The sequence below is a fragment of the Meriones unguiculatus genome, chromosome 6 (genome assembly GCF_030254825.1).
Source record: "Meriones unguiculatus strain TT.TT164.6M chromosome 6, Bangor_MerUng_6.1, whole genome shotgun sequence".
NCBI classification, from domain to species: domain Eukaryota; kingdom Metazoa; phylum Chordata; class Mammalia; order Rodentia; family Muridae; genus Meriones; species Meriones unguiculatus.
Window position 1 is genome coordinate 10,527,493 of NC_083354.1, and position 139,454 is coordinate 10,666,946.

General features: G+C 44.1%; 8 protein-coding genes across 9 annotated transcripts; 4 read left to right on the forward strand and 4 right to left on the reverse strand.

Moving 5' to 3' along the window:
* The first annotated feature begins 10,466 nt into the window (after positions 1 to 10,466).
* Eef1a1 (eukaryotic translation elongation factor 1 alpha 1) lies at positions 10,467 to 13,755 on the forward strand. The gene is made up of 8 exons (XM_060384715.1): positions 10,467 to 10,602; positions 11,513 to 11,690; positions 11,792 to 11,971; positions 12,062 to 12,358; positions 12,436 to 12,586; positions 12,671 to 12,927; positions 13,011 to 13,245; positions 13,343 to 13,755. Exons 2-8 carry the CDS (start codon positions 11,547 to 11,549, stop codon positions 13,465 to 13,467), a joined length of 1,389 nt encoding a protein of 462 aa, XP_060240698.1. The 5' UTR covers positions 10,467 to 10,602; positions 11,513 to 11,546; the 3' UTR covers positions 13,468 to 13,755.
* A 5,116-nt stretch (positions 13,756 to 18,871) lies between these two features.
* Positions 18,872 to 36,687, reverse strand: Mto1 (mitochondrial tRNA translation optimization 1). 2 transcript variants are annotated; one of them, XM_060384714.1, is made up of 12 exons: positions 36,391 to 36,687; positions 35,229 to 35,428; positions 35,020 to 35,137; positions 33,709 to 33,995; positions 30,685 to 30,797; positions 30,401 to 30,591; positions 29,975 to 30,105; positions 27,442 to 27,646; positions 26,929 to 27,100; positions 23,846 to 23,964; positions 20,169 to 20,329; positions 18,872 to 19,304 (listed from the first exon to the last, which is right to left on the reverse strand). In XM_060384714.1, the coding sequence occupies exons 1-12, from the start codon at positions 36,602 to 36,604 to the stop codon at positions 19,179 to 19,181; spliced, it is 2,037 nt and encodes a 678-aa protein (XP_060240697.1). In that variant the 5' UTR covers positions 36,605 to 36,687; the 3' UTR covers positions 18,872 to 19,178. The 2 variants fall into 2 exon arrangements, with proteins under 2 accessions (XP_060240697.1, XP_021512158.2); XM_021656483.2 differs by having other exon boundaries at positions 33,709 to 33,998; positions 36,391 to 36,686.
* Positions 36,688 to 40,687: 4,000 nt separating this feature from the next.
* Cgas (cyclic GMP-AMP synthase) lies at positions 40,688 to 53,912 on the forward strand. Its single transcript, XM_021656481.2, has 5 exons — positions 40,688 to 41,906; positions 44,218 to 44,437; positions 46,746 to 46,988; positions 47,777 to 47,879; positions 48,810 to 53,912. Exons 1-5 carry the CDS (start codon positions 41,340 to 41,342, stop codon positions 49,150 to 49,152), a joined length of 1,476 nt encoding a protein of 491 aa, XP_021512156.2. The 5' UTR covers positions 40,688 to 41,339; the 3' UTR covers positions 49,153 to 53,912.
* Positions 53,063 to 81,176, reverse strand: Ddx43 (DEAD-box helicase 43). Its single transcript, XM_021656477.1, has 17 exons — positions 80,809 to 81,176; positions 78,397 to 78,452; positions 75,399 to 75,525; positions 74,046 to 74,177; positions 70,579 to 70,660; positions 65,153 to 65,309; positions 64,813 to 64,931; positions 64,041 to 64,151; positions 62,951 to 63,092; positions 62,526 to 62,626; positions 59,768 to 59,855; positions 58,679 to 58,806; positions 58,410 to 58,519; positions 57,508 to 57,646; positions 56,109 to 56,196; positions 55,369 to 55,497; positions 53,063 to 53,202 (listed from the first exon to the last, which is right to left on the reverse strand). The coding sequence occupies exons 1-16, from the start codon at positions 81,053 to 81,055 to the stop codon at positions 55,384 to 55,386; spliced, it is 1,941 nt and encodes a 646-aa protein (XP_021512152.1). The 5' UTR covers positions 81,056 to 81,176; the 3' UTR covers positions 53,063 to 53,202; positions 55,369 to 55,383.
* A 25,080-nt stretch (positions 81,177 to 106,256) lies between these two features.
* On the forward strand, positions 106,257 to 106,948 carry LOC110560517 (calcyclin-binding protein). Its single transcript, XM_021656479.2, is given in 6 exon segments — positions 106,257 to 106,327; positions 106,329 to 106,467; positions 106,469 to 106,497; positions 106,499 to 106,598; positions 106,600 to 106,886; positions 106,888 to 106,948. Coding segments are annotated over 6 exon segments (687 nt in total).
* Positions 106,949 to 109,428: 2,480 nt separating this feature from the next.
* LOC132654812 (oocyte-expressed protein homolog) lies at positions 109,429 to 110,594 on the forward strand. Its single transcript, XM_060386101.1, has 3 exons — positions 109,429 to 109,660; positions 109,884 to 110,066; positions 110,368 to 110,594. Exons 1-3 carry the CDS (start codon positions 109,429 to 109,431, stop codon positions 110,529 to 110,531), a joined length of 579 nt encoding a protein of 192 aa, XP_060242084.1. The 3' UTR covers positions 110,532 to 110,594.
* Positions 110,595 to 118,185: 7,591 nt separating this feature from the next.
* LOC110560518 (oocyte-expressed protein homolog) lies at positions 118,186 to 119,575 on the reverse strand. The gene is made up of 3 exons (XM_060386168.1): positions 119,128 to 119,575; positions 118,714 to 118,896; positions 118,186 to 118,412 (listed from the first exon to the last, which is right to left on the reverse strand). The coding sequence occupies exons 1-3, from the start codon at positions 119,315 to 119,317 to the stop codon at positions 118,249 to 118,251; spliced, it is 537 nt and encodes a 178-aa protein (XP_060242151.1). The 5' UTR covers positions 119,318 to 119,575; the 3' UTR covers positions 118,186 to 118,248.
* Positions 119,576 to 130,219: 10,644 nt separating this feature from the next.
* Positions 130,220 to 131,099, reverse strand: LOC110560522 (splicing factor U2AF 35 kDa subunit-like). The gene has a single exon (XM_021656484.2). The coding sequence runs from the start codon at positions 131,028 to 131,030 to the stop codon at positions 130,431 to 130,433; it is 600 nt and encodes a 199-aa protein (XP_021512159.1). The 5' UTR covers positions 131,031 to 131,099; the 3' UTR covers positions 130,220 to 130,430.
* Positions 131,100 to 139,454: the final 8,355 nt, after the last annotated feature.

Sequence of the window (139,454 nt, forward strand, 5' to 3'; positions counted from 1 at the left end):
TATAGGCTTTATTTGCTTATTTTGGCTGGGGATAAAACCTAGGCCCTTGCATACGTTAAACAAGTATTTTACTACTGAGCCACATACCTAGCCCTTTTATCTGTTTCACTTAATTTGAGGTAGGTTCTCTCTAGGTAGCCCCAGATGCTTTGGAACTTGCTATGTAGACCAGGCTAATTCAAACTCACAGAGATCTGCCTGCCTTTGCCTCCCAAATGCTGAGATTAAGGGCCCCACCACAATGAGCCTCTAGTGTTTTCTGTTTTTGAGACCGTGTAAACTAGACTGGCCTTGACCTCACAGAGATCCACCTGCCTCTGCTCGCCTCACACTGATTGCACCTGTGTGCTTCCACACCTGGCCTCCCTTAGGTTTTGAAACAGTCTGTCTCATGTTGCCCAGGAGTCCTTGGCTTTCTGAGCCGTGTGATCCCTCTGCCTTGTTTCTGAAGTCGGGAGCACAGGCATACAATGCCGGCTCCTCCCGTTTAACTTTTTTTATGTATTTAGTTTCTCTTTGTTTGGGTTTTAAGCTGGCCATAACTCAGTGTATGCATGAGGCAGCCTTAAATTCCTCATCCTTCTGCCTCCATCTTCTACCTGCTGAGTCACAGGCACAGAGGCATCCACCACCATGCTGGGATTTTGCTCTGGTCTGTTTAGTTTTATCTTGAGGCAGGGCCTCATGTAGTCCAGGCTGTCCTTGAACTTCTGGTCCTACCGAGTGCTGGGACGCCAGGCTTGTACCTCTAGGCCCAGCTCTCATTTAACTTCTAAAGAGAATGAAATTAATTTGCTTGAACTCTTGTTCCATCTTACATCTCCATAACCATGTGAGTTCCAGCTGCTCACCGAAAAGATTGATGCTGTCAGCACCTTTCCAAGGCACGTAACGGACTCTGATTTCATTACCTCCACTTGTGAAAGATTTACACTAGGTAGAGAAAGTAGAGAAATCTGGGTGTTTTTTTTTTTTTTTTTTTCCTGTCAGCAGTTTAAGACAGTTCTTTCAGTTCCCTGCTCCACATTTCTTCTGAGCCCTCCACACCTGTGTCCTGGACATAGTGGGCTACAGTTGGATTCCTCTCCAATCCCAGCCTTTTCCTTGCTCTTTTGTTTTTTATTTTAGGTAGACTGGTGACTGTGATGTGTCTAGGAGGGTCTCTGTAACTTGCGTGAATTTCACCGATGAGTCTTTTGCCATTTCTGGCAAGTGTGCAGCCATCATTTCTCCACGACATGCTATCATAGATCAAAGCATTTAATAGCCCCAACCACAGCTTTCACTGTTCTCCTGGGACTAAAACCTGCCAGTGATGAGAACCAGCACTTCACAGTTATTTAGAGGGAAAAATTTTCACATACACACTGTCCAATTTTGTTTTCCATTGCTGTGATTTAAAAAAAACACACACACAACTAAAAGCAACTTGGGGAGGAAATTATTTTGACTGACCAGGCTGGCCTTGAACTCACAGTGATCCTCCTGCCTCTACCTCACAGAGTGCTGGAACCACCACCAATGCCCAGCCTCACATCTGAATTCTAATTCTTCTTTGCCAGACCCTAACATATTTCTCCCAAAAGATTGAAAGATATATTAGATAAAAACAGACAGGTGATATGTTGTGTTTTACTATTTAGTGTAAAAATAAATAAATAAAACGTCAGAAAAGAATACATTTTGCTTATGTATAAAATGTTGCGTCGCCCTTGGGAAAGGCCTGAAGAAAAGATAAGCACAGACAGCAAGCCGGGCTCTCTGGTGGGGATGCTCCTGCATTCAGGAACCTCAGTGTGTTTATATATGGAGTTGGACAGGGAGGCGGAGTTATTGCATACAGCTGAAGCAGGAGGCAGGTTATTACCTACAGATAAACAAAAAGGCAGAGTTTATGGTATATGGCTGAACCAAGAAGACAGGTTTTGCTAATCTGAGTAGGTAATGGCCTCTGCTGGGGAGCAAGACTCCAGGTTGTAAATATGGGAGTGGGGAGAAAACTATGATGGACATTTCCCCTATATATATATATATATATATATATTATATAAAAATAATATATGTATTTACAATTTATTCACTTTATATCCCGATTCTAGCCCCTCCCTCATCTTCTCCTGGTCCCACCCTCCCTCCTCCTTCCCCTCCTAGTCCATTGAAAGGGGAAAGCCCTCCCCTACTACCTGACCCTAGCCTATCAAGTCTCTAATGGACATTTTTAAAAACACTCTCTCAACTCTTTTTTTTTTCTTTAAAAACATATTTATTTATACACGAGGTTCTATTTGCATGTATGCCTATACAACAGAAGAGGGCATCAGATCCCATTATAGATGGTTATGAGGCACCACATGATTGCTGGGAACTGAACTCAGGACCTCTGGCAGAGCAGCCAGTGCCCTTAACCTCTGAGCCATCTCTCTGGAATACCCCCCCAAGTCTTGCATTCAGTGTACCCCAGGAAGGCTTTGCTATCCCTGTGAGCCTGAAGCTACTACATCCTCAAGACACACACCCTCACTCTGGGCTTTCTCTGCTGCCCACACTGTGGTTTATTACTTCTATAGCTATAAAATGTTGGTAGTGAGACCTCATTACACACTGGAAATTGTCAGAGAATGCCTTCCACACAGATGCGTCATTGTTAGTTGGATTATCAGACCAGAACATTATGTATGTATGTGTGCTTTGTTTTGTTTTTACATAGCATCACACTGTGTAGTTTGCTATACAGAACAAGTGGGCCTTGAACTCACAAGAGATCTACCTGCTTCTACCTCCTGAGTGCTGGAATTAAAGGCATTTGCCACCACTGTCTGGCACTAATCTGATTCTTAAATACCCTTTAAAATGTCACTTTGATTCTGTGCTCCTGTAATCCCAGCACCTAAGAGCTGGAAGCTAAGGGTTTAAGGCCACTTTTGCTTACTTAGGTTGTTCAAGTCAGAGCAGAAGAGAGGGAAGGAGGGAGGAGAGAGGGGGGAGAATATGAATATGGGTGAATCTGGAACTCAAGGCCCTGTGCAGCTAGAACTGCACTTTTGCTACTGAGCTACATTCTCAGCTCTACGAGTTATTTTCCAGGTCCGAGTGAGCACGGAGCTGCAGGCCTATAATTCTAGTACTCAAGAAGTTGAGCCAGGAAGAGTCCCCTAAAGGCCAGCCTGAACACTGTAGTGAAAAGATAATTTTCGATTGTTATAGCAAGATGAAAATGTAACAGCAAAATGTTAGTGTCAGCCAGGCAGTGGTGGCACACACCTTTAACCCCAGGCAGGCAGATCTCTGTGAGTTTGAGGCCAGTCCGGTCTGCAAAGTGAGTCCAGGACAGTCAAGGCTACACAGAGAACCTTGACAAACCAAAATAAATAAATAAATAAAAAATAAAGTCAGTGCTTAAAAATGCCTTAAATAGGACCAACAGTATAGAAATTAGCCAGTCCTGAAAGATGCTTGGAGAACTCCAATTGTATGCATCCAGCAGAGGAATGTTAGTTTGCCTCTTTAGCTCACCATTAGTAACTGGAATCCTTACCTTTCTTCCTAATAGTACTCACTTGTGGACCTATGAGCAAATTAAGGAAAGCATCAGGCAAAATAGGAATTCTGATTAGTCAGAAATATAGTTAGTCTCAACAAGGTCACTGTTTTTCGGGCTGTTAGTAAAATCATACTGTATCTATCTGCTGGAACATGACCTAGGGGGAGGAGGAGCCAAAACGAGTTAGGGTGGCTTTCAAAACGGGGTTTATTTGCTTTAATAAATCCTGATATTGACTGCAGTCTTTTTGGAAGGGAAGCACTTGAACCTTTTCTCCTTTTCTCTTCGGCAGCCTGAGGGGACACGAAAGTGACCTCAGCATGAGGGCGGGTGGAGGGGTGGCCGGTGCCACTTCATTCTTGGGAGAACAGACTTGGACCTCTGTGGGGCAGGCGGCAGGCAGGTGCATTGGCGACAGGGAGGCGCCGGCGGGGGGAGGGGAGGGGAGGGCACTGCGCTCCCTCCCCACCCCCTACCCCAGAAGCGGAAGTGGCGTCCTGCCGGCAGCACAGGCTGTAGCCAGTGTCTGCCAGAAATACGTAAAAAATTTGACTCTCATCGGCTGAAAGGTACCTAAGCTTAAACACAAGGGATTTTCCTTACCCCGTGGAAAATCCCAGCCACTATATAACTTGAAGAGCAGCACCCTGAGGGCTACTTACAAACTGAGGAGTCTGTGTGATTTTCCGCTCTTTCGGTTGGTACCTTAGAAAGCATCATCCACATTGGCACTTGTAAAGTGTGTGCTGTCATCTCCTAACATCTAAGAACCGACCTGACATTCTAGCATAGCCTTACGGGGAGAGTTTCAGTATTTGAACATTTCTTCCTTCCATTCTTTCCCGGTGTAATCATAATGTGAGACACGCTTGGTGACACAGGCTGGTAATGACGGAATGCCGAGGCAAGACCATCTCAAGTTCAGTGCCTGCTTGGGCAACTTAGCAAGACCCTGACTCAAAAAAAAAAAAAAAAACCAGAGCAAGAGCAAGGCAGGTTTTGAAGGCAATGTCTCCAATCCCAGCATTTAGGAAGATAAGGAAGGCCAGTCTAGGTTACGTGAAACTGCCTCAAAAATCCAAGGAAATAAACATTTTTTTTTAACTTTGTTAGAATACAGATAGAATGCTGGCTTGGCAATTGCAAGGGCCTGGATTCAATCCCCACTATCAAATAATAACTAACAATAGCAATAAGGGAGGCTGCGAGACGGCTCAACGGTTAAGGACACTAGCTCCGGGATTCAATTCCCAGCACCTACATGGCTGTTCGTATTTGCCTGTAATTCCAGTTCCAGGGGATCTGATGCTATCCCACAAACATGCATGCAAGCAAAACACCAATGCACATAAAATTAAAAAAAAATTAATAAATCATTTAAAGAAAACCATAGCGATAACAATGTTGACAATGAGTATAAACATCATTTTTGTTTCAGGAGTAATTTTTGATCCATTCCATCACTTTAATAACATTTAGAACGTTTGATTAGAATGTTGGGTCTTTTTTTAAAGTCAGGAAATGTACTTTTTATACGCTGTGGGAATACTTGTAGTTTTTTTTTTAAAGAAATGCAGCATTATGCTGGATATACTCAAACACCCCTATAGACAGTTTGCAATAGGTGCACATATTACTAACATGAGATCCATTCATATTACTCTATGAGTACTTTGCTTACATGTATGTGTGTGCACCATGTCCATGCTTGGTGCCCAGGAAGGACAGAAGAAGCCACTAGATCCCCTGGAACTGAAGTTCCTGAGGGCTGGTTGGTTGTGAGCCACCCAAATAGGTTCTGGAATTCAAACCTGGGTCTTCTGCAGGAGCTGCTCTTTACCATTGAGCCACCTCTCTGGGTCCTCCCACACACACTTTTTTCTTATTCTTTAGAAAGGGTCTCTCTATGCAGTCCTGAAACTCTTGGAACTCTCTATGCAGACCAGGCTGGCCTCAAACTCACAAAGATCCTCCTGCTTCTACCTCCCGAGTGCTGGAATTAAAGGTGTGCACCATAATGCCTGCCTGAAGATTTAATTTTATCATTGTGTGTGTGTGTGTGTGTGTGTGTGTGTGTGTGTTTGAATGAGTTACATTTGGAAGCCGGAGACAGCAGGCTCCTGAGAAGCTGGGAACTAAACTCTTGTGCTCAGGAAGAGCAGTTAAATGTGTTTAAGTGCTGAGCCCTCTCTCCAGCCCTTATTTTTATTAATAATATGTAGGGTGTTATATGTCTGCACTGTGGATATGTGCCAGTAAATGCAGGTCCCTGGGAGGCCAGAATCCCCTAGAGCTGGGAACAGAACCTCTGTCCTCTGGAAGAACAGCTAAGTGTTCTTCAACACTGAGCCATTTCTCCAGCCCTGTTCATTTTTTTTAATAATTTATTTTTTGTATGTGCATTAGTGTTTTGCCTGCATGTCTGTGTGAGGGTGTCAGATTCCCCTGGAACTGGAGTTTTAGACAGTTATGAGCTGCCATGTGGGCACTGGGAAATGAACCCAGGTCCTCTGGAAGAGCAGTCAGCGCTATAAACCAATGAGCCACTTCTCCAGCCCCTTGTTCATTTTTCAAATAGAATATTTTATTTTGTTTGTTTTCTGAGACAGTGTAGCCTTGGCTGTCCTGGAACTCGCTCTGTAGACCACCCTGGCTTCAAATAGAATAATTTAACCAAAAGTACCTCTCCAATTACTAGTTTCAGGATTGTACAGAATCATTTGTTTACTATGTCATTTCAGTAAATTCTGCATAAATCTTGGAAATCACTTTCTTTTAATAATTTGTTTGTATTTTGTGTGCATTGGTGTTCTGCCTGTATGTCTGTATGTGTGTGTGTGAGAGCATGTCAGCTCTCCCAGAACTGGAGTTTTAGAGGAGGAGGAGGAGGAGGAGGAGGAATTATTTCAGGTCTAAGGCAAACCCTATGAGAGCCTATGTGATGCCATGTGGGTGCTGGGAATTAAACCTGGATTCTCTAGAGGAGGAGCTAGGGCTCTTAACTGCTGAGCCATCTTTCTAGCCCTGGAAAGCACTTTAAAAAAAAAAGAAACTAAATTATCTTTGAATCTTTGATATTTTTCTTTCTCACCAATATTTATTTTCATCTTACTATTTCTTTCAGTACTGGGGATTAACTATCATAACACTCTTTAAGGATTAGATTTTAGCCATGATTCTGGACCTTACATAAAACTTACAAAAGCAGCCAGGCGCAGTGGCACATGCCTGTGATCCTAGCACTCAGGGAGGCAGAAGCAAACAGACCTCTGTGAGTTTGAGGCCAGCCTGGTCTTCAAATTGACTCCAGTACAACCAAGCCTACATAGAGAAACCTTGTCTTAAAAAGCCAAAGCAACAACAACAACAACAACAATAAAACGAAACAGAAAAACTTACAAATTCGCAACTTCCAGTTTTCAAGTCTGAAAACGTGTCCCAGTTGCTAGAGTGCTTGCCTAGCATTTGTGAAGCTCTGGGTTGTATTTCTCAGCATTGCATAAAACCAGGTATGGCCTCTAATCTCAGTACTTGAGAGGTGGAGGCTGGGGAATCTGAAGTTCAAGGTTATCCTTAGTTACATAATGAGTTTGAAGCCAGCCTAGGCTACATGAAGCTCTGTCTCAAAACAAATAAAACAGAACAGAACAGAATAGAATAGACCAGAAGCCCACGCTTGGAAGGCAGAGTCAGGAGGATCCTTGAGGCCAGCCTAGTCTGTATAGTAAGTGCCAGGCTAGCCAGTGCTACACAGTAAGACCCTGTCTCAGAAAACAAACAACACACAACAACTAGGGCTGGGGATCTGGCTCAACAGTAAAGAGCATTTGCTGCTCTTGCAGAGGACAGGGGTTCAGTTCCCAGACCCGTATCAGGCAGCTAACAGCCATCTGTCACTCTAGCTCCAGGGAAACGGATACCCTGACCTCTGAGGGCACCAGCCACATACATAGGGCATAGATACACATGTGGGCATAACATTCATACATATAAAATAAACATTTAAACAACTAAAACGCCTATGCTTTCAGTCTTTAATCTCTGCTTCAGACCCTCAGGTTGCAAAATAATCATTTTTTTACATTGTCAAAAATTTGCCATTCTTGTTATGATATGTGCTGTTGGCAAGTGTGGTGGCGCACACCTTTAATTCCAGCACTTGGGCAGCAGAGGCAGGCGGATCTCTGTGAATTCGAGGGCAGCCTCGTCTACAGAGTTCTAGTAGAGCCAGGGCTTTTACACAGAGAAACCTTGTCTGGAAAACAACAACAAAACAAAACAAACCAAACAAAAAAAAGATATCGTATTGGATTAATATATTAACATTAATATATATTCATAACACATTATATTATATATTAATTTATATTAACCCAATAACATAATAATATATTACATATTATATATTAATCCAATAATATATAAAATATACAAGCCTAAATCATTAGAAGCATGCACTGCTAAAACAAGCATGGAAAATAATATCTAGCGAGGTACACTTAGCACTACTGTAATATACTAATATAGCTGACTATGGGAAACTAGCTCCAGAGAGGACTCACTAACCAGCGTTTCCAAGGGAATAAATGAGAACAGAGATTGGGTCTACTGCTGTATATTGGTTTTTGTGTATTTCTCACAATTTCTCTTGTTACAAATGGGCAGTAGGCTATCAAGATGATTTGATCCCACAAGTATATGACTGGCTAAGAACCCTAGAAAAATTCTGTGCGAAAAAGAGTTTGTGAAATGAGAGAGGATAGCGTGGACATTATAGAAAAGGCTTTTGCGTGCCTGGCATGCATAGATCCTGTGTTTGATCCTTTAATGTCCTCCTTGACCAGAAAAAGAAAAGGCTTCTGTGGATAGAAAATGATTATAGATACTTTGAGGGAAACTTTGTCCTATATTTCTTTGATTAGTGACCAGAGTTAAATGAAAATGAAGTTAGAAACCTCCTGATGAGAAAAAACTTGCTTTTAGAAAGTTACAAGGATCTGTAAAATAAGAATTAGGAAGGCTATTACAAAGGCTTTATTTTTTATTTATTTTTTTTCTGTTTATGGAAGAAAAGAAGCCTGTGTGCTGGGGACCAGCATTTAAGAAGGGGAGGTGGGAGGATTAGATGTTAAAGGCTAACCCCAGCAACATAATAACTTTGAAGCCAGCCTGAGCTACTACATCAGGCTCTGTCTCAAACAAAAACAAAAGAGGTGGCAAAAGAGCTCAGAGGATACAGGCGTTTGTTGCTGCGATGCCTGACTGCTTGAGTTGGATCCCCTACACTCAAATGGTTTAGGGAGAAAACTGACCCCTGAAATGTGTCCTCTGGCTTCCGTACAAGTGCTATGGCATGTGCATTCAAACACTAAATAAATGCCATTTTTAAAAAGTTAAAAAAAAAAACAACAACAGCAGTTTGGGTTTTGAAAAACAATTGACAACTAGAACTAGACAAGAGATAAGCATCATGTAAATTTGCTTTGAACTGTTTCCAAATTGTTTTGTATTTCAGTTTTTTTCTTTCTTGCTCGACTATGGACTCTTCTCCGGAAGCAAATGGTTCCTTAGCAGATTCCACGTGTTTCTGTGGACACTGGACAGAGGTCCTCAGCCTCCTTAGGAGGTTGGCTCAGAAACGTCAAATGCTTGTAACTAGGCAGTTAACTACTAACTGTTGCACAACTGGGAGAGGAGATCTAATGAGCCATAATCAGGCTACTAAAAAGAAATGTAGCTTAACGAGAGTGCCTGCCTGGTCTGCAGAGACCCTGCGGTTCCATCTCCACCACCCCATATCCCATTACAAAATAACTTTTTCCATCTCCAGCATTAAAAAACGATAAACAACAAAGAAGTTTTTCTTTTCTCTGAGAAACACTTCTGAGTGCCTGCCCTGAGAGGCATTTAAAAATGGCCAGGCCGGGCATGGTAGTGCTCGCCTTTAATCCTAGCACTCTGGCAGAGGCAGAGGCAGGGCCCATCTGTTTGAGTTTGAGGTAGTGAGATCCAGGCGGCCAGAGTTAAAAAGAGAGACCTTGTCCCCAAAACAAAACGAAACAAAACAAAAAGCAGCTATACTTAGTAGGACTGCAGGAAAGGAAGACATTTAAATAATTGGACAAGCCATTTTTTTGAGAGGCCGTGATTTCACAAGTGTTAGGGATGGGGACTGGGAGAGTAGACTGCTGATGTCAGACTCTAAATGAGACCATGTGGAGTGAGTGGATTAGATTCTTTCGGATTCCTCATGCTCAGTCAAACGACTGTGCACACACACAGGCACAGACACACACAAAACCTTTTTAGCGTAACAAGCCTAGAATCAGAAGTAAAAGCTAAGTAGGATTGAAGTATATTCTGAACGGAAACCCTGGTGGTTCACTCTCCAGGCTTCCAGAGAAGCAGCTGGCGCTGGACGGAATGAACCAAGAGGCCAGCACAGGGGCAGATCCGTCGAGCTCTCTCCACCACCAAGCTGAGCCCTGGGGTTCTCGGGCCGGGAAGTGTCCCCAGCCTCGTGCTCCGGTCCTGGCCAGAGGAGCAAGGGAGGCGGGAGGCGAGCAGGGGGCTAGCGGGCCTGAAGCCCGAAGATGGCCCCGTGGGAAGGGACACCCGGATCTCCACACGGTCTTGGCAGCGGAGTCAGGAAGGGGAGGGAGGGATTCTGGACGCCCTCTTGGCCAGCCCCTCGCCGCCCCAGAGCGTAATTCATACAAAAGGAGGGATTGCCTTAGCCTCGGGGAGGGGGTGTGGGGGGGATCCCAGGGACCGTCGCTAAATTCCCGCGGCCCTCGCAGCCGGTGGCCGCTCCGCGGCGGCCCGGGGAGCACGCGCCCAGGGCGGAGCGCGGGTGGATCGCGGCGCACCAGCGCGCGGTCCCCCGGCGCGGGGGGAGGGGCGCGCGGGGCGGGGGGCCGGCGAGCGGGCGCGGGGCAACCTGGGAAAGCGGTGTCGTGTGTTGGCTCCGCCCTCTTCCCGAGGGTGGGGGAGAACGGTATATAAGTGCGGTAGTCGCGTCGGACGTTCTTTTTCGCAACGGGTTTGCCGTCAGAACGCAGGTGAGTGGCGGGTGTGGCTTCCGCGGGCCCGGGAGCCCCGCTTCGGGCGGGCCGCGCCGGCGTGCGGGGGTCGCCGGCCGGGGGCTGCCCTGCGAGCATCGCCGGCCCCGAGCGGCGGGCCGCGGCGGGAGGCAGGCAGGGCGGCCCGGCGGCGCGGCGGCGCCTCGTGTCTGGCTTGAGGCCTAGCGTGGCGCCCGCGTGCCGCCCCGGCCGCGCTCCGCCGCCCGCCCCGCCGCCCTCGGCTACCTCCCGGCGGCCCGGGCTGACAAAGGGCGGGAGCTGTCGATGGCTCGCCCGGAGCCCGCGGAACTCGCGTCGGCCAGGGCGGCCGCGCCAGGCCGCCGGGGCGGGGGACGGTGGGCCCGGCCGTCCGGAGCACATGCCCGACGCCGCTGAGACGGGGCGCGGCCGGGCGGGGGTGTCTTTTTTTTTTTTTTTTGCGTGGCGGGCCACGTGCGGCCCCCGGTGGCCGGCAGGGTCCGGTTTGGCGGCAGCCGTGTCCCCCTCGGCTGCCGGGGAGGGTGAGACCGTCCCGCCCGGCACCAGTTGCGTGCGCGGAAAGATGGCCGCTCCCGGGCCCTGTTGCAAGGAGCTCAAAATGGAGGACGCGGCGGGCCGGCGGCGGGGCGGGTGAGTCACCCACACAAAGGAAGAGGGCCTTGCCCCTCGCCGCCCGCCGCTTCCTGTGGCCCCGAGCTGTACCGGCCGCTCCTTTCGGGGCTCCGCTGGTCGCGGCTGTGGGGGGGAGGGGATCCGTCTGATGGCGTTGGAGTTTGCTCACATTTGGTGGGTGGAGACTAGTCGGGCTGGCACCGGGAGCGATCCTTGGAATTTGCCCCGCTGACTTGGGAGCAGAGCTAATTCCCAAGCTTCCCGAGCGTTTCAGAGGTATTTTTCATAACCCCTCTAGGTGTTGTGAAAGCCACCGCTAATTCAAAGCCAAAATGGGAAAGGAAAAGACTCACATCAACATCGTCGTCATTGGCCACGTCGATTCAGGCAAGTCCACCACAACCGGCCACCTGATCTACAAATGTGGCGGGATCGACAAACGAACCATCGAGAAGTTTGAGAAGGAGGCTGCCGAGGCAAGTATAACACAAAGGGAGGCACGGATGGATGAAATTCTCAGGCAGGGAGTAACAGTAAGCTAGGGCTTTGGCATGTGCTAACCACAAGTTCTTTGCAGATGGGAAAAGGCTCCTTCAAGTATGCCTGGGTCTTGGACAAACTGAAAGCTGAGCGTGAGCGTGGTATCACTATTGACATCTCCCTGTGGAAATTTGAGACCAGCAAATACTACGTGACTATCATTGATGCCCCAGGACACAGAGACTTCATCAAAAACATGATTACAGGCACCTCTCAGGTGTGTAAGATCTGCCATCTTATTCTTGGGTTATTCTAGTGGGAATGCTGTGCCTCTGATTAACATAGCGTGATTGCTTTATTTTCATAGGCTGACTGTGCTGTCCTGATTGTTGCTGCTGGCGTTGGTGAATTCGAGGCTGGTATTTCCAAGAATGGGCAGACCCGTGAGCATGCCCTTCTGGCTTACACCCTGGGTGTGAAACAGCTGATTGTTGGTGTCAACAAAATGGATTCCACTGAGCCACCCTACAGCCAGAAGAGATACGAGGAAATCGTTAAGGAAGTCAGCACCTACATTAAGAAAATTGGCTACAACCCTGACACAGTAGCATTTGTGCCAATTTCTGGTTGGAATGGTGACAACATGTTGGAGCCAAGTGCTAATGTAAGTGACTTTCAAGATGGTTGAATGGGAAGAGGTTTGAGTGGAGAGGGTTTATAATGTTTGACTACCTCTTTCAGATGCCTTGGTTCAAGGGATGGAAAGTCACCCGCAAAGATGGCAGCGCCAGTGGCACCACACTGCTGGAAGCTTTGGATTGTATCCTGCCACCAACTCGTCCAACTGACAAACCCCTGCGGCTGCCCCTCCAGGATGTCTATAAAATTGGTGGTAAGTAGAACGTTAGGGTGCTATACTGAGCTGCTTTGAGTTGTTTGTCCAATTTTCTTCACTAATAGATTGTAACTGTCTTAGGTATTGGTACTGTCCCTGTGGGCCGTGTGGAGACTGGTGTTCTCAAACCTGGCATGGTGGTTACCTTTGCTCCAGTCAATGTCACAACAGAAGTCAAGTCTGTTGAAATGCACCATGAAGCCCTGAGTGAAGCTCTTCCTGGGGACAATGTGGGCTTCAATGTAAAGAATGTGTCCGTTAAAGACGTTAGACGTGGCAACGTTGCTGGTGACAGCAAAAATGACCCACCAATGGAAGCCGCTGGCTTCACTGCGCAGGTAATGACTTGTAATGAGGTGGCAAGTGTTTAGTTGATTGCAGAATCTGAAGGTGAGAATTAATTATGGTGTTTTTCTTTAAGGTGATTATCCTGAACCATCCAGGCCAAATTAGTGCTGGCTATGCTCCTGTATTGGATTGTCACACTGCTCACATAGCATGCAAGTTTGCTGAGCTTAAAGAAAAGATTGATCGTCGTTCAGGCAAGAAGCTGGAAGATGGCCCTAAATTCTTGAAGTCTGGCGATGCAGCCATTGTTGATATGGTCCCGGGCAAGCCCATGTGTGTTGAGAGCTTCTCTGACTATCCTCCACTTGGTAAGCATGATTGAAGTTTGTACTGAATGTCAAGTTTGTAATGAAAATGTTGCTTTGTATAACCAAGTTATTGACATGGTGGGTTTTTCCTATATAGGTCGCTTTGCTGTTCGTGACATGAGGCAGACAGTTGCTGTGGGTGTCATCAAGGCTGTGGACAAGAAGGCTGCTGGAGCTGGCAAAGTCACCAAGTCTGCCCAGAAAGCTCAGAAGGCTAAATGAATATTACCCCTAACACCTGCCACCCCAGTCTTAATCAGTGGTGGAAGAACGGTCTCAGAACTGTTTGTCTCAATTGGCCATTTAAGTTTAATAGTAAAAGACTGGTTAATGATAACAATGCATCGTAAAACCTTCAGAAGGAAAGGAGAATGTTTTGTGGACCATTTTTTGTGTGTGTGGCAGTTTTAAGTTATTAGTTTTCAAAATCAGTACTTTTTAATGGAAACAACTTGACCAAAAAATCTGTCACAGAATTTTGAGACCCATTAAAACAAGTTTAATGAGAAATCTGTGTCTTTGGGTCAATGTCAGAAATTAAATGTGTAAAAAAAAGGTGCATGGGGTTCTTTTGGGTGTGTCTCTAGGGATTGAGCTGGTCTCCCTTGTCAGATGTTTGAAGTTTCAGACCCTCAGCCATTTTCTTTAAGGTCCTGTAGTTTACTGGTTGGAACAAATTGATAATTTAGATACCAGTTACTAGCTTATGTATACATACAGGTTTTCTTGGAGAAGCTTTTGCTGGTAAATAACAGGCTGTTGGTAGGATGCTAATTAAGCAAATGTCTAAGGTCCTGAGACATCTGACAAGGTAAGAAAGGCTGTTTGAGATAGGGACAATATCGTGTTGAATTGATGTGGAAAACTCACAAAGTGAGTTGGTTGCCAGAAGCAAGTGTACCAAGTAACCCTGAAGGAGGCTTCAGTTGGGATAGTGGCAGAACATGGGCTGTACTCCCTGGGTGTGGATGGGCAAAGCTACATAATAGGATGTATTGGATCTCAGGTGTTAACCAAAACAGGTGGCCAGAGTTTATAGTTTAAATCTTGGGTAAAACTGGTGGAATGGCATTTCAGTCTAAACTAAGATAACCAATTAAAGTGCTTGCCTGTGGGATAAAGGGCTGTTAGCCATTTGCTAAAGATTAGTCAGCTCCTTTGTTTCAGTTTAATGATAGTAAGACTGCAGATAGGTGGGGGTAGGTCCTAGGAAAATTTAACCCAAAAGTTGATCGAAAAGGATCAAGATTTGATCAGGAAGGGCGGGATGGAATCTCAGGAGATTGTATGGAAATTTTGAAGCCTAGTTTGCATATGTGTAAGTGTACAATTAAGTGGAATAGCACCATCTACTGGCACTTTGAAGACTTGTAAGTAGGCAGCTGATTACATGTGTAGAGTGTGGACTTGGAATTTTTCCATAGGATTCTGGTGGAATTTGTAGTACCCATTCACAACAGCTCTGGGTCTAGTGTGTACACAAACCTAGGCAAAATAAGGCGAAGGCATTCCAGTTGAGATTTTAAACATTTTGGGTATACCTTTAATAACTGGGAACCAAACAGCAAGGCCTGCACATAAATAAAAGGCTCTTGTTATTGGCCATAGGATTTAAAGTCATCTGGCTCAATCTCAGTGGGTTGCAGGTTGGCCCTGGATATATTAAGTTAGGGAGTCCAGCATCCAATTAAAATATAGTGAAGTTTACTTTGGTGCCATAAAAGCAATGGGTAAGAGAACCTAGGGTTGGCAAGTAAAATAACAGGTAACATGACAGGGTCTCTAATAGCCCTGGCTGTCCTGGATTGTAGACCAGGCTAGCCACAAACTCAAATATTTAACATGTGTTTTAAAGGTTCATACTATTTTGCATCTAGTGTTTCTACTATATTTTGCCTTCATGTATGTCTGCCTATGCCTATGCATGCCTGGTACCTATGGAGGCCAAGAGGGCACCAGAACCCCTGGATTACAGGTGGGTGTTAGCAACCATGGGGGTCGCTGGGAATTGAACCCATGTTCCCTGAAGGAAAAGCAAATACTTAAAACTACAGAGCTCTCTCTCCTGGCACCTCCACCCTCTACTTGTAAGCACATGCTGCTGCATGGCTCTGCCTTTGGAACTTCCTAGGTACTAGGTAGACCAGGTTGATCTTTAACTTGTAGCTTTTCTCTTGTCTCTGTCCCCAGTGCTGGGATTATAGGTGAGCCTGGCTTTGTTTCGCTATGCACTCCCCCGTACTTGCCTCTACTATGAGGCAATCCTCCCACCTCTACCTCACAAGTTGGAATCCCCAGTGCACACTACATTTGAAATGTGCAATGCTGTCACCTACCACGCCCAGTTTGCTATGTAGTCTCTGTATTTATACACACGGTATTGGATAAAATAAAAGCTACCTTTTGAAGTTAGGGGGCTGGAAAGAAAACTCAGCAGTTAAAAGAGTGCTGGCTGCTCGAGAGGACCCAGGTTCAATTTCCACCTTCCACATGGCAGCTCACAACTCCAGTTTCAGAGGATCTGGTGTACTCACACAGGTATGAGGTTTTACCTGTCTTGATCTGGAAACACTAAAATTAAATGGGACATAACTGAAAACTGAACTATACCCAAATGGTCATATGAAATTACATCAAAATATTTAGTTGCCTCCCCCATAATCAGACCTTAAGTCTAAGGCCAAAGTGACTAGAACCCTTGGAATACCATGTTCTAGCTGAAGCCTAGGGCCTCTCCCTAGGCAAGCTAACTGGCTGGCTGGCAATAGAGACAAGCAGGATTATCTGGCTATATTCAAGCCCTAGGCTAGCCACACTCGTCACACCAGTACAGCCCTTGGACCTACCTACCACAAAAAGAAATACAGCATTACTAAGTGCAGATTCATCAATTACTATGGATGGATTGGTTTAATGTTAAATCATGCCCAGGTCATGATACATTTGTATCAGCAAACACTTTTATTATTAACCAGCTTAGAAAATAAGTTTGTTTTATAGTACTTTCATCAATGTTCAAAACTAATGACTGAAAATTTCTAAAGTACTGATACCTAAGGTTTAAATGTCCTAAGTCAGCTTTTTGGAGACAGGTTTTCTCTGTGTATCCTTGGCTGTCCTGGATTTGATTTGTAGACCAAGCTGGCCAATAATTCAAGAGTTCTGCCTGCCTCTTCCTCCCAGAGTGCTAGGATTACAGACATGTACCACCATGCCTGGCTCTAAGTCAGCTTTTAACCTAAAAATTCCAAAATTAGAAAATGCGTGGGTTACACATATACTTACTCCCCCCCACACACACCAGAGGCAGTTTCATGTAGCCCAGGCTAGCCTCAAACTTAAGATGACTAACTTCTGATCTTTCTGCCTCTACTTAACACTTATGTGCACTGGTGTTTAGCTGCATGTACGTCTGTGAGGGGTACCAGATCTTAAAGTTGTGAGCTGCCATGTGGGAATTTAACTGGGGTCCTCTGAAGAGCAGTCAGTGTTCCTAAACCGCTGAGCCATATCCAGGGACCCTGCCTCCACTTTCAAGTGTTAGAATTTTTCTAAAAGTTTGTGTAGGTGTTTTGCCTACACATGTTTCTGTGCACTGCATGCCAGAAGAGGATGGATTCCCCCAGGAACCAGATTACAGACTGTTAATGAGCCATCATGTGGGTGCTGAATCTCACCTTATCCTCTGAAAAAGCAGCCATTGATCTTAACTGCGGAGCCGTTTCATCAGCCCTGACCCACCTAGTGTTAGGATTATATGTGTAATAGTGTAAGAGCATACCAGCTAAAGAGTGTTCTCAAGAGAGAAAAGACAAGTTAGCCTAGCGAATCTAAGTGGTTTTGTACAACCTTCACTTTCATCCAAACTTAAGACCGCTTCCTAACCTATAATAACCAGACAGGTGTGCTAAAAGGTTAAGCCTGTGAGTAGCATATATACAAACTGATTTACTTCTCAAGTTTTTCCCATTTTAAGTTTTAAAACACCATAGGACAGCAGTGACCTGCACAGTGTGGAGGATGGACTGCACATGAATCCATCTGTCTTCATACTTGCAGATAGGCCTTCACTGGGGCCTTGATACCCTCAACATGCCCATCTACTGCACTGTTAACTTGTGTCTTAATGTCCTTAGTTCTTAAAGCTTTAATGGCCTCTGCACCCTTGTACTTCCTGACAAAATAACATGCTTATCAGGCATTTGGAGATCAACCTCCTTGATATTTACCTTTAAAATTGTGTTTCATTTCTCTTTTGGTTTTTCAAGTTTCTCTGCATAGCCCTGGCTGTACTGGAACTCTGTAAACCAGGCTGGCCTCAGCTCAAGAAATCCTCCTGCCTCTGCCTCCCAAGTGCTGGGATTAAAGGTATGTGCCACCACTGCCTGGCTTTTTTTTTTTTTTTTAATTTAATTTATTATGTATACAATGTTTTACCTGCATGTATGCTTACATACCAGAAGAGGGCACTAGATCTTATTATAGATGGTTATGCTGGGAATTGAACCCAGGACCTTTGGAAGAGCAGACAGTGCTCTTAACCCCTGAGCTATCTCTCCACCCCATAATTGGGTTTCTTATTTTAATTTTATGGCACGTACATTAGTGTAAAGGTATCAGGTCCCTTGGAATTGGAGTTACAGACAGTTGTGAGCTGCCATGTGGGTGCCGGGAATTGAACCCATGTCATTTGGGAGAGCAGAAGGTGCTCTTAACCGCTGAGCCATCTCTCCAGCCCATAATTGGTTTCTTGATGCCGTTTCAGGACTGGTTTTATATGTAGTAGTTCTTAGACTTGGCAACATCAGTACTAACTAGTGGTTCCTGAAGAGCCTGGGACTGGAAAAGAGCAAGCTCCCCCTCAAGATTTTACCTGGAGAGGGGCACAAAGGAGCTCTTGGTACTAGTGGAGGCCAGAAGACGGCATCTGAGCCCTTGAACTGGAAGTATGGCCATCAGCCTGATGTGGGTGTTGGGAGTCAACTCCGGTCCTCTGCAAATGAAGCAAACCTCTGGGCCACCTTTCCAGCCCGAGTATTTTTGCTTCTTAAGCTCAAGGACAATTTTACTAGAGTTTAAGAGAAAAACAACAGGTCAGGAACAACCGCTGCAACTGCCAGTAAGAGGGAGCTGGAGAAGAGCAAGAAATACCATTTAGTTAAAAGAAAGTAGGCAGGCACTTCAGAGAATGAGTGAAAAGGCCCAGAATGTCAGGGAAGCATGGCCATACTTTGAACAATGTCCGGAAGAAGGAGAAGGAAAGCTCTTCTGAGTAACTGACAAAAGTGGGAAGGCCGAGGAACACAGGCTCTCTCAGCAGCTGTCCTTGTTTCCTTGAGACCAGGTCTCACTGTGTAGTCAGGTTAATCTTCAATTCTGATCCTCCTGCTTCAGCCTCTTAAGCAACGGGATTACAAGGCTATACCACTGCACTCAGTTTCAGGTTTAGTTTTGGCTTAACTAAACCTCTGATGAATGCTTTATGACCTACAGAAACAGGCTCACTGTATACATGCCCAGACAGAACTACACACTGTTATGAACTGTTTTGCCCACAAACATTACAAAAGCACAACTGCAACCTTTATCTGTTTTACAAGGACAAACCTAAAATAACCTAACACTATTTTCACAGGTGTTATATTTATTTTCTATTTATAAGCTCTAATTCAGCAGTTCTGTATCTATGGGTTGTGACACCCACAGGGGTCACATATCAGATATACTGCATATCAGATATTTACATTAACAGTAGTAAAACTATGGTTATGAAGTAGCAACAAAATAATTTTGTGGTTGGGGGTCATCATAACATGAACTGTGTTAAGGGGTCACAGCATTAGGAAGGCTGAGAACCACTGCTCCAAGCCCTCTTCCTACAAGGCCTGCCTCTATGAAATGAAAGTAAACAACTCTGTCTCAAAGTCTTTGTATCACATGCATGGATTGGTTTGGTGCTCCATCACTGATGCCTGTCTTTGCTGAGTACTCTTCACAAATCTGAGCAGATTGATGATGGCAGCTGGTGTCACTCCAGGTATACGACTAGCAGCTCCAATCTGGGAATTAAAATGACAAAAGAACCAAAGTGAGCTATGTCAAATCCAATTTACTCTCCTCACAGCCTCTTTATAGGACTGATTCTGAGTTGGGATCAGGCTATATTGACCAAATTTGTTTTGAACTCTTGGGCTAAGGAGACCCTCCTTCACTTCAGTCTCCCAAGTAGACAGCTAGGACTACATGCAGGTGATATCACACCTAGCTATAAAATTTACTTGAGGGCTGGAGAGATGGCTCAGTACTTAAGAGGACCTAGTTCAGCTCCCAGCATCCACATGGCAGCCCACAAGCATCTGTAACTCCAGTTCAGGGGATCCAATGCCCTCTTCTGTCTTCCATTAGGTATGCACGTGGCACACATACATGTAGATAAAACATACCCATAATAATTAAAAAAAAAGGAAAAGAAATTTCAGCCAGGTGTGGTGGCATACACCTTTAATCCCAGTACTCAGGGAGGCAGAGGGAGGCAGGCCTATGAGTTCAAGGCCAGCCTGATCTACAAAGCAAGTCCTGGACAGCCAAGCTACACACAGAAACTCTGTTTTAAAAAACCAAGAAAGAAGAAAAGATCTTTTCAGATTTATTTAATGCATATGAGTGCTTTGCCCACATATATGTAAATATACCAAGTACATGTAGTGCTCTCAGTGGTCTGGAGACATTAAATTCCTTAAAACTAGGGTCTTGGATGGCTGTGAGGCCCTCTGTGGGTAGCTGGGAACCAAACCCAGGTCTTTGGCTAAAGCAACAAGTGCTCTTAACTGAAGTTAGCTCTTACTCTTAAGCTCAGGATTAAAAACTAAAGCACTAGGCCCTCTGCTTTGCTTTTAACTTGCTTCTATGCACTGTTTGCTTACCGTCTGTGGGCGACTCAAGTGTAGCTTCTCTCGAACTTCTTGGGACAATGAGACATCCTTGATTGTTAGATAATCTAGATCTTGTGGCAGCTGCAAAGCTTCATCTCGCTGAACCTCCTTTATTTCTTGTAGTTGATACAACAATACTGACTCATAAATGGCTGGTGAATAAAATCAGAATTATATTATGATATATAGTACACTAACCTATGTTTGTATAACCCTTTGCTATTTACAAATAGCTTCTACATGCATCAGCTCACTCAACAGGGCACTCTGCGACATGTGTGTAGGTAGTCTTTGCTCTGTTTTTTTGAGACAGAATCTCATATAGCCCAGGCTAGCCTCAAACTTGCTATGTAACAAGGATGACCTTGAACTCCTGGTTGGGGTTCTTTTTTGAGGAGAGGAAACAAGACTATCATGCAGATGAACTCTTATATAGCCAAGAATGACCTTAAACTACTGATTGTTAGCCAGCCTCCACTGCCAAAGTGCTAGTACTACATGCATCTGCCACCATGCCCAGCTGACTCTAGTCAGTGCAAATCTTATTAGTAACATTAAATGTTAAGTCCTAAAGATGGGCTGTTTCCCAAGAAACTGGTTCTCTAAGTCATTTTTCTGTGAAGCTGTATGTGTGTGTCTTAAGGTGGTCCCAGGGACTAATCCCATAGCCTATACATGACAGACAAGCAGCTCTACTACTCAGCTATGGTTCCAGCCCTAAAGCAATCATTTTTAGAAGTGGGGCTTCTTAGTTGGCAATCATAACTTATGCAATTTAGTTAAGGTTTTTATTAATAAGTAATGTTATGAAGAAAGCTTGGCAATTCTTTTGTCAAACATTCCATTCTTAGAAAACTAAAGTCAAAATATAAAAAAAAAACCAAAAACAACAACAAACTTGTTTAGTGGTACTGGTCATTAAGTCCAGGACATTCAGGACTCCATGAATGCTAGACAAGAAGACAATAGCACTCTACCATTACTAGTGTGTCCCCAGCTCTAATATACTTTTCAGACACTGTCTCACTGGGTTGCCCAGGTAGACCTGTTATAATATCTCCGCCTGAGCTTCCCAAGCTGGGACAACAGGCCTGTAAGAACATGCCTAGCAAAACCCACCTTAAAATATAGACTGAAGGGCTGGAGAGATGACTCAGGTTTAAGAGTTCATGCTGCTCTTGCAGAGGGACTTAGCACCCGTGACAGACAGCTTACAACCACCCCTTAAATCCAGTTCCACGGGATCCAATTCCCTCTTCTGATTTCCTCAGGCACCTGTACTCAAGTGCACTCTCTACACTACCTCCACCATAGTTAAAACAAAACAAAAACTCTTAAAAATCTAGATTGAGGCAGTCCTTCCATCTCACTCAAAGGATAGTCTTTTGTTGTTGTTTTCTTTCTTTCCTTCTTTTCGAGACAGGGTTTCTCTATATAGTCCTGGCTGTCCTGAAACTCATTCTGTAGGTCAGGTTAGTCTCAAACTCCCAAGAGCGCCACCTGCCTCTGCCTCCCAAGCCTTGGGATTAAAAGGCTCGTACCACCACACCGGGTTAAATGCAAAGTCTTGTTTTTAAGCCGGGGTCATGCAGTCCAGCCTCTCAAGTGTGGTTACATGGGAATCCTTCAATACACCTGCCACAGTTTGATGACTCATAAATAGCTCTCAAGGCATAATGGAAGGTGACAGCTAATACTGATTACTGATTTGACAAGATTTAAAGGTGCCGTAGAAACTTGAGTATGCCCATCAGGATGTTTCCAAAAAGGTTTCACTGAAGGCAGGCTCACCTGAGTGCAGCAGCACCCTCCCACAGGCTAAGGCCCAGACTTAACAAAAAGGACAGAGGGGACCGAATGCGCATCTCTGCTTCCTGAATATGGATGAACTATGACTGAAAGCATTGTTTTCAGCAAACTACAGGCAAGCTTCTCTCACTAACCATAGCTCTCCTGCCAGGATGGACTTTGCCTCAAGCCCTGAGCCAGAGACACACTCGTTCCAGTGAAGGACCCTCCAGCTGGTCCTCTGGCCTTTGGTCCCCTTCCTTCTCTGAGTACATTCTTGCCAGGTACTTTGTCACAGCAGTGAGAAGGTAACCATGTTGATACACAGGATCACTGAGATCCTGCATATGGCCATATTTATTTAATCTTTCAAATACAAATTGCAAAACAAGAAAGACAATAGAATGTGACATTGACTTCTGCCCTCAAGAATCTTGTCCAGGGGCTGGCATGCAGCTCAGTTGGCAGCGGGCTTATCTGGCATGCTCGTGGCCCCACCAAGCTGACAGAATATATATATATTCTTTTTTCTGAATAGTTGATATTAACTATCACATTCTACCACTTAGAAAAACAGATGTGGAAGCATACACCTGCAATGCGAGCGACTCAGAGGAAAAGGTAGGAGGGTCTAAAAGTTCAAGGTCATCCTCACCTGCTTACGAGTTTGGGGCTGGCCTGGGCTACAAGAGACTATTTCTCAAAAAACAAAACAAAACATAGCAACAACAAAAAAAGCCTTCCCCAAATCCCCCACCAACGAACCAACCAAAAAACAAAACAAAAACCCCCAAAACAAAACCCAACCCAACCCAACCCAACCAACCAACCAACCAAAAGCCACTGGAGAGTGGTTGAGAACACTTGGTGCTCTTGTAGAGGAGCTGCATTTGTTTTCACCCGTATTATGGTACTAGCTTTAAAGAGTGAGCAGCAGCTACTGCGTGGTTGAATTATTTCCTGCAAACAGATTAATGATAAATGCTTCTGGACTGTGCTAACTGGAACCTAATATTTACTGAACAAAGTAAAGCTGTACACAAAGTTTAAAGTATGCAATCTAAGCAGCTGTCTCCAGGGCTACACCCTCATATCGAAAGTCTTCAGGAGAGAACTCATATGGTAAAATAAAGTCTGTATTCTTCTTGCATGTTGTCACTGGATGGCTTGAGTTTTGTTTTTTAAGATTTTATGAGTTATTTTTAATTGTGTGTGTGTGTGCGTGTGTGTGTGTGTGTGTTATATGTGACTGAGTGCCAATCCCCTGTGGAGGCCAGAGGACTTGGATCCCCTAAAGCTGCAGTTAGAGGTGATTGTGAGCCACAATATGCAGTTGCTGGGAACTGAACTCCAATCCTCTGGAAGAGCAACACACACTTTAAACTGGTAGATCTCTGTGCAATTGAAAGGGAATACTAACCCTGGACAAAATGCACCCTGGCTGCTCCCAAAAAAGCTTAAAGTGTTTTCTTGCATAAACAGCATACTATCATCCAATGTTTCCTACTGCACTCTTTTCACTGCTTAGCTTTCAACAAGAGGACAAATCTATAAAAATGCAAAGCTGAGCTGCAGAGATGGCTCAACAGTTAATAACATTGACTATTCTTCTAGAGGACCTGGGTTCAATTCCCAACACCTACATGGCAGCTCACAACTGTCTGTAACTCCTGTTCTGTGGGATCTGATACCCTCACAGAGACAAACACACAGTCAAAACACAACTGCACATAAAATAAAATAAATTTAAGCCAATATTTTCCTTAGGCATGCATCACTATGCTCAAACATACTGCTCTTGAGGGGTCTACTACTTATTCATAATCTGCACATGTGGAAAAGAGAATACAGGCGCCTAAGGAAAACAACTTCTCTTTTACCTTCTATTTTCAGTCTTCTAGCCAGCTCTTTATATGCAGCATACTTCTTCAAGGGCTCAGGAACGACACTGGCTAGTAACTCCAGGTCAACTTCTTCATACTTAAGAACATTGAGGGCACTGCCAACATAAAATGTTTTATCAACGTAAAAATCACGTCCTGTAAGGCAAACTAAGAATAAAATTCGTTGGGATAATACTAAGTATTAGAGTAATTAAAGAGACTCTTAATTACTTTTCCCCCAAGTATAGTGAGCAAAGTAGTAGCATCTGGCCAAGTGTGGTGGGACAGATCTTTAACGCTAACACTTAGGAGGTAGAGGCAGAGGGATCTCTGTGAGCTCAAGGCCAGCCTGGTCTACATAGCCTGGTCTATAACCAGCCAGAGCTACATAGAGAGTCCCTGCCTAAAAAAAAATTGTGCAGCATCTATCTGCAAAGTAGGTCATCCAAAAATGAATAGACAGTTCTCTGGGCCTGGTGGTGCAAGCCTATATCCCAGCACCCGAGAGGCAGAGGTGGGAGCACTGGGAGCACAAGCCCAGCCTTTGTTACACAGCATATTGGAGGCCAGCCTAGATAACAAGAAATCCTGGCTCAAAAACCCCCATCCACAAGTACTCATCTCCTGATTCCTTATGATCAGTTAAGTTGTTAAGGTTTTATGAGGCGGTTGTCATCCACTGTCCTCCTTTTTGTTTAACTGAACATCCTCTGCTAACAAGGCCTTCGCCACCTCTAGTAAGTCCTGGTTAATGTCCTATGAATGAGACATCTTTTTGCGTGCTACGGTTCAGATTGTCTGTGTCCCTCAAAGGCTCATGCTCTGGAAGTGTGCTCTCTAGTGTCATACAGTCACTGTCACAGCTGCACTCTTTAAGAGGAAGGACTGGGAGGAGCAAGAACCAGGTCTCTGTACTTCAGAAGAGGTGAGCACTGCTGTTATGAAGTTGAGCTCACGCTAGGGAGTTCTACGCAGACACCTAGATTTCTGGCTTCGTGTCCCTCTATATGGCACATGCTCTTAACAGGACAGACAGATCCCTTGTCCCACGTGGGGACCTTCAATGTGCTCCTGCCACTGTGGAGGGAGCAGTCACAATACCCTCAGCACAGGTCAGGGAGGGTGTTGCTTGGCCTCTCAAGTTTCAACCTCCAAATTTGTAACCAGTTAAGCCTTCTTTCCAACAAATAAAATATGCAGCCTCAGTTATTTTATTATGACATAAAACTGATTAATAGAGCTAGTAAACAAATATACTGACTGCAACAGTGAAAATGTTGGGGTCCCCAAATATGTATGTTATGTTCTAATAACCAAAGTACTATTAAAAATGGTTAGTATCCTTCTAAAAGAGGCTCCTAGAAGCCTGTTTGTGCCTTCTGCCATGAAAGGATGTAGGCAAAGGACCAAAAACAAAAACTAATTGTCAGCCATGGAACAAGGTCAGACCACCCCACCCCCAAAACAAAACTAAATACAACACAACAAAAACCAGGAACACTGTAAAACCAGGAACACCATAACATCCATAAGAGCCATCATAGACAAGAGGTCTCACAAAAGGGAGACTATCACTGCTATCCGGATATGCACAATGTACCCCTTAAAGTACAGAGAACTATTGACTTGTGCCCTGCTGGCTCCATCTCCTATCTTTTTTTTTTTTAAAGATTTATTTATTATTTATTATATATATAGTGTTCTGCCTGCATGTATACCTGCATGCCAGAAGAGGGCACTAGATCTCACTATTAGATGGTTGTGAGCCACCATGTGGTTGCTGGGAATTGAACTCAGGTCCTCTGGAAGAGCAGCCAGTGCTCTTAACCTCTGAGCCAGCCCTCCCTTTCCTATCTTAAATCACATTTTTTTTCCAAATGGGGGAAAAATCAATGGTGAAACACATACATTTTATATTTACCAAGGTCCTCAGAACTCGTATTTGTCCCAGCACTTGGGAGGTGGTGTAGGCTTATCCTAAGCTACCTTAGCTATTGAGCAAGGTTAAGACTGGCTTAGACTACATAAAACACATACACACACAGGCAGGCAGATAGACACACACCCCACCTACCTTGTTCCCAGAACAAAAGTACTCTCTATGAATGAATGTCCTTTAGACTCAGAGGCCATATAACTAAACTGAGGGAAACAAAATCTCCAATGTGGCATGATTCTTCAAAAAATTTATAATAAATATAAATAAGAATTTGGAATATACAGCACTATAAAAAAGAATTTATAATACTATGTTTTCTTAATTAAGGGATTTTCCTTGCTGTAGTGCACGTATTAGCTGGGACCACTATAATTTTTGAGCCTAAGCAAAGAAAATGGGTCCTTACAGTTTTTTGGTTTGGAGACTCTAAATCTGAGGAAAAGCAAAAGGACTCAAGGAGAACCATAAAGAAATTGTAAATGTACAAGAAATTGGATTGGAAAGATGGCTCAGGGGTTAAGAACACTGACTGCTATTCCAGAGGAACCAGGTTTGAGTCCCAGTGCCCACAGCGCAGCTCATAACCATCTGTAACTCTAGTTCCATGGGATCTGACACCCTCTTAGGATTCCCTGGGTACCAGGCATGCACTTGGTATGCATACGTATATGTAGACAACACTGGCACACACACACACACAATAATAATTTATAATCACACATAAATATATTTATGAAGACTTTTTTTGGGGTGGGGGCTAGGTATGGTGGTACATGCTGCTAGCCGGCACTTGGGAGGTAGAGACCCTGGGGATTGAATCTAAGGCCTCATTCATGCCAAACACGCACTCTACCGTCAAGCTACATGCCCAGCCACATACATTTTACTTTTTCTTTTAAAATTTATTTTTCAAATCTGGGTTATACAGAGTCCAGTTTGGACTCCACCTTGTTATATAGCAGAGACTGACCTGAAACTCCTTCTCCTTCTAACTGCACAGATTAATGTCATTTATGACTCAGATTAATATACTTGAGCAAGCTGTGTCACTTAAAATGTGTATGCAGGGGTCCTACATATGACGTCTCTCTGAAATCTCATTTTTCTATAAAAACTGAGAAGTCTACATTGGAAATCATACCTGACAGGAAGGCTTCTAGTAATACTTATAGGAACTTGTGGAAGTAACTTTTTCCACTTGGAGCTTGAAAACTCAATGGATTTCAACACAGAAATACCTTCTTCTAAAGAAGACTTCATCCACGAAGCTCTTTCATAGCGCTGTGGGGACACACAACCAGTGTCCTTATGGGCTAGGAAATGAAGAGGGAGAATTAGAGAAGTTTTAAAGAACAACAGGGTGTAGAGTGTGGCAGCATACGCCTGAAACAGGAGCCCTTGGAGAAAAGGAGGGAAGATGTAGTAAATTCAAGGCTGGCCAGCCTATGCATGAACTGTATCTCAATAGCTTCCTCTAACTCTCCCTTCCCAAGGCAGAAAGTAGTAGCCACCTACATCCTGTGAGGTCAGGAAGAACAGGAATCCAAAGTCACCTTAGCTATACCATAAGACATCCTGCCTTAAAATAACTACACAAACTAGAAAAAGCCCCAAACATAGTAAAATATTATCACAAGACTTGGTTAAAAGTTACCTCGAAATGTGAGCCGGATGTCAGCATTGTCTGGGCGCAGTGACAAGCGGAACTCTACTCTGCTAGTGAACATTCGGTATGGTTCGCTGGTGCCCAGAGTGGTGAGGTCATCAATCAAGACGCCTATGTAGCCTTCTGTGCGACTTACAACAAAGGGTGGTTTTTGCCGGACTCGAAGACTGGCATTGATTCCAGCTATCACACCCTATAAGAAGACTGAAATGTTTAACAGGCCATTATGAAGTGAACAAAGGGCTATCCTACTCAGCACTGTATCTGGAAAAAAACACACAGGGTAGGGAGAGGCGGGGTGGTGGTGAAGATGGTGGTGTTATGTACCATTAATCCCAGCATTCAGGAGGCAGAGGCAGGTGGATCTTTGTGAGGCCAGCCATCTATAGAGTGAGTTCAAGGACAGCCAAGACTTCACAGTTAAACCCTGTCTCAAAGAGAGAGAGAGAGAGAGAGAGAGAGAGAGAGAGAGAGAGAGAGAGAGAGAGAAACCAACCAACTGAAAACCAAACTCACAGGTAGGAAGAAAGCAGGTGTATAAGAAATCTAAGAAAGGTAATTGTGATCCACATACAGAAACAGAACATGTTAGCATGCCAGGGTTCATTCAGCAGTGGACGGGGGTGTGGGGTGTTAATCTCTGTAAACCTACGTGTCAGACTTCTCTAGTTTGTTTTGTAGGAAAACAAACAAATGATATAATTTACCACCGTGTGGTGGGGTCCCCAGAGGCTCATATATTTGAATGCTTAGTCATTAGGGAGTGGCACTACATGTGTCAATGGCTTTGAGGTTTTAAAAGCCCAAGCCAGGCCCACTCTCTCTCTTCCTGCTGTCTCTTCCTGCTGCCTATGGATCCATATGTACAGCTCTCAGCTCCCTCTCCAGCACTGTTCGCCTGTTTTCTGTCATGCTCCACCATAATGATAATAGACTACACCTCTGAACCTGTAAGCAAGCTCCAATTAAATGTTTGCTTTTATAAGAGTTGTCATGGTCATGGTGTCTCTTTATAGCAACAGAACAGTGATCAAGACAGTTGTAGTAAATAATATTATAGGAGGTCGGAAAGATTTCATAAAATGCCTGCCTCAAAAGCATAAGGACCTAAACTCGACCCCTAACATCCTTGTGAAAAAGCTGAGCACAGTGGTACAGGCCTTTCAGTCACTGAAACTTACTGGTTATTTAGTCAGTTTAGCCTAATGGGTAAGCTCCAATGAGAGATTCTGTCTTAAAACAATAAGGTGGAAGGGTTGGGGAGCTGGCTCAAGAGGTTAAGAGTGTGTACTGCTCTTATCGAGGACCCAAGTTTGGTTTGCTGTACCCATGCTGGGCAGCTCAAAACCTTTGACTCCAGCTCCAAAAGAGGGCAAAAGGGCAAGAGAGTTACAAAGTGGAAGGATGATCCTTTTAAAGAGCAACTTAACCAGCCTGCCAGGTGACACATGATTACATCATAAATTCTAACACAGGGAATCCTGCTTCTGGCACCTACATTCATGTGTTCCCCTCCCCCCATACATAATTAAAATAAAATAAAGGCAGCTAGAGAAATGGCTAGCAGTGAAGAGTATTGGCTGCTCTTCAAGAGGCCTGGATTTGATCTCCAGCACATAGTGGCTCACAACCATCTGTATTTCTAGTTCCAGGGTATATCTAATGCCCTGTTCTGGTCTCCACAGGCACCAGGCACACACACATGATACAGACATACACACAGACACAACACCATACACATAAAATTAAAAAATAAAATAAGTTGAAGAACAATTGAGAAAGATATTTAATGCTTATCTCTGATCTCAGCATGAACATGCACACACATACAAGACAGAAAGTCAAAATAGTAATAACAACATGATAATTTTCAGAAATCATAGAAGAATGGAATGCACTTTTTTTTTTACACTTTAGAAGCAATTCCATAATTTTTTTTCAAATATGCTAGCAGATCGAGGGACTCAGATGCTACCTGTTAAGTGCTTTTGAAATCATTTCCCACAGCTGGGCAACATGGCACATGTCTGTAATCCTAGCACTAGGAGGTGAAGCACAGACCAGCTGTTTGAGCTGAGAACGGTGGTGCATGTTTGTGGTCTCAGCACTTGGAAGGTGAAGGTGGGATTGGATTTTCAAGGTCAGCCTTGGCTATATAGTAAGTATGGGGCCAGTCTTGACTACTCGAGTCCCTGTCCGAAAACAAAATAAAACAACCACCAAAAAACAAACAAAAAAATAATCAGTCTGGACTACATGGCAAGACCCTATTTCAAAACAAAACTAGTGTATTACGTAAACTTATTACCTCCATTTAGCCTGAAATACTGTTGTTTTGGTTTCCAGTAGCACCTGAATAGAGTCTTACCTGGAGCTGGGCATGATGGCACACACCTTTAATCCCAGCGCTTGGGAAGCAGAGGCAGGTGGATGCTGAGTTTCAAGCAAGCCTATTCTACATTGTGCGATCTACAGCCAAGATTACACAGACCCTACATAAGCAAAACAAAGCAAACCTTACCTGAGCTGCAGCTTCCTCATAACCAGTTGTTCCATTTATCTGTCCAGCAAAGAACAGCCGTTGAACCAAATGTGTCTCGAGGGAAGGACTGATCTGACGGGGATCTAAATAATCATACTGAACACCATAGCCTGAGCAAAGAACAAGTGCACAAGGGAGTCAAAACAGCTACACCCACCTCAAACGGAAATACAAAGCACATCAGGCTACATTAGATGGGCTTCATTTATTAATATATTCTGACACAGGGTTTTGCTCTGTAGCCACATGCTGCCTCAAATTTACAGACAGATTCCCATTTTAGCTCCCCAAGCGCTAGGATTACATATGTGTGCCCTCATGTCTCCCTTGGGCTATTTTATGGCGAGTGGAAGTAGCTAAGACCATTTCACTGCTACACTGAAGACCACCCAAGACCCTCTTTACCTGGATGAACCATCTTGGCTTTCTCCAAGCCCCTGATACATGTTATCATTTTCTCTTGTAACTCAGCTGGCAGTGTAACAGATAACCCTTGGGGGTAGATGAGGTCGGAATCCATTCCTTCAGGTTCCAACCAAACCTGATGCAGGCGGTTTGGAAAACGTAAGATTTTTGATTCAATGGAAGGACAATATCTAGAATAAGACATTGAAGTTTAAAGTAAATTTGATAACAGAAAAAGTTTGCCTTACTCCTTAAAGTGATTAAGGTCTCATTTCTGTCCTTACCGGGGCCCTCTTGTAGTTTCCCTAACATGGCTATTCAGGTGGAGGTTCTCAAGGACAATCTCATCCACTCTTGGGTTGGTGTGAGTCAAGTAACATGGCAGTTGATCTTCCGGCTAGAAAACAGTAACCAGATACAATGCAGATTTTACCTGCTTGTCTGTTTGAGACAGGGTCTCTAGTAGCCTAGACTGGCCTTGAACTCTCTAGAGAGAAGCTATTGAGAGTAAAAGGGAAAGAAATCAAGGGGGTAGGGAGAGAAAACATGCATACATACATACAAAGAGAAATAATTATGTTTAAAGAAATTAGGAAAAAAATTGATTATCAGATGACATTAAGAAATGATGTTTTTTATCCTATATTATATGTCTAATATCCAATTATAAGTGAGTATATACCATGTGTCTTTCTGCTTCTGGGATACCTCACTCAGGATGATCTTTTCTAGTTCCCACCATATAATATAGGCTAAATCTGTATACCTAAAGAAGCTAAGCAAGAAGGAGGACCCTGGGTAAGATGATCAATCCTCACTCAGAAAGGGAAACAGTATGGACATCGGAAGAGGAAGAAAACAGGGAACAGGACAGGCGCCTACCATAGAGGGCCTCAGAAAGACTCTTCCCAGCAAGGTATCAAAGCAGATACTGAGATCATAGCTAAACTTTGGGCAGAGTGCACGGAATCTTATGAAAGAAGGGGGAGATAGAAAGACCTGGAGGGAATAGGAGCTCCACAAAGAGAGCAACAGAACAAAAAAATCTGGCCACAGGGGTCTTTTCTGAGACCCATACTCTACCCAAGGACCATGCATGGAAATAACCTAGAACCCTGCACAGGTGTAGCCCATGGCAGCTCAGTGTCCAAGTGGGTTCCCTAGTAATGGGAACAGGGACTGTCTCTGACATGAACTCAGTGGCTGGCTCTTTGATCACCTCCCTCTGAGCGGGGAGCAGCCTTACCAAGCTTCAGAGGAGGACAATGCAGCCAGTCCTGATGAGACCAGATAGGCTATGGTCAGAGGGAAGGGGAGGAGGACCTGGCCTGTCAGTGGACAGGGGGAGAGGCATGGGGGGAGAAGAGAGAAGAAGGGTAAGATTGGGAGGGGCTGAGGGAGGGGTCTACAGCTGGGATACAAAGTGAATAAACTGTAATTAATAATTTAAAAAAATGATGTTTTAGCCAGGCGGTGGTGGCTAGTTGAAATATACTACTAGTATATTTAGTACCCTAGTTGAAAATACTATTTCTTAACTTTTTCTTTTTTCAGGAAGGTTTCTCTGTGTAACACAGCCCTGGCCATCCTGAACTGGATTTGTATACCAGGCTGGCCTCGAACGCACAGAGATCCAGCTGTCTCTACCTCTCAGTGCTGGGATTAAAAGCACATACCACACCTGGCCACGTAACACTTTTAACCAACAGCTTGGTGGTGGTGGTGGTGAATGCCTTTAATGCATGCTAGAGAGCTACATTCCCAAACACCCGCCCCCATACCCCAGACTCCCCTAGTCTGTTGTTTGTGTTTTCCTTTCCCAAGATAGGGTTTCTCTATGTAGCCCTGGCTTTTCTGGAACTTGTTCTGTAGACCAGGCTGGTCTTAAACTCCCAGAGATCTGCCTGCCTCTGCTTCCCAAGTGCTGGGATTACAAGTGTGTAGCACCACTGCCTGACTCCTAGTGGTTGACTGACTGGTAAATCTAAAAGCGTTCCCCAAAAGTTAGTATATGTGGTAGTTTGAATGAATAATGACAACTATAGGCTAATATTTTGAATACTTGGTCCCCAGTTGGTGGAGCTATTTTTGAGAAAGATTAGGAAGTACAGCCTTGTAGGAGAAGGTATGTCACTGGGGACAGGTTTCAAAAGACTAGGGCCATTCGCAGTTAGCTTTATTCTCTCTCTGCCTCAGGCTTGTCGGATCAAGATTTAAGCTCTAACCTACTGCTCCAGTACCATGGCCCCTGCACTCACCCTCTGAACATGTAAGGCCCCAGCAAACTCTTCTGTAAGTTGCATTGATCATGGTGTCTTATCTCAGCAACAGAAAGTGTATAAAGGAAGTCATGTATAAGTGATGACATTTAAGAACGTATAGGGAAAGGCCCAATTGCTAAATTAGCCAACATTTTAAATAATTTTACTTTTTAATTTAATATTATCTGTGTAAGATATCTATGTGTGGGGACAAATTCCACTGCACTCATGTGGACATCAGAGAACAACGTTTTGGAGTCAGTTCTCTCCTTCTACATTTACAAGGTTTTCCCAGACTAAACTCAGCTCACCAACCTTGTAAGGTGAGGTCTTTTATCTGCTGAACTACTTCACTGGCCTTACCTACTAATTTTAAAAATTCTCTCTTTTACCCTAAGTAATAGTGATATAAAACTGTCATCAAAAGAAGCTGAGTGTGGTGACAATGACAGTCTCAAATTCCAAGACCAGCACAGGCTACATGGTAAGTTCTAGGCCACATACAATGTGCGTAGCCCTCACTGGAGAGATGGCTCAGAAGTTAAGAATAGTGGTTACTTTCCAAAGGACATGGGTTTGATTCCCAGCACCCACATAGCAGTTGGAAACTCTCTGTAACTATAGTTCCATGGGATCAACACCTTCTTCTGGCCTCCATGGTGGGCATTTGCTAGACATTCACATGGTGCACAGACATACATGCAGGTAAAAGACCCATATACATAAAATTAAAAAGAGGGAGGGTCTGGAGCGATAAGTCAGTTGTTAAGAATGGTTGCTGCTCTTCCATAGGCCCAAAGTTCTGTTCCTAGCACCCAGAATGGGCAGCTCACAACCATGTGTAACTCCATATCCAATGGGGGTTCCAACACCCTGTTCTGGCCTCCAGTCACCGCATACAGATACATACACATGAGACAGAACAGAACAAAACAAAATTTTAACAAGAAAGCAAAAGAAGAGAAAGAATGACAAATGGCTAGAATACTTCTTGCTGTGAACAGCTAGTATCAGCCATCAAACCAGGTTTTGATAAAACTCTCTTACCCGGATCCACACCGCATCACTGAGGAAGCTGAAGGGCAGGGATGGGTTATCTGGTGTGTGCTTGTTTAGAATGCTGAAATTAATGGAATCTTTAGCAAGTCGGGGCGGAGTCCCAGTTTTCAGTCTTCCTACCCGAAACCCCAACTTCTCCAGGGTCTGAGCCAACCCTATGGAGGGTTGATCCCCCAAACGTCCTGCAGGACGTGTCTCCAATCCAATTATGATCACACCTCTCAGAAATGTCCCAGTAGTCAGAATTACACTCTCTGCATAAACTGTACTTCCATCTGCTAAATGATACAAAACAAAACAACAGTAACAACAACAACAAAACAGGAAAATAATTTTCTCATTTTTATTACAGAACAAAACAGGATGTGAGCACTTGGTTTCAGAATTACAGAGTGGAGCCTGGGGAGATAGCTTATCACACAAAAAGGCCAAGCAAGCTATGAGGAGCAAGGCTGTAAATGAAGCCTCTCTATGGCCTCTGCACCAGCTCCTGCCTCCAGGTTCCTGTCCTGTCTGAGCTGCTGTCTTGGCTTTCCTCAGGGGACTAGGATTCAGGAAGGATACTAAGCCAAATAAACCCTTTCCACCCAACCTGCCTTTGGTCCTGGTGTTTCCTCACAGCAATAGTAACCCTAACTAAGACAGGAACATAAGGGCAGGTTATGTAGTTTAGTTGCTAGAGGGTTTACCTAACATGCAAGCCCTGGTTTGATTCCTAGCACTGTATATTAGACTTGCTGGCATATGCCTTTAATCCTGGAATGTGAAGCTCAAAGTCATTCTTGGCTATCCTGTGAGCTTGAGGCCAGCTCAGGATATATTTGGGGAAAGATATTTAAAAGGGGGGGGGGACGATTGAGATGGCTCAGTGGGTAAAGGTGCTTGTTGCCAAGCCTGAATGACCTAATCCCATCCCTGGCATCTAACATGCTAAGAGTAAGGAACTAACCCTCAAAAGCTGTCCTCCAATCTGCACACAGGTGCACTTCACCAGAAAATGAACAAACACAGAAACAAATTTCTAACAGAAGAACCTGGATAAAAGACACAAATATGCAGGCTCTGGGGTCTTACACTAAACCAGTATACTGATGAAGCCAGAATCTGACTGAGATTCATGATGGTCAAAATGAAGAGATAATTTTTTTAAATCTCTTACAATAAAATATTATTTACATAATTTGCATTTTCCAGGTAGAGAAAACTAGAATTTCCCGAAAAACATTTCCATATCATTTTCTAAGGAAAATGTCTCACAGAGCGTCAACTCTAGTATTAGCGTTATTAGCCAGTACATACCCAAAACAACACCTCTGACCCTGGACTTGCCAGGGTATCCAGGCTCCGGTTCTGTGAGAACTAGATCTTCTACAGCCCCCTCCTGAACGGTGAGCAGGGGTGTATTCAAGATTTCCTTCTGTCAACGAGAGAATGCCAGTTGAGTCGGCAGCTGAAGGCTGCCAAGGCTCTGTCCTCACCTCTGCTCACCTGCACCTTCTTTTGCTCACCTGCATGTTCTGTTTATAAAGTTTCCGATCAATTTGTGCTCTCAGTCCCCACACAGCAGGGCCCTTACGCCGGTTCAATACTTTGTAGTGTACACCAGATTGGTCACAGACTCGAGAGCACAGGCCGTCCAATGCATCGACTTCCCTCATCAAATGTCCCTTTCCAATGCCACCAAAGGAAGGATTACAGGACATCTGACCTAAAAGGATGCACAGGATCATGGTAAACAAGAGCACCCTTCTACATATTATTTAATAAAGAGTTGTTCCCACAGGTAATTAGAGTCATTCACACAAAAAAACCTTTCTCCTCTAACTTCAAAGAGAGGGGCAATTACGGTAAGTGACTCTCTGCACGGACACAACCTTCTAAGCCAAAGACATCTTTCTTCTTTGAAGTCAAGGAACAGTTGATGTTGTACCAAGTTTCCTTAAAACAATCATTTTGGCCAGGCACGATGGGGTACACCTTTAAACCCAGCACTTAAGAGGCTAAGGCAGATGGATCACTGTGAGTTCCAAGCCAGCTTGGCTGACACAAGTTCCAAACCAGCCAGGAACTGAGACCTTGTCTGAAAAACAACAACTCCCCTAATCATTTCGTTTCAAATTAAGACTGTCTTCATTAAACTCATTTATGAGAATTACTAACAGGGCTCTGAAATGTTTTTAAACGTATCTCTACTGCGTTGATAGCATATAAGTTTTGCGCTACTGTGTGTACATCCAAAAGAAGTTAAGTCTTCGTGCTGAAGTGACAAGTGTACTCCTATGTTTAATGAAATACTATTCTCAAGAGCCATCAAGTGATGAATGTGTAAGAAATCGTGCGTATGCCACCGCGCGCCCCAGCAGCAGGTCTCACGGCTCAAAACGCCCAATGGAAATACAGAACGCTTTAAAGGGCAGCGCCGTTTCTCTTCAGGAGCTTGACAAGCCCTCCGTGAACGCACCGCGCCGCGCCGCCAGACGGGTTGGGAAAATGTTAATCCACCCCTTCTCCGAAGCGAGACTGCGGGGACGGTCGCCCCAACGACCACCTAGCAGCCGCGCGTTTTCCGTCCTCCGCTCCCCGCACCCCAGACACCCAGCACTCTCGTCCGCCTCAACCCCGGCCGTGCTCGGTCGGACGCAGAGCGGCCGGGGCCGCGAGGCTTCTCACCGATCGTGTCTATGCGGTGTGTGAGGAGCAGAGTCCGCGAGCCGCAGCGAGCGGCGGCGGCGGCCGCCTCGGTCCCCGCGTGCCCTCCTCCGATCACTACCACATCGAAGTGCGGGCTGCCGGGAGCCGCGCTGTCGCTGCGGAGGCGAGACAGACGCAAGCGTCTGCCGAGGGACGCCGCGGCCCAGCGGCCACAGTCTCGGAGGAGGAACATGCTGAGCCGCCCGGAACGCCTAGGCGCACGGAAGCCGGTAGGGCGCCGCCATCTTGCCCTGCGTCAGAGCGCAGCGCGCCTGCGTCCAGCGTCGCCTTTGATTACGTCGTCTGTAGGGCTGCCCGTGGCCGCGGGGTGGCGCGCGCAGGCCGGCTGTGTACTCTTCTTCTGGTCGGGTGCGTTCGGCGCTGGCTGCGGATTCTGACTTGTAGGTTGAGGTTCGGCTTTTCAGATGGGCCACTTGTCACCTATGAACAATACATTTGATCAGTTTGCCTTAAGACCTTCTTGATTGACTAAGGCAACCCGTGTTCTGATCCCCATGTTCAAGTCCATCTGGTTCTACATACCAATATCATGTCCTCCAAAACCCAAACCCCATTATTTATATACGTGCAACTTAAACCTTTTTTAGACTTTTATGTGTATGGTTGCTTTGCCTGTGCACGTGTGCTTGTGTGTGTGCTTGCGTGTGTACCATGAGCATGCCTGATGCCGTCAGAAGAGGACATCTGATTCCCTTGGAACCACAAAGGGTTGTGAGCCACCATGTGGGCGCTGGGAACCAAACACAGGTTTTCTGTAAGAGCAAGAGCTCTTGGTCACTGAGCCATCTCTCTTGTCCCTATTTATACACAATTTAAACATTATATAAACTTGACATGGAGAATTAGAGAACGTGGAACCCCCCCCCCCCCAAGTGCTCTATCCCCACTTGACAAGAATGCCCAGCCCTTTGTTGGTAGTAACTGTTTTTATATGCGTGTACAGTTTCCTCTGAATTTAAGTATTCCTCCTGGAGGAAGGAGTCTCATAAAAATCCAGAAGTGAACAAAATTTACAGGTTCAGCCCAACTGAGATTTGTAAGCTGCTAGGTCCACCCCACCCCAGGTTATGTAAAAAACAGGGACCGTTGCTAGCGGGAAGACTCCAGGACCATCAGATGTGCAAATCCTGAAGGGAGCTCTAGGGATCCATCTTTTGTGGCTGGGCTTCTGTACTGATATGGGCTTTTCTGCAACGTAGTTTTCTTTGAGTCGTCTATGCTCCTGCTCCTGTAAATACCTCAACTCATTGTTTTGCTAAATTAGACTGGAGTGGAATGGTTTTCTATGGCTTGTTGCTGGTGCCCTTAGGTAAATCTACAATTGCTCTCACCTTGGTGTATGTGTGTGTGGTATCACATAGCATAGGAATGCTATTATTTTGTACCTAGATTGTGTGCGTATACTATCTTTCACTTTACTCCTTTCCACGTCACTGTATATTTAAAAATTTTTAATTGTGTATATGTGTATGGACCTACTCATACTACAGTGCAAATATGGAGATAAAAGGTCCACTTGAGGGAGTCAGTTCTCTTCATCCTGGGGTTCCGGGAGTTGAACTTAGGTTACCAGAGACATGGAAGCAGACACTTTTACCTGCTGAACCATCTGGCCAGTCCCCTTAATAATATATTTGTTTATAGCTGGGATACAATGTGACTAAATTGTAATTCATATAAAAATATTAAAAAAGAAAAAGTAATGTATTTGTTTATCTGTGCACAAAGATGCACAGTTGTAATCCCAGCGCTCCAGTGGATCTCTATGAGTTTGAGAGTCAGCATGGACTACAATAATGCAGGGTTATGGACACAGGGATATGTACAAAGACCCTGTCTTAGAAAAAAAAAATTTTTTTTTTGAGAGTCCTCCTCATTGTATCCAGTTTTGTTTTGTTTGTTCTTATTGTGGGTGTTTTGATTTAGATAGATAGATAGATAGATAGATAGATAGATAGATAGATAGATAAGTGAGCACAAGCGTGTATGCCTTGGTGCACACGGGAAGACAGAGACAGCTTTTTGGGAGCCAGTGATCTCCTGCCACCTTGCTTTGAAACAGAGCCTCTCTTAGCTGTTCTGTGTTCTCCAGGACAGCTGGCTCGAGAACTTCAGGCCAGTTGTCCTGTCTCTGCCTCCATCTTGCAGTGAGAGGGCCAACCTTTTCTGTGGGTTCTGTGGATCAAAACCAGGTGTCAGAAGTGCTTAGCCACCTCAGTGAGCCATCTCCCTGGCTTTTGTTGTGTTTTTGAGATTGCTAACTTTGCAGCCCAGAGCGAACTGGAACCCACAGCAATTCTTCTGCCTCAGCCTGATGAGTGTTGGCATTTCAGATTTATGCCACTATGCTTGGCTTGGATTTTTTTCCTTTAAGACAAATTCTTAATATGTAGCTCAAGCTGGCCTTGACTTTTCCATCCTCCTGCCTCAGTTACCTAAGTGTGGAAATTAGAGGTATGCAGGCTGTGTCCAGTACAGAAGTGATATTTATGCTTTAACCATGAATAATGAAATGGAGATCCAACCATATAAATTGTTTTGTGATTGGCTTTTTCACAAACAGTGGACATTTTTCAAGGATCATCTGACAGCCTCTGCCTCCTAACTGTAGGAATCAAAGTAGTTTGTCACCAAGTCCCCCCCCCCCCCCAGCCCCTTCCTTCTCTCAAACATGGTTTTACCATGTGGCCAAGGTTGGCTTTGAACTAATGATTCTCCTGCACCAGCCTTTGAAGTGTTTATATTTTGGTCATGTCCTACCGTAGCTGAACTGTATTACTTCTTAACATTTTAAGCCAATAGCTTCAACCTTTGATTAAAAAATCAGACCCAGCCTGGTAGTAGTGGCACATGCCTTTAATCCCAGCACTCAGGAGGCAGATGCAAGTGAATTCCTGAGTTCGAGGCCAGCCTGGACTACAGAGTGAGTTCCAGGACAGGCAGGGCTACACAGAGGGAATCCTGTCTCTACCCCAGCCCCTAAAACATGAGCCTTAGATCTGAAACTCACTGGTGAGAACCTCTCCCACCTACATGTGAGGATTAGCCATTCATCTCTTCATGGTACGCAGTATTCATTCCAGTACCCGCCCTTTCCAACCCGCCCTTTCTGGTTCTCATAGATCCAGAACCAGAATGTTCAGTTGTAGCTTAAGGACAGGTTAACCGAGTTTCTATTGTGAATGTCTGCAAAACCCTTATATGGAAGGTAGCCTGTTACCCTTGTAGCAGGATCCCCAGGATGGGCCTCAGATTTGTTGTTGTTTGTTTGAGACAAGATCTCACTCTCTTACCTAGGCTTATACTTCTGGGCTCAAAGATGCTCTGCCTTAGTCTCCATAGTAGCTGGAACTATGGACATGTGCCATCACAGGTGATGCTAAGAGTTGATTAGCTAGGAATAGTCACATTGGAAGAAAAACCATCACAGTTTGGTTGCAGTGAACTATGCTTCCCTCAAAATCACTGCTCAAATGTCATTCTCTTGGGATGCACATGCTTTATTCTTTACCCTCTTGCAGTATTTTCTTTTCCTTCCTTTCTTCTTTCTTTTTTCCTTCCTTCCTTCCTTCCTTCCTCCTTCCTCTTTCTTTCTTTCTTTCTTTCTTTCTTTCTTTCTTTCTTTCTTTCTTTCTTTCTTTCTTTCTCTTTTTCTCCTCTCCCTCCTCCCCCCCCCTCTTCTTTTCTCGAGACAGAGTTGCTCTGTGTAGTCTTGGCTGTCCTAGAACTAACTATGAAGACCAAGCTAGCCTCAAACTCACTGCCTCTGCCTCCTGAGTTCTGGGACAAACTTGGCATTCTAAACATAGAGGTCTCGTGTCTAAAGTATATTTCTGCAAAGAAAGAAGTGTTTCTGTCCCCATGCATGTCTGCTTGCCAATATTTGGAAGACAGTTTACTTTCCATTTTGGGAACGTGTGTACCAGCATTCACAGGAAGGAGGGAAAAGAGTTGCAGGGTCCATAGGATGGGATTACAGTGATCAGTGTCTCCAAGCTACGTGTATCTCCTAGTCTACGACACACATACACACACAACACGCACACTTTTCCACAAGTTGAGCATCACAGAAATTTGTGAGCTTCGTGGACACACCGGATTATAAGGAGTGGAATCACACATTCTGATGTTAGCTGAAGACTAAGTGGTGTTCTGAGCTGTGTAAATCTACAGAGATCAGGGTGTTGTTTTTTTTTTTTTTTTTTTTTTTTTTTCTTTGTCTGTTTGTTTTGGTCAGGTGAAGGAAGGGAAAGCAGCCACTTTTGACAAGATCGGCTTCAGAAATCACTTTCTGGAAGTGTGCATTGAAGTGCTCCGGGATCTCTGCAGCCAAATCAGTAGGATGGTTTACTCTGTGCTGTTTATGAAAATCACAACACGTACTTAAAACAACTTCCTTAAGATTTCATGGGCTTCTTAGAAAGCCAGATAAGTAGAAATACTAATTCCAAACAGTCAATCTACCTTGCAAAGGGTCAGTGTATTTCAATTTCTCATTGACAGTAGCAGCAAATTCTTATCTAAAGCTTACATATAAAGCGTTTTAATCAACTTCAAACGTGCGGAAGACGGCAGTGTCCTCAAATACAGATCAAATCGGGCCTTCTAGGCTGCTGTCAGTGTTTTCCGTGTCTGCGGTTAACGAGGGGTGGGTGGTTTCCCAGCCGGCAGCCCAGCTGCTGTCCTGGGGTGAGAAAGTTCTCGTCTCCCGGACCGCCTCTTCCTGGCGGCGGCCTCACGTGGGCCCCTGCGCCCGCCTGCGGCGGCACAGAGCGGCAGCGTTCCCGCCGAAATTTAAGTTTCGTTTCCAGAGGTGACCGGGAGTTCCTCTTCCCGGGTCCTTTCGGGGCCTTTCTCGGAAGCCGGGTCTTTTTTTTTTTTTTTTCCGGGAGCGCAGAGCCGCAGAGATGGAAGGTTCGCGTAGAAGGACGACGGCGCCGCGCGCTAGGCCGGCTGCGACGCGCCCCACGAGGGAGGCCGGCGGGACCGCGGCCGCCCTCCCCGACGCGGGGAGCCACGGCCCGCCAAGGGGGGCGCGATCGCGACGTGGGGAGCTCGACGGGGCCCCCGCCGAGACGCCACGCGCCCGGGCGGCCCCCAGAAGGGCGCCCGCGCGCCCCCGGGACACACAGCCACCGGCCACGGACGGCGCGCGGGCCGCCGAGCGCCCTGCCGTGCCGGAGCCCCAGCCGCCGGCGGACCCCGAGGCGCCGGCCGTCGCAAGGAGACCCAGCAGCAGGAGGGGCGGCCGCTCCACGGCCAGGCAACCCAGAGCGCCGCGGAGGTCCAGGAGGGAGCGGGACCAGCTAATGGATGTGCTGCATGCTTTGAGGTTGAGACGCCAGGAGACCTGTGTGTCGGCCAATACTGTGAACACGGTCGTGACGCGCCTGCTGCGCGGGCTGGGGAATCGTGAGTCCGAATTCGAAGGCGTGGAGCAGCTGAACACTGGCAGCTACTATGAGCACGTGAAGGTGAGCGGCCCGGACCTGCTTGCTGGAGAGCTCCTGGCCCACTCCTTACCTGCCTCCTCCTGTGTTTGGGGTTTCCCACACCCTTGGGTTCCCCCACGGCCCTTCAGGAACAGCGCACACTCCATGCATCCATCCTTCCTTCCTATTTTCTTCTTTTCTTTCTTTCTTTCTTTCTTTCTTTCTTTCTTTCTTTCTTTCTTTCTTTCTTTCTTTCTTTCTCTCTCTCTCTCTCTTTCTTTCTTTCTTTCCCTCCTTCCTTCCTCCCTTCCTCCCTCCTTCCTTTCTCTCTCTTTCTGTCTCTTTCTTTCTTTCTTTCCTTCCTTCCTTCCTTCCTTCCTTCCTTCTTCCTTCCCTCCCTCCCTTCTTTCCTTCCTTCCTCTCTTTCTTTCTGTCTGTCTCTTTCTTTCTGTCTTTTTTCTTTCTGTTTTTCTGTCTTTTTTCTTTCTTCTCTTTCTTTCCTCTTTCTTTCTTTCTTTCTCTCTCTCTTTCTTTCTTTCTTTCCTTCCTTCCTCCCTTCCTCCCTCCCTCCTTCCTTTCTCTTTCTGTCTGTCTTTTTCTTTCTGTCTTTCTGTCTTCTCTTTCTTTCCTTCTTTCTTACCTCCCTCCCTCCTTCCCTTCCTTCCTTCCTCTCTTTCTTTCTGTCTGTCGCTTTCTTTCTGTCTTTCTGTCTTTTTTCTTTCTGTTTTTCTGTCATTTTTCTTTCTTTTTTCTTTCTTCTCTTTCTTTCCTCTCTCTCTCTCTCTCTCTCTCTCTTTCTTTCTTTCTTTCTTTCTTTCTTTCTTTTGTGGTCTGTAACAGCTTTTTCTTTTTTGATTCATCCAGTTAGCTTCAAGAAACTAATATTGATAGCTAGTTTCTCTTAACACTCTGCTTTGGAGGAATTCTGGACCCTGAGGAGTCGTGGTGGGGAGGATAGGTGACCTTAAAGCAGTGGGAAGGTATGCACCCAGTGTGGATGATGACTCTGCTCTAGCTGAGCGGATGGAGTCACCTTTCTTAATCCTTCCCCAACTATATCCTCTAGAGTGAGTCTAGCCATTCCAGAGACCCCGGGACCACTTGCAGTTAGGGCAGAATTGGATACAACCAGTTGGGAGAGGTGGCAGGATACTCAGGTGAGGGTCCTCCCACCTCCTTCTGTGAATGAACACCCACAGTCAGCGAGCCTAGCTCTAATGACCTTTGGAGAGCAGGCTCAGCTGAATTCCTGAAGATGGTGGCAGTGTGGCTCAGAGGCTAGTCCTGTATAACACAAGTGCAGATTACAAGAAGTAGATCAAAATGTAGTGGTTCTATACAAATATTGTGATAACTCCTAATCCCAGCAGAGAGGCAGAGGCGGGTGAATCTGTGAGCTCCAGGCTAACATCGTCTATAGAGAGAGTCCTGGGACAGCCAAGGCTCTACAGAGACCGTGTCTCAAAACGAAAACAAAACAATACAAATAAATAAAAAAAGAACGAACCACAGCAACTTGCAACATGAATGGATTATAAAATAAGCTAATGCATACAACCACTACAATAAGGCCAGAAAAAGAAACCATAAGATTGGAAAAGAGATAAAAACTTATGTACAGATGACATAATTATGCACAAACTATTAAAATAATCAGTGAATTGGCAAGATTAAGGGATACAAACCCAATAAACTAAAAGTAATTACTTAAATGTGCCAGCAAGAGCAGCACAAATGCCAGTTTCTGTCTCTTGAATGCTGGAATTAACCTCTATTCCTGGGATTTTGATATGTAAAGTTTTTTGTTTTTTGTTTTTTTTTTTTCCTGTGTGGTGGTACAGTTTTCCAGAGAAGCAGTCCAAGACTAGAGTTCTTTTTGTAGAAGGATTTTATTTTATTTAAAAATATTTACATATATGTCATTTATGTGTATGTATGGCTTATAGGCACCCTCTGCACAGAAACCCATGCAGGCCAGAGGAGGGTGGCATATCACCTGGCACTTTAGTTACCCGTGAGCTACCTGATATGGGTTCTGAGAAGCAAACTTGAGTTTGGGCCTAGCCTGGAGTATGCCGTGCATTCCAGGTCAGCCTGGGCCACAAACAAAACATACATGATTGCTTGTGCTTAAAAAAAGGGGAAATTGAGAGAATTTGCAATCTAAAACCAGTAATGTGGTGTGTAGCCTCCCTGTTCTCAGGTGTGGTGTACCTGTTCTGAGAGGAATACATATTGGGGAATTGCTTTTCAATGTGGAGTGTCAAGTGAAAATTTCAAGGCTTGGGGGGAAGCGATTGTTTGGAAAGATTTTACAAGGCACTATTTCCATGTTATTTTTATTATTCCTTAGATTTCTGCTCCTAATGAATTTGATGTTATGTTTAAGCTGGAAGTCCCCAGAATTCAGCTACAAGAATATTATGACAGTGGTGCTTTTTATCTTGTGAAGTTCAAAAGAATTCCACGAGGAAATCCTTTTGGTCATTTTTTAGAAGGGGAAATATTATCAGCTACCAAGATGTTGTCAAAGTTTAGGAAAATCATTAAAGAAGAAGTTAAAGAAATCAAAGGTGAGATTTTTGGTTTTGCAGATCTGCCTTACTGCTCATATACATTCCTCTTCTCAATTTTGAGTTCCTATCAGCCTGCCCTATCTGTATTTCTCCATCTCTCTCCCCAGCAGCTCTCCCACACCCCATCTGTGGGCACTCCCAGAAGTCTTTCCTTGGAGCAGTCTGCTGCCCACTCCCAAAGCTCCCTGAACTGACCACACTACCTGCCCTGGAACTGTTTCCACATGGGGTATAACCCCTAAGAAAATAGAAGCAGTCATCAAAAGTCCCCCCACCAAAAGGAGCTCAGGGCCAGATGGTTTTAGCTCAGAATTCTACCACACTTTCAAAGAAGAGCTACTACCAAACTCCCCAAAATATTCCACAATATAGAAACAGAAGGAACACTGCCAAACTCATTCTATAAAGTCACCCTGATACTTAAACCTCACAAAAGACTCAACAAAGAGAATTTCAGACCAATCTCCCTCCTGAACATTGATGCAAAGATATTCAATAAAATACTCACAAACTGAATCCAAGAACACATCAAATACATCATCCCCTATGGCCATGTAAGCTTCATCCCAGGCATGCAGTGGTGGTTCAACATATGAAAATACATCAATGTAATCCACCATAGAAACAAACTGAAAGAAAAAAAAAAAAAACAAAACAACACATTATCATCTCCTTAGATGCTGAAAAAGCATTTGACAAAATTTAACACACGTTCATGTTTAAAGTTTTGAAGAGATCAGGGATACAAAGCACGTATCTAAACATAGTAAAGACAATATACAGCAAACCTATAGCCAACATCAAACTCAATGGAGAGAAACTTAAATCAATTCCACTGAAACCAGGGACAAGGCAAGGCTGCCCACTCCCTCCTAATCTTTTCAACATAGTTCTTGAATTCCTAGCTAGAGCAATAAGACAACTAAAGGAGATCAAGGGGATACAAATTGAAAAGGAAGAAGTCAAAGTATCACTATTTGCAGATGATATGATAGTATACATAAGTGACCCCAAAAGTTCTACCAGAGAACTCCTTCAGCTGATAAACACCTTCAGCTAAATAGCTGGATTCAATATTAACTAAAAAAAAACTGAAGCCCTCCTGTATACAAAAGACAAATGGGCCGAGGAAGAAATTAGGGAAACAACACCCTTCACAATAGCCACAAATAACAGAAAGTACCTTGGTGTGACTCTAACCAAGCAAGTGAAAGACCTGTATGAGAAAAGCTTCAAGTCTCTGAAGAAAGAAATTGAAGAAAAATCTAAATGAAAATTCAATTACAGCATTTCTGTCGTGACAACTTTGGAGTTTTTGTTTCTTTAAAAAACACTGAACTACACTAAACCTAATTCCTTTCATGAGAAAGTTTTTTGTTAATTTTTTTTCATAAAAATGACTCATTGAATTTCTTTTTAAAGATAATTTCCATCTCCCAAATCCTTTTGAGCTTTCAGTTAAGTAGCATCTGTAATTTGACTGTAAAATTTCCAACTCCATCTACATTTGCTCATCTCAGGATCTCACGCTAGCAACATTCCTAAGTGGATGAATAAATCATTAGCAATTTGTTCCAAAAAAAAAAAAAAAAACAAAAAACAAAACAAACCCACAGAAATGTTATACAAGTGTGTTTCATTTTAATCCCAGGTTTAGGAGATGTGAGATTGCTTCGGACTGTCCGCAGCAGCTGATAGGATTTGCCTCGTGCTCTAGCCGAGTCATGGTTTCGCCAGGTGCAGATAGTTTCTGCAATTGTGTGATGTTTGGAATTCTGGGAACTTTTCAGAGTGTATATAAATGCTAGAGCCACGATAGGCATGGTTGGTGGTCTTCAGGCAGGGTTTGTTTGCTGTTAGTCATGCTTAAACAAAATGAAAAAATAGATTCAGGGATCTCTCTCTGTCTCCCTTTCACCCTCTCCCCCTTTCCCTTCCTTCCTCCCTTCTGTTCTTCTTGATCTTACCTAGTGATAGGTAAAATGAGAATGGTGGTGGAGGTGGTGGTGGTGGTGGTAAAGGACTGGAAAAAAGAACCCACGAAGTTGCTGGTCTTTGTACCTACATACTCCCAAACTCAAAGACTTTAGGAATACTTCCTCATAGGTCCTTGATAGAATCGTGACCACATCAACAGATAGTAACTTGGTTACATGGTAAAACACTGTCCCGTGGGGTGTAGTTCTGCATTGGGGCTAATGTTAATTAGAGCTTAGGGTATGGATTTTAAATTACGTTCTGTTAATTTCTCATATTTCCAGAGAAAATGGATCAACCTTTTCTTTGCTTCAATATGTGTAAACAGATATAGATGTCACTGTGGAGGAGGAAAAACCAGGAAGCCCTGCTGTAACACTTCTAATCAGGAACCCTGAAGAAATATCTGTGGATATAATTCTGGCTTTGGAATCAAAGGGCAGCTGGCCTGAGAGTACCAGAGAAGGACTACCCATCCAAAGCTGGCTTGGCACAAAAGTTAGGACCAATCTAAGAAGAGATCCATTTTATCTTGTACCCAAGAATGCAAAACATGGAAAAGGTTTTCAAGGTTTGTTAAATGTAAAGGTGAATGGGAAGGATATAAAAGGTCATTAGTGTCATGTGCAAAGACAGTAAGAGATCAACAGTCCACTGATGTGCTGGCATTTGAGAGCTGTCAGGGTAAACAGGCCACAACATGAGTGTGGCCAGCTCGAACTGAGAAAAGTGTGTCTGTTGTACTTGAGAGGGAGCCGGCAGAGGCAGGAAGAACAGGAGTGTCAGGCTGTCTTTGATACATAGGGAGTTGCAGGCTGAGCTGGGCTTCATGAGACCCTGTCTCAAAATAATTCCCAAACCACAGCAAACAGTAATTACTTCACTTTCAAATGTCTACCGTTCAGTGCACCTAAAACATTGTTTCTTTCTAAGTGAAGTGCTGCCTTGGACGCAGACTGTCGTGGTTCTGCACCCTGGGGCTTCTCTTTGACTAGCTGTGTAACCTTGTGCTGGTTTTAAAGCCTCTTTAAACTTGTGTAGCAGCTCAGCTGTGCAAATCAAAGCTTCTTGAAAGATGCCATCGGAGAGGCAAAATATTAACGGAATAAATGTAGCACAACAAAGAGATAATATGTCTGATCTTGGCTAAGTATATTAGGTCCTGCTGTCTGAATTTCCCCATTTAAGCCTACTTTGCTGTAGTTTTTACTTTAATAATTACTTTGTCTATCTGTTCACTTCTTTTGGTCTGTCTTCTAAAATATCTTCAGGATGATAATTTAGTATAGGGTCAAAATTTAGATATTGTTTACATGTGGCTGCTTTTTGTAGAATAACTTTCTGTTGTCTGAAACATAGGACAGACATGGCGCCTCTCTTTTTCTCATACTGAAAAATACATTTTGAATAATCATGGGACAGAGAAAAAATGTTGTGAATCGGGTGGAGTGAAATGTTGCAGGTAATGTCCTTATTTTTGTAATGGCAAATTACCTATGATATTAACATTTAACCCTTACTTGTGCCATAGCTCAGATGTAAGCATGATTATTGCTAGGTTATGTTGGGAGAAGGGTGCTTCTGGGATAATTTTGGGTAGAGAGCAAGGGGGAAGGAGAGACAGAAGAAGAAAAGAAGGCAGAGGAGGGATATTTTATTATATACAGATTATTTATAATATATACTTACATATGTAGGCATGTATACATAGATACATACACACCTATAGTATACTTTTTGGGGGTGGGGGCTTGGATCTCATGTGTAGCCTGGGCTGGCCTTGAACTCACTCTGTAGCCAGTGTTGAACAGTGTTGAACTCATTGTGATCTTCCTGCCTCAGCCTCCCAAGTGCTGAGATACAGACATATACACTGCATCTGGCTGATTGAGTATTTTATTGTCATGGAAGGTGAAGAGGCCAAAGAATGACATCAGATAGTGGTGGCTGCTTTGGGATGTAGTTGTGTTGCTTTTAGGGACTGGCTGGCCAAACTTGACCTCACACTAAGTGGATCATGTTTCTTGTTAGAATGTAGACCGTCAAGAAGTCAGACTGAGTCAAGCAAGGTAGTACACGTCGTAATCCCAGCTCTTGAGTGGTGGAGGAGAATCAGGAGCTGAAGACCAGCCCCTGCTACACGACAAGTTTAAGGCCAACCTGAGCTACATGAGACCCTATCTCAAAAAAATTGGAAACAAAGAAGAAAGTATGTTTTAAAAAAGACAGACAAGGCAGTGCACAACTTTAATTCCAGCACCTATACTTAGGAGGCAGAGGCAGATGGACCTCCGTGTGTTCCAGGAAAGCCAGGGTTACATAGAGAGGCCGTGTCTCAAAAGAGACAGGTTGTGAATAAGTAAAAATGTATATCTTCTTTTTTATTTAACAGGAAAGCATGCTTAAAACTAATGAAATACCTTTTGGAACGGTTGAAACAAGAATTTCAAGAACTAGATGCATTCTGTTCTTATCATGTGAAAACGGCCATGCTTCACATGTGGACCCAGAACCCACAGGACAGTCAGTGGGAATTCACAAATCTAAGTTTCTGCTTTGATAAGTTTTTGATGTTTTTCATTGAGTGTCTCAGGACAGAGAAACTGGACCATTATTTTATTCCAAAGTTCAATCTGTTCTCTCGAGAACTAATTGACAAAAAGAGTAAAGAATTTCTGTTAAAGAAAATTGAGTATGAAAGAAACAATAGATTTCCAATTTTTGACAAGTTTTGAAATTACATATGTGTATTATAATTTGTGCATGTGTTATGTGTTCCTAGGCCAGAGGGTTGGTGCCAGATGTCTTTCTCAATCACACTTCACTTTGTGTGTGTGTGGGGGGGGGGCGGGGGTCAAGACAAGGTTTATTTGTATAGTCCTGGATGTCTTGGAACTCCCTTTGTAGACCAGGCTGGTCTCGAACTATCCACCTTCCTCTGCCTTCAGAGTGCTGGGATTAAAGGCATGTGCTACCACTACCCAACACACTTTATTTTTTTGAGACAGGATCTGCCTCTGAACCAGGAGCTCATGGAGGTGTCCACGTTGATTATCCAGTGAGTTCCCAGGGTCCACCTGTCTCTGCCTTCCCAGCCCTAGGATGACAGATGAACATCACCTATTTACTTTTACATTTTTGTCCTCATGCATGCAAAGCAGATACTGTAGTGACTAAACCATGAGCCCAGCCTGAAATTGTCTTTTGAAATGAAATTGGGTTAAAGTGACTTAAGTCCACTGTGGTGGTGCATGCCTGTAGTTCCAGCACTTCAGAAGTGGAGGCAGAAGAAGAATTCAATGTGATTCTTGGCTCTATTTCTAGTTCGAGGATAGCCTGGGCTATATGAAACCTGCTTAAAACAAAGTACAAAGGAGCTGGAGAGATGGCTCAGTGGTTAAGAGCACTTACTGATCTTTCAGAGAACTTGGGTTGGTTTCTGGCACCCAATGATAGGGCACAACTGTAACCCCAGTTGAGGGAATCTAGTATGATCACTATAGGATCCTGCTTGCGCACATTCAGACAAAAATTTTTAAGAGCCCCCAAAGAAAATGAAACTATAAGCCCATAATATGTCAAGTGTGTTGATCTTTATAATTCTGGCACTTGAGAAGCTGAGGTATGAAGGTTGCCATGAATGCAAGGCCAGCCTGGGCTACAAAATATGATCTTGTCTCAAAACCAAAAGCCAACAACAGTCACCATGAGTCACTGTGAGGTTTGGCCTGCTCACCCATCCTGACTCAGAATGGTACGCATTCTTTTTTCTTTAGGATGCTGGTCAGAACCTAAGGAGTCTTTTCTGCATGTTGTACCTCCTTACTCTTTGTCTTGAAGTTCCCCTCAACCCTGTGACACATACACTATATGGCTTTTTGTCTATCATGTGGCTGATGTCCTCTATGAATGCAAAACATAAGGCCCCAAAATGTGATTTTTAATTCAAATTTTCACAGCAGTCACTAAAATATAATCATTTTGTACTATTTCTTATAATTCAAATATAAAGGTTATAATAAAATGAATGTCTTTCCCCAAATAAATCATAAGTACTTAGTGAATATCACTTCTCACCTTGGATAAGTCTGCAGAAGGTTGTGGATAGACCATATTAAAAATGGTTTAGACTTTGTCCAAACACAAGACGTACACATGGAAGCCGTGCCTGCCCGTGTCCCAGGGTAGGAAAGGAAAAGGACAATTAGCTCTGCATCTTGACTTCAGGTGCTTTCTCACGTATGGGAAAGCCCGTAATGTATTTTTTATTTATTTTATTTTATATGTTTTTACAAAAGCAATGGTACCTGATGGGGGAATGGGTGTGGACAGAGAATGACTCTCTTCTGCATTCAAGCAGCATCCCCAGTGACAACTGATGCTCTTGAACTTTTTCCGAGTACTTTGTATTGCTGTGGAAGCTTCTTTCTCGTTCTGTACTTGTTAGTTCCCTGTGTAACAATGTCTATCACTGGTTTGTCTTCACTTTTTTGGTATCTTTAAATAAGTAAAATTTAAAAGTATTAATGTAGTTGAATTTATCAGTCAGAGTTTGTGCCTTGTACTTAACATCCACTGAGTTTGAGCATCACAGAAAAGGTGTCAACATGGAGAGGAAAGGTTTGAGGACAATTAACAAGTAGAATGCCAGACTAACAATAAATCCAGGCTCTGCTTAACACCTTCAGATATGTCCCCCTCTCCCCGGTGGTACACAAAGCCCTGGATTCAATTCCCATGTAAATAAAGTCAAAAGAAAATTATAGGCCTTGAAATTCAGATCCTCTTTCCCCAGCCTCATCAGTATTTGGGATTATATTCATAAACTGCCAGACAGGACTTGCATTGCTCAAGTTCAACTCATGCTTCGATTTTCGACAAGTGCTTACTGTTCTGATGGCTTTTAAAAAGACTTTACAGAACAACTTTATTGATATACAGTACACTCAACACAGTTTATCCATTTGAAGTGTACAGTTCAATGATGACCCTAGTTCCTCTGCAACAGCCAGTGTTCTTAATTGTTGAGTCATCCTTTCCATTCCTAACAAGAACTCTTGATGACAAAGCCAACTTCTCAGCCCCAAAGTATTGCCAGTTCAATGTCCTAGTTCAATGTCCCAGGCCGGCTTCGAACTCACAGAGATCTGCCTGTCTCTGCTTCCCAAGTGCTGGAATTAAAGGTATGTGCCACCTCACCCGTTTATTTTATTTAATGATTTATTTATTTGTAACAGTATTCTGCCTGCACACCAGAAGAGGACATCAAATTACATTACAGATGGTTGTGAGCTACTATGTAGTTGCTGGGAACCGAACTCAGGACCTCTGGAGGAGCAGACAGTGCTCTTAAATGCTGAGCCATCTCTCCAGGCTGCTTGTTTTTAAGGAAGGTTGATCGAGTAGTTACTGGAGCTCTGAGTGTTCTCACATCATCTCAGTACTTGAGTACGTGTTCTAGAAGACAAAATTAGAGAAGCTACCCAGTGCCTGGATTGTAAAGAACAGTTGTCATGCTCAGAGAAGCAGGTCACTGTCCCTGTATTCAGCTTTTTATGATTATATACAGTAAGACCACTTACCTGCAGTTTTTCTTTGCATGATCTGTTACAGTCAACTGGGGTCCAAAACATAAGTGGAAAACTTGAAATAATAAAAATATGTATGTTTAAAGTTATGTTTTTCTGAGTGACATGCTGGAATCTGGTACCATCATACTTGACTACCACAGTATCCTGCTCAAACCTTACTAGGGCAGGCATCACTCCTTTGTTCACTATATCCATGCTGTATTTGCTACCTTCCCATTACTTACATAATAGCATCCTTAAAATTGTTTTAGATTCCTTGTGTACTGATGTTTTGCCTTAATGTTTGTATGCACACCACACGCATGCCTGTCGAGGCCATAAGAGGCTGTCAAGTTCCCTGGAACTGGGATTATAGGTGGTTGAGCTGCCATGTCAGGGCTGGGAACTGAACCTGAGTTCTGCAAGAGCAAGAACTGCTCTAAACTGCTGCGCCATCTCTCTAGCTCCTACACTTGCACAATTAGTCATCAAATTATATCACTGCAGTTCTTGTGTTGTTAAGCCCTATGTTACTTAATAATGGTTCCAAAATGCAATAGTATGAACATGAGCAATTTGCTTATGTCAAAGAGAAAGGTAGCAATGCTTTTAAGAAAGTAAAATGGCCTAGAGAGATGGCTGGTGGGGAAGAGCACTAGCTGCTCTTCCAGAGGACTCTGGTTCAGTTCTTAGCACACACAATGGTCTGTCTCTCTAGCTCTAGGTGTACTTCTTTTCTTTTGCAGTGCTGGCGATTGAACCCTTGGTCTTGCACATGCTAGGCAAGCGGCCTACTACTCAGCTACATCCTCAGCTTCACATTGTCTTAAAAAAATACTATAGATAAAACCATCTTTCTTAAAGATTTATTTATTATGTATACAATGTTCTGCCTGTAGCAGAGGGCACCAGATCTCATTATGGATGGTTATGTGCTTGCTGGGAATTGAACTCAGGACCTCTGGAAGAGCAGCCAGTGCTCTTAACCTCTGAGCCATCCTTCTAGCTCCTAGATAAAACCTTTTAGCACTACAACTTAGCACTACAAATATCCATGAAAAAAATTTCAACAAGGTTAAAAACTATTGATTTTTATTAAAGAAAGTATAAAACATTAAATTCTACATTTCAAAACACTATTATTTTAAGAATCAGTCAAGTCTCTTCATATTGATGCACGTTTCAACAATTCCACTTTGAATAAAATCTTGAATCCTAAAAAGTAAGTGGGGAAAAAAGTTACTATTTACAAAATTATTAGTTTTGTATCTTGATTCTTGGTGGCCCTTGCTATACTGGAACTCACTCTGTAGACCAGACTGACCTTGAACCAGGATATCCACCTGCCTCTGCCTCCCAAGTGCTTAAAGGCATTGCCCAGCTCAAAATTCTTGTTTTTAAAAGGGTGATTCGATTACATAATATAAAATCACTCTCAACCATTTTCAGCTGTGCAGTTCGGTGGTGGTAACAACATTCACTGTGCAATTTCTATAGCTTTCAACTTACAAAACTCCAAAGTCTATATCCACTAAACAGCAATGTCCTCTTTGCTTAACCCCACCCATCCTTGAAAGCACTTTTCTGTTTCTGTGACTGTTCTTTGATATAAGGGTCTCAGGTAATCCCAGGCTGCCCTAAAACTGATCTGCTGCCTCCATTAAAATTTGGTATTTTAGGTGCCTCATACTGGACTCATATACAGTACTTCCTCTTTTGTAACTTTTTCATTTAAAGCACAATGTCCTCAAGATTCACTCTGGTTGCAACAGGTAGCATATCTTTTTAAGGTTAAATGTCCCACTGTTACATACGTGATATACTGTATTAACTTATTCTTGTACTTTTGGGTTGCTTCCAAGAGAGAAGTGCTGTTTTTAAAGCACGGTGCTGTAAATGTGAGGGTGTACATTAATAAATACGATGCCTAGAATGTGAGGGTGCATGCTTTTAATTATTATTTTTATTATGTGTACATTGGTGTTCTGCCTGCATGTATACCTGTGAAGGTGTCAGATCCCCTGGAACTGGAATTACAGACAGTTGTGAGCTGCCAAGTGAGTGCTGGGAATTGAACTCAGGTCTTCTGGAAGAGCAGCCAGTGCTCTTAACCACTGGACCATCTCTCCAGCCCGAGGGGGTACATTTTTAAGTATGATGCTATGAATGTATACCCAGAAGTAGATGTGTGATATCATATAATTGCTGAGGAAGCACTATGGTCTTTTCCACAGGAGATAAATCAATTTACAACTCCAAGAGTGAACAAGGGGTTCACCTGTCACTTTTGATAGTCATTTTGACGTATATGATAGATCAAATGTTAAGTTACTTCTGGGTCATATATTTTGTCATGTACCTGTAACCCTTGCACTCAGGAGGCTAAGGCAGAATGATGGCAGGTCTGAGGCCAGCCCAGGTAGCACATGTCTGAAAAAGATACATTAACGAGATTTTTGGTAATAGGGGAAAGAGTAATATTTCATCATTTATGTTCCTGGTTCTTAGAGATTATGCTGATTGTAATTCATACACTATTTGAGCTTTGTTTTGAAAGACATACATTCTGGGTTTGGTGGTGCATGTCTTTAATCCCAGGATTTGGGAGGTAGAAGCAGGGAGACAGTTATGAGTTCAGGGCCAACCTGGTTTACATAGTGAGTTTTAGGACATCCAGTGACACATAAAGAGATCCTGTCTCATCGGAGGTAGGAGACAGGGAACAGGATAGAAGCCTTCCCCAGGGGCCTCTGAAAGACTCTACCCATCAGAGTATCAAAGAAGACGCTGAGAATCATAGCCGAACTTTAGGCAGAGTGCAGGGAACCTTATGAAAAAACAGGGAGCTAGAAAGACCTGGAGGAAACAGGAGCTCCACAAGGAGACCAACAGAGCCAAAAATCAAAAATCCTGGGTCCAGGGGCCTCTGCAGAGACTGATACTCCAACCAAGGACCATGCATGGCAAGGACCTAGACCCCTTGCTCAGATGAAGCCCATAGGCTGATCAGTTTCCAAGTGGGTTCCCTAGGGTAAGGGGATCAGGGCTGTCTCTGACATGTGGCTGGCTCTTTGATCACCTCTCCCTGGCAGGGTACAGCCTTGCCAGGCCACAAAAAAAGATGATGCAACCAGTCCTGATGAGACCTGATAGGCTAGGTTGAGTCAGACAGAAGGGGAGGAGGTTATCCCCTATTAGTGGACTAGGGGAGGGGCATGTGGGAAGAAGAGGAAGGGACGGGAAGGACTGGGGGGAGGGCTACAGCTGGGACACAAAGTGAATAAATTGTAATAGATAATAATAATTTAAAAAAGAGATCCTGTCTTAAAACACAACAAAACAAAAAAGAAAGATTTGAATGTCTACATCATAAAATTTTACCTGTGACACAAGACATTAGTAAAACTTCTGGGGTTTTCCTTGAGGTCTTCCCATTTTTTTTTCCATCTCTCTTTTTAGTTTATTTGCTTTGTATCTCTCAGCCATTAAGACAAGTTCCTCTGGGATACTCTGAAATTATTAAATATGTTATTAGGATTCTGTGTTCCTTCCTTTTATGACATGTCGAATCACCTTCAAATTTTTCAGACACTCTCACAATTACACAGGATGTCTTCCAAAAAAAAAAAAAACTTTTTATTTTGGTGTGTGTGCACTCATGCTTGTGGTCAGAGGACAACTCTTAGGAGTCAGTTCTATACTGCCGCATTGAGGAATCTGGGGTCCAATTCAGTCTGCCAGGCCTACATGTACTTGCGTCTGCCTGCTGAGGCAGCTCAATGGCCCTTATATGTTTTTCAGCTGAATTATTATTAAACAGCAGTTTTATTAAACAGCAGGTTTCCACTATGTTTTTTCACACATCCTTTATTTTTGTCAACGCTCCTTTCAGTCTGCCAACACCCTTTCTTAATGGTACCATTTCTCATGTATTCTGTGTCACCACTGGACCTAGAGTGTTCCCCATCGTATACTCTCAGAGCTCACAATCTGACATATTATGACCTTCACATTAGTGTTTTGTTATAAGTCTTTCTTGCCAAACAGGGCCCTTATAGTACCTGGCATAACATATGAATGAAACATTACATGTGAATTTCTAATAAGCTGCATTTTCTCACCTGATTTGCTCTTTCCAGAATGTTAATCAATTCAGTGGCAACCCTCCAGTCATTTCTTGTGATAAGGGTAATTGACATGCCAGACCGCCTTTTAAGAGGGAAAAAGTTCATGTCATTTATTTTATACCATGTTCTTTTTTTAAAAATAATTTATTTAATTTTATTTTATGTTCATTAGTATGAAGATATTAGTGTTACAGACAGTTGTGAGCTGCCATGTGGGTGCTGAGAATTGAACCCCGGTCCTTTGGAAGAGCAGACATTGCTCCTAACCACTGAGCCATCTCTCTAACCCCATGTTCTTATAATTCAGTTAATACAGAAAACAGAACAAAAACACGAAACCTCAACCTTTCACATGCATTACAGAGTTAGTATTACACAAACAGCAATCTAGAATTTAAATGTAGTTATTCCTTAGCATTCAACAGAGTCCAGCTCCAGGCCTCCATGAGGACATCTAATCAGAGGCTGCTTAAGTCTTACAGAGAAAGGCATCACATTTATATATTATCCTGTATAATGTAAATCACATCTGGATTACTTATCACATTTGTGCACTCATACACACACATACACACTCTACAAAATTAGATGTCATAATCGTCCACTTTGGGAACAAAGACAAAAAATATTTCAGCATAATTTTTAAAAACATTTTTGATTTATGGTAGGTCAAGTCTGAAGACAGAAATTCTGGGGTCAGAAGGCTGGTGTAATTTTCGTTTACTTTAACAACAGCTCAAGAGTTCAACAGTAGGGGTAAAGATTCACTTCTCATGCTAATACAAATCTGAACACAGTTTACTGTTGAATTACTGCAGGCTTAAAATATTAGCATAAACAATTACCTACTTTGGAAACTAAGGCAGGAAGATCAAAAAGTTCTAGGCTTGAAAAGTTCTAGGGTGAGGGGTGGGGGAATACAAAGGCCCAGGGATGTGGCTTAGAGGTAGAGCACTTCCTAGTATACGTGAAGCCTGAAATTCAATCTCCAGGGGCTGGAGAGATGGTTCAGCAGTTAAGAGCACTGGCTGCTCCTCCAGAGGTCCTGAGTTCAACTCCCAGCACCCACAACCATCTACAATGGGAGCCTATATGCCCTCTTCTGGTGTGCAGACAATACATACAGACAAAGTGCTCACTTTACACAGAATACATAACCAAAGAAATCTCCAAAAAAAACCCAAAATGTAGACCATAAAAACCTCAGATTACAGGAAGCCAATCACAGAAGTTCATCGAGATGAAAAGGGATAAAAGAATAAGCAAGGGTCAAGAGAGGAAAACAACCTTTACAAGAGAATAAAATGGTTTCTGGGCAAGAACAGTCTCTGGGGGGAGTGATAGGAATCCAGAAACAGAATTAGCTTCTCTCCAGGGTAGACCCAGCTCTTACCCTGCTCTCCCAGTGCGTCCAACTCTGTGTACATATTCTTCAATGTTCCGTGGAAAATCGTAATTGTAGACGTGAGTGATATCATGGACATCAAGACCTCGCGATGCCAAATCAGTAGCGATAAGTATTCTCACTTTACCTAAAGAGTACAGGCACGTAAACACTAAACCTGCCCAGTAACAGGCAGTCCGAGATATATGAAGATTAATTCTTTTATTATTTAATGATAATTATTACTTACAGTGAAAATGAAAAAATAAGATTTTACACTCCTGTAAATCACAACACAACATACCACAGTTCAGCAAATGGTTCTCTCCTGAACTACCTGAACGATGTGGGAAAGAGAATGTTTTGGTGGTCTGAATGAGAATGGCTCTCTTAGACTCCTATGTTTAAATGCATGGTCCCCTGCTGGTGGAACTATTAGAGAAGGATTAGGATATGTGCCTGTGGGAGAAGGTGTGTCACTGGGGGAGGACCTGAAGTTTCAAAAGCCTGCCACCATCCTGAATGCAGCTCTCTGTGAGCTCTCAGCTGCTCCAACACTATGCCTGTCTGATGTCAAGCTCCTCATGAAAATGGCGATGGTCCCTTCCATTTACAAGTTGCCTTGGTTAGGGTGTTTTATTGCAGCAATAGGGAAGTAGCTGAGACATACGTCTTTCAGGTAAGCTAAGATACAGTCACCATTACAGACATTTGTTCATGTATTAGTCTTTGTGGAGTTGGCTAGTTTTTTCTTAGAAGCAGATTAATATTCAGAGCTCTAACAAGTCTATTGTGGGGTTTATAAGGCAAGAACTGACTGAGAAATGGGAAATATGAAAAGATACCATGACTCAGTCAAACCTAGATCCTGGACTTCCCTGAAACTGCAATAGACAGCAATTATAACTCACCTGTCTTAAAGTTCTCCAGCGCTTTCTCTCGGTCACTCTGCTCTCTGTTGCCATGCAGAGACTCCACTGATATGTGCCGTAGAATCAGGTCACTTGACAAGTGATCGGCACTGAGAAAGAGTAAAGTTAATGGTCTTAAGTGCTTATTCTAACAACATTACCAACTAGCAAACACTTGTCAAATTGTCCCCATTTGAAATTAGCTACAAACAGTCATGAGTAAATCGAATGGACTGCTGCTGATAGGAAAAGCACAGGAAAATACCTACACAGCTTTTCTGCTGACAAAAACAATGACTTTGTCTTTAGGTGACATATTCTCTAGAAAGGTCTGGATATGAGTCCGTTTCTCTTCTTCTGTGGTGATGATTATATTTTGTTTCACTGTACTTACAGCCTAAATAATTCAGAGAACACAGTACATTAGCACCAGGGAGAAGCCCCATCAGCGGCTCAAAAATGCACTTACAATCGGTTAATACTTTGAAAACAGAAAGGTAATAACCATAGCAAATTACTTATTTCTCTTCAGTATTCACTTACAGCTCAGTCTTTGATTTTTACCATTTATTTACCCACAACTAGTCTGGGAACACCTGAATGATTGGCAGGCATGCTATAATCTATCGGCTACTGCTGTAGGACCAACCATAAAATAATACCATGTTTGCAAGAATTATCTTCCAGAACTTTGGATATCAGACTTTCAGTGATGGATGAGATGATAAAACAGGAGTCTCAATTCAGCAACTACTTAGGCAATTTGATACAAAATTGACTGGTGTCATTTTTATGAATAAATTATAGTAGCACTTAAACAATGTTAACACATTGTTTTTCCTGAATGTTTATCTATCACTTTAACAAAGTATTATTTCATAATTACTATTATTCTTATGTGTATGTGTGCAGCAACATAAGAGTAGAGTCCCAAAGTTGACAGGATCTTCCTCAGTTGCTCCCCCATTCATTAATTAAGGCAGAGTCTGTCACTGAACTTGGAGCTAAATGACTTTGGCTAGTCTCACTAGCTAGCTTGTCCTGGGATCCTGTCTTTGTGATTGCCACATCTGTCTGGTTTTTCAGTTGGGTTCTGACAATATGAATTCCATGTGTTTGAGTGGCAAGTACTTTATCCACTGAGTCCCCTCTCCAATCCCTCTGTTTTCTGATATACGCTCTTAGTAAACTAATGAGTCAGCAGACTAGACATAAGGAGTCAGTTACCTTCCCCACTGGTGTTGGGGACTGAACCCTGAGCCTCATGAATGCTAAATGTGCACTCTATCACCGAGGTATGCCCCACTCCCTTTACGCATAATTTTAAGTAGTTTCAATAGCAATAAAAACAAGCTTACAACTAGATCCAAAGTACCAACATAGACAATCATTGGCTCTTTCAAATAAGATTGTGCAAGACGGCGGACAGCATATGGCCAAGTCGCACTGGAAACAAAACAAGATACACCAACATCAAAACTTTATTATAACATGCTATCAAAGTTTTTAAGCATGCTGTGAGCCATGTTACTCATGAAAGGCATCTCTATACTCCCAACGTTTTAAATAAGTGAAACAAATTTACAATTAAATTCTACTAACAGTTGTCCAGCAACAGTCAAGCTACTTGATACAATCTTTAACTAGTTTTAATAAAAGGTTATTTTCCATTTCCTTATTTTTTACTTATATTATCCAAAGATAAAGGACACCTATATAGCTTCAAATAAATTTTCATATGTAAAAAGGTAATAAAAGGTTAGTTTTATCTCATCCTGTATAAAAGACAAAAAGAACAAAAAAACCAAATAATCTATATTTATCACATAGTGTCAGCAAGGAAAACCAAGTACTTAGACCCCATACAAATAATTTTAAGTATACTGGTCAAAGGCCATATAAATTTATATCTTTCTTTAACATACATAACAGTAAGGAAATTGGTCACCTTTTGTACCTTCATATACAATGAAATACAACTTCAGTTTTTTGAAATCACACATAACAAAAAATAAAGTGATTTAGTACTTTTCCTCTGTCATCCAACTATCTTTTTTTGTAAATTTCCTTTTACACGCAAATCCACCCTTTACTGCCCTCCCAACTCCTACTAGGTTCCTCTCTCCCACCTCCCAACTTCATGCCCACCCCTTCTCTCTTTATCTCTCTCACACACAGACACACACATACATAACCTACTGAGTTCAAATGTGTTGCTATAATGTGTAACTTCATGTGGGTATCACAGCCCTACCCCTGAAGAAAACCTACTTTCCACTGGCAACTGGCTTGAGTCCCCCACCCCGACCCTGTTCAATCCAAGTTAGAATCATGACTAGATTGATTATATACAGGGCTTGTGTAGCAACTGCTTGTCATGTCCAGAAGACACTGTTTACAGTCCTCCCTGACTTCTGGTCCTTACATTCTTTCTGACCTCTCTTCTGGGACATTTCTTGAGCCCAGGGGCAGCCCCTATTTTTTTTTTTTTTTTTGTCATATATAAGCATGATGGTTTTTTCAATGTTTTATTTTTATTTTATTTTTTTAATTAATTAGTTTATTCACTTTGTATCCCAGCTATAGCCCCCCCCTCTCCTTTATCTCCTCCCAATCCCACCATCCCTCATCTCCCCCTATACCCCTCCCCAAGTCCACTGATAGGGGAGGACCTCCTCCCCTTCCCTCTGACCCTAGCCTATAAGGTCTCATCAGGACTGGCTGCATTGTCTTCCTCTATGGCTTGGTAAGGCTGCTCCCCCATCAGCCACTGAGTTCATGTCAGAGATAGTCCCTGTTCCCCTTACTAGGGTACCCACTTGAAGACTGAGCTGTCATGGGCTACATCTGTGCAGGGGTTCTAGCTTATCTCCATGAATGGTCCTTGGTTGGAGTATCAGTCTCAGAAAAGACCCCTTTGCCCAGATTTGTTGGTTCTGTTGCTCTCCTTGTAGAGCTCCTGTCCTCTCCAGGTCTTTCTATCTCCCTCTTCTTTCATAACTATTTTTTTTAAAAAAGATTACCTTTATTACTTTAATTACACGTGTATGTGTGAATGAGTATACATGTTACTGTAGGTGCCCCTATTGGCCAGAGGCATCGGATTTCCTGGAAATGACAGGGGTGAGTCACAGGATGTGTATGATGGGAATTGAATCTGTGTCCTCTGCATGAGCAACAAGCACTCTTACTTACTGGGCCATATTTTCATACTCTATTCTTTTGTTTGTTGTGTGTGTTTGAGACAGAGTTTCTCTGTGTAGCCTTGGCTGTCCTCGACTCACTTTGTAGACCAGGCTGGCCTCAAACTCACAGAGATCCACCTGCCTGTGCATCCCTGAGTGCTGGTCAAGCTCCATACCCTATTAATACTAATAAAGGCAAAGAATATAGGCCTAGAAGAATTATTCTTTATAGGTCACACAATCATTGCTTTCTCAGTCTTATGTTAGGAAAAGTAATCAGAAATCAAATGTTTATCTCTAAAGATAAGTGAATATCTTTATTCAATGTAAGATCACAAGTGGCTCAAGAGGATGAAAGCATTTACTACTAAGGCTGACAGCCTGATTCCATTCTCAGAACCCACATGGAGGAGGGAACCCCATAAAGTTGTCCTTTGACATCTCCACATACGTCACAGTGCACGTACACACAAACAAAAATAAATATAGCTGGGCATATAGTCTGTCCCTTTAATTCCAGTATCTGGGAGTTTGAGGCCGGTCTGGTCTACATGGAAAGTTCTAGGCTAGACAGAGCTACATAGTATCTCAAAAAAAAGTAAAATAATTAATCCCAGTACTCAGGAGGCAGATCTCTGTGAGATTGAAGGTAGCTTGGTCTCAAAAAAGAGTTCCAGGACAGCCAGGGCTGATATATAGAAAACCCTGTCTCGATAAAAACAAATACAATCAAGTAAAAAAAGTAAAATGATCCCATGTATAATGTAGGAAAGCGGTAACAGTCAATGATAAAGTAGCCATTGTTATAGTTACATTTAAGAATCTCAAAATACTTTCAAGTAATGCTCTAAATTTGTCGAGAATTCAACCTAATAGAATTGGTCTTTAATCTACTGACTTCTATTCTGAATATGTAATTAGGCATACCCACCTTGTCATAATAGTCTGCCGGTCTGGGCGTACATCTAACAAAATCTTCATTATCTGGGGTTCAAATCCCATGTCCAGCATCTTGTCTGCTTCATCTAAAACCTGTATTCAAAGTGAAGAATGTAGCCAATCTCATATCTAAACACTTATTTCTCCCATAGCCCATTATCACTTCAACTTCTCAGAGACCAGAGTAAACTGTGGACATAGACTAAAGACTGATTTGTTTCACTTGATTACCAATGGCTTCTACGGCCACTGAATGAGAAAAAAATGTCTAACTTTCCTACTCTATACCATGTTAAATGGAATGGGCAATATTCCCAGAAAACGAAGCACTATAAAACAGCCACCCTGCTCCCAAAATTTTTCTACAAATTCAGTTCTTTTTCCTCCCAGCATTCCAAACCCTTATTCCATGATTACCAAATAGGTTACACTTTTCAGGTTGACAAAATTATTCATTTGCAGGTCATTCAATCTTCCAGGAGTTGCAATAATGATGTCTACACCTTTTGAAACATCTTGTATTTGTCCATCTCTATCACCACCACCATATACGCAAACACTTAAAAAGAAATCCAGAAGTTCATGTTTAAGCAAAGAACATGCTATCATAACTTAAAATCGTAACTAACCTAAGCATTTTGGTTACAGGATTAAGATGAAATAAAAGAGAATCTGATGATTTTAGGAGGAACTGCTCTTTGTGGAAGCTATCCACAGTGCTAGCCCACATGGTTTCCTAAAGAACCATGTGTCTGCATTGTTTGGCTCTATGATATGACTATGTGAAATGATATGTAAAGCGAAGCCTTTGTGTTTGGCTTTGAGTGGAATGTGTCAGCAAAGCCTTTGCTGTGCTTGGGTTAATCATTGGAACCGATACTGTTTTGAGACTGTTTGACTCTTGAAGAAATGTTGTCTCCCTGAAAAGTCTACAATTGGTACTATGTGAGAGCTTGCAGCTGCACAAAACTTGGTCCTAAGACATTCCTGACAAATATGGAATTCTTACTTTAATAAGATCAGATTCTGACGGTGTGAAACTAAAGAAGATAATAATGAAGATAAGAGAAGCTACAATGACAAAAGGTAAACTGAGAGCAAGAATCTATTGTGCTAGAATAGCATAGCAGTGATTAATAATACAATGTATTTTTTTTTTGTTTGTTTGTTTTTTTGAGACAGTGTTTCTCTGCATTGCTCTAACTGTCCTGGAACTCACTCTGTGGATCAGGCTGGCCTTGAACTACAGAGAGACTCTGTCTCAAAAAAAGAAAAAGTTTGAGGAAAAATTTACTCCAACTTGCATCACATGGTACAACTCATTAATATGTTTGAGTCTGTTTTTGTATACTAATTGTAAATTAATTTGTAGAGTTGGGGTGATAGCTCAGTGGTTGAACACTTGGTCAATATGCACAAGGCTATGAATTTGCAGCCAACACAATTTAAATAAAGCTACCACAAACATGAGGGTGAATATTAACACTTTTCTATAGAAATGACTTACCTTTTAAGATCACTATATGAGTATTTAGAACATTCAGCTTCTACTTGAAGGGCCAGTTCCCGGGTGGGCGTAAGGACTAACATCCCTGGTCCATTTCTTTGTTCTCTGGCTCTTTAAAAGGTAAACAACAATACTAAGCCATTTGTCTTAGATGTACGGAAAGTTCATTAAATGCAAGATTTGAAATGGTGAGCGTCACAAACACAGACAAGGCATATTTGTACTTTGTGGTGAAGTGTATGATTAAAAGTTCCTCTTGCAGACTTTGCTTTATTAATCACAATTCATATATAAAATAAGCTGCTGGTATAAGTTTTCATAATCTTTTTTTTTTTTTTTTTTACTACAAAGGCACAGTCACCATAAAATGACAAAAGCAAGAAAATAAGCCACATACACCACAAATCCACTGTCCCAAATACTTACTCGGTCTTTTAACATGACTGTTAAATTGACATTTGAAATAAATTTTCTCATTGAACAGAACTATACTGAATAATTTATTCATACAGTTTTAATTAAACATCATGACTTATGCCAGTTTAGAAACTTTGATTCCACTGTTTTTCTATTATGACTTTGGTGGTGACTGTTGCCTATTGCTTCCCAAAATGGTTTTATGAATGTCTACTTCATCAGCATGGCCATGTGCATCCTGGCCAAGAAGAGGCATCGCTCTAACCAGTGCAAGAAAAGACAGGAACTTAAATATAGTTTTGGTTTTGTATCTATTAAATCCCTAGTAAGAGAATGGAGCCAAAGGAATTCTTACAGTGGTTGAGAGTCTAGATGAATAAATCCAGGCATTAAATATGACAGCGTCTTCCCTGTTCCAGTTTGTGCCACTCCAATAAGATCTATTCCTTGTAGAACTATTGGCCATGCCTGTGACTGAAAAAGAATGATAAATACTGAAACAAGAAGCATAACTCTCCCTGCCATCTGTTCTTGTCCCTCAGCTCTAGGCTTCTGAACACATTTTGTGCTAGACAATGGCAATGCTGGCAGGAGGCATCAGGCACATTTAAGACACAACTGGAGATTTCACTTCTAGCAAACATTATCTTGGGATGAGGATGGTTAATGAAAAATTGGAGTTAACAAAGGCATACCTGAATTGGTGTAGGTTTTTGAAAGCCTGCTCTTTTAATGTTTTCCATAACTTCTGGATAACTTTGAAAGGCATCTTCAAATTTACATATAGGGTTGGGGATAGGACGTTTCTCACCATCTTTCAAGTCATCACATGTTATATTAAAATTTTCTTTCCTTTATAGAAAATATAAGGATTAGTGGATTTGTTTAATTTTCTCAAGAAAGAAAAACTATTTCTTAAAGTCAGTTCAGGTAATAACTAGACATTCATCTATAACTGATTAAAAATCAGACTATTTAGGATTTTAGAGTGAAATAGACTAAGAAATGGAGGGCTGGACATGGTGGCACACACTTGGAATGCAGCACTTGGGAGGTGGAGACAGGAGGATTTGAGGCCAGTCTGGGAAATACAGACACTGGTTCAAAACAAGTAAACAAATCAACAAACACAAAGAGAAATAGGAGCCTGTTTCCCTTTTTTTTTTTTTTTGTGAGGGTGCAGAGGGAAAGTTAATCTATTTTAATTATATGGGCGATGAGTGAGTATGAAAAATGGAATCCAAATATGTACATTATAACAAAAAACACTTAACAAATGGTCCTAAGGTTAGTTATTTGACTAAGGTTTAGCATTATCTCAATCATCTTTCTGCTAGATTGTTTTTTTTCAGTCTCATGTGGCCTTGGCTAGCTTCAAACTGCATGTAACTTATAATGACCTTGAATTTCCTGATCATCCTACCTCAACCTCCAAAGTGCTAAGATTACAGACATGCATACTATACCCAGCCATTATTTTTATAGCAGTCTTATTATTTTTAAGATTCATATCAGTTTTTAAGGTTGTTATTAGGGACTGGAGAGATGGCCCAGCAGTTAGGCACACTGGTTGCTTTTGCAGAGGACTGGGGTTCAGTTTCCAGTACCCACATGGTGGCTCATAACAGTTTGTAGCTCCAGTTCCAGAGGATTCAATGCCCTCTTCCGGGGGCACCAAATACATGTGGTGTCCACATATGCATCAAGGCTAAACACTCAAGCTCATAAAAAGCTTATGACTTTAGGTAAGAACTGAAGAGGTTATGATTTTATTCTTTGTAATTTTGTAGCAGACAGATAGTTACAGAAAGGCATACCTGGTCAAAATACAGAGGATGACTGACCGAAATGTCCAGCTCCAACTGATACACCTACAAGGTAACCCCTACATCTTAGGCTAAGGGAACATCCCCATAGATGGGGTGGAAAGATCTTAAGAGCCAGAGCATCAGGGCATCGTTGGAGAAATTGTGTCGTCTAGATACAGGATGGAAGCGGCACCCATGAACTCTCAAATATGTGGCTGCCTAAACAAGACCTGATTATATCAATTGACATGCCAAGGTTGATAGGGGGAAATCTCACAAGGTCCCACCTACAAATGAAGAGCTACAGGCAATTAACGATTGATGAGGGAGGAAGACCCAGTCTTTCCCAAGGACAAAGCCCCTAACTGGTTATCTAACACCACGTAGTTAGCCCTGAAAACATATACAAATATGCCACAACAAATGGACTCAAGCAGCTATAATGGCATGTAACAGTGATAAAGAAGAAAAGACTATGGATTTGAGAGGAAGTGGAAGGGATACAGGAAGAGTTGGAGGGAGAAAAAAAGGAAGGGAAATGACATAAATATAATACACATATGTGAACTTTTTAAAAATTGAAAATAAAAGTTATTACAGTGCTGACCAGATGCTTAGTGAGTAAAGGTGTATGACAGCAAGTCTAATGTTCTATCCCTGAGACCTACAGGGTAGGAGAGAAGCAATTCCTGCATAGTTGTGCCATGCCACCCATGTGTGCCTGCACAGACACATACATAAGTGTAATTAAAAAGTAATGGGTTTCATTGAAAAGATAAATTATTGCATTAATTTTTTTAACCTTTCCACCTTTTCACTGTTAGCTGGTTAGCTAACTCGTGGAGTACTAGCCTAGAATGCAGCCCTGAGCTCACTCCCCAGCACAGCATACGTGGGGTGTGAGGCTATCTCAGCATAAGGAAGGTAGAGGCAGGAGGGTAAGAAACACAAGGTCATTTTTGGCTGTACAGTAAGTCTGAGGCCAGACTGGGAGAGCGGTCTCAGGAAAAAAACAATATATAAATTATATTTAGTTAATGTGCATATATGTGTATGTTGGTGGTGGGGTGCACACTTGCCACAGTGCCCAGGCAGAGATCAGAGGACAACTTGCACCCTGGGGATCGCAGGGTGTCAAATTCAGGTTTTCAGGTTTGATGGAAAGTACTTTTTAGCTTGTGAGCCATCTTGCTAGCCCTAAAGAAACCCTCAACTTTTCAGTGTTGGAGACATCACTCTCTAAACTATTATCTAATAGAACAGGCATCCTTCACATGTGGCAGTTTAAAATTGAATTTGAAATACAGTCATGCCAATTAATTCTGAGAGGTCACTGACTGGCAATTTCTCTGTTTCATGAACATTACAGTATGCTTATACAGATCTTTGTGTGATTGTCAAATACAACCTGGCCTTCAAAATTTCGTTATTGTTATGTGTGTAAATCTTTTCTCTGCTTGTGTTTAAGTACACCCTGTGCATTTCTGATGCCTATGGAGGTCCGAAAAGGGTGTTGGATCCTCTAGGGTTGAGTTACAGATGGTTGTGAGCTGACATTCGGGTGCTAGGAATCCAAATGGGTCCTTTCAAATGCTTAAGAAATTAAACTTTCCAGCCCAACTTTGCCTTTAAAAAAGTTTCTTTAAATTTTGATTTTATGAGTGTTTCACTTGCACGTATGTAAGGGCACCTCATGTGTGAAATCTCCAAGGAAGCCAAAAAAAAAAAAAGTATCAGATCCTTTAGAACTGGAGGTATAGGCAGTTGTGAGCTGCTATGTGGTTCTAGGAACTGAACCTGGTTCCTCGGCAAGAGCAGATAGCACCTGTAACTAAGCTCTCTCTCCAGCCCTTTACCTGGCCTTTTGAAAATGTGTATACACATGCATGCGTGTAAATGTGGAGAACAGAGCCAGCCTCAGATATGATTCTGTCTTGTTTTTAGAGACAGGGTCTCTCATTGTCCTAGAACTAAACGAGGAGGGTAGGCAGGCTAGCGGGCTCTCACGTGTAGCTGGCATTTGCTGTTTTGTGGGTTCCTTACTCTCCCTTCCACCCTTACTCCATCCTTTCAACCTCCCAACACTAAGGAGGAGGCTAGAGGGGAGAGGGGGCATTGTTATCATTGGACTTCCTGTTTCTTAGGGGCGTAGAGTTCCTTGGGGCAAGTTTGAGCTTTGCTGTCAGGATATTCAATTTCTTCTTGTCTCTTTACTCTCATTTCTTTGAGCTCGGTCACTTGACAAACCACAACAAATTGCAACAGAGAACAGCACCAACCAACAGCATCCAACCACTAACCAGCCACAAACAGCCACATTGCCTTTCGGGGCCCTAGCATTTATATATTCTCTGAAAAGTTCCCAAATTCCAAACGTCACATGCATGCAGAAACTATACACAGTTTGCAAAAAGATACCCCTGCTAGAGCACGAGGCAAATTATAGTCACCTGCTGTGAAGCAACCTCTTATCCCCACCTGAGATTAAAATGAAAACATATTCCCATAACATTTCTGTATTTTTAAAAGAAACCAAACTTACAAAATTCTCGCTACAATCAAGCTGTAGTGAACTGCCTGTCTCCAGTCCCCCAATGTTCATTAAGTCAGCTTGTTATATTCTGGTGATTAACTTCAGACCCTTCTGTTTTGGGGACAAGCACTTTACTAACTAGACTATGTCTCAAGCCCCCTTTCAAAATTAATTTGGAGCCAGGTGTGGTGCTACATGCCTTTAATCCTAGCAATCAGGGAGGCAGAGGTAGGTGGATCTCTGTGAGTTCAAGATGAGCCTGGTCTACAAAACAAGTCCAGGACAGCCTAGGCTACACAGAAAAACACTGTCTCAACCCCCGCCTTGAATTTTATTCCTGGACCTACACAGTGGAAAGAGATACTTGACCTGGCAAGTTTTCTGACCTCCATACATGACCCTGGCAGGAGCATAACTGCCATTCACCCACAGACACAAGTGTAATCAAATAAATAAAAATTTAAGTTAGCCTACAAAACAATGGGGTCACTATGATATTCTCATACATATAATTTTACTCTGTTCTTATTCATCTTTTCCACAAAGTCCTCCCCAATAACTTGCTTCTTAATGCTGTCAACAAACTGCAATAAAAGATATATGAGTTTGGGAATAGACCGACAGCTCAGGGATTAAGAATATTTTTTATACTTGCAGAAGATCAGGGTTTGGGTCCCAGCACCCACAAAAGGCAGGCTATAACCCTACAGGCACTCATGTAGTACACACACATATATGCAAGCATTCATGCATAGGTATACAATAGAAATAAACAACTTTTTTCTATAAAGAAAGGTATGCGTTTCCTTGTAGTATAATGTTATAATGTGACACACAATAATTCCTTCTTTGTTTCTTTTTTGAGACAGGGACTTGTACTCCAGACTGTTCTTAAGCTTACTATGTAGACAAGGATGACCTTGAACTTCTGATCCTTGCCTTCTAGTGGGCTGGGATTACAGGCATGTGCCATCATGCCCTATCACGCCTGGATTTGTGGTGCTAGGGACCAAACTCAGGGTTCTGTGCATACTAAGCAAGCATTCTACCAACTGAACTACATCCTCAGTCCTATAGTAATTCATTTTAATTTTGGGGGACCAAAAGCAGAGTATTTACTTGTAAGACAAACACCCTACTACTGAGATACAGCCCCAGCCCTAGTATACTTTTTTTTAGAATGAAGGTACTTTGAAATAACGATAAGCAAATACATAATCTAGTAGCAGTTGTTTGTTCTCTTAAAGTTTACAAGCTGTACACAGACACATCATCACAGCTTTAGTTGTACCACTGTCACCACACACGTGAATAATGCATTGCATTGTGTTATGGCAGCTACAATCACTTCAAAACAGTAATTCTTCAGTTCATTATATGATCGTATGAGGTCACTATCAAGCAGGCTGAGGTTGACTGTTACATCTCCAGCATGTGTTGCTCCTTGGCTATAAGAACCACAGTAAGTGTTCAGTGGCTAAGGATGCCGCTGAGACCAGCTTCCATCATTGCAGTTGTACATAGTTTGTGACCGGCTTGCTGACCTTGAACTCATGATCCTCCTGGCTCTGCCTCCTGAGTGCTGGGATCACAGGCATGTGCCACCACTAGCCACTGTAGTAATTCAACAACAATGCTCTAAAACTCATCAGGTAAGATGCAGCCCGATGTTCAACCGTGGCCGTTGGGTGCGGTGTCCCAGTACAGGCATTAAAACCCTTGCCTAGCGAGCCGACAGTAAGAGCCTAAGCACACACTGAGGAATGAAACGGCTACCCACCTCCAGTTGTCTATTTGCACTTGTGACATTGAGCTTGTCGTTGCTGACTCTATGTAAAAGTTTTTCTTAATTGGAGGTAAATCTGGGACAAAGACGACAATCCAAACTTTGATAAATAATGAGAATGTACATTACTAACACTTATTCAAGACTACAGGTATCAGACTAGAGTAGTATTAAGTTCTCTATGCAAACAGTTCTAGATAGTTCACGTTGCCACCTAGGCTTGCGTCAGCCTTAAAGGTCTTTTTGCTGTCTCGTTCAACTACATTTTTTTCACCCAGGAAGGAATCTTTTAAAAACTAGATGTGTTTTGTTACTTGCTATGCGTGTGTGTGCACAGCTGTGTGAGTGTATGCCACATGTGTGTAGGTGTCCGTTGTGACCAGAAAAGGCAGTCAGATCCTCTGGAGCTGGAGTCTCAGGCAGTTGTGAGCTGCCTGACAAGGGTGTTAGGAACTGAACTTGGTTCTCTGCCAGAGCAACAGGCATCCTTAACCCTCCAGGCATGTCTGCAGCCCCCTCGAAGGAGTCTTAACATTAAAGGAAAGGAAAGCATGAGGTTTTTGTTTTCTATGCAGGACTCTGGCTGTCCTGGAACTCACTTATGTAGACCAGGCTGGCTTTAAACTCACAGAGATCCACCTGTTTTTGCATCCTGAGTGCTGGGGTTAAAGGTGTGTGCCACTATGCCTGGCTGGAAAGCATGATTTTTAAAGAAGCCCATATTACTACAACAAATGAATTTGCTCTCAAACACTTTGAATTGATTTCATTTTTTTCCCCAAAGGTCCATATGATTAGTTTAAAATCTTTTAGACTTATTTTTATTTATTTAGTTTTTGAGACAAAATCTTATGTCACGCTGGCTTGCTTTAACTTATACAGAAATCTGCCTGCCTCTGCCTCCTGTGTGCTGGAAGTAAGGCATTTGCTACCACGTCAGGCTATTTTTATTTTGTATGTGAGTGTATGTCTGTGTGTGGGTATGTGAGTCCAGGTGCCTGCAGAGGCTAGAGGCACTGAATTCCCCTGGAGCTGGAATTACAAGTGGTTCTGAGGCAATTGACATGGGTCTTAAGAACCAAACTCCTATCTTCTGCAAGAGCAGTACTATGCACTTTTAACCATGAGGCCATCTCTTTAGTCCCATACCATTAGTGTTAATTTTTATAATGCAGGTCATCAAACCCAGACCTTCATGTTTAGGAAAAGTTCTATACCACTGAGCCACAAATTCCCAGCTCTCATACTACTACTTTTAGGCATTAATTATAAATCCTCATTCAACTTTCTGAGGTTGTCTCTATCTATCTCTGTGTATCTGGGTGTGTTTATGTATGTATGTGTGCATGTGCAAGCCAGAGAATAATGGTGGATGTCCTCCTTAGTTGCACTCTATTTTATTGAGGGTCTCTTGTTGAATTTGAAGCTGACCAACAGGCTAGACTGCCTGGCCTATGAGTTCCGAGGACCTACTTGTCTCCATTCCCTGAGCCATGGGATTACGGATGATCAGCACCCACCTTGCTTTATATGTTGGTGCTGGAGATCTGAACCTGATCCTCAGGCTTATGTGACAAGTACTGTTCTGACTCTCTCTGCAGCCACTGAGGTTGTAAAAGCTCATTCTAACTCTTTTGAGCTTAAATCCTACCACTTCACCTCATAACACATTAACTGTCTAAAAACTGGGGAGGTTCTGGCACACATAATATCACAGTTACCAACTTCTGAGTCCTTGATTATTAGTGTATTAACCTTTGTGTATATGTGAAGTATGTGTGAGTATGTATACACACATCTGTGTGTGAGCGTATGTGCCAGCTTGTGGAGGCCAAAGGGCATCAGCTATCCCTCTCTATCCCTTTCTACCTTATTCTTTTGAGGCAGGATGTCTTGCTGAACTTGGAGTTTGAGTATTTCAGTTAGGCTGGCAGCCAATCCTCCTGGCTCCATCTCCTGACCCCCATGCTACAGTTACAGGTGTGCACAGGATCACACCCAGCATTTTATGTGGGTGGAATACTGAAAGCTAAACCCGGGTCCTCATGGTTGCACAAGTACTCTTAAGCAGTGAGCTATCTCTCCAGCCTACACAGCCAAATAGTCATTAACCATACTATACTGCTACTTCATTTTAATAGCCAAGTTTGCTCAATTTCAGTCTAAAAGTAGACTTTTTATAGAGCAGGACTTTTTAAACTTTTTCTCTCAGAACCAGTTTTCACTGTTGAAATATTTACATGACCCTGGATATTATGTAAAGCAGGTATACATATCAAATATTCACTTCTAATAAATCAGAGATTTACTTAAAATTTTTTGATATATATAGAATTTCACCATTTATTAAAGATTAAAGTAAAATTGTATTCTAATGAGATATAGTTATTTATTTACTTATTTTTGTTTTTTCCAGACAAGGTTTCTCTGTGCAGCCCTGGCTGTCCTGGAACTTGCTCTGTAGACCAGGCTGGCTTTGAACTCAGATTTCCACCTGTCTCTGCATCCCAAGTGCTGGGATTAAAGGCATGTGCCACCACTACCTGGCTTATTTATTTTTATACAAAGAACTTATATAAAATCTTAGCTGAATAACACTATGGGGTAGAGTCTTATTGTTTTGAGAACTGTATTTTTATATCTAATCATCTATACTTAAGGATGCTACTTAACACAAACACATATTACAAAATGGTCATTTCATAACTTGTTGGAAATTCTGTCCTAATCCCAAGGTAACTTCATTAAATGATATTTTTTTAATTCCTCAGCAACTCAAATAGCAATTTTTTCTTTTTCGTTTTTTAGACAGGATCTCACTATGTCACATTGGCTGGTCTGGAACTTGTTATGTAGACCAGGCTGACCTCAATTTTACAAAGATTTCCTTGCCTCTACCTCCAGAGTTCTGGGGTTAAAAGTGTGTGAAATCATGCCTACTCAGTGATTTTTAGAATCAAACGTTCTAAAATATGATAGTTAACATGTTGAAGAATGTTTTAAAAATACCAAACCTTTTTTTTTTTTGTAGTTAAAGGATGTTTCTGTAAGGTCAGAAAACTGCATGTACAGTAAAAAAAAATATTGCAATTCATAGCATATAATAGTCTCAAACCTGAGCAGGTGTTTCAGGTGGTATCTGGTGGCATGTGGTATGAGAGAATGAACAATGCAGAGCACACTGTTTATCCTTCACCACAGGCTGTGGTGAAGGCCTGTGTTGGAACACAAGTGAGTTCCGCCCAAACACCTCAGATCCACAATGCTTTTGATCCTAAATTAATGTTTTGTCATTGAGTGTTCAGAAACCTGTACTATTGCTACATTTTTCATGACCCTTGAATTCAGTTACATGATGCTATGTGTGTCATGACCCACCGATAAAGAAGCTGGGCTAAAAAGGATATGAACTGCAGTAAAAAGACATCACCATACATATGTGTCAGGGTAGAAGGACTGACCTGCCCATTTTTTCTTTTCCCATTTCAAAGCATCTTCTCGAATTTGATCCCAATCTATCAATGGTTGATCTTCTGTTACACTGTCACCTGTACTGGTTTCTGTTCCAACAGAAGGTTGGAATGCAATAATATCTGTTAAAGATTTTTACAAAATTAGCTTTGAAGTAAATCACGACAGCATAAAAGCCCCCAATGCAATTTTTAAAATTGTGTTTATTTATAATAGGACATTGATACTTGAACCATAAAGAGCTATAATTTTCAAGATCTAGGGAGGTGGTTTTATAAGGACAAGCTCTGAATCCCCAGGCTCCCATGTCAATTCAAAGTGGGCCTGTAATCACAGAACTAGGGAGGTGGACACAGGGTAACTTCCAGAGCAAGCTCGTTAGCTAGAGAAGCCCAATCAGTGAAGTCTGGACTCAAATGAAAGATCTAACTCAAGACAGGAGGTGGAGAGCAATCAGATCTACTGCTGGCTTCTGAATACAAGCTAGAGCACACACACATAGGCACAAACACACATGGGACCAAACTTTACCCTCAATACTAAAGTGTGTGTTAACGAGTTCTTTCATTTTAACTCACCAGTGGCTAAAACTGAAACCAGATTTAACCATAATAGTTAAGTAGCCACAGGTATTATGTACATTCTTTTTCCATCCATCTATCCCCCCCCCCCATCCATTTGCTTACTGACACAGTTTGTGTGTGCACTCACAGGTCCCTGAATATGGCATGGGGCATGTATGTCAGAGGACAAGCATGTAGGACGCAGCCAGTTTCCACTTCCATTGTGTGTGTTCTGGAAACAGAACTGAGCTCAGTTTGTTATGCGTGGTGGCAAGCACCTTTACTGACATTACATAATTTTGAAAAACGAAGTAATCTGGTCTTTTATTGAAAAAATATATAGAGATATCTGAAAAATGTAAAGCTCTGTCTGAGGAAAGGAATAAAATATGATATTTATAACACTGAAAGAAAAATCAGGTGTGGTGACGCATACTTGTATTCCCAGGTGTCAGGAGGCTGAGGCAGGAAGATTATGAGTTTGAGGCCACTTTTCCTACACTGGAGACTGTAACACAGAACTAACCAAAACCAGTATAAACACTGACAAAAAGTATCTTTAACATTTCTAAAGAAGGATGGGCATAGTGGTGCACGCCTTTGATTCCAGCACTTGGGAGGCAGAGGCAGGAGGATCTTTATGAATTCAAGCCAGCTTGGTCCACATAGTGAGTTCCAGACCAGCCAAGGGTATATAGTGAGAATCTATCTCAACAATAATGATAATAATAACAACAACAACAGTAAACCATAGAACTTAAGTGTGCAAAAATTACTTACCAACTCTGTGTCCTGGGATATAATTTTGTTGTTTTTTAACAACATTATCTATCACTGTTTTTGCTTTTGTTTGCATGGCTTTATTGCCAAAAATTTTGATTTCTGCCTCAGGATTTCCTTTTATTACCTAGATACAAAGGGAGAAACATGTGTGAGACTGAAGTCTCCTCACCAAGCCCCAATAATTACTCAGTTTCAAACAGCAATTTGCAAAGAATGCAAACCCAGCCTTCCTATACTCTCTGAATGGGATCCTGTGTGTGTGTGTTCATTCACCTGGATATCTCTCCTCCCAGGTAATAAATTGACTATCTGTAAAGTTAAACCGAGAACACTCTAGGCTGCCCAGCTGGCTGAGTAGTCAAAGGTGCCTGATCCCAAAGTCTGGTAATTTGAGTTCAATCTCTGGATCTCACCAAAGACAGAAAAAAGAACCGACTCCCTGAGTTGGTTCACACACATATTAACCTGACAGGTGACGTTACTGTGAGTAGGTGTTCCCTAGCCTGTAAAATAGTACTTTTTAGGGGTTATACGTGATAGAATGACACAGCTGGGGTAGAGTTACTACAGTTACTATAGTTTCCTGAACTTTAGTTAGGTAAGGTAAAATTTTAATTAAAAGGACTCTCTAATTATACATTTATAACAATGATGGATCTAGAGTTTTTGGGGTTTTGTTTGGTTGGTTTAGTCTCTTAAGACAGGGTTTTTCTGTGTATTCCTGTCTGTCTTGGAACTCACCCTATAGACCAGGTTAAGCCTGAACTCAGAGATTAAAGGTGTGTGCCACCACTGCCCCGCAGATTTAGTTGTTTGTTTGTTTTTTTTTAATATTTATTTATTTACTATGTATACAATGCTCTGTCTTCATGTACACCTGCATGTCAGAAGAGGGCACCAGATCTCATCATAGATGGTTATGAGCCACCATGTGGTTGCTGGGAATTGAACTCAGGACCTTCGGAAGAGCAGCCAGTGCTCTCAACCTCTGAGCTATCTCTCCAGCCCAGACTTAGGTTTTTAATAGGGTTAGTGAAATAAGAACAGAGGATTGAATCCAGAGCTTCACACATGCCAGATTGGCTATGAACTCACATTGTAGCCAGATAGGTCTTGAACTTGCGGTCTTTCTGAGCAGATCGGTTTACAGGCCCAGAACATTTATTAAAAATGTATTTTGAAACTACTATATGCCCAATGTTGTCTTGGCTGGTGATTCAATGTTTGTCAACTCTGTGGTAAGTGTAAAATGAAACCGCTGTAAGATGCTGCGAGGATGGAGAGATACCTACATAGAAGGGAGAGCAGGAGGCCTTACAACTCCCCAAGGATGTCATAACTTGGCTCACCTAAAAGCTCAGTAGAAGTTGCCGAGAAAAAGACAAGCACACAGTGGGACAAAAAGAGCAGCAGGGGTTAAAACAGGCCAGGTGAGGTAAATTCTGCCGAGGAGTCTGGATTAGCTGCTTGGGGTAGTGCACACATGTAATTCCACCATTCATGGGACTGAAGCACATGAGATTCTGGAGTTACAAAATAGCCTGTACTAAACACTATGCTCAAAACCAAACTGGGCTAAACACGGAAACCTTGCTTCAAGAATAAAAGGGGTGGGCTGGTGAGATGGCTCAGTGGGTGAAGGTGCTTGTTGCCAAGCCCAGCCACATGAGTTAGGTCTCCAAGAATCACATGCTGAAAGCAAAGAACTTACTACTGAACACTTTCCTCTGACCTCCACATGTACTAATACACACGTATATTACACACAAATTATAATAAATAAATTATAATAAATAAATAATATAGACATAAATAAACACAACAAAAACATTAAAGGGTTGGTATGTAGTTCTGTGGTAGAATACTTGCCTAGAAAAATACGTACAAGACTGTGGGTTCAATCCCCAGTACTCCAACTAAATAGCTAAATAAATGAAAGTCTAGGAAACCACCAAAGGCTCTTAAAGCAGAAACAGAACTGTAGAACTGTGTAATAGGACAACTCCTCTGACTGTTGTGGAGAATGGTTAGAGGAGGCAAGAAGAAAGGTGAGCAACTAAGGGGAAAGAAAAACCATGGAATTCTAACCCTAACCCTAACAGGCAGAGACAAGACTCAGTGGATGATAAGCATCATTTCCCCCAAGGCTTCCTCCTTCCATGTTCACATGTCTATTGGTGGTGTCATCGTTCAGATCTTGTTAGACAGCCATACTGTTGAGATTTGGTGGGTATAGCTTACACGTCACTTCTAGGAGACACACTCCCAGCAGACTTCCTGGTACTCTGCCTCTTAGACTCTTTCTGTCCCCTCTCTGGCCACGGTTACAGTGTACTTTTTCACAACGTACTCTGATCATATCTGTCTACCATTACCTCCCTCCAACTCCTCTTACAAAGTTCTTTGTTTATATTTTAGGGGTTTTGTTTGTTTGATTGTTTTTGTTTCTCGTAACAGGTTTTCTCTGAGTAGCCTTGGCTGTCCTGGACTCCCTTTTGTTGACCAGGCTGGCCTTGAACTCACAGAGATCTGCTTGCCTCTGTCTCCCTGAGTGCTGGGATTAAAGGTGTGTGCCACCATGCCAGGCAGGTCTCTCTCTTTTTTTTTCCCCTCTAAAGATTTATACCTGGTACCCATGGAAGCCACAACAGGGTACCAGATGCTCTGGAATGGGAATTACAGATGACTGTAAGATGCCATATGGGTGCTAACAAGTGAACCCAGGTCCTCTGTAAGAGCAACAAGTGTTCTTAACCGTGAAACCGTCTGTCCAGTTAGCATTCTTAAATGGAGATTGTATTTAAAGGTTTAGCTTTTACTTCCAAGACTCTCAAAGCCTACACTAGAAAAGGACAACTCGGACAAATGCTGGAGAATATTTTTGTGAAGCGCTTCGGCCACTCACTATGCCAGCATGCTAAGCACCAAGCAAATGCTGGAGTGTGCTCCTCATGAAGAGCTACACTCTCAGTGTTCAGGAACACAGATGACTTACCTGTATTCTAGTGTTTGTTGTATTTTGGATTTCTCTAATTTTTGACCCACCACGACCTGTTTTCGAAAATAAAGAAATACATTATTATGAACTGAAATCAATAAAAGAACTTTGTGTGGTTCATCCCCAAATCAATCAAGTGAAGCTCTTCAGGGTGGAGTAAATAGTTCTGTTTTGGATGGGAGAAGAGGATGGTATTTCACATTTATATGATTAAGTCCTCTTTTGCCAAGATGGGGACTAGACGATTCTATTCCAGCACATACAAAAACTGGATCCAAATTGTATTGAAGACAATGTGAAGAAATTAGAGGCATGGTTAACAATAACAAAATCCAGGATGTGTGTGCGTGCACATATTTAAGACAGTGACTCATAGTATAGCCTAGGCATCCCATACTGGCCTTAAACTCAAGGCCATCCTCCTGTCTCTGCTTCCTAAGTGGTGGCATATTCAGGCACTGAGCCACCACATCTAGCAAAATACAGTGGGCAAGGGAAGATGAAATACAGCTGTCCGGGACAGCACTTGCCTCAGTAGCATGCCTAAGACCCTCCGTGTAATCCCTGACTGACAAAACACATTCAAAGGGTGAGGCATTTGAGCAGGTACTTCTTGAGAAACATTTAAGATTATAAGGTGGCTCAACATCTCTAAACAGTGTAGCCCTGACAGTAACTACAAAAAAATGGTCTCTTATTTTTTCTTTAAAAAAATTTGTTTTTGTTTTAAAATTTATTCAATAAGCTTTAAGCACTATAGCTGCACCAGTATTTGTCTGTCTTAACCCACTTGTACTAGTCTGGCTACTTTCTAGCCATGTACCCTTTCACCTGCCATCTCAGTCTTGCCTTGGCTTTTGCTGTGTGTCTCTGTCCTATGGAGAACTCCTCATGCAGCCTTCTCTCTCCTTTGTCTTCCTCTCCCTTCTTCCTCTCTCTCTACCTGAACTTACATAGTTCCAACCTCCCCAGAACATTCTACATAAATTTGGCCTGCTTCTACCTCCAGAGGGCTGGAGTTAAACGCCTATATCACCACACCTAACTTTACCCTTCTCTTTTAAAAAGATAATTTGCAGTACTTTAGTATTGAATCAAGGATTTTGTACATCCTAGGCCAATGCTCTACCATGGACCTATACCACTACCCCTAGAATGGCTGTTAATTTAAAACAAAGCACATGCTCTAATTAAGGATTTGGTTAAATTGGAAGCACTGCTGTGCCCACAGAAACAACTCATCATCAGGGGATATCGGATAAGCACAGCAGTGGAAGAGATATGCAGTAAGGAACTACCCTTCCATCTTTAAAAAGGAAATTTAAGATTCAGATACATCGAAACAGATGAGAGTTACAGGCATTATGCTAACCACAGTAAGCCAATCACAAAACATTAAATGGTGACGTGGAAGCACATGAACAAGGAGAAACGGGGAGGTGAGAAATGGCATAGTTCTAATCGAAGAGCTGGGACACAATCTTCCGATTATCATTAATAACTGCACTATATACTTATTTTTAAGCATAAAAATAAGGTGGGGCTGGGCAGCAGATGAGCAGTAAAGCTTTTCCTTAATCTTTATGACGTTCTGGGTTCAATCCTGAGTATTAACAGGAGGGAAAAGAGAGATGGAAGAAGGAAAGGAGAAAAAGAGGAAGGAAGGGGAAAATATGACTGTCATATTTTAACACACACACACACAGAAATATATACCATACAGGTTACAAGGCTGGGGATGTACCTCAGTAGTGGAGTCTGCACCTAGTTATTTGGGATGTCCTGAGTTCCATACCCAGAGTAAGGAAAAAACAAAACATTGCCATACACAACAAAAGTGTGTATTCCAATGCCTACACTTCATTCTTTCTTGCAGCATGTCAAATTTCTATTACAAACCTATTGGCTCTCTGGTGAGGGTCCGGTTCAAATATTGGAGATCTCGTTCAGCTTTTTGGGGGGACGTGAATCTTGGAAACATAATCTGTCCTCTCTGGTAACCGGCCTTAAAGCATATGACTAAATATGCCACAAAGCAGGCATTTAGAACTAAATCTATTAACTTCAAAGACCCAGGGAACCAAAAACAAACAAACAAAGAACCCAAACTATAACCGGGACTAGGAATTAACGCCAGGTGTGGAGGTCCTGTCCCCATCACCGTAAATGCATCTCCGAAAAGCTGGAAACGGCCCTCCAAGACCTTCCGCGCACCGCTTTCCCGCAGTTAAGTCGACCTCGAGTCGAACCGCGGCAGAGCCGGCGGGCGCCGGGGCTCGGACCCCCCAGGACCGCGCCCTTTGGGATAACCACCTCGAGGGCGCCGCGCGAGTCTTCCCGGAGGTTCCCGGCCGCACCCACCTCCGCCCGCCCCGGATCTGCGCCCCGCGCCGGCCGCCCCGCGCTCACCTATCACCGCGCCCACCACGTCGTTCTTCACCCCGAAGCAGAGCGGCGGTTCGCGGCGGCCGGCGGCCGGGGCCTCGGCGGCACCCGCGGGCTCTCTCCAGCCGCTGCCCGCACCCCTGCTGCCGACCCGACCTCTCCTGCTCGGCTCCTCCGTCGCGGTCCGCTCGGCGCCCCGGGACCCCGTCGAACTTCGTCGGGGAGCAACGCCCGAGGAGGAAGCGTTGGCTGCGGCTTCCCGCCTAGACATGGCTCTGTGGGGAGGTGGGGGGCGGGTGCACCCGCGCGTCGCACCTCGGGCGTTCCGGACTCTGCAGCACAGGCCGCGGCCGTCGGAAGGGCTCCGCTGCCGCCCCGCGAGCCCGCGCCGCCGGTCCTCCGCGCCCTCATTGGCCGCCACGCCTGAGGGGGCGGGGCCTGCCCGGCCTGGCCAATCCGCGCTTGCACCCCTACTTGCCCCGCTGGGGTCTGGGCCTCGCGTTTGGGAACATCCAGCCTGCGGACCAGCGCGTCCCGGGTGCCTCGGAAACGATCCCAACCGTGCCTCGTCGAAATTCACGTCCGCGTCCAGCTGACGGTGCAGGCCTAAGATCTGGGGCAGGAGGGTCTGCGTGACGGTGAATTTAAGGCTTTATAGGAAATAAAAATAAATCAATGAAAGCACTGGAGATAGAGATCAGGGCTGGGGGCCTTGTCTAGTATAGGAGACCCTATGTACCAAATACCAAATAAAGTGTGTATATATATATATATATATATATATATGTGTAAGCAAGGCCTGAAGCACACACAAGTCAGCGAGTATTCTGGAGCTAGACACACTTTTTCAGGCCTAGGCTAAGCCACAGCATTCCTGCCGCTTGGGATTGGGATCCCCGAATTGTGTGAACAGATGGCAAGTCAACCATCAGACAGAGGACACTCAGAATCTTAGCACGGTTGTAGGGACTGAGGAAAAACTGTAGGATCGGGTCCATCCTGGGTTAAATAAATTATATCCAATTCACTATAGGTATTAGGTTCCCTTGAAGGAGCCTTAATCTTCCTGCCTTAGGGGCTCAAGTGCTTACAGATGAATTTCATCACAACCAGATGCAGGAAATGTATCTTGATAGAGTAGTCTCTTTAGGAAAATGTGACTAAAACACTAGTAAAGCACCTTGGGATTACACAAAAACATCGAACAAAAATCAAGCGAAATAAGCCAATTATGAAACGTGTGTTGGCTGTTCTTGAGGATTTAAAGTATTTCAAACAGCACAAAACACGGGTGTGGACACCGCAAGAGAGCAAGGAGAAGTGAGTAGAGCAACTCTAATATCCGTGCAGATTCTGGTCCTTAATCTGAAATGGGTGGTTAGCGAGCAGCCTTTGAAAATGATTTTGCTTGTTTTGAGGTGCTAACACCGACAAGGGTTTGTTGGGTATGCATGATCCTGAGAGGTTTTGTTGAGCAGTTTTCTTGTAATGTCTTTGTCTGGCTTTCAGGTAATCATGCCTCCATAGAACCTCTTCCAGAGACTAGAAGCAGAGAGCATATTTTCTACCTCCTCTGAGAAGGCCAGACTTTCCAACTACAGACACTGAGCTGTTTTGTGAACAGGATATTAAGCAATGACCTCTCTGTCTAGTCTCCACTCTTACAGATGTATTGCTTTGGGGAAATGATTAGTGAGGGAAAGGCTGCTGAGTAATTAGAAATCTTAAAGATTCCCAGTAGGGAGAGGAGGCGAGGAGAGAGGAAATCCAGGTAATAGGATACACACTTTCCCTCCCAGATCTGTGCCACTAAAAAAAAAAAAAGTACCAATTCAGTCCATGAAGGAGGGCTTTCATTAAGCTAATACAGAATACTCAAGACTGAAAGACTTTTGGGTCCATCCACCTCCTACTTTACCCCTCCAGTGGAAAGCATGAAGACTGAAAAAAGAAAAAGAAAAAAGAAAAGAGTGGCTGGGGGTGCAGAGAGACTCAACTTTAACCTACAGAGCCATCCAAGTTTTCTTTTTTTCAGGTGAAAAGTTTGTGCCCACTTTTACTTTGTTCTGACATTCTCAGAGGGGTCAACTGCAGGGATTCCAGCCTCTCATATATGCACACACACACACACACACACACACATGCACACAGGTTCACCACCGGGAACAGGGGAGCTGCCACATTCTTATGTTGTGTCCATGTAGCAATTCCCACAAGTTCCAGCTATTCAGGGGCTGGAGCATGAGGATTGCATGTTCAAGGCCAGCCTAGGTAACCTTTTGACAGCCGGTCTCAAAGCGAGAGAGACTGGAGTTGTGGCTCCGCGCTAGAGTCCCACAGACAGCAACATGAAAGCCCAGTGACAACAGCAAGGGTAAAACCTCTTGTAAGGTGGTGTGAGTTCTTCCTTCTGAAACTGCTTGGGGCCCAAGTGGGTGTGATGCTGAAGACAAGAAGGTCTGCAGTGCCTCATTACCTGTCAATTCAGCGCACATGTAGGAGGAAAGGGATTGCCCAGCTATGAGCTGTAGCAGCTGTCCAAGTAAAGCCTACGGCTCTCTCTGAAAGAAGGTGGACAGACTTGGGCTTAAGACAGTTACAACATCCCTGTGTACTGCACAGACATGAATGCATTCCTCCCAAGAGTTCTGGGCACTTTTCTGAGATCTGAGTACCTATAACCTTAACTTCATGAATTTAGTACCTCCCCATTGTTAGACAAACATGAGTTTCTTTGTGTAGCCTTGGCTGTCTTGGAACTAGCCCTATGGATTAGACTGGCCTTGAACTCACAGAGACCTGCTTGCCTATGCCTCCCAACTAGTAGGGTTAAAGGCCTATACCACCACTGCCTGGCTTCTCACTTTCATGAGCTCAGAAAGTCCTTACCTATATGATGATGCATGTCTTAAAAGTTTTTCCCCCTACTTTTTCCTCTAGGAGTCTCAGACTTTTAACCATTTGCAGTTTACTTTTATGAACAGTGAGAGAGAGAAAGAGAGAGAGAGAGATAAGTTTCATCCTTCAATTTGTAGAAATCCAGTTTTCCCAGCACCATTTGTGAAAAAGACTCTTTTCCTCCAATGGGCATTTTTTGGCATGTCTGTCAAGAATCAGATGGATGTAGCCATCTGCTAGTCTCTACCATCCATCTCCATCTCTGTTTTCTTGCTGGCTCTGTGCTGGCTCACTGTGGCACTATAGTATAACTTGAAATCAGGTATGGTGATAGACAGCCCTTTTGTTTACATTTTGTGTTATTGGTCTAAGACTTCCAGCACTGTACTAAAGATGAGTGGACACTTTCCTTTTCTTGACTTCAGTGAAAATTCTTAGAGTTTTCCCTAATAGAATATAATGCTGGTTATAAGTCTGTTACATAGAGCCTTCATTATATTGAGATGTGTGTCTTCTACCAAGTTTTTTCTTTCTTTCTTTTTTCCCTTTTCTTCCTTCTCTTTCTTTCTTTGTTTTGTTTTGTTTTTTTTTTTTTTTTTTTCAAGACAGGGTTTCTCTGTGTAACAGTTCCAGATGTCCTGGAATTTGCTTTGTAGACCAGGCTGGCCTCAAACTCACAGAGATCCACCTGCCTCTGCCTCCCAAGTACTGGGATTAAAGGCGTGCGCCACCACTGCCCCAGCTTCTGTTTTGTTGTATATGTATGGGTGTTTTGCCTTTGTGTGTCTGTCCAACCATGTATGTGCACTGGAGATCCCTTGGACTGGAGTTATAGAAGGTCTGTCACTACGTAACGTTCTGAGAGTTGATCCCTGTCCTCCAGAAGAGCAGGTAATGCTCCTAGTATTGGGCCTTCTTCTCTTCTATCCCTCTCTATCAAGTTTCTTCAGAATATTTATCATGAAGGAATATTGAAATTTACTAAAAGACTTTCCTGAGGTATAGGTGTGTGTGTGTGTGTGTGTGTGTGTGTGCATGTAAAATTCTGTGCATATATGTGTGTGGGGGTGGCTATATGCTAGTCATGGGTATGTAGAGATCAGAGCACAACTTTTGGGACCAGGTGGTGGTGGTGCATGCCTTTAATCTCAATACTGGGGAGGCAGAAGCAGGCAGATCTCAGTCTACAAATCAAGCTCCAGAACAGCCAGAGACACACAGAAAAACGCTGTCTCAAAACAAACAAACAAAACCGAAAACAATATTTAGGAGTATGTATTGTCTTTGCACTGTGTGTTCTAGGGATCAGATTGAGGTTGTCTGGTTTGGGTAGGAAGTGCTTTTACCCACTGAACCAAAGACGATTTACTACTGCTCTCATCTAGTTGGTGTTCTAAACGGCAATGGCTTTTAACATCTAGATTAATGTCACTTTCCCTCATTTAGGGATTTTTTTTTTTTCTGCAATAATTTCACTGGAAACATTTCTGTGCTTAGAAAAAAATTCTTCAGTATTCTTTTATGCCCATGGTTTTTAGATTTGGTCTTTGCTCACTGTCCCTGATGTCTGCTGCCTTCTCAAAGTGATTGGCAGTGATGAGCTGCTCCAGCCCCCAGTCTCCACTGGAGGAAGGAGCGAGGATTGTAACTTTCTTGGCTGGAGTACTCACTAGGGCCTCAGGCAAGAGCCTCCCTGGCTATGAAGAGTTTGCTGAGGCAATAGGTGATGGAGTCTCTCCAGTAGAATATACCCATGCTCACCAAGACAATATATAACTGTATAACTGAACATTGTGGTTAGGCATCCCTAACCCTTGTAAGTGGGTTGTACTGGAACCACATGGAGTAGGGTCTCCATCAGGTTGAAGGAGGAGCCAGAGCATGCTTGTGTCATGGACTAAGCAAAGCCAGGACCGTGGCTTCATATGTATGCAGGCTTTGCCTGTCCATTTGGGAAGGAAGAAAGCTTCATGGGCATGCCGACCACATTGGTGGGATAGACTATGGGTCTATGACCTAGCCTTAGCATGCAGAGCCCTTACTGGGGTTATTGGCTAAGCAGGAGCTTTGGCAGTCTGTGTTGGGGCAATGGGTGGGGCCGGAGCCTCCCAAGCAAACTCTGGTCATTAGGGAGGGTCACAGATGATGACAAGGGCTCCTAGTCACCACAGAGGTGAAGATGGGACTGCAACCTCCCAGAAACAGAGTACTCACCATACTATGGGCTGGTCTGCGGCCATCAGAGCCTCTTAGCTCCTCTTGACTCATTTGCTGGAGTTAGATCCTGTGGAGCAGTTGGTAGTCCTAGAGGGATGAGTGTGGATGAGGCCTCACAGGTGACTTAGTTCCCAGAAGTACAAATGGGGAAGGCTAATAATTTGGGGGCACTCAATACTCAAGAAGGGTGACTTTTTGACAAAGCCAAGGGCGGTGAATGTGGCGGTTTGAATGAGAATGGCTCCTATAGGCTCATATATTTGAATACTTGGTGTCCAGTTGGTGGAACTATTTGAAAAGGATTAGGAGGCGTGGCTTTATTCGAGAAGGTGTGTCACTGGGGCAGGCTTTGAGGTTCCAAAAGACTAGGTTGTTCCCAGTTAGCTCTCTCTGTTTCCTGTTTTCTGGTCATGATATGAGTTCTCAGCTCCTGTTCGAGTGCTGTGTCTGCCTGCCTCCTGCCATGCTTTCTGCCGTGATGGCCATGGACTCATCCTCTGCATGGGTAAGCCCCCAGTAAACCCTTCTATTATTTCCCTTGCTACTATCTCTACTCACCTTTTTAAGAGCTCTTCACATAAGCATGGCTCTAAATCAGGGGCTTCATATAAAGTACTCAGAACTAGGGCAGAAGTGGGGAAAAGAGTCAAGTTAGAGAGGTGCTTTTGTTCAAATATGTTGCAGTGTTGGCTACTTCTTGAAAGGACCAAGTTGGCCATCCAGGTAAGTGACTCCTTCTCACTTTCTCCTTGCTATCATCAAGGTTTGGGAAACTTTCTCAGTAGTATTTGATTGTTTTGTTTGTTCTTTATGTATCATGTGTCTCACCCTAGGCAGAGGACATCTAACTGACTCTGGTCACTAAGCTCTTTGTGTTCATGGCTCCTCGCCCCTCAGCTACCCACCAGCAGCAGCCCTTCATCTGTTTCTCAAGAAAAAGGACTGAATTACACGAATAATGAAGACTCAACTGTTTTGTTGTTGTTGTTGTTTTTGGCTCTGTCATCTCTAAGGATAATACTGATTATCATTATCTTCCATGGTGTGTCTGTATGATAAGGCTTGCAATAGAGAAAGTGGGGACATTTTTCATGGGGAAGGTGATAACTCACAGGGAGGTACATAAAATTGCTGCATATGAGGATACCTAGGACACTCAGGACTGAGGCTGGGGGAATCACTTTAGGTAAACTCCTTTGGATAGTCTGGCTCATGATTCAAGCTCAAGAGCAGGTTAGCAGGGCATGAGATCTCTAACCCTCCATAGACTACACAGAGCCAACAGATAGGGCGAGGAGCAGGAGAAACAGGGTGGAGAAGCTTCGGGGTAAGGGGTGGTCAGGAGAAGCATGATTGGAGTTGTGTTAGGGTATAGATGGTTCCTGGGTCTCTATGGGACACCCTCCTCAAAAAAGCAAAAGCCCCCAAGTTAACAGAGGGCAATCTCAATGTGTTATATCTACAAATATGGCCCTTGAACAGTAGGCCTAAACTCAGCTGCACAGTAAGTGAATTCAAGAGAGGAGACACATTCTGGTAAGCTCAGGCCCTTGTCCTTCTGAAATGCTCCAGGGAAAGGACATTTGGAAGAAACAGACTCCTCCGATTATAAACTAATGTGTCCCCCAAAGGTGAGACATGTCTGAACCATCCTGTAACACAGGGAGTCCCAGAACAGTCAGAGGACACACAGACCATGTGCAGACCTGAAATGGTGATACAATGAGACAAATCAAGAAAGCAGAGTTCAGACACGGGTGTTAGACCAACATGAGACAAAGCATAGGAGAGTACCCAACATGCCTGTGCCCTTAGGCTTAAGAACATGCAAAGTGTTTTTTTGTTTTTGTTTGTTTGTTTGTTTGTTTGTTTGTTTTTTAAGAACTGCCAAACCCACTCTCTGCTTTAAACCGAGAGTGTCTGAGGCAGGGCCAAAGCTGAGCCTAAGAGTCCAGGTACCTCCTCATACACTAGATCCTATAGGCTACAAGAGAGACCTTGGGCTTCTACCCTCCCTTCCCTCATGAACCCTGCAAGTCAGCCCAGGATTAGAAACACAGGATACAAAATGAGCTGGCAGTCAAATATCTATCTTCTGTCCCTGTCCTTACCTACCCACTGAGCGTGTCCCAAGTGGAGGGTACAATCTGACAAAACAACCTTGGAACACAATTACCTACCAAGATTCTCAGTGCTTGTCAGGCTTTCTAGTTCCCATTCCTCCACTTGCTTCACTTCTGCAAGAAAGTCAATAGAGATAGTGGCCCTTCCCCCTGCCCCCACTCCTGCCTACGGCGTGCGATGCCACACCAGATCAACTGCATCTTTCCTTTGGTTCATAGACTTCATGAGACATGCAATCTCCTGCAAGGGCCCAACTGAACAGCCAGTTCATCATCCACCCTGGGGTTACCTTCCCAAGGGGGACGAAGGAGGGAAGAGAGGCCCATGAAAAAGAGAGCGTGCGTGAGGATCTGCCGTAAGAACTGCGCCTCCAGGCTTGTGTCGGTGCCATAATGAACTGTGCCCTGTAGGTGATCCATACTGAGTCAAGAACCCCAAATGAGCACAACACTTCACAGGCACCATTCCAAGGAGAGTTATGACTACTCATAACCAAATGACAAAAGGCTTGTTCCAAGGCAATGGCAGAGGCAGGAGAAGTGGGGGTTTTGGCAACGTCATCTTGAGATGGCAGCCAGAAGCAAAGCCGCTCAAGGCCACAGGCAGCACTGCTAGTGGTCATTAGGCTACTGAAAGAAGTGCGTCCACACCTGCTCATCCACAGCCCGTCCCCACAGAGACCTTTCCTAGTCTTTCATCCACTCAAGAAGAAGGGGTGGCCTGAGTGTGGCTGGGATCCTCTGCCAATGTCTACCGCGGGGATGATGCTCCACTTACCCGGAACTTGCTCATCACTGTCTAAGCTGATGACTTCCCAGTCACCAGCTTGGGCGACGCCTGGAAGGAAAGCAGAAGAAAGTGGCTCACCTGTTCCTGCCCACACCAGCCGAAGCTGCAGGGGCTCGCTGGGGTCTTCAAATTCCCACCAAACTTCTCAAGCAGGGTCCTTTCCTCTCACAGAGTCCCCCACTCTCCTTCCCCACGGGGACCCTGGGTCAGGCTCTCAGAGCTAAAGGAGAGGCTGTGTCCTCCACAGGTGAGGGATTTCAGATACTTACAGCTGCCCCAGCTGTTGATATTTTCCTGCAAAGGTTAAAGAAAAAAAAAATTGTGAGCATCAGGCCATATTGTTCACTACCAGGGTCTAGCTTCCTCTTGATGATTTAGGAAAACCAAATAGATCAGTGGCTTCACTCACTGGTCACCTAGACTCAAACTGTCACAGAGAAAGCCAGGGGACAAGGGAGGCACTTCTCCTGACGAATGTATGCCCAAGTCCATTTGCACTTACAAGAACACAAGCTGCAGGATCGGAAGAAAAATAATTATGAGGAAAATGTTTCTCTGATTTGCTTATAGTGGATGTCGTGCTGCCAGTTTTAGTAGACAGCCATGATGCAGCAGCAGGAGTAGCCCACCCACCAAGGAAATGGCCTTTCAAAGAATAAAATCCACGTTGACTGAAAATAGAGCTGTGTTTCTAGAGAAGACACAGAAAGACATTCTTACGCTGCAAGATTCTTTCAGGGGAACGCCATCTGGGAAATCTAGGAGGAAGCAGAGGAACTGTCAGTATGTTGGAAACTGATGCTCGTGACCCAATAATGAAACCCTCTCTTTTGTTTGTTTGTTTTGTTTGTTTTCTAAGACAAACCTGACCATCCTGGAACTCACTCTCTAGGCCAGGCTCACCTCAAACTCAGAGATCTGCCTGCCTCTGCCCCCCGAGTACTGGGATTAAAGACAGACACCATTACATCTGGCTGCCAGGGAGTCTTCTTGATGTGTTCGTGAGTGGATGGAAGTGTGAACTAGGCTGCTGTGCCAGCACTCTGGAAAGAAGAAAGAAAGAAAAGAGAAAGAGAAAGAAAGAAAGAAAGAAAGAAAGAAAGAAAGAAAGAAAGAAAGAAAGAAATACGGGCAAAGGAAAGAGACTGGAAGATGAGGAGAGATAGAAGCCATGGCCTTGTAGCTAAAGGCCTTGAAAACAACACAAAATGATCAAGTGGAACTAGTGCCTCTAATTCTAGCACTTGGGTGGTGGAGGCAGTTGAATCAGATTCAAGGCCATTCACAGGCCTCGACTGAGGCCCAGCCGGCTATATGTTACTCACAACGAACACTCAAGGCGAAAATGCTACAAACTGCACCCAGTTGCAGGAAGGCATCCTGCCATTCTCCCTACGTGTTGAAACAAGTCTAAATGTCCAGCACCCTCCCATTTCCAAACCACATCAGTGCAGACACCGTTCACGATGTAACGCCACCATTGAAAAGGTTTCCAACTTGATAGCTAGTTTCTGTGGATGAAACAGAGTGTTCCAGCAGACACATGACAGTACTCTTAGCAGCGCATTTGTCCTCAGGGTCAGCAAGTATAGCTTCGTCAGCATTAGAAGACAACTGTGCAGTCGTGCCCAGCTGTTTCTGCTGTCTCCTGTTCTTGGACCATGGTTTGGCACACTCTGTGGTTTCTGTGTGCTTAGGCACATCCGAGGTTTCTGTATTACTCTTACTGAAGGTGTTGACCTTGAGACTGGGCTTCATTCACAGAGGCCAAGCTGATAGACCTTCTGCACAGGCATTGGTAAGCTAGGAGCCCCAACCCAGCACACTGTTTGCAGAAAAAATAGTCATGGTGATACTCACGTTATCTTTGGTATGAGGACACATTCAGATAGGATATTAGGTAGAGGAAAAAAATGTTTACTGTTTAAAGCCATTTTTTTTTTCTTGGTAAGTAATATTTTTATTTTCAATTTCTATATAAAATAATTTTTTAGTTTTCACAAATTTTTGCTTGTGACTTATGTTCACTCTCTATGAATCTTCAGCAGTCAAAATAGATTCTCTATATTATTAAAATGGTTTCCTCCCATCATGGAACGCGTTAAATAACCAGACTATTGATTAATGGAATCACAGGCAGATGAGATAAGGGAGCAGCATGATTTAGTTTGACCACACATTTAATTCCGGCAAAGGCAGAGGCAGACAGAGCTCCATAAGTTCAAGGCTAGCCTGGTCTACATAGTGAGTTCCTGAACAATCAAGGCTGTGTAGAAAGACCATGTCTCAGAACAAGCAAACAAAGACCAAATACAAAGTTTCTACTGTCCCAGGGATCACAGCTGTGAGAAGAGATTTCCACAAAGGCACAATAATGGAAGGAGCGAACTTTTGTCTGAGACATGGTCTTTATATGCATAGTCTTGGCTGTCCTGGAACTCACTATGTTGACCATGCTGGCCTTGAACTCACAGAGCACTGTCTGCCTATGCCTCTGCTCAGATTAAAAACGTACACCACCGGGTTCAGCAGTAGAGGCTACTTTCAATGGACGGTTTTCACTGATCATCTTCAGGCTGGGCTACTTCTCAGTAATTCTAAGCCCTCTGCCCTAAGGTGACTGCTCTACAACTGTGTCATGAGTTCATTTCAGAATCTGAAAGTAAGAGCATTGGCCCACATGCATGCATTCATGATTTTCACCTTTGTCATAAAAATTTATGAATTTAGCATCTTCCTTTTGTTCCAGGAACATGATCAATGAGTAACAGTTCCCAGGAGCATATGAAGTTCACACTGGATGAGTTGAAATACGTGAAGTTCATGGAAAGTATGTTTGAGGGGGCATTTGAAAGGGCATTTGAAAAAGTGGTTGAGAGTAACTGTTGAACAGGTAGGAACATCCCCTAAGAAAACACGTAACCTCACACTGCATCACACATCCATCCAGAATTGTGAATCATAGAGAGGCACAAGACCCCAGTATTCTTCAAGTACACAAGCTTAAGTAAACCCAAGGTGAATTCAATTCCTGCTTTACAGCTTTACAAAACAATCAGTTTTGTTCTCCTCCAGGAGCATACAATTAAGAGTCCCTTCACAGGTTTAGGAACAGTGGAGCACCTAGCTCCGCATCTATATTTCCCCCACCCAGGAATTCTGCATACTCACAACTTTGGTATTCCTCCCAGGGCTCCTGCAATCACAGAAAAAGACACATGAGAAAGGCTGTGTCATCAAACCTAGTGACATCTCTTCCTCAGCATTGGATAGGAGCAACCCTGGCTCATGAAAAGGCTCATGAAACAAGGGTAAGATACTTCACTCTAAAAATCCATGATCTTTCTCTGGAGGATATATTTCTTTTTAGGTCATCAACGACATCATGCTGAATCCTAGAAGGAGGTACTGTTTACAGGGAGGAGGAGCCCTACCACACCCTTGGTACTCCTTATGCTGCCCTTTGCAAATGCCCTTTTCCTTAAGGTACCAGTTGCTAAGGATCTGTTCTTCCCCCACTCAAGAAAACAGACTCAAGTACCTACAATGAATGTTTGCATAGTCAAACTCAACCAGAAACAGCAAAAAGAGAGCAGGATTTCTACTCCACACAGTGAAAGCTGGTCTTACCTCTTCACAGGCTAAAAATGCCTCTTCTCTAACAAAAATGTCTTTTATAAGGTGACTTTCCTGAGAACCTAGGAAGAAACAGAGAGAGAGAGAATCATGGATGCCGTGATCTTCTCAGAGAGCAGCACTTAGCTCATACCACAGGCTGGGGTGCATGTGTAACTGATGCCTAGACTGTGTAACTGATGGTGTTTTCTCAGTGAAAGCATAGATCCAATGAGGATCATGAAGGAGCAATGGACAATTGTCATACAAATGCCAGCAGTACCCCATCACTCATGACAATCACTTTAAGCCTATGTATGTGATGAGCTAAAACCCAGAGCCGATCTGAGTTACAATCCATGCCACGTAGTCTCTAGTACAAACTGTCAAGGATACTCGCTAATAGATCACAGTCCAGCAATACTCAAAGGACCGTGTTGTATGATGGGATATCGCTGAACATGAGAAAATAAACCGTCATCGGTTCTGCCCTCTGCAGGACATTTTAGGTACATCAGGACTCTGGAATTAGCCAAGGCATGTCTAACACAGAAATCAACGGGACTTTGTGTTGTTTTAGCCTGACCTGGTACTATTCACCACTGTTTAGGTTCATGGCTGAACGACAAAGGTCCGGTCAGGTCATGGAAAGGAAAATCTTTAAGGCAGCTATATGGGAGCCAGACTGAGATGCCTCTATCTAAGAGTGTTTTCACTACTGCATCTGACAGGTGTCCATCTATTAAGTTCTTTTCTGTTTAATGACTTCACAATCTCTTAAGAAAGGGGTCCTTTATGCCAGGTGTGGTTGCACAAGCCTGTAATCCCAGCACTCTGGGAGGCAGAGGCAGGCAGATCTCTGAGTTCAAGGCTAGTCTAGTTTACAAAGTCCAGGACAGCTAAGACTACACAGAGAAACCCTGTCTCGAAAAAAAAAAAAAAAAAAAAACAAAAAAAACCAAAACCAAACCAAAACAAAACAATAATAATAACTAAAAGGAAGGTGTCCTTTCCCTCAGAGTAACATGAAAACAATGGCCTGTAATATCTGTCCTGTAGTTTCCTTTGTGGATGGATACATGCCGGCCAAAGGTTCCGTAAACATCATGTGAAATGGATGCCATGGAGGTGGTTTGCACAGTTCCAGGGTATTTCTGGGAATCTAAAACTCATGCTTCTGTTCCAGGGTATTTCTGGGAATCTAAAACTCATGCTTCTGTGAAGGATGAGTTAGAGTCTCAGGTGTGCTAATACGTCTTTTCAAGTTAAAAGCTAGGCTCTGCTCAGGCGGACATGAGGGCCAAGGAGAATGCACATAGTGCATTCAGGTGCATATACATAACTTTAACAACAACATGAGTCATCCTAGGAACCACCACACACATTTTCTTGTTCTCCTTTGTCTATTCCAGAGCCCCCATGTCCTCTACTCAAAAGGCCAGATGCACCATCTCCAACTGCATCTGACCAGGACTGCTAACTAACTCAAGTTTCAGCCTCATTCTTGAGGCTTTTGACACTCTCCACATTCTCTTTAAGGCTCCTCAGATCCAGTTATCTGAACCACTCATATCTGGGGTGGTGGGGGGAAGGTCAGTAGAGAGTGGCAGGACCTACTCCTGTCTACAGATAAAGCCATGTTGACCCACACAAGATTAACATGACCTTTCCTCATTGGTGACAACCAATTTCACTTTTAAATTCATCTGAAAATTCCGGCATTGAATTTTTACTGGCAAATTACGAATTGAGAGATGAATAGATTTGAAAATTCTCCTAAACCTCTGCCTAGTTTTGCATATATCAGATGATATAACCTATAACTGCTGTTCATACTTCATCCTGATTATTGGATTCACACAGTACCTTCAGAGGTGTTGCTCAATGTTACAGTCTCTTTTGATGACGTTTCCATGGTGTTCTCTTGGGATTCGGCTTTCCTCTTCCTACAAAGAAATCTCAAAACGGCAGACACTGGGAACACAAGTCACAAAAGACACAGTCATGGCAGCTTCATGGCAGGAAAACGGAAGAAAATTAATCATTGTCCTGAGCACAAACATTGGTTCTCATTACTCCCTTCAGTTACAGTTTTATAACTCAGAACAGGGATTCAGGAAGATTAGGGATTTGATTTCCATGTGGCTATGTTACATGGACTGTGGCAGTAAGGTTTAAATGTGTGGCTACACATTTAAACAGCAGAATGATGTAACTGAGTGTGAGAACATGGGGCCTGATGGCCAGCATCCAGACCTCCTTAGAGCCACATGAACACAGTCCAATCCTCCACTGTCAGTTCTTTGCATTAGGACACCAAAAATTTCACAAGGCCTGCCTATACACATTCTGAATATCGAAAACCACAATGTCTTTAGAAAAAGGCTGGTCACTTCAGAACTCTTCTGAGACATCTAGCAAATGCTCAGCTTCGAGGTATAACAGTGAGTACGTCTAGAAATGGGCGTTTGGATGGCTTCTGGCCAGCAACTGTTGCTACTTCTCATGCTTTGCCTGAGCACAGTGCTATGCATTGCATGCAGAACATATAGTAACCTTTTTAATTTTGTCTGCCTCTTCCTTTTCATCTGAGGGTACATATAACTTACTTTCATGTCACGCTGAACAAATTCCCTGACAGAAATAACTTGAGTGAGAAGCACTCTATGTTTTCATCCCTGTTTAAAAGTAGGAGTTGCCAGTAGGAGTTGCCTCCATACTAAGAAATTTGAAGAATGCTGGTTAGTCCAAAAGGGCAGACTTCCTCCACTGTATCTTTCTGTGGTCATCTCTCTCTTGAGTGTTTCTGATCACTAGACTGGGAGGAGACTGGTGCCTGCATGTCCTCATGAGGGGATAGTATTTAAGTTATTTTAACCAGCTGTCATGTGATGAAACATGCCAACAGATAGCCAACCCTGGATATGCCTTCAATGTGAACTGGCAGGAAGAGGGGCCTGGTTCTTTGGTTAGTTAATGATGTGTGCCTTTCTATGCTGCTTCTCATCGTCACCTGGCCATAGCAAATGACTAGGCAGTCTGCCCTTAGCCTGGCTAAGGGGAGAGGTGGCTTGCACCAGCACTGAAAGCATCTTCCCTCCTCCTTTGTCTGCCTCCCATACATCTCTATGAACTCCTCTTCCATTGACCACCTGTACCAGGACAATAGTCAGAATCCTAACTCTTCCCTGCCCCCATTTTAGAAAGTAAGAGATCATTAAATTAGGCTGCCCACAAACTCTGTGCATAGAGAAGGATGGCCTTAAACTCATCATTGTCACACCTCAACCTCCCAAGAGCTGAAATTACAGCTCAGTGCCATCAGAGGCAGTTCTACTGCAGTCCTAACAGACAACAGGCAGAGCTTTGGGCAAGCTGCAGAAACACTATAACAACTGACCTCCTTCGCTTCACTAAAACTCCATAGCTAAGGCCTGCGTGTGTAGACACCCCCTGGTACAGAAGGCTTTTCTGTGCTAATGCTACCCAGTGATATTCCTCCTTGATGACTACATAAATCTGCTGAATGCTTTGACTCCCTAGACAAACACTTAGCAGCCAACACTGAGACTCACCCCAGTGAAAGAAAGAATATTTTGTCACTGAGTCTAGCTTGCCTTTCTAGCATACTCCCAAATATATGAATGAGCACAGATCAATACCCATCCGCTAAATAGCCCTTAGTAAACTCTGAAAGGTGTGATTCTGTGTTCTTGTGGCCTGATGTGATCCAATGAGCACTTCACCCGTTCTCACTGGAATGAGTCATATCCAGAAGTACGGGCATTTTGTGCTCCACTACATTTTGCTACCTGGAGTCAGTTTCTGAAACTGTTCTCTAAACAGAAGCACATGGATTTTCTTCCATTCAGCTTGTGAATATCTACAGGGAGATGAACATGGGTTCTTGGATTTTTAACCACTGTGGTAGTCATGACAATGTTTGCCATCTCTGTAGTTTTGAATTCTTCCAGGTATGCTCTGGGAAGGTGGAAATATTCTGGTATTCACCATAGTCTTGCGCTCCATAGCTCGAGAGCTTGACTACTTACCACTGGGCCCTGGTTTACTTATCTTTGCAGAGCTTTGCCAAGAGATAAAAAAACACTGTACCTGGCTATAACAATTTTTGAAGGAATTTATGGAGGCCAAGCCTGGCATATAGTATTTTTAATTAGAAATTTGTTCTTGGCCATTGGGTTATGTCTGGAAGAAACACAGATATAGACACATCCCAATGCACAAATCCTGACTCGTCTTAGGAGATTGCAATTCAGCATGGGGGCTGTAGACTCATGACCATAATTAACCAGTTGAAAAATCAACTTAAAAAAAAATAAAACCTCTTAGTCTTCATTTCCAGCAGAAGGGTGAGGTCATGGTAAAAAGATTCAAGACAAATACTATTTACACAACTTTATCTAATGAGTATCATTAGAAAGCTATTCCAGAGCTGGGTGAGGTGGTGCACACCTGTAATCCCAGAACTCAGGGAGGCGGAGGCAGGTGGATCTGTGTGAGTCCAGGCCAACCTGGTCTAGAAAGTGAGTCCAGGATAGCCAAGGCTACACAGAGAAACCATGTCTCAAACAAAAAAGAAGAAAAGAAAGAAGGAAAGGAAGAAGGAAAGAAAGAAGGAAAGAAAAGAAGGAAGGAAGGGAGGGAGGGAGGAAGGGAGGGAAGGAGGGAAGAAGGGAGGAAGGAACCCCAGAATACGTACTGCATCTCCTCTTTTTTGACTGGATCTGCAATTTGGAGAAAAGGAAACAATCTGAGGTCCAGGTCATACTGAGTTTATTTACCTAGGTCTTCGCTTTGCCCACTCAGGCTTTTGCTGACTCTGATGGGCAAGAGTGGCTAAGATTCTGGGTGTGAAGTACACACCTTTAAATCCCAGCACTTGTGAGGCAGAGTCAGGGGGATCTCTATGAGTAAGAGGCCAGTCTGGTCTACATAATAAGTTTCATCCCAGCCAAGGCTACACAATGAGGCCCTGTCTCAAACAAAACAAAACAAAACAAAACAACAACCAAAAAAACCAGTATATCCAGCCAAAGAAAGACTCCATTATTGGTGTATTATGTCTTCCTATCCCCAAAAACCTGGATCTGGGTCCTTGGTAAAGAAATTAAGTGTTTACTATCTACATGTTCTCCGATTCAATGGCCAAGTCAGGCAACACTATCAGGCCTTAAATGAGGGTTCCTTAAGCTATGTCATAACATGGCAGAGGATTTTCATAACAATCTGCTCTTGAAAGGCTAATCCCTTCTAAGGTGACTCTATGTTCCAAGTATCTTCACTGAGGCTCATCTTTCAAAGATCTCAGCCCCTCAATACCATCCCGCTGAAAATATTTTCATATGTCACACAAACTTTGGGGAAACATTCTAAAAGGATAGAAGTCTCTTGTAGAAGATAGCTGAGGTGACACATAAAAACACAAACTTTCTGTAGATAATGTCAATGTTTGAGTGAAAAATCAACCAATGCAATAAAGAAATGGCCCTCTAGCACACGTGTACCCCGGCGTTGGCATTTCCTGTTTTTAAATTTCATATTAGTTTATTTACTTTATATCCTGAGGGTACCCCCTCTCCAGTCCCGCCTTCCAGTCCCCCCCACTCCCTCTCCTTTCCCCCTTCTTCTCTTCCTTTTCCCCCACAAAAGGGGAGCCCCGTCCCCCCTGTATCAACCTTCCCCAGCACATCAAGTCACATCAGGACTGAGAATATCTTCATCCTCTTGAGGCCAGGCAAGGCAGCCCTGCCAGGAGGAAGTGATCAAAAAGCAGGCAATAGAGTCCATGTTAGAAATAGTCCTCCATCCCTCAGTCGCCAGATGCCCCATTTGAAGACCAACCCTCCCATCGGCTACCTGTGTGCAGGGGGCCTAGGTGCAGATCATGCCTGGTTGATATCTCAGTCTCTGAAAGCCCCCACATGACTGCTGGGCCCCTGGGACACCAGTGCTTTCTAGACCTTCTTGAATCAGGGATGAATTGGTAACATTTTTATACCCTCTTCTTTGCAAGTAAACACTATGGTATACACATGAATTTTTGCTTTTCAAATGTGTTAACTGAGTAAAACCTTGGGATCATGAGATATCTATCTTAGAAAAAAAAAGGGGGTGTCTTACTTTCACCATCACTGATGTTGACTGCTGGTTATCTGACAGCAACACTTCCTCCTTCTGAGGTGACACTAGGAAAACAAAATAATTGTCAAGTCAAAGCACAAGTCACCTTGGGCTTTCGGTTTGATATGGACAAAGTTGTGCAGACTTGGTCTACGTGGTTAGAGTTAGTGCATGTAGGAGGTGCAGAGATCATGACTGTGTTGCTGGTGGCCATACCCACTGATGGGAAAGAGAAGAAAAAGCGATGACCTGGAGGGAAATGGCCTACTCTGCAACAGGAACCTAAGGCACTGGGAAAGAATCTGTGTTGGGACTGGAGTGGGGGCTCAGCGCCTAAGAATGCTTCCAGCTCATCCAGAGGAAGCAATCTCAGGTCACATCAGTGGACTTGCAACTGCCTCTCACTGCAGTTCCGGGGCATCTGCCCTCTCTTCTGCCCTTTAGGAGCACCTGCTTATTTGTGCATGCACACATTATGTGTGATTAAAAAAAAATCTAAAATGGGGCTGGGCGCACTGATGTACACCTTTAATCTCAGCACCCCCAAGGCAGAGGCAGGGAATCTAGTTAGTCCAAACCCAGCCTGTTTTACACAGTGAGCTCCAGGATGCTCAAGGTTACATAAAAAGACCATGTCCTCAATAAATAAATGAATGAATACATAAATACATACATCTGAAATGAATATTATGATTACATGGCAGAATTCCACCACTTTCTGGGATCACTTTGAAGTCCTGGAATATGGATACTCCCTTCTCCACCTCTCTTGCCTCCACTGTAGCATCTCCACTGATCCACATAGGCAGACCCTGCACTCATTATTAATGATAAAGGATTTCACTCTTGGCAATTTTTAAGTTTTACTAAGGAAATGGATCTAGTATCAGGCATGAGATGTACCTATGTTGATCCACTCTTTGTTGGAGTGATGTTTTTGTGCACCGTGTAAAGATTATCTTTGCATTATTCAAAGGCTGATTTCTGTGCACTGTCATTTTTAGGAAGCATCTGCTGTCTCAATGTTTAATAAACATTGTTCTAAGTTGGGCATGGTGGCACATGCCTGTAATTCCAGCACTCTGGGAGGCAGAGGCAAGTGGATCTCTGTGAATTCGAGGCCAGCCTGGTCTACAAAGTCCAGGAGAGCCAAGGCTACACAGAGAAACTGTGTCTTGAAAAATAATAATAAAAGTAAATTAAAAAAAAATGTTCTTTATCACCTTCTGATTGGTTTTAATAAAAATCTGATGACCAAAGGGCTGAGGCAGGATTAGGAGGCAGGACTTCTGTGTGGAGAAAGAGCAGGTCCCAGGTGAGAACCAGAGAGGAAGAGAGAGAGAGAGGCAGAGGTTGCCAGCCAGACACAGATGAAGGAGCAGGAACCACAATGAGACTAGGAAGGTCAGGTAATGTGCCAGGTGGCTGGCCAGTATTGCTGGCTTCAAATAACTCAGAATATGCCCAGCTTGGAGCCATAAGCTAATAATAAATATTATGAGTCTCTGTGTCATTCTTTGGGAGATGGTTCGGGCATACTGATACAACTCATCCTGTGCAGTTCACAAATAATAAATTACTGAAGAGTAGAAAAAAATATAAGTAGCCACTGTCGCTTGTTTTTCTGCTCTTTCTTTTCTCTGCCATGTATTTCTGTTCTCTGTGTGACACGCTCGTCCAAATTCTGACCAGCCAGCCCACATTGAGAGAGGGTAGGATGGGGACCACAGATGTCCTTTCTCCCAGCTTTCCGTGCGTTCTGCTCTGGAGTGATGGGTCAGGCTAAAATTGGGATGGTCCTCTGAGTTCTCACATGTGACTTTCGCAAGGAGTGCAGCAGACACTTTCTTCCCACTTCCAGGACTCAAACTTACAACGCCATCAAACACCACTAAAGGATTACCCCAGCTAGGCTTTTTAAAGTTAATTTTATTATTTTGTGTGTATGTGTGTGAGTCTGCGTGGGTGGGGAAGGTGGTGGATCCCACGACATTGGAGTTACAGGTTCTTGTAAGCTGTTCAGCATGGGTGCGGGGAAATAAACTCCAGTCCTATTCAGGAGCTGTATGTGTTCTTACTGTTCAGCCAACCCTCCAGCCCCAATTTCTCAATTTCTTTCCTTTCTCCTTCTTCTTCTGACAGAATTTCACTAGGTATCTTGGGCTATCCCAGAACTCACTATGTAGACTAGGCTTGACTTGAATCCACAGAGATCTACTGCCTCTGACTCCCAATGAAAAGCAAGCACAGATCCCCATCTCTAATCGGTGTTAGTTCACATAGGAGAGATCCAACACTCATGGAGTGGGGCTGGAACAACAGGCATGCCTCACCTATGAGTATCTGTGAAGAAACTGCCTTCCACAAAATGACTATGGTGAAATCTGAAATTCATGCAGCAAAGATTGCCCTGGACTTTGGCTAGAGGATAGACCTTACAAATCAGATAATGTGTAGTACTCCTATGGACTTGTACCCATCTAGGCATGTTCGTATGTGAACTCTTGTGCGGTGACTCATGACCCCCAGGTCGGTGGTGAGCACAGGTTAACAATTTCGAGCTCATCATTGAGGGATACAAGCATGTGTTCCCACGTGGGCTAGGGTACGTTCATGGCTGCATCTCTTATTCTATCCAGGGGATGCGCAGAGCCCTCAGAAGACAACGTGCCTATGCCATTGGTGAAGGATGCAGGGTAAACGCTCAGGAAGGCTAGCTGTCATCACAATGTCTTGCCACCCACCCCACAGCTTATCACGGGTCGCAGATTCAATAAAGCCAAAGATTCCAAATTCTTAGGCCATTGTTCTTGTATCACATATGTCTGCTTGGCCTGTGAGCAGCCATTTTAACTTCACTTGGACCCTTGTTTGGACAGTCGTGAAATTGAAACATGATGCTTGGGTTGGCTTGAGTGCACACTCAGAATTTACTCCTAAATTAAGGCCAGCAGTGTTCTATAGAGATGTGCTTCCGTGGTCAGTAGGTACGAGTTTGGATGGGATAGACCCAGAACCTATGGTGGATCAGCATTACGTATTAAAATGTTTAGTAGCCTGGGACCTGTGAACACCCACCATATTTCATGATGAATATATCAGTAATATGAGGGCCGTTATATGTTGCTATTGGATAAATAATAAGGAAGCCCATAACCCACCTTTGTGACAAAGCTTTAAAAGCATGGTCAGGAGAACTAAACCACACCACACAACCAAGACAATTAGGAATTAACAGACCTGTTCAAAGCTACAAGTCTATATGCAGATAAATACCGTTATATCTCTGTACAGTTTTCATTGGAAATTCTTATACATACATTGTATGGTTATTGTTGAATGTAAATATCAAAGTTCGGTGTTGTAGCGCATGCCTTTAATCTCAGCACTTGGGAAGCAGAGGCAGAGGGATCTCTGTGAGTTCAAGGCCAGCCTGGTCTACAGAGTTCCAGGACAGCCAGAGCTACTCAGAGAAACCTTGTTTCAAAAAAAAAATTCCACAAAATTTTATATGAATATATATGTGTATATATATACATATATTTATAATCTCTATGATCCTTTTCATCAATCTCCACTATTCTACAAGTAAGACACTTTCTCAAAAATCAAACAGCAAAACCAAAAACTGGTAATAAACAAAGATTGATAAATACATATTAAGTTTTAAAAGTAAGACACTTTATAAAAGCAGTAGATACATAAGCTACGGCATAAACTAAGATTATATCGCATATAATATAATTAAAAGCAAATATTTCAAGAAGGTATTTTGAAAACTGTTACGCAGACTGGTAGACGGGGCGAGACTCAGTAGCTAGTATAGTCATACCTCTGTTTGAACAGCAGTTCCCCATATCGTAGTCCTATTCCAGCAATGTACAGCTCTGACTGCTAGATCAAGGCTTGCTCTGAGCAGTCTCTAAAGTGAACTCAGCGCTGTGGCACGGATTTAGAGAGTCACATAACCATAGCGGCAGCGTGTCATAAATGGTGAGCTCACAATCCATGCCGCAGTGTCTGACTGCTGCTATGCAGGAAGGTGTGCCTATGCAAGTTCAGCCCTAGAGGTAAAAACAGGTGACTTCTGTTGCTGTTATATGATATTCTTCCCTGGGAATATTAAACTACCAAAAATTTATGAGGTTCTTTTTGAAGATTGGTTTATTTTTATTTTGTATGTCATCTTTGCACTATGTGGATCCACAATCAATGTCTGTGGGGAATCCCCAGCCACTCAAAAACAAAGGCTTTGTCTCATCTGTTTATATTACTATGGAGTTACTTATCTAAATGTCTAGTCCTTAATGACTAACTTTCACTCACTGTGTTTTTAAATGAGACAAACAGGGGCCCGGAGAGATGGCTCAGAGGTTAAGAGAACTGCCTGCTCTTTCAAAGGTCCTGAGTTCAATCCCCAGCAACCACATAGCGGCTCATAACCATCTATAACAAAAGCAGGTGCACTTTACTGGCCTGCAGGCAGAATACTGTAGGAATAATAAATAAATCTTTAAAATGAAAGAGAGAATGATAAAAAAAAATTGAAATAAAAACTGAAATGAGAGCAAGGCATGGTGGCACATACCTATAATCCCAGCACTCTGACAGACAGAGGCAAGCAGATCTCTGTGAATTCCAGGACAGCCTGATCTACAAAGAGAGTCCAGGACAGCCAAGGCTACACAGAGAAACCCGATTTTGAAAAACAAGCAAAAAGTGAAATGATTGTAAAACTTCTGTGAAGACCAATTATAAAAGTAACTTTATTCACCTGTTTTTAAATGTCGTCTTGGAGGCTTACTGCCCCTGTCTACTAACCTAGGCCTAGTCCTAGAAGCTTCTAGCTTCTATACAATCTAGCCTAATCTAATCTGGTCTAATCTAACCTAGACTGTTTTTAGCCTCTGAGACTTACTGGTGAATAAACTCACCCTGAGACTTACTGGTGAATAAACTCACCCTTTCTTGTTCTTTTTGAACTCTGGCTGGCTGGCTTAACTCAGCCAAAACAGTCTCAGAACTCCTCTGCAAGCTGACTGATTCAAACTGGCTTCTTTCTGCTTCTCACTGAATTGCCCTGCTTAGCCTCAAACTAACTCTAGCAATCTGTTCTGATTTTTTGGCTCCTTCTCATTTCATTCTTTGGCTTGTTTTGTCTTTACCCGTGTCTAGCTTTTTCTCTCTTTGCAACCTGTCTGTAAAACTGTCCCAGTAAAACTGCCTCCTCTTTCTCTCTCCCCTCTCTGTCTCCCTGTTTCTGTTTCTCTCTTGCCTACAACTGAATTTCTCTGCTATGCCTCATACTAACTTTGGCAGTATGTTCTAATCTTCTGGCTCCTTCTCATTCTCTGGCTCGTTCTCTCTTCACCCTGTCGCTGTAAAACTGTTCCAGTAAAACTGCCTTCTTTCCTTTCTCCATTCCTCAGTGCTGCTCTCTCTTAAGTCGCCTCTCTTTCCTGTCTCTTCTGGTGAGAGTTGGGTGTATCTGATTTCTGATTCATTTTGTCACTTTGTCTGTCCCTCCCTTTCAAACTTCTACCAACTAAATTTACCTTCAATGTTTGGGATTAAAGGTGTATGCTAAGGGTGTGTCTGTAGTTTAGCCAGAGAAGCCATATTGCTGGAGTAAAGTGCCCCTACAATTAATCCTGCTGTGACCCCACTCAGAAGAACTTCTGAATGGTCACATCCCTGCAGGGGACAAATGGGAACAGGCATCTCCGTGCATAAGCATCACACTTCACCGGTACCCCCAACAGCACACAGAGCTGAACCCTAATGTTAATAAAGCTCATTCTGGCTGCTCAGCCTGTGGACACTGTCCAGGTCCCGTCCTTGCTTCTGAGACATTCTGGGTGAAATACAAAGGCTGGGACTGACCTGCGCTCACCTGGGCATACTCTCCTCCCAGAGTTTCTTTGTCCCTGCCCTCTGTGTTCTTTCTTGGGCCTGGACCCTTGCTTAGTCTTCTGAGAGGTTTTGATACCCATTGGGGGAAGGGCTCACACCTCTTTGTTAAATAAATGGCTTCTATCTCTCTGACCTTCCCCCACTCCTCTTTTCCTGCCCTCTGCCACTCTTCTAGGGAGAGTGCACTCAATGGACTCTGCTGAGGCTCAGGGAGCAGGAACGCTACAATAGGCATGAAGCTGCTGTGGCTCCCTCCTTGGTCCCTCCTTAGTTTGACTGCACAGGAGCTAATACAGCCCCTGGCAGCAACATCAGAAACCTGGACCAGCTTCCTGATGCCTTGTCTGCGCTATGCATTTCTGCTGTCCTGGGGGTTGCTCATGGGTGCCACAGGCAGAAAGAGCATGCAGGGAATGGGCACTGGGGAGGACGTGTCTCCTGTGCTCCTAGCCTTGGCGGTCCTGGACTCACTTTGTAGACCAGGCTAGCCCTGAAATCAGCGATCCACCTGCCTCCCAGACTGCTGGGATTACTGGCATTTGCTTGCAAGCCTGGCGTTTTGGTTTGTTGTTGTTTTGAGACAAGGTTTTTCTGTGTAGCCCTGGATGTCCTGCAATTCATTCTGAAGACCAGGCTATCTATAACACAGAGATCTGCCTGCCACTGCTTTCTGAGTGCTGGGATAAAAGAGTTTCTTGGTCTTTTTTTTTTTTTTCTCTCCAGCCCATGTGATCATCCTGAAAGGCTTTGCCTGGCCTGTAACTTGCACTGAAACTCCAACCTCTGTCTCCAGAGGGAGCCCTGAAACTTCTCCATGAGGACAAGGCTGGCTGAGCAGGCTCTACAGGGCTGTTTCTTCTTCCAGGCCTTTGGTCTGCCCACAGTCCTGTTTTCTGTTCACTTCCTCCCTGGCCACAGTAGCCTCTATCCAGCTCTTTCCTCATTTTTCACACATTTCTTCAGCTTAACACATTCTCAACTCCTTTTCTGTCTGGGTCCTCTCAGTCCTCACGACATGGTAAAAGGCCACCACGCTGCCTTCCTAGCACTGGTGGGAGAAGGAGGGAGTCTGAGGGAAGACAGTAGGGGTATGAAAGAAGGGTTCCATGGGAGTTGACCCCTGAAGTGTACCTCTGAGGACTGGCTGTTAACTCACCAAGGCCTGGCCACAGCAGGAACAGAATGCTAGAAAATTCCAGAATTCATAGAAGAGTAAAGCCAAGACAAACTACCTTTCAGAAGAACTACATTAGGAGGTTTCCTGGCCATAAACTGATGATGAGGCTCTAAAATGGGCCTCCTATCTTGGAGAGAGTTTCATGGCTGTAAGTAGACACAGTGTGGCCCTGAAAGGACACAGTCCCTTCAGGTCTCTAACCCAGAGGTAGTTTCTGACTCTCATAGGTTTTTAAGGGGTATGTTCAGATTCCAAACCATGTGACCATGTAAGCACTCTGCTAAGTGTTTGGCTCTGCTTTCAAGTTGATGGGCATTCTAGGCATCGGGTGGCTGTATGCCGGCCCTGTTATCCACTCCTGCTCCAGACCCACACAGAGCTCAGACAAACATCAACAAAATTGATGGCTCCTTGGCGGTGTCCCTACCAAGACATCTCAGCCATTGTAAACTACATGATTACATCCTGTACAGGTGTTAGAAGTTCAAAACGAGACACCTCATTTTGTAGTAATTAAGAAATGTGAATTAGGCTTCGTCCATGTTGTTTGCTGTGGGGCTGCTCTGCAGCTCTAGCCTTGGACCTGTCCTGCCATACCATGACGTCCACATTGGAGGAGTTGCAGAAAGATCTAGAAGAGATCAAAGCATTGCTGGAAAAGTCCACTAGGAAGAGTGCAAGATACTCTTACAAGTGAAAAGGCCAAGACTGAGATGGAAATAAAAGAGCAAGATGCAGCAGAAGTCCCAGAAAATGACAATGAAAAGCCAGCTGCTGTGGTTGCTCATCCTACCACAGGATGCACTGTGAAAAATCAGTCACTGTGGATGGGATCAGGCTGAAATTTGTGAGAATCTACATTGCTTTAACTGGAGTTCATCTGGTTCCCACTGAAAATGGGTGGGGACACTTCACGGAGAGGTCATTTGATCTTCAGTTAAAACAAACAAACAAACAAACAAAAAACCCTTAATGTCAAGAATTACTCCATGATTGTAAGCAATCTTTTGAAACCCATCTCTGTGGAAAGCAGTTCAAACAAAGTCAAGACTGACACAGTTATCATCTTCTGTGGAAAGAAAGCAGAAAGCACACAATGGGACTACTTAACTCAGGTGAGAAAAGACTGCAAAGAGAACGAAAGACCTTTCAGTGACAGCGAAGCAGATTCTAGTGAGGGATTAATGAATCATCTAAAGAAAATTTAAGAACACGGGGATGATGAAGTGAACCAGTAATAAATCGTGGGTGGAATCCATAGAAAAGCAATCCAGAGAAGACGAATTTTGAGTCTTTTAAGTCCTTATGGGAACTGTGATGTTGAATGCTCATGTTTCCAGTAAGGGAATGTTGTTGAACTGCCCATAAAACTTGACAGATAACTATTTACATAGCCTTCTAAGTAAAGACAGCAAATGCCCCATTTCTTACTGGAGGGTTTGATTTAAACAAACATGCTTATTAAACCTTTGCCTTCCCTAGCACTCCAGTCATTTTGTTTAAGATAGGGTGATACGACATTCTTTCTGAAATGTAAAAAAAAAAAAAAAAAAAAAAAAAAATCTTGCATAATGGAAATGTTGCATCACATATCTTTGTTCTGGCTGGAAAGTAGAAAACAATTATTTACCTACCTGTAACTGACTTTAGGTCCCAGTAATGTATAAAATGTACAAAACGCATAAAATTCAAATTTGTACACAAACTTGCAAGTTACTGTAGAGCTGTTACCCGTTAGTACCAGTTTAAGCAATGTATAGGCCATGTATTGTCATGTACTACTAACTGTCTTAATTATATTTATGAATATAAAATTTAAATAAAATACAAACGACAGAAACAAACATCTTGTGTTGGTAAATACTGCCATGGATCAGATGGCATATAAGAAAACCATGATGAGAAAAATTGAAAGTCCATCTATTCTTTGGTTCAATAAAGTTAGAGTTTTACTTGAAAAAAAAAATGAATTAACCGGGCCTGGTGGTTCATGCCCGAAATCTCAGCACTTGGAGGCAAAGGCAGAGGGATGTCTGAGTTGGAGGCCAGCCTGGTCTACAGAGTGAGTTCCAGGATGGCCAGGGCTGGACAGAGAAATCGTGTTTCAAAAAATGGAGAGAAAGAGAGAGAGAGAGAGAGGGAGAGGGAGAGAAATTGTTGAATGAAACCAGAAGCCAGAAAAGAAACTCTTATAGAGGTCCCATCCAGGAAAGAGCTGTAGCCCTCCCTTGTCAACACATGGACGTGGGAAAAGACAAAGTCTGCACCCCAGTAGCTCACACGTGCAGTCAGCTTCACCAGTCTCCTGGCCACTCGTCTCTTGTATAAACATATATATATATAATGTATAGAATGTAGGAGACACCTCGTGATCTTGATGTGGAACTGTACCTCAACACACACTCCCACAGGAGTTGCACACACCGTTTTCTTTCTCTGCCTCCTGCCCCAAGACAAAGACTTAAGGTTAGACTGAGAGGTGAGGCGATGAAGAATCAAGCTTAAGAGAAAATAGAACGACGAATCTCTGCTGCCTGAACTGAATGTATTCTGCTGAATGAACTGAATGAACTGAGTATTCTGCTGCCTGAACTGAATGGGACCCATTCCATTCAGACTGGTCCCTCCAGAGATAACAGGGAAAACACGAGTGTTGGAAGTCTTGCTTAAAGCTGCTTGGATTGGGCTGGCCACAAAGAATTTAAAGAACATTCACTAGGCTCCAGAGAAAATGAGTCACCTAACCTCCACCTTCCTCTCAGTCAAACTCAAACCAAGACACCTGCAGGTAAAACTGGCCCACCTGATCCAGCACAGCCTGTCAAACAGTCAAAAAGGTTTAATCTTTAGAGGCTGACGTGGGCACCACTGAAATATATGAATGTATGTATGTATGTAGGAAGCAACGATTCCAAAAACAAAAACAAAAGCAAACACTAAGCCTCTGCCTCCAAAATAAACGGGAAATCACAAATTGACTGTCATCCAGATGAGAATGATCAGGGATCTTGTCTTTCTCCCACATCTTCTAAAATCCGATGCCCATAAACAGCCCTGTGGCTAGAGAGCTCAGTTGCCTGTGGAATTTGAAAATGCAGACACAGGCTGTGGGTGGTGTGGGCGTTGGAGAAGTAGCTTCTCAAGAGAATGGGTCAGGCAAATGTCTGGACCTGTGGGAAGCTCTTTGGAGCTGCCAGTCGGCAGGTAGACACCTCAGCACAGCTGACAGAAACAGAGTGGCGCTCAGGACAGAGGCCATTCCTCTAGGAATCAGGGAGACATGCAAGCCTTGACAGACATCCTTGTATTAGGTTAAAAATGAGTTTTTAAAAACCTTAATCAGGGATTAATTAAACTTTGAGGAGAAATTTTTGGATACAGGAATTAGAAACCTTAAAATAAGTCAAATTAGTCAGTCTTGTTATGTGTGTTTCAGTAGCCACTTCCTGTCATTTATTTTAAAACATGAGTGTAAAGGATTTCTGAGGGCAACAGTTGAGAGCTGGGGAAGACAGCAGACAGCACGAGAGAGACGTTCTGCAGACCCCACTAGGCAGCCCTGGGTCGGGTCTCAGAAAGTAACACGGAATGAACTAGAACACTGGAGGTGACTCAAGTCATCAATCCTCAGTGTCAGCAGTGTGCTGGGCAGGGCCTAGGTGGGGACACCCTGGAGACCAGATCAGGTGGTCCCAGCCAAACTAGTAGAGCTGGGCGGGGCACAAAAGGGGCGGGGCGGGCCAGGTTGAGCACTCAAAAACCCAGCTACCATGGGGCACTGCATTTCCTGCTTGCAAGAGGAGACCTCTGGGATGGAGCCTCACACCGCTGATGCTCAGGCGACGCCAGATGATCCCACGTGGGGGCCCTCCTCGCTGAGGCTGCTCAGAGCCCCGCCTGTGTCCCTGCGGCTTCGCGTGCGGCCCTGGTGGTTCCCAGCGCAGGAACTCAGCAACCCTCTGGTATTCTTCATGGAAGCCTGGATCGCAGAGAAAATTTTTGGTGAGCTGCTCGACCGAGGGGGTCTGGGTTAGCTCACTCTACTCGACTGGGGGCAGCGAGCCCACACCCAATTCCTCAGTCCAATCTGTCGGCCAAGCCTCCAAAGCGCGCTCCTTCCCACCAGAAACCGTTCTCCTGCTTAGAGTCTCTCTCTCTCTCTCTCTCTCTCTCTCTCTCTCTCTCTCTCTCTCTCTCTCTCTCTCTCTCTCTCTCTCCTGGCTAGGTCCTAACCAAGCCAAAATCTCAGAAATGGAGTGGATGACCCAGACCTTGCTGACAGTGGACACAGCCGACTCTGGAAACCTAACTGAAATCACCGTCTTTGGACGACCCAGCGCACAAGCTCGAATAAGAAGAATGCTCTTGAGCAAGGCAGAAATGCACAAAGAAAAGGTCATCAGGAGAGGTGAGGGACTTTGAGGACCTCCCTTGGGAGGGAGCCACGGGAAATTCCAGGCTTCTAATTTTATTTTTGTTGTTGTGGTCGGCGGTGTTTTCTGTCAGTTTCCAAACACCAGGAAACTGTACTGTCTTTGGGAAACCCTTTCCAAGGCCCTTGAGAAGGAAAGTCAGCTCAGACACACCCACCCAGATCAGCCCCCCAAGATCAGCCATAGGCGCCATTCTTTGCTCATCCCAGGTCCAGGGGGACCCTTTCCCTTTAAAACCACGATCCCCTCTTGACTGTTGGTTTGATCCTCTTCCAGCTACAAAGATGAAACAACTAGAAGAATTCTTGAAAGTTCATTCCCCAATCAACCTGTGTAACACAGAGCAGGAGACACACGCGGACACCCCTGCTTCGGCTGCTGGAGGTGAAGACAAACATGGATTCTTAAAGTCTCTGTACCTTCCTTTCCTGCCTTCATGAGTGCATTCGGTTTGCTTGTTTTCCTTTGCAAATAGCAATTATGTAGAACTGTTCCAATATAGGAATGACTGGTTTTTTTTTTTTGTATGATGTAATTTTCCTTGCATACAGTAAAGTAAAATTTCTGAAGTATTTGGCCGTTCAGTTGATGTGTTTGGGTTTGTTCTTCTACAGTTTCTAACATACTATGAAGTCAGGGCTTCAAGAACATCACAGATGGCTTCAAAGGTAGCTCTTCTAAGTGTTTGAGATGGGGGTAACCTATTTCCCAGGCTGGGCCCTGACCCCTGTGCTGAAGCGGTTATTTTGCCTTAGTTGCCCAGGCGTGTGGGTTAAAAGGCGTCTTTATAGTTTCACCCCTCTGAATTTTGTTATTGAGACAGGGGATCTCTATGTAGCTCTGACTGTCCTGGAGCTTTCTATTTAGACAAGGCTGGCCTCGAACTCAGATCTGCCTGCTTCTGTTCCCCAAGTTCTTTGAAAGGTGTGCACTACCATGCCAGACCATCTCACCCCTTTGTCCTTTTTAACAGTTGATTTAAGGAGCTGGTTCTAGGGCCTGGGTTCTCTCTCTCTCTCTCTCTTCCCCCCCCCCGTCTCTCTTTAACACTGTCTCACTATGTGACCTTGGATGTCCTGGAACTTGCTGTGTAAACCAGACTGGCCTCAAACTTGGAGATCTTTCTGCCTCTGTCTCCTGAATGCTGAGGTTAAAGGAGGGGGCCCCCACACCATGCTCCACTGTATATTTTTGAGGCAGGTGAGGTCTAGGTTCAGCAAGAAACTCTATCAGGTAGTCAGGCTGGCCAATAAGCCCCAAGGATCCTGCTGTGTCTGCTTTCCCAACACTAGGGATTGCAGGTGCGACGTGGGTGCCCTGCTTTGTTTTAAGTGAATACTGGGAAAACTCAGTTCCTCCTGTTTTAGTACCAAGTGCTGTGCCTACCAGCTGTCTCCCCACCCTCATTTGGTTAGTCCACCTCCATGTGGGTGTGGGGAATTGAAACTTGTACCCCACCTGGAAGCTGAAACACAGCAAAAGTCCTTAAATTCCAGACCCTCCAACCTCTGCCTCCCCAGTACTGGGATGAGAAGTGTGTGCCTGCTTTACTCAGATGAGAGTTAAGTAAGAGAGTGCTCTGTCATTCTCTTCTTCACAGTTAAGGGCCAATGTAAATTATCTATCAACTTTGTGCCAAGCACCTGAACTGGTTTGGGACATGCAGTTGGCTCAGCTCACAGAGCTGGGACAGCAGCATCAGGATACTAGGACAGAAGCAATGACTCCAGGATGCAGGCTTAGCAGTGTCTGTGCTTCCCACCTCCTCTTTCTGCTTTACTATTGCTGTTGAGAGACCAAAAGATAAATTAGCAGCTATTAAGACCTAAAGTAGGTACCGTAAAGAAGTTTAGTAATGCCCTGAGGGGAAGAGCCACCTCACTGCATTCTTTCCCCACCCTCTAGTGATACAGTTGCTAGGAAACTGGACCATCCCCCTAGGGAGGGACACCAGGTCATTATGGTCTGGGGACCTTCCTATAGCCAATCGATTCAAAATGTAGCATTTTGACCAATAGATGCTTGCCACGCAGGAATCGCCCCTGCCTTGGGCATGCTGGGATGGACTAGAATGTATAAATCACCCAACTAACCTGGGCGCAGCGCGCTCGGCTCCCACCGATTCTGTGGTGGAGGTGTGTGGGCCCAAGCTGCAGCTTGTAATTTACAATAAAAAGAACCTCATGTGTTTTGCAACGGAGTCGATTCCTGTAGATCTTTTGGGGGCTCTCGAACTGGGTATAATACTGTGCGTGGGGTGAGAGGGTCCCACGTGTTCCAGCACCTGTGTAGAAGTCTGCAGACCACTGGAGTGTTTTTTCCTTCCTCCTCCCACTAAAATACATGTGCTCTTGAGCTCAGATTAATTTCATCAGGTTTGGGTGGCAAACACTTCAGCTGTTGAGCCATCTTGACAGACCCTCTTGTTTCTGAGCATGTGCAAAGGTTTTATTTGACCAAAATAACTCGTGAAGGAACTAGAAAGACAAGATCAGTCTGAAGGAAGATGCAAAGAGTAAATAACACAGGCCATCACACATGCTGAAATGGATATGCCAAACTGACCATACCACACACACGTGAAAAAAAACAAATGAAAGTCCGGCATGGAGGCACATGCCTGTAATCCCAGCACTCAGGGAGGAACAAGCAGGTGGATCTCTGTGAGTTCAAGGCCAGCCTGGTCAAGAGGGGAATCTAGGACAGCCAAGGCTAAACAGAGAAACCCAGTCTTGGGAAAAAAAAAAAAAAAACAAAAAAACGATAAAAGAACATGATTGCTCCTACATATGATGAAGGAGACTGTTAATTGCAGATGTGTGGGAGGGCATGGCCAAGAGGCAGGAACAGCTTGGAGAGTTCAGAGTAGACTTTTTCCTAAGCCATGTGAGGAGATGGGGGGAGGCACCTGCCAACCAAGAGGGGCAGCCTAGCCCTAGAGCATAAACAAAAAAGGCCAGAAAACCAAAATGGTTGGAGTATAGGTAGAAGGATGGCTGGAGGAAGGATAGCTCTAGGCCAGAGAAGTTTAGGGCAGGGGCGGGGTGTGCCAGACAGGAGGGGCTGAAGAATGCTGGGAGGACCTGGATGCCAGATCCCATTTGATAATAGGCACCTCAGTCCTTGTCCCAGGTTTGAAACCTAACACAAGTATGTGCACATACACAGTGTGGAGGAAGTCAGAGGACAACATAGAAGTGGTTCTCTCCATCCACAGTGTGGGTTCTGGGACCTGAACTCAGGCGGTTAGACTGGGGACAAGTGCCTATACCCAATGAACATCGCAACCACCCTCAAAATTGTTTTTCAAGATAGGGTTTCTGTGTATAATCCTGGCTGTCCTGGAACTCACTCTGTAGACTAAGCTGGCCTTGAACTCAGAGATGTGCCAGACTCTGCCTCCCAAGTGCTGGGATTAAAGGCGTGGTCCACCATCCCCAATCACTTGAATATATTTAAATTTTTTTCTTTTTGGTTTTTCAAGGCAGAGTTTATCTGTGTAGCCTTGGCTGTCCTGGACTCACTGGACCAGGCTGGCCTTGAACTCACAGAGATCTGCCTACCTCTGCCAGCAGAGTGCTGGGATTAAAGGCATGTGCCACCTTGCCCTGCTCCTGAAATTTTTGTTTGTTGGTTGGTTGGTTTGTTATTCAAGACAGGGTTTCTCTGTGTAGCCCTGGCTGTCCTGGTCTCCCTTTGTAGAGCAGGCTGGCTTGAAACTCACAGAGATCCTCCTGCCTCTGTCTCTCCAAGTGTTGGGATTACTGGCATGTGCCACCATGCCCAGCTTCTTTGAAATTTCTCAATGAAAGAAAATATGAGTACTATATAGCATCAGATTGTTAATAACAAGACATTTTGACAACCCATCTCACCATTGAGAAGTTTCCTCATAATCTCTAAACCTTCATCTCCAATTCCTTTGGTTGGAGGGGCAACATAATCCCTTAAAAGCACTGGGAAATTGAGTTCCTCTGTGCGGCCCGATCTGTCTTGGAACTCATATAGACCCGGATGTAGACCAGGCTGGCTTCAAACTCAGAGAAAGCCTCCTGCCTCTGCCTCCTAAGTGCTGGGAATAAAGGCATGTGCTACCACTCCCAGGCTGGAAACTGGACTTTTATGTCTTCAAAATTTTTTACAATTATTAATTTGTTAGTTTGTTTGTTTATTTATTATTTTTATTCTGTATTCTGCCTGCTTGTGTGCCTGTACACCAGAAGAGGGCACCAGATCTCATTATGAGCCACCATGTGGTTGCTGGGAATTGAAATCAGGACCTTTGGAGAAGAACAGCCAGTAGACTTAACCTCTGAGCCATCTCTCTAGCCCCTTGTGTCAGTGATTTTAATAAGGACATCCTGCACAAACTCTCTCTCTCTCTCTGTAGGTTTTGTAGTTTTGACAGGATCTCATTTACCTGTGCTGGCCTCTAACTCTCTCTGTAGCTGAAAATGGTATTGGTCTCCTGACCCTCCTATCTCCACCTCTCCTAAGTGCTGGGATTAGGATTACAAACCCAGACCACCAGTCTGGGCTTCTCTGTTTCTGCCTCACCACAGGTCCATTCTCAAAAGGTTTCAAAAAGCTAGCTTGTGCGATGAGAAAGGGCATTATTTCAGGTTCTAGAGACTCTTTCCAGCCGTGGGAGAGGTTCTGAGCACCCAGAGAGTCTCTGCAAGTAGGTCATCTGGAGGCCTAACTTGATGCTTGCTGACTAGGCTAGAAAGAAAAGGGAGAGGCTCCCGACAGCTACATATACTTGGACCATTGGCTTTTGTCACAGAGAAAGCCTCTCCAGTGGCTGGGCCCCCATTTTCATTCCACCCTCTCTCTCCCCACCTCAGCTCCCCAATTTCTGGGCCAAAAGGTAGAGCCACTCACTCTTTTGTCCTCCCTTCTGTTCAGATACAAACAAAGAGCTTATACTGATGAGACACATATATTGCTTCAGGTAAAAACAGGAACAATAAAGCCTGAACTCCTGAAGCCGAGGCTGCCTTCTCAACTCCAGACATATGAAGTTTAGGTGACCCCTTCCTCAAACCACCTGAAGCATAGCACCAGCCAATCCTGGTTTCTTTGGAAATACCCTCCCAGGAAAGACTTGCTTGGAAGGAGGAATGGAAAACCAAATGGCTGTGTCCGGGAATTTTTGACTCTTACTCCGGAACAAGAAAACTATTTTTTTCTGGCCAAGATATGCTGACACAGGTGAAACCAATTACCACTGCTTCTGTTTTTGTTTTTGTTTTGTTTTTATTTTCATGGCCCTGAGTTTTTGGCCTGCTTGTATGACTATGCCCACAGAGACCAGAAGGCGGCATTAAATCATCTAGAATGAGATGATTTTGAGTCATCATGTGCTGGGAGCTGAACCTGGGCACTCTGCCAGACAAACACAGGCTCTTGAATTCTCTGAGATCTTCCCCATCCCTTCAAACCACTCCCCTGGCTCAGCAAGCTGAGACTGAGTTCTCCCATCATCCTGGATAATTTTATGTCAATCTGACACAGGCTAGAATATTCCAGAAAGAGAAACTCTCAAAGGACAAAATGCCTCCATAAGATTTTCCTGTAGGCAAGTGTGTCATACATTTCCTTAATGAGTGATCAATAAGGGAGAGCCCAGCCATTGTGGGCTGTTGTCACCCCTGAGCAGGTAATTATGGGGTGTATAGCAAAACATGCTGAGCAAGCTATGAAGAGAAAGCCAGTAAGCAGTACTCCTCCATGGTCTCTGCACCAGCTGTCTGGAATTCCTGCCCTGGCTTCCCAGGATGTCCTCTCTTCAAGTTGGTTTAAGCCTGGGCTTTTAATCACGGCCATAGAAACCCTGAGACGTTCATGAGGTCCTCGAAGGTGACCACCAAACACACCCCTGCTATTTCCCAGATGCGGCCACTCAGCAGGTTCTCCAGGGAGTCCCTGAGAGGAAAACCCAGCCTCTTTGGACCTGTGAAGGTCTCCAGCAGGCATTCCTGGGGTTGTTTCTGCCCTAGATGTGAAGAGTGGAGTCAGCTGCTTTATGTTTTCCTTGTGTTAAATGTTTGGAAACATGAGCTGAAAATGTTTAAAGAAGAATGGCAAATGCCCAGGTCTGTTACTTGCAAGGAAGAAAGGAAACATCATTTCCCCACCCCCAGTTCCCCAGCTCCCCAACCAGCAGCCAAATGCTCTTGAACTCTGGGCTGTCTTCACAGGTCAGATGGGAATCAGGCTGCCACCATCAACCCCCAACACAGACCCTGCAGCTCAAGTATTTTCCTTATTGTGCTAGAACCCAGCGCACCTGGCATTTGGATGGAGCAGCCACTGAGTCACTTCTTGGAGAACTTTTCCAAGCAATGGCTATTTTACTCAGGTGTTTTGAGTTGTCTTGGGTTCAAAGCCTGGGTACTACCAGCATAGTGGCTGAGACACAGCTGAATTTAAAAGGGTTTTGCAGCTCTGTAAGTTACATGAAAAATGTAGGAGAGAATGTATGTGCATGTGTGGTCAGTTTGGAAGATCCATTTCAGCATGTGTTAGGGCCTGTGTCAATTGCTCTTTGCATCTGTCTTCAGACTGATCTGTCTTTCTAGTTCCTCCAGGAGGTATTTTGGTCAAATAAAACCTTTGCACATGCTCAGAAACAACATGGTCTGTCAAGATGGCTCAACAGCTGAAGTGTTTGCCACCCAAACCTGATGAACTTAATGTGAGCTCAAGAGCACATGTATTTTAGTGGGAGGAGGAAGGAAAAAACACTCTAGGGTGGTCTGCAGACTTCTACACAGGTGCTGGGACAGGTGTGACCCTCTCACCCCACGCACAGCAATGGTAAAGCAGAAAGAGCAGGTGGGAAGCACAGACACTGCTAAGCCTGCATCCTGGAGTCATTGCTTCTGACCTAGTACCCTAATGCTCCTGTCCCAGCTCTGTGAGCTGAGCCAACTGCATGTCCCAAACCAGTTCAGGTGCTTGGCACAAAGGTGATAGATAACTTACATTGGCCCCTAACTGTGAAGAAGAGAATGACAGAGCACTCTCTTAACTCTCATCTGAGTAAAGCAGGCATACACTTCTCATCCCAGTACTGGGGAGGCAGAGGTTGGAGGGTCTGGAATTTAAGGTCCTTCTTTGCCATGTTTCAGCTTCCACGTGGGGTACATGTTTCAATTCCCCACCACCCATGTGGGGGAGGACTAACCAAATGAGGGTGGGGAGACAGCTGGTAGGCACAGTACTTGGTACTAAAACAGGAGGAACTGAGTTTTCCCAGTATTCACTTAAAACAAAGCAGGGCACCCACGTCGCACCTGCAATCCCTAGTGTTGGGAAAGCAGACACAGCAGGATCCTTGGTGCTTATTGGCCAGCCTGACTACCTGATAGGGTTTCCTGCTGAACCTAGACCTCACCTCAAAAACATACAGTGGAGCATGGTGTGGGGGGCCCCTTCCTTTAACCTCAGCATTCAGGAGACAGAGGCAGAAAGATCTCCAAGTTTGAGGCCAGTCTGGTTTACACAGCAAGTTCCAGGACATCCAAGGCCACATAGTGAGACAGTGTTAAAAGAGAGACAGGGGGTGGAGGAGAGAGAGAATAAACCCAGGCCCTAGAACCAGCTCCTTAAATCAACTGTTAAAAAGGACAAAGGGGTGAGATGGTCTGGCATGGTAGTGCACACCTTTCAAAGAACTTGGGGAACAGAAGCAGGCAGATCTGAGTTCGAGGCCAGCCTTGTCTAAATAGAAAGCTCCAGGACAGTCAGAGCTACATAGAGATCCCCTGTCTCAATAACAAAATTCAGAGGGGTGAAACTATAAAGATGCCTTTTAACCCACACGCCTGGGCAACTAAGGCAAAATAACCGCTTCAGCACAGGGGTCAGGGCCCAGCCTGGGAAATAGGTTACCCCCATCTCAAACACTTAGAAGAGCTACCTTTGAAGCCATCTGTGATGTTCTTGAAGCCCTGACTTCATAGTATGTTAGAAACTGTAGAAGAACAAACCCAAACACATCAACTGAACGGCCAAATACTTCAGAAATTTTACTTTACTGTATGCAAGGAAAATTACATCATACAAAAAAAAAAAAAACCAGTCATTCCTATATTGGAACAGTTCTACATAATTGCTATTTGCAAAGGAAAACAAGCAAACCGAATGCACTCATGAAGGCAGGAAAGGAAGGTACAGAGACTTTAAGAATCCATGTTTGTCTTCACCTCCAGCAGCCGAAGCAGGGGTGTCCGCGTGTGTCTCCTGCTCTGTGTTACACAGGTTGATTGGGGAATGAACTTTCAAGAATTCTTCTAGTTGTTTCATCTTTGTAGCTGGAAGAGGATCAAACCAACAGTCAAGAGGGGATCGTGGTTTTAAAGGGAAAGGGTCCCCCTGGACCTGGGATGAGCAAAGAATGGCGCCTATGGCTGATCTTGGGGGGCTGATCTGGGTGGGTGTGTCTGAGCTGACTTTCCTTCTCAAGGGCCTTGGAAAGGGTTTCCCAAAGACAGTACAGTTTCCTGGTGTTTGGAAACTGACAGAAAACACCGCCGACCACAACAACAAAAATAAAATTAGAAGCCTGGAATTTCCCGTGGCTCCCTCCCAAGGGAGGTCCTCAAAGTCCCTCACCTCTCCTGATGACCTTTTCTTTGTGCATTTCTGCCTTGCTCAAGAGCATTCTTCTTATTCGAGCTTGTGCGCTGGGTCGTCCAAAGACGGTGATTTCAGTTAGGTTTCCAGAGTCGGCTGTGTCCACTGTCAGCAAGGTCTGGGTCATCCACTCCATTTCTGAGATTTTGGCTTGGTTAGGACCTAGCCAGGAGAGAGAGAGAGAGAGAGAGAGAGAGAGAGAGAGAGAGAGAGAGAGAGAGAGAGAGAGAGAGAGAGAGAGAGAGAGACTCTAAGCAGGAGAACGGTTTCTGGTGGGAAGGAGCGCGCTTTGGAGGCTTGGCCGACAGATTGGACTGAGGAATTGGGTGTGGGCTCGCTGCCCCCAGTCGAGTAGAGTGAGCTAACCCAGACCCCCTCGGTCGAGCAGCTCACCAAAAATTTTCTCTGCGATCCAGGCTTCCATGAAGAATACCAGAGGGTTGCTGAGTTCCTGCGCTGGGAACCACCAGGGCCGCACGCGAAGCCGCAGGGACACAGGCGGGGCTCTGAGCAGCCTCAGCGAGGAGGGCCCCCACGTGGGATCATCTGGCGTCGCCTGAGCATCAGCGGTGTGAGGCTCCATCCGGAGGCCTCCTCTTGCAAGCAGGAAATGCGGTGGTTGTTGCTAGCTGGGTTTTTGAATGCTCAACCTGGCCCGCCCCGCCCCTTTTGTGCCCTGCCCAGCTCTACTAGTTGGGCTGGGACCACCAGGGGGCCCTGATCTGGTCTCCTGGGTGTCCCCTCCTAGGCCCTGCCCAGCACACTGCAGACACTGAGGATTGGTGACTTGTGCCACCTCCAGTGTTCTAGTTCATTCCGTGTTACTTTCCGAGACCCGACCCAGGGCTGCCTAGTGGGGTCTGCAGAACGTCTCTCTCGTGCTGTCTGCTGTCTTCCCCAGCTCTCAACTGTTGCCCTCAGAAATCCTTTACACTCATGTTTTAAAATAAATGACAGGAAGTGGCTACTGAAACACACATAACAAGACTGACTAATTTGACTTATTTTAAGGTTTCTAATTCCTGTATCCAAAAATTTCTCCTCAAAGTTTAATTAATCCCTGATTAAGGTTTTTAAAAACTCATTTTTAACCTAATACAAGGATGTCTGTCAAGGCTTGCATGTCTCCCTGATTCCTAGAGGAATGGCCTCTGTCCTGAGCGCCACTCTGTTTCTGTCAGCTGTGCTGAGGTGTCTACCTGCCGACTGGCAGCTCCGAAGAGCTTCCCACAGGCACAGGTATTCCAGATATTTGCTTGACGCAGTCTATTGAGAAGCTCCCAGCTGAAGCTACTTCGCCAACGCCCACACCACCCACAGCCTGGGTCTGCATTTTCAAATTCCCACAGGGAGCCGAGCTCTCTAGCCCCAGGGCTGTTGATGAGCATCAGATTTTAGAAGATGTGGGAGAAAGACAAGATCCCTGATCATTCTCATCTGGATGACAGTCAATTTGTGATTTCCCGTTTATTTTGGAGGCAGAGGCTTAGTTTTTGCTTTTGTTTTTGTTTTTGGAATCGTTGCTTCCTATATACATACATACATACATACATATATTTCAGTGGTGCCCACGTCAGCCTCTAAAGATTAAACCTTTTTGACTGTTTGACAGGCTGTGCTGGATCAGGTGGGCCAGTTTTACCTGCAGGTGTCTTGGTTTGAGTTTGACTGAGAGGAAGGTGGAGGTTGGGCAACTCATTTTCTCTGGAGCCTAGTGAATGTTCTTTAAATTCTTTGTGGCCAGCCCAATCCAAGCAGCTTTAAGCAGGACTTCCAACACTCGTGTTTTCCCTGTTATCTCTGGAGGGACCAGTCTGAATCCAACTGGTCCCATTCAGTTCAGGCAGCAGAACACTTGAGAGATTCGTCGTTCTATTTTCTCTTAAGTTTGATTCTTCATTGCCTCACCTCTTGGTCTTACCTTAAGTCTTTGTCTTGGGGCAGGAGGCAGAGAAAGAAAACGGTGTGTGCAACTCCTGTGGGAGTGTGTGTTGAGGTACAGTTCCACATCAAGATCACGAGGTGTCTCCTACATTCTATACATTATATATATGTTTATACAAGAGGCGAGTGGCCAGGAGACTGGTGAAGCTGACTGCACGTGTGAGCTACTGGGGTGCAGACTTTGTCTTTTCCCACGTCCATGTGTTGACAAGGGAGGGCTACAGCTCTTTCCTGGATGGGGCCTCTATAAGAGTTTCTTTTCTGGCTTCTGGTTTCATTCAACAATTTCTTTCTCTCTCCCTCTCTCTCTCTCTCTCTCTCTCTCGTTCTCTCCATTTTTTGAAACACGATTTCTCTGTCCAGCCCTGGCCATCCTGGAACTCACTCTGTAGACCAGGCTGGCCTCCAACTCAGACATCCCTCTGCCTTTGCCTCCCAACTGCTTACATTACAGGCATGAACCACCACACCCAACTCTTCTATTTTTTTTTTCAAGTAAAACTCCATCTTTATTGAAGAAAGGAATAGATGGATATTTAAGTTTTCTCATCATGGTTTTTTTTTTTTTTTTTTTTTTAGTTTTTTTTTTTTTTTGTTTGTCTTACAAAAGGAAATTCATTTCGAAAGCATTAGGGAACATTTACATTTAAACAAGGGAATAAAAAGGTATCTTGCAGGAGGAAAAAAAAAACAGATTCATGGCCTGAAGATTTTCATTCTGAAGCAAAAAGAATACTAAGTTACGCACTACTGCCTAGGCAAGGGAAGGCAAGCAAAGAGACTGCAATGCCAGGTATTGGGCTCTCCTTACCATTAACTGTACAGTTCCTAGTCTTTGCCTAACATTCTAACAACTTGTTAAGCAAGCATGAACCAAAAATGGCCCAAAGCAAAACATTCTGCCTTTGAGCTGCTATAACTCTGACTTCGTACATCCAGTATTATATTGTATTATTATATTGCAACATTAGTTTCTGCTCCAGCTAAGCAATCCTCAAGATAATAGCTAATGTCAGGGAGCCACCTTTGACTTAGCATTTCAGCCTGTAGATGGGATTTTGGGTCAATTGTCTTGTCTTCTGAAACTGTTTAAGCAGTGACAATAGGACCGTTGACATCAGGGGCTAGGAAGGCTGAAATGCCAGCCAAAGGCTGGGCAATGCGGCAGTCCTCAGAAGAGTCTGGTTAGGTCATGCATCCGAGGAGGCAGTGAGCAATCATTTCAGCTTCCAGGAAGTTCAGATCTCAGCTTGCCGTCTCAACCAGTTGAAAATCTGCTGAGACAAATTTAAACTAGAAACAGAAATTAAAATTTGTTTAATAAATGGGAAAAATGAGTAATCCCAAGGCCAGGGAAAAACTTATCTGGGGTCTGTTTGAGCTATGTTAGATTCAGGTCTCATGACTTTTTGATTTCCTAAAACATTTTGTGAATGCAGGAAAATGAAAATAGATCCATATGAAAATGTTTCTCTGCCATTCGATATTCCTCTACAGAGAATTCTCTGTTTATCTCTGTTCCCCATTTTTTAATTGGATTACTTGGTTTGTTGCTTTTCAGCTTCTTTAGTTCTTTATATATACTGGATATTACCTCTCTCAGATAAAGGGTTGGTAAAGATTCTTTCCCAATCTGTAGGCTTGCGTTTTGTTTTGATGACGGTGCCCTTTGGTTTACAGAAGCTTTTCATTTTCATGAGGTCCCATTTATTGATTGTTGCTCTTAGAGCCTGTGCTGTTGGTGTTCTGTTCAGGAAGTTGTCGCCTGTGCCAATGAGTTCAAGGCTCTTCCCCACTTTTTCTTCTAATGGATTTAATGTGCCTGGTTTTATGTTGAGGTCTTTGATACACTTGGACTTTAGTTTTGTGCAGGGTGATAAATATGGATCTATTTTCATTTTCCTGCATGTAGACATCAGTTGGACCAACACGATTTGTTGAAGATGCTATATTTTTCCATTGAATAGTTTTGCCTTCTTTGTTAAAAATCAAGTATTCATAGGTGTGTGGGTTTACTTCTGGGTCTTCTATTCGGTTCCATTGATCCTTCTTTCTGTTTCTATGCCAATACAATGCAGTTTTTATTACTATTGCTCGGTACAGCTTGAGACAGGGGATGGAGATACCTCCAGATGATCTGTTGTTGTACAGGATCCTTTTGGAGATTCTGGGCTTTTTGTTTCTCCATATGAAGCTGAGAACCTTTCTTTCAAGATCTGTAAATTGAGTTGTTATTTTGATGGGAATTGAATTGAATCTGTTGATTACTTTTGGCAGGATGGCCATTTTCATAATGTTATTCCTACCAATTTATGAGCACAGGAGATCTTTCCATCTTCTGATATCTTCTTCAATCTCTTTTTTCAGAGACTTAAAGTTTTTTCAAACAGGTCTTTCACTTGCTTGGTTAGAGTCACTCCAAGGTACTTTATGTTATTAGTGGCTATTGTGAAAGGTGTTGTTTCCCTGATTTCTCTCTCTGCCCTTTTGTCTTTGGTATACAGGAGAGCTTCTGATTTTTTTTTTTTTTGAGTTGATTTTGTATCCTGCCACATTGCTGAAGGTGTTTATCAGTTGAAGGAGTTCTCTGGTTGAATTTTTGGGGTCACTTATGTATACTATCATATCATCTGAAAATAGTGACACTTTGACCTCTTTTTTTCTGATTTGTATCCCCTTGATCTCCTTTAGTTGTCTTATTGCTTTAGCTAGGATTTCAAGTACTATGTTGAAGAGAGATGGAGAGAGTCTGTTGATGACTGCTTCTATTTCCTTGGGGGATATAGGACTATTCAATCTTTCTACCTGATCTTGACTTAATTTTGGTAGATAGAATCTATCAAGAAAATTGTCCATTTCTTTTAGATTTTCAAATTTTGTGGTATATGGGCTTTTGTAGTATGACCTAACGATTGTTTGGATTTCCTCGGTGTCTGTAGTCATGTTCACCTTTTAATTTCTGATTTTGCTGATTTGGATAGTTTCTCTCTGCCTTTTAGTTAGTTTGTCTAAAATCTTGCTGATTTTCTCAAAGAACCAGCTCTTGGTTTCATTGATTCTTTGAACAGTTTTATTTTTTTCTAATTGATTGATTTCTACCCTGAGTTTGAGTATTTCCAGCCATCTGCTCCTCTTGGGTATATTTGCTTCTTTATTTTCTAGGGCTTTTAGTTGGGCCATTAAGTTGCTTGTATGAGATGTCACAAATTTCTTTTTGAAGGCAGTTAGTGCTATGAATTTTCCTCTGAGCACTGCTTTCATTGTCCCATAAATTAGGGTATGTTGTACTTTCATTTTCATTGAATTCTAGGAAGTCTTTAATTTCTTTATTTCGTCCTTAACCCAGATGTCATTGAGCAGCAAGTTATTCAGTTCCTATGTGCTTGTATGCTTTTTTCTAATTCCATTGTTGTTGAGGTCCAGCTTTAGTCCATGGTGGTCAGATAGAATACAGGGGATTATTTCAATCTTCTTGTATCTGTTGCGGCTTGCTTTGTGACCACATATATGTCTATTTTGGAGAAGATTCTATGAGGTGTCTCAAGCAGGTCACATCAGCAGGGATCGGGGTAACCAGGCTCTCCGTTCTCAGGTTTGGCCCTCCTTGGTCTTAAGCTGGACGACTGATGTGCTCTGCCAGCTCAGTGCTGCTGCCGCCACCAGGTTAGGAAGTCCTGCTGCAGCTGGAGACTGGGATGCAGGTCCACATGCCTTCTGGGAAGTCCTGGGACCCTCCACTGTGCTCTCCAGGCCTGGGAGGCCTAGCACCTGGTGTGCCTAGCTAGTATGGTGGGTCTGCTGGGCTTGGGTGGGTATATAGCATATTATCTGTCACTGAGGGTTTAGACGGGCAGTACAGTCAGTGGCTGAGAAACCCTGCAGAGCCAGTATGGCAGCTAGCAGACCTTGGACCCTGGGAGGATGGTGCTGTGAATCTGGGACCCCAAGACCAGTACAGCTGGCAGTTGCTGCTGAGGGACCACCGGCAATGAGAAAAACAACTGCGGTTATTTGAACTGAAGCCAGGTGCAGATAACTCTTGAAGGGCAGGGTAAAACTGTTCTGAGAAAAACCATCTACAACCAGCCATAAACTATCTACAACCAGCCATAAACTATCTTCATGCTGGTCTGATTTTCAGGTATAAAAACCCTATGCTTTGCATGTTTGGGGTCGTCTCCTGTCTTTGGAGGGGCGACCCTATCTCAATAGCAATAAACCTCTTGCTTTTGCATCAAGTTGTAGTCTGTGAGTGTTCCTGGGAAGGGCGTGATCCTGAACTCCTGAGCAGTGAGACTCCAGGTCTTACATTTTGGTGTGTTGGCCGGGAAATGGCATGCCCCTTCCCCAAGCCTCACCAGCCTGGGCTCGGAGGTCGAGCTCAGAACAGGTTAGTCTGATTTCTGGTATACCACTCTGTTTTTGTTTAGGCACCAATCTGGACCTATTAAGTCGTCTGATCAGTCGTTGCGATAGACAGACGTGTCAGAATATTGCTTCACTGGGAGCTGGAGGACGCTCCAGATTCCATTTGGGGAGGCTAGGTCCGAGACGGTCCTCCTCCCATCTATTTCCGCCAGGCAGCCTCTCAATCAGAATTCTGTGGTACCACCTGCAAGGGCATCCTTATCTAATTGCCTGTCTTGTTCTCTTTCTCTTTATTGTTGTTGCCTTTATTTTCTTGACAGACGACTTTATTAGGGGACAGACTCTGACTACACCCTTATCCCTTACTCTTGATCATTTCTCGGAGGTGAAGTATAGGGCACATAACCTTTCAGTTGAAGTTAAAAAGGGAAAATGGCAAACTTCCTGCTCCTCGGAGTGGCCTACTTTTCAGGTTGGATGGCTACCTGAGGGCACCTTATTTGTCTGATTCTGTCCTATTCTCACACCAGCCCACTTGGGATGAGTGCCAGCAACTCTTGCAGTCCTTCCTGACTACCGAAGAATGGAGACAGGTCCTCCTTGAGGAGAAAAAGAATGTGCCAAGAACGGACGGGAGGCCTTCATCCTCCCTAATGACACTGTTGATGTCTTTCCCCTCACCAGCCCCAACTGGGATTACAACACACCGTGAGGTAGGGAACACCTGAAGGTCTACCGCCAGACTCTAATGGCGGGTGTCTGTGGGGCCGCTCGAAAGCCCACCAATTTGACAAAGGTAAGAGAGATGGTTCAGGGGTCTGATGAATCTCCTGAAGCCTTTCTTGAAAGGCTGATGGAGGCATACCACCGGTTTATGCCCTGTGACCCTACCTCAGATGAGAGTAAGTCAATGGTGACTATAACCTTTATAGACCAGTCAGCCAGAGATATTCGTAGAAAACTCCAGAAAATAGAGGGTTTACAGGACAAGTCATTGAAGGATCTAGTGCAGGTAGTAGAAAGGATTATCCCAAAAGGAAGAAAAAGCCAGAAAAAACAAATGCTCGAGCCCTGGAGATCCGGGTCCTAACCCTGGGCCATGATAGTGACTAGGGGGGATGGAATTCGGCCCCCCTCCCCAAGCCCAGGGTAACCCTTAAGGTGGAGGGGAAGCTGATCTACTTCTTAGTGGACATTGGCATTCTGTTCTGTTACAAGACTTTGGAGGTAAAAAAAAGAAAAAAATTGTGGGTCCAAGGAGCCACTGGATGTAAACAATATTCATGGACTACCCGAAGAATGGTGGACCTTGGAGTGGGCCAGGTATCCCACTCATTCTTAATTGTCCCCAAGTGCCCGTACCCGCTGTTAGGGCGAGATATCCTAGATGGGGGCCAATATTCCATTTTAGACCAGATGGCCCACAGGTTACAGACAATAAAGGGGATCATAATCATGTGCTGATGATTCTACTGGAAGATGAATACCGCCTGTTTGAAAAGGTGGTAAGTCCAGAAAAAGACATTGACTGGTGGCTAGAGAGACATCCCAGGGCATGGGCTGAAATGGCTGGCCTAGGAAAAGCAGAGAAACAGCCCCCAGTTCAGATAGAGCTGAAGCCTCAGGCTACCCAGATCTCGGTGCGACAATATCTGATGTCTAAGGAAGCCCGTGACGGGATCCGCCCTCACATACAGCAGCTCCTTGACCTAGGAGTTCTCAGAAGGTGCCAATCCGCCTGGAATACTCCATTGCTGCCGGTTCAAAAGCCTGGGAGCAACGACTATTGAGCTGTACAGGACTTGAGGGAAGTTAACAAACAGGTCACGGACTTACATCCTACTGTGTCCAACTCGTATAACCTGTTGAGTTCCCTTCCCCCTAACAGGGTTTGATATACAGTCCTGGACCTTAAGGATGCATTCTTTTGTCTTCAACTTACCCTATCAGCCAAGACATTTTGGCTTTCGAATGGAAAGACCCGGACTCAGGGGTCTCGGGCCAGCTTACATGGACTCGACTTCCTCAAGGGTTTAAAAATTCCCCCACCATATTTGATGAAGTCCTACACCGGGACCTGGAGCACTTCCGGGCCACCAATCTCCAGGTAACTCTTCTCCAATATATGGATGACATTCTACTAGCTGCAGATTGTAAGGAAACCTGCCTTGAAGCCACGGACGGGCTGTTGCAAGAGCTGGGTGAGCGCGCCTACAGAGCGTTGGCGAAAAAGGCCCAGCTCTGCAGGAAACAGGTCAGTTATCTGGGATATATATTAAGAGAGGGAAAGAGATGGCTATAGGAGGCTAGAAAAGAGACTGTATTTCATATTCCCCCTCTGCAGACTACTAAACAAATGAGGGAATTTTTAGGTACAGCAGGGTTTTGCCGTCTGTGGATTCCAGGATTTGCCGAGATGGCAGCCCCTCTGTTTGCCCTTACAAAGGGCAACGACTCTTTCATCTGGGGAAAGGATGAACAAGCCACATTTGATAATATCAAACAAGCCTTAATGTTGGCCTCAGCATTGGGACTCCCTGATGTGAACAAACCCTTCCATCTTTATGTGGCAGAGAATTGGGGAATGGCCAAATGGGTGCTAACACAGAAAATTGGACCCTGGAAGAGACCGGTAGCCTATCTATCCAAAAAGCTTGATTGCATAAGTGGACTCACTTGGAGGCAAAGAAATTGGCTGAAATTGCCCACCAATCCCAGTATTGAATACTAAACCTCACCAACCTGACTGAGAGAGTGACTCTGGGACTTCCAGAGCCCAGGGAAGCGGCTGAGAGGAACTAGACCCGGAATGCACAAGGAAGTGGATTTCACTGAAATTAAACCAGCCAAGCCAGGTATGGCAATAAATATCTCCTGGTCTTTGTGGACACCTTTTCAGGAGAGGTGCAAGCTTTTCCCACAAAGAAAGAGACCGCTCTGGTAATAGCCAAAAAGATTCTGGAAGACATTTTTCCTCGGTTCGGTATTCCAAAGGTAATTGGGTCAGACAATGGGTGGCCTTCGTTGCTCAGGTAAGTCAGGAGGTAGCCAGGTTTCTGGGGCTCGATTGGAAATTACACTGTGCTTATAGACCCCAAAGTTCAGGACAGGTACTCTAAAAGAGACTCTCACCAAATTGACCATGGAGACTGGCGGTGACTGGGTGGTGCTCCTTCCCTTGGCCCTTTTAAGAGTCAGAAATACTCCCTCCTTACTGGGCCTGACCCCCTTCGAACTACTCTATGGGGTTCCTGCTCCCCTGACTCTTCTTGGGGACCCCCTTGACATAACTAGTGGTAACTGACTTATTGTCCAGGCTGAAAGGACTGCAGCTTATTCAGAAAGAAATTTGGAGCAAGGTTGGCAGCGCATATGCTCCTGGGTCCTTGGAGGTGCCCCAGCAGTCCCAGGTTGGAGATCTGGTGTACGTGCGATGACACGGCAGCCAGAATCTGGAACCTCTGTGGAAGGCTCCTCATTATGTCCTGCTCACCACCCCAACTGCCGTCAAAGTAGAGGGCATCGCAGCTTGGATCCACGCGTCACAGGTCACATGTTAAGCCTGCTCTTCATCAACCTGCAGACACCTGGAAGGTCCAAGCCTCCAGCAGCCCGCTGAAACTGAAACTCAGCAGGGACAATAAACTCTCTGACCAGCACTCGCCTTCGTCAGGGAACGTGTAAGTGCAGATCAGGTCCTGATGCTCCAGAGACAGTGTCAACCTCTCCCTGAGGTTGATCCACAATTTTAGGGTTAAAATTGAGGCAAAAAGAAAAGGGGGGAATGAGGGACCACCCGGGAATGAGAAAACCAACTGTGATTATTTGAATTGAAGCCAGGTGCAGTTAGCTCTTGAAGGACAGGGTGAACTGTTTTGAGAAAAAACATCTACAACCAGCCGTAAACTATCTACAACCAGCTGTAAACTATCTTCATGCTGGTCTGATTTTCAGGTATAAAACCCCTGTGCTTTGCATGTTTGGGGTCATCTCCTGTCTTTGGAGGGGCGACCCTATCACAATAGCAATAAACCTCATGCTCTTGCATCAAGTTGTGGTCGGTGAGTGTTCCTGGGAAGGGCGTGATCCTGAGCTCCTGAGCAGTGAGACTGCAGGTCTTACACCGCAAGGGGCTAGGAGCTCTGTCTCCGCCTCTACAGACCCCCGGCAGTGAGCTCTGAGCTGAGAATCTCAGTGAGCAAGCTGTGCCTAGGAGGATGGTTGTCCTACAACGGGGAGTGCCAGGAGATCAAAGGATCGTTTCTCTCCTTCCCCAAACAAGTCCATGGGTGAGCCGAGAACAGAGTTCTTACCTCGAGCGATGATCCCTGTCATTTAGAAAGCCTCACCGTCGTTTCCCTGGATTCGGAAGTTCTTCGACTCACCAACTCAGGCGTTCAGATCTTCCACAGCTCAGAAACTGTGCTTGCTAGTCGCCATCTTGACTCCGCTCCTGCTCTCTCTGGAATTCTTCATGGAAGCCTGGGTCGGATTTTGGTGAGGGGGTCTGTGTTAGCTTGTTCTACTCGGCTGGGGGCAGCGAGCCCACATCCACATTCCTCAGTCCAATCTGTCCATCAAGCCTCCAAAGCGCGCTCCTTCCCACCTGAAGCCATTCTCCTGCTTAGAGTCTCTCACCTCTCTCTTACCTGGTTAGGTCCTAACCAAGCCAAAATCTCAGAAATGGAGTGGGGGAGCCAGACCTTGCTGACAGTGGGTGGACACAGCCGACTCTGGAAACCTAACTGAAATCACCGTCTTTGGACGACCCAGCAAACAAGCTAGAAGAAGAAGAATGCTCTTGAGCAAGGCAGAAATGCACAAAGAAAAGGTCATCAGGAGAGGTGAGGGACTTTGAGGACCTCCCTTGGGAGGAAGCCACGGGAAATTCCCGGCTTCTGGTTTATTTTTGTTGTTGTTGTCGTTGGTGTTTTCTTTCAGTTTCCAAACACCAGGAAACTGTACTGTCTTTGGGAATCCCTTGCCAAGGCCCTTGAGAAGGAAAGTCAGCTCAGACACACCCACCCAGATCAGCCCCGCCCCAAGATCAGCCTTAGGCACCATTCTTCCCACATCCCAGGTCCAGGGGGACCCTTTCCCTTTAAAACCACGATCCCCTCTTGACTGTTGGTTTGATCCTCTTCGAGCGACGAAAATGAAACAAATCGAGGACTTGTTTGAACTATATCACTGCAAATTTTATTCAGAAACCCATCTTTGTTTATTTTCTTATTAAAAAATGCCATCATGAACTGGCTTGTCCACCGAGTACACTACAACACTGTCGAGCAGAAACAGGGTCGAAACAGCTGGGATCTTTCCCTATCTCGCGACCGCCTGCTGTCCCGCTCTGGTCCTCCACGGCCGCGTCCACGCCCACGGGCTCAGGCTCGGGACCTGGCCCTCGGCTGCCGGCGCCGGCGCCCGTCCAGCTCCCTCCGCAGCTCGCTGGAGATGGGCTTCAGATGCATGAAGTTGCAGAGGCCCCCTCGGGCGCACTGTCCCGTCTCGTACTGGCGGCAGCAGGCCTCCCTGAAGTCGGTCACCGGGGACAGCTCTGCCCGGATTGGCCGCCCATTGAACCAGCGGTTGTTCAGGTCGGCCACGGCCTTCTCGGAATCCTCCTCCCGTCGGAACTTGACGTACACGTTCCCCGCCAGGTGTTCCCCGAGGTTGTCGCAGACGTGCATCTCCTCCACCTCGCCGTACCTCTGCTCCATCTCGGCGAAGACCTCCTCAAAGAACTCGTCGTAGTGCTCCTGCGTCTCCGCGTCCCTCCCGGCACCGCGCAGAGCGTCGGCGCCCCGGGAGGAGTCCCGAGCGTTTGGGAAGATGTTCAAGAGGGCGACGGTCTGGCTAAAGGTCGGTCTATTGTGCAACCGGGAGCATCTGTCTCCGTGACGACACGCTCCAATTCTGAAGTAAAAGGAACAGTTGACTTTGTCCTTCTCGGTGCCAAAGATGGAGGCCAAATCCTCAGCCATCTCACACAGCTGGAGTCCGCCAAGGCAGCCACCGCCGCTGCGGACTAAATCCAGGTCGCAGGAGACTCTTCCCGCCCATCGCAGACTGCCGTCCAATCGGGAGAGGCGCTGCCCACGCGGGGGCGGGACGGGGCGGGGGGGCGGAGGCTCCGCCTCCCGGCTCTGGCGCCTGCGCACTTCTTGCTGGGCGGTTCCTGGGCGGATCCTAGGAGGATCCCGGGCGCAGCCTGGATCTCGGGCTGAGGGAGATCCTCTCTCCACGTGCTCAGCACCGTGGTTTCCCGCTTCTGCCGCCGGGACCGCGCCCTCTCTACTTTCAGGCAAGAGCCGCGTCCAGCCTCCTGGAGGAATTCAATCCCACAGCATCCCCACAGTCACCAGCTCACCTTCAAGTCATCACATTTCCTCACAGAGCTTTACCTTAGGAGGAGACCCAGGCGGTGGAGTCATCTTGGTTTGATGACTTAGCTTACTCAATCTGGCTGTAGAGCCTCCTCCACCCGAAGACAGATCTGGTGACATCAATTCGTGCTGGTGATCCTACAAGGCTCTCAAGCCCTTGAGCACATAGGCATCTTTTTACTTTTGTTTGTTATTGTTCTTTTGTTTTTTCAGCACAGGGTCTCTGTGTGTAGCCCCGGTTATTGTGGAACTTACAATGTAAACCAGGCTAGCCACAAACTCATAGATGTGCCTTCCTCTGCACCTTAATTGCTGCCTAGCTTTAAATTATAATTTTTGATGATGATGATGATTATTTTTGGAGACAAATTCTCTTTATTATGTAGCTGTGGTTGGAACCCGAGATCTGTTCTTTGCCTGTGTGTCCCGAGTCAAAGAATTCCTGAAAGGTCATTCCCAAAGCAATCAGTGTAGCAGAGCAATAGACACTTGCTGACTGACAGCCAGCCCTGCTTCAGCCTCTAGAGGTGAAGACAAATATGGATTCTTAAAGTCTCTATAACCTTTCTTTCCTGCCTTCATGAGTGCATTTTGTTTGCTTGTTTTCCTTTGCAAATAGCAATTACGTAGAACTGTTCTAATATAGGAATGACTTTTTTTTCTTTTTTTTTGGTATGACACAATTTTCAGCCATACAGTTGAAAGGGTTAGACTAACTTTGTAACCTGAATGTCTTCTAAAGCCTATAGTGCTACTGAAAGGGTTAGGCTAACTGTGTAACCTATGTGTCCTCTAAAGCCTATAGTTTTGAGTTTTAGGTCCAGGTTAAGCTAAAGCCTCTTAGTACCTTTCCAGAGAGTGAAGGAATGTGACCCTATCTGTGAGGACAAATATAAAAAAAGGGCAAGCAAGCAATGACCTTCACTCAGCAAAAGAACGACCAGACCCTTGTCCTTGAGATAGCGTTTCTTAGCAACAAACCTAGACTTCTTCTGAGTAGCTTTTGACCTCCAGCCAAGAGCCTGCAGCCCTAATCTTCAAGGATGAGCTAACCACCCCCACCTTCAATTGCAGCTGCATCCACACTTGGCAGGACTGGCCAAGCTTGAGCACCTAAGACTAACCAATTATCTTACTTTATAGCTTCCTCATCCAATCCTAAATTGCCAAAACTAGAACTTCAAATCTCCCGCAATTTTTCTTTTAAAAACCTAAAGGCCTTTGTCTCCCGGTGCCACTCTTTGCTGACCGGCAGGGGTGACCCCGTTGTACAATGGTTAATAAACCTCTTGCCTTTGCAACGAGTCTGGTCTGGGGGAGTTTCTGGGAAGGGCGCGATTGAACTCCTGAGCTGTGAGACCCCAGGTCTTACACTACACCCACGCCAGTGTCGCCATAGTAGCATAAGCTACAGGGCGGGGGATATGATTTCTCCGGAAATAAGCCCCCTGGAAGGTCCCTGGCAATCTCATCCCACTTGGAAAAGAGACATCTTCTGAGATTTCTATGCTTCTTCAGCTGTGGCTCTGGGGCTGGAATAATAAATTCTTTGATCTTTCTCTGTGACACCTAAAACAGCACAACTAACTTTATAAAGAAATTTATCATTAGTAGATTGTTAAAGGCTTTAATAAAAAAAGTTTAAGGAAAGTAATGAATTAGATTTAGTATTAATAGGCATTAAAAATAGTGAAAAATAATAGGCTCCTTCTTAAGAATTAATAGCATGAGAGGTGCAGCTGGCGAGAGTTTCCTCTCCCTTCAGTGCCTTGTTCCTAAAGAAGATCATAAATCTTGGGCAGGACATATGGGAGGAGGGTTAACAAAGGTGTAGTTAGATTTTGATATAGAGAGGGACTTTGGCAGGCATCTGACTTAGCTCCTGACTTTCCTCTTCACTGGTTAGCAATAATAAAACTATATTTGAGGTTTCTTTTCCTTTGTTTGCTCTGATCAAAAAGTTTTTAGGCCAAGATTACTTGTGGAGACTGCTTTATGTTTGACTGCATTTTGAGTTAAAATATAAACTTTGTATTCTTGGTAAAAGTCTGAATGTTCTGTGAAGTATGCCAATTTTAAGGTGCCTTTTGTGAAATCATTATAAAAATACTAGCTTGATTTCAGTAAAGTTGCAGCAGAGTCAAAACCATCAAGGTGTCTCTGTCTGTCAATTCTTGGCCGAAACCGTGTCTGCCTGTCCAAAGCCTTGTTCTCCCTCGGATGAAGGGAGCCCGACTGGGCCGGTCCATGGCATATAGTTTTGAGTTTTAGGTTTAGGTTAAGCTAAAGCCTCTTAGTACCTTTCCAGAGAATGGAGAAATGTGACCCTATCTGTGAGGACAGATAGAAAAAAAAGGGAGCAAGCAATAAAGGACCAGACCCTTGTCTTCAAGATAGTGTTTCTTAGCAACCAACCCAGATGACCTCAATCTTTCTTCTGAGTAGCTCTTGACCTCCAGCCAAAAGTCCACAGCCCCAATCTTCAAGGATGAGCTAACCACCCCCACCTTCAATTGCAGCTGCATCCACACTTGGCAGGACTGGCCAAGCTTGAGCACCTAAGACTAACCAATTATCTTACTTTATAGCTTCCTCATCCAAGCCTAAATTTCCAAAACTGCAACTTCAAATTTACCCGCACTTTGTCTTTTAAAAACCTAAAGGCCTTTGTCTCCTGGTGCCACTCTTTGCTGACCGGCCCGGGTGGCCCCATTGCGCAGTGGTTAAATTAAACCTCTTGCTTTTGCAACGAGTCCGTGGTCTGTGGGAGTTTCTGGGAAGGGCACAATCTTGAACTCCTGGGCTGTGAGACCCCAGGTCTTACACAGTAAAGTAAACTTTCTAAAATATTTGACCGTTAGGTTGATGGGAGCAGTGTGTGTGTTTGGGTTTGTGTTCCTACAGTTTCTAACACACTAAAGTCAGGCCTTCAAGAATGTCACAGTTGGTTTAAAAGGTAGCTCTTCTAAGTGTTTGAGATGGGGTAACATATTTCCCAGGCTGGGCCCTGACCCCTGTGCTGAAGCGGTTATTTTGCCTTAGTTGCCCAGGCGTGTGGGGAAAAGGCGTCTTTACAGTTTCAACTCTTCACTCTGTACCTAGCTCTAACTGTCCTGGAACTTGCTAGTTAGACAAGGATGGCCTTGAACTCAGATCTGCCTGCTTCTGTTTCCCAAGTTCTTTGAAAGGCGTGCACTACCATGCCAGACCGTCTCACCCCCTTTGTCGTTTTTAACAGTTGATTTAAGGGGCTGGTTCTAGGCCCAGGGTTCATTCTCTTCTCCCCCACCTCTCCCTTAACACAGTCTTACTATGTGGCCTTGGGTGTCCTGGAACTTGCTGTGTAAACCAGACTGGCCTCAAATTTTGGAGATATTTCTGCCTCTGTCTCCTGAATGCTGAGGTTAAAGGAGGGCACCCCCCCACACACACACCATGCTCCACTGTATGTTTTTGAGGCAGGTGAGGTCTAGGTTCAGCAGGAAACCCTATCAGGTAGTCAGACTGGCCAATAAGCACCAAGGATCCTGCTGTGTCTGCTTTACCAACACTAGGGATTGCAGGTGTGATGTGGGTGCCCTGCTTTGTTTTAAGTGAATACTGGGAAAACAAACTCAGTTCCTCCTGTTTTAGTACCAAGTACTGTGCCTACCAGCTGTCTCCCCACCCTCATTTGGTTAGTCCTCCGCCACGTGGGTGGTGGGGAATTGAAACTTGTACCCCACGTGGAAGATGATACACGGCAAAGAAGGACCTTAAATTCCAGACCCTCCAACCTCTGCCTCCCCAGTACTGGGATGAGAAGTGTGTGCCTGCTTTACTCGGAAGAGAGTTAAGTAAGAGAGTGCTCTGTTGTTCTCTTCTTCACAGTTAAGGGCCAATGTAAATTATCTATCAACTTTGTGCCAAGCACCTGAACTGGTTTGGGACATGCAGTTGGCTCAGCTCACAGAGCTGGGACAGCAGCATCAGGGTACTAGGACAGAAGCAATGGTTCCAGGATGCAGGCTTAGCAGTGTCTGTGCTTCCCACCTCCTCTTTCTGCTTTACCATTGCTGTGTGTGGGGTGAGAGGGTCACACGTGTCCCAGCACCTGTGTAGAAGTCTGCAGACCACTCTAGAGTGTTTTTTCCTTCCTCCTCCCACTAAAATACATGTGCTCTTGAGCTCACATTAAGTTCATCATGTTTGGGTGGCAAACACTTCAGCTGTTGAGCCATCTTGACAGACCATGTTGTTTCTGAGCATGTGCAAAGGTTTTATTTGACCAAAATAACTCCTGGAGGAACTAGAAAGACAGTAAGATTAGTCTGAAGGCAGATGCAAAGAGCAATTGACACAGGCCCTAACACATGCTGAAATGGATCTGCCCAACTGACCACACATGCACATACATTCTCTCCTACATTTTTCATGTAACTTACAGAGCTGCAAAACCCTTTTAAATTCAGCTGTGTCTCAGCCACTATGTTGGTAGTACCCAGGCTTTGAACCCAAGACAACTCAAAGCACCTGAGTAAAATAGCCATTGCTTGGAAAAGTTCTCCAAGAAGTGACTCAGTGGCTGCTCCATCCAAATGCCAGGTGCGCTGGGTTCTAGCACAATAAGGAAAATACTTGAGCTGCAGGGTCTGTGTTGGGGGTTGATGGTGGCAGCCTGATTCCCACCTGACTTGTGGAAGACAGCCACAGAGTTCAAGAGCATTTGGCTGCTGGGTGGGGAGCTGGGGAACTGGGGGCGGGGAAATGATGTTTCCTTTCTTCCTTGCAAGTAACAGACCTGGGCATTTGCCATTCTTCATTAAACATTTACAGCTCATGTTTCCAAACATTTAACACAAGGGAAACATAAAGCAGCTGACTCCTCTTCACATCTAGGGCAGAAACAAGGAACAACCCCAGGAATGCCTGCTGGAGACCTTCACAGGTCCAAAGAGGCTGGGTTTTCCTCTCCTGGAATCCCTGGAGAACCTGCTGAGTGGCCGAATCTGGGAAATAGCAGGGGTGTGTTTGGTGGTAACCTTCGAGGACCTCATGAACGTCTCAGGGTTTCTATGGCCGTGATTAAAAGCCCAGGCTTAAACCAACTTGAAGAGAGGACATCCTGGGAAGCCAGGGCAGGAATTCCAGACAGCTGGTGCAGAGACCACGGAGGAGTACTGCTTACTGGCTTGCTCTTCATGGCTTGCTCAGCATGTTTTGCTATACACCCCATAATTACCTGCTCAGGGGTGACACCAGCCCACAGTGGGCTGGGATCTCCCATATCAGTCACTCATTAAGGAAATGTATGACACACTTGCCTACAGGAAACTCTTATGGAGGCATTTTGTCCATTGAGAGTTTCTCTTTCTGGATGATTCTAGCCTGTGTCAGGTTGACATAAAGTTATCCAGGATGATGGGAGAACTCAGTCTCAGCTTGCTGAGCCAGGGGTGGTTTGAGGGATGGGGAAGATCTCAGAGAATTCAAGAGCATGTGTTTGTCTGGCAGAGTGTCCAGGTTCAGTTCCCTGCACATGATGACTCAAAATCATCTCATTCTGGACTTTCTAATGCCACCTTCTGGCCTCTGTGTGCATAGGCATACAAGCAGGCCAAAAACTCAGGGCCCTGAAAATAAAAACAAAACAAAAACAAAAACAGAAGCAGTGTTAATTGGTTTCACCTGTGTCAGCATATCTTGGCCAGAAAAAAATAGTTTTCTTGTTCCGGAGTAAGAGTCAAAAATTCCCAAACACAGCCATTTGGCTTTCCGTTCCTCCTTCCAAGCAAGTCTTTCCTGGGAGGGTATTTTCAAAGGATTGGCTGGTGCTATGCTTCAGGTGATTTGAGGAAGGGGTCAGCTAAACTTCATGTGTCCAGAGCTGAGAAGGCAGCCTTGGCCTCAAGAGTTCGGGGCTTTATTGTTTCTTTTTTTACGTGAGGCAATGTATGTGTCTCATCAGCCATAAGCTCTTTGTTTGTTTATTTTTTTGTTTGTATCTGAACAGAAGGGAGGACAAAAAAGTGAGTGGCTCTACCTTTTGGCCCAGAAATTGGAGAGCTGAGGTGGGAAGAGGGAGGGTGGCATGAAAATGGGGTCCCAGCCACTGGAGAAGCTTTCTCTGTGACAAAAGCCAAATAGTCAATTGTCTGAGTATATGTAGCTGTCGGGAGCCTCTCCTTTCTCTTTCTAGCCTAGTCAGCAAGCATCAAGTTAGGCCTCCAGATGACCTACTTGCCATCTCTGAGTGCTTAGAACCTCTCCCAAGGCTCGAAAGAGTCTCTAGAACCTGAAATAACACCCTTTCTTGTCGCAGAAGCTGGCTTTTTGAAACCTTTTGAGAACAGCCCCGTGGTGAAGGAAAAACAGAGAGGCCCAATGTAATGAGCCTGTGAGACAGCAAAGCTGTCAGGAGCAAAGTTAAGAGACATTTTTGGTGACAGTGACTGGACATTGCCCCTAAGATATTGAGAGCTTGTAAGACAGCAGAGTTGTCAAGGATAGATAAGAAGATATCATAGTAATAGTAACTAAGAACGCTCTTAAGGCAGCTGACGTGTGTGTGTGTGTGTGTGTGTGAAAGAATGATAAGTTAAAGCTATGCCCTGAAAAATATATAAAAACTGGAGCCTAAGCCCACACAGGCACGGCAGGCCAGACTCTTTGGTGAGTAAGCTGAAAGACCACCACTAACCAGCCAATTCCCGAAAGGCTGCTTGAAAAGCCCAGACCCCTTAACAAACTGGTTCTGAAAGGACCACCTTATCAGACAGGCCATGGAAGATGGCTCCCGAGCAGCAGCAGCTTCCTTTGCATCTGAGGCCCATCAAGTCATCAGAAGAGGCATCTGAGGTCCGGCTGGAACTGCGAAGTTCCGGGACCTAGAAGACAGCCGAAGCAGGATGCAAAAGTGTCCGAGCCCGAACCTGTGCCCAGGTTGTATTCCCCATAGGATGTATAATGAGGTAGGCAACTGTTAGATATTTGTGTGATTTGTGTGATTAAAGCAGCATTCAAAAATCATTCTGGCGTTGGCTTTTATCAATCCCTTGCGGCGTCTCGTTTAAAGTCCTCTGGCATAATTAAGCGCTCGTGACACCCAGAGTGGTGGTCTGGGTTTGTTTCCTAATCCCAGCACTCAGAAGAGCTGGAGATAGGAGGTCAGGAGACCAATACCATTTTTAGCTACAGAGAGAGTTAGAGGCCAGCACATCTACATGAGATCCTGTCAAAACTACAAAACACACACACACACACACAGAATTTGTGCAGGATATCCTTTTTAAAATCACTATCACTGACAAGGGGCCAGAGAGATGGCTCAGAGGTTAAGTCTACTGGCTGTTCTTCCAAAGGTCTGATTTCAATTCCCAGCAACCACATGGTGGCTCATCTATAATGAGATCTGGTGCCCTCTTCTGGTGTACAGGCACACAAGCAGGTAGAATATAGTATAAAAATAATAAATACAGGAGCTGGAGAGATGGCTCAGAGGTTAAGAGCACTGGCTGCTCTTCCAGAGGACCTGAGTTCAATTTCCAGCAACCACATGGTGGCTCACAACCATCTATAATGAGATCTGGTGCCCTCTTCTGGAGTGCAGGTGTACATGTGGAGAAAATATTGTATAGGTAATAAAGAAATATTTTAAAAAATTAAATAAATAAACAAATAAATAAATAATTGTAAAAAAAATTTTGAAGACATAAAAGTCCAGTTTCCAGCCTGAGAGTGGTAGCACATGCCTTTATTCCCAGTGCTTAGGAGGCAGAGGTAGGAAGCTTTCTCTGAGTTTGAGGCCAGCCTGGTCTACCTCCGGGTCTATATGAGTTCCAAGACATATAGAGCCGCACAGAGGAACTCAATTTCCCAGTGCTTTTAAGGGATTATGTTGCCCCTCCGACCAAAGGAATTGGAGATGAAGGTTTAGAGATTATGAGGAAACTTCTCAATGGGGAGATGGGTTAGACCTCCCTTCAAAATGTCTTGTTATTAACAATCTGATGCTATATAGTACTCATATTTTCTTTCATTGAG

Excerpts from the sequence above, each read along its gene's own strand:
- Ddx43 (XM_021656477.1), bottom strand. The coding sequence starts at position 81,055 with ATGTCTAGGCGGGAAGCCGCAGCCAACGCTTCCTCCTCGGGCGTTGCT. Across the intron at positions 78,453-80,808 it reads CGTGGTGGGCGCGGTGATAG|GTCGTGGTGGGTCAAAAATT; the intron begins GTGAGCGCGGGG and ends TTTCGAAAACAG. Across the intron at positions 58,807-59,767 it reads TTGGTACTTTGGATCTAGTT|GCTGTAAGTACAGTGAAACA; the intron begins GTAAGCTTGTTT and ends TGAATTATTTAG.
- LOC132654812 (XM_060386101.1), top strand. The coding sequence starts at position 109,429 with ATGGGGCACTGCATTTCCTGCTTGCAAGAGGAGACCTCTGGGATGGAG. Across the intron at positions 109,661-109,883 it reads GATCGCAGAGAAAATTTTTG|GTCCTAACCAAGCCAAAATC; the intron begins GTGAGCTGCTCG and ends TCTCCTGGCTAG. Across the intron at positions 110,067-110,367 it reads AGAAAAGGTCATCAGGAGAG|CTACAAAGATGAAACAACTA; the intron begins GTGAGGGACTTT and ends ATCCTCTTCCAG.
- Mto1 (XM_021656483.2), bottom strand. The coding sequence starts at position 36,604 with ATGTTCCTCCTCCGAGACTGTGGCCGCTGGGCCGCGGCGTCCCTCGGC. Across the intron at positions 35,138-35,228 it reads TTTATAAACAGAACATGCAG|AAGGAAATCTTGAATACACC; the intron begins GTGAGCAAAAGA and ends TCTCGTTGACAG. Across the intron at positions 20,330-23,845 it reads TAGAAGACTGAAAATAGAAG|CCATTTATGAGTCAGTATTG; the intron begins GTAAAAGAGAAG and ends TTTATTCACCAG.
- Cgas (XM_021656481.2), top strand. The coding sequence starts at position 41,340 with ATGGAAGGTTCGCGTAGAAGGACGACGGCGCCGCGCGCTAGGCCGGCT. Across the intron at positions 44,438-46,745 it reads AGAAGTTAAAGAAATCAAAG|ATATAGATGTCACTGTGGAG; the intron begins GTGAGATTTTTG and ends ATGTGTAAACAG. Across the intron at positions 47,880-48,809 it reads GGTGGAGTGAAATGTTGCAG|GAAAGCATGCTTAAAACTAA; the intron begins GTAATGTCCTTA and ends TTTATTTAACAG.
- LOC110560518 (XM_060386168.1), bottom strand. The coding sequence starts at position 119,317 with ATGGAGCCTCACACCGCTGATGCTCAGGCGACGCCAGATGATCCCACG. Across the intron at positions 118,897-119,127 it reads GATCGCAGAGAAAATTTTTG|GTCCTAACCAAGCCAAAATC; the intron begins GTGAGCTGCTCG and ends TCTCCTGGCTAG. Across the intron at positions 118,413-118,713 it reads AGAAAAGGTCATCAGGAGAG|CTACAAAGATGAAACAACTA; the intron begins GTGAGGGACTTT and ends ATCCTCTTCCAG.
- Eef1a1 (XM_060384715.1), top strand. The coding sequence starts at position 11,547 with ATGGGAAAGGAAAAGACTCACATCAACATCGTCGTCATTGGCCACGTC. Across the intron at positions 11,691-11,791 it reads TTGAGAAGGAGGCTGCCGAG|ATGGGAAAAGGCTCCTTCAA; the intron begins GCAAGTATAACA and ends AGTTCTTTGCAG. Across the intron at positions 12,359-12,435 it reads TGTTGGAGCCAAGTGCTAAT|ATGCCTTGGTTCAAGGGATG; the intron begins GTAAGTGACTTT and ends TACCTCTTTCAG.
- LOC110560522 (XM_021656484.2), bottom strand. The coding sequence starts at position 131,030 with ATGGCTGAGGATTTGGCCTCCATCTTTGGCACCGAGAAGGACAAAGTC.